The sequence below is a fragment of the Chamaea fasciata genome, unplaced genomic scaffold (assembly GCF_029207755.1).
Source record: "Chamaea fasciata isolate MVZ Bird 193981 ecotype frontalis unplaced genomic scaffold, bChaFas1.0.hap1 SCAF_1, whole genome shotgun sequence".
In the NCBI taxonomy this organism is placed as follows: domain Eukaryota; kingdom Metazoa; phylum Chordata; class Aves; order Passeriformes; family Sylviidae; genus Chamaea; species Chamaea fasciata.
In genome coordinates this window covers 138,891,503-139,010,806 of record NW_027094086.1, presented here as the reverse complement: position 1 = coordinate 139,010,806, position 119,304 = coordinate 138,891,503, and the positions used below count along the sequence as shown (strand labels likewise).

The following is a 119,304-nucleotide window of genomic DNA, read 5'->3' as shown; positions in this document are numbered from 1 at the left end:
TATACATATATATAAAGCATAAAGGAGATCATGATTTAAGTCTACCAGTACAGTTATGTAAAAGCAGAGATCTCAGGAGGCAGAAATTGCATCTGTAAAACTGTTCAGCAGTGAGCTGATCTACACTGTAAAATACTCCGTATAATACCCTATTAACAGAAGATGGCTCAGTCACAGAGCTCCCTTTTGAATAGATCTCTGTATCTGCTAGGGGATGATCAATTCAGACCTCTTTAATTGCAGACAACCACTAAGGGATGCTCAGAAAGGAAAGGAAATCTTCCACTGTGAAGTTTCTTACGAGCAATGGAATGGTCCAAAATGACTTTCGAAAGTGAAAAAAAAAAAAAATACAGCTGTGGTTACTTGCACTGTGAAACTGATAAGTCATTGGCTGGCCTAGGTGCCTTCGCCGTTGAATGCACCAAGAGTTGTAACACCCGTTTAGGAAGTGTCAAAATGAATCACTATTTAGCATGTGCTGTGTGCAAAACTGACAATTTAGGTGTTAAGGATGTAAGAAAACCTCGCTAAATAACAAAGAAAACACCTCTGGAAGATCATTAGAATTTTTGCCTGGGGAGTTTTGAGCTCATGACTCCTCCTGAACTCCGCACAGGGCTGTTCATTGTTTCATCTTCATCTCTAACCAGCCCTTGCTGGGGGCAGTGTGGGGAGAGCAGTTTGAGCCGCTGACTCCTTTGAGTGTTTCAGTGCGAAGGGGCAGAGGGTACCGGTCGGTCAGCTGCGCTGTCCAGGGTAATGGGCAGTAAAAGAGTTACGTGAAGAACGAAAATACCGCACAAAAGAAAAGAGCCTATTTAGCCTATTTGCATTTGAAAAGGAAAAGTAAGAGGCTAATGATTATAAAGGGAAAGTTGAGGCGTTGCATAGCGGGGTGTGGCACTATGTGGCACCATATCTGCACCCTGGGATGAGTTACAGGCTGTGCTCTGCACGGTGTGGCACAGCGGTGTTCTTGAAGGGAGCTAAATCCATCGACTGTCTTCACCTCCAGTACCGAGGGAAGTGTTGATTATGTACCTGGAGCAAGGAGAGCAGCATAACCCACATTCTACACGTTCCTGAATCCACAAAAGTGGGCGTAGAAATGACTCAGGTGCCCCCGGGTGTGTGTTACAGCGTTATTTCCACAGCTCCTGTTATGAGGAACAAATGCCTAGAAACCCCTGTCCTGTAAGTCAGCTAAATTGTCTCCTACAGCTGGAGACGAATACACTTCACAGCTTATAACAGTGTATTGAAGATACCAGTGAAGCAACTTGCTGTTTCAGTGGATTTGTGATTTTGCTTTTGTCAAGAGGGCATTAAAAAGTAAAGGTAAATTAGCTCAGCGAAGTGTAAATGTCCGCGTTTATTCTCACCTTCATCAACACGCCCAGTTCCATCAGCCAGGGGTGTGTTGTGCTGCTGGCACGGATGTTTTAAGTGATCACTCATCATCCTTCAAACAAGCGAGTATTTGGATGGTATTTTGTGATGATCTTCCCTGAGAGGGTGTAAATGATTCTTTAAATGCTTTTGCTGCAGGAAATACCCTTCAGCAGAAACCAGGACAGAGCTTAGTCCGCTTCCCAGGAAGGCTCCTTTCAGCCACAGCTCCCTGCGAGGCTTTTCTGTGCCTGCAGCAGCCTGGTGACCCTCTTTCCTGCTGCTGAGGGAAGAGGGAAGCTCCTGTGGGAGAGGGTGTCCCCTCACATTTGCTTGGTGGGTTGTCTTGCAGAGGCAGCGCAGCTCCTGCAGCTCACACGGGGTCAGAGCGGGTCCTGGTCCTGTCGCCACCAGCGTCAGCCCCTGCCGCCCTTCCCCTTCAGACTGCAGAGCTCCCCTTTGCCCAGCTCGGGTGCGACTTGTCCCCGTGCCCGGGGAAGGGACGAGCTGCCTGCTTTCCTGAAAGATACTGCTACTGCTGCTCCTACGGATCTGCTTTCCTGTCGAACACCGGGCCGTGTGCTCAGGGTTACACAACAGGAGAGGGAGCTGAGTCACAGGTCATGGAGAGGAAGGAATGCAGGCCAGGCTGTGGTGGAGTAATAAAGGGTTTGAGTTTGGTTTGTGACACTTTCTAGGTCTGAGGTTCAGCTTGACTTCAGGACGAATGATGAGCTCCTCCACTGCCAGTGCTGAGGTCATCCTCCCTGCCCAGCCAAGGACTGTTTTGTTGATGAGCCTGCGAGGTCGTGATGAAGTGTAAGCCATTCTTGTTATCTCACTGCTCGGGACACCAAAACCAGAATTGTCCACCCGGGGCTTAAGTTCCAGCAGAGCTGAGCTAGTGAGGGACAGCCAGCACTAACCCGGCCCGTGCAGAAATCTGCCCGAGACCTCCCGGCCGTGAGAGTGCACGGGGGCAGTGGGGCCTCGTGTGCCGGGCACCGCCGGGTCAGTGATCCGAGGATTCCTGCTCCCTCCCTCGCCCGGGGCCTCTGTTCTGCCTTCAGTTCGGAATCGCCGCCCTCAGCCGGGCCCCGGACCCGCTCGGGACGTGGGCGCGGCGCGGTGCCCGTCCAGCGCCAGGGGGCGCCCGGGGCTCCCCGTGCATTCCCGCGGGATCGCCGGCGGTTCCCGGCGCTCGGCGCCGCTCGGGCCGGCCCCGCTCACGGCCCGGGGCTGCCGGCGCCGCTGCCCGCCCGCCTGTGCTGCTGGATCCCTCTTGTCCTGACGGGAGCCGCGGCCGTGCTGCTCCTTCCCCTGGGCTGCACAAGATTGAGCCCTGGCGTTAAAACACTGGGAAAAGATGCACGTTAGGTTTCTGAATAAGTGCCAGAATATTCTGCTAGGCGTGTTCCACTCTTCGTTTAAACCACAATTTTTTTACAGGAAGATACTTGGAAATGTTGCAGAATTTGGTTTCTTTATTTGAACTGCAAAATGAATGGTGTGAATTAATGGCAGAAAGTCAGACCTGTGCAGTGAGTGAATCATTATCAAATCCACTCATAGGTGAAGTTTGAGACATTTTTGTATTTTTCTCTCATTTCCAGCTGACTTGTCTCCATTGATCCACAGACACTTGAGCAGCACGAGAGAGGTGGGAAGAGTCATTCCTGATGAGAAATAGATTTTTTCCCCCACACTCATTATTGGAGAGGACTGTCAGTTTCCCTTGGCAGCCTGTACAATGGGCTTGCTCTCTAATAAATGCAGATAGCATTAAATTAACGTTTCATTCCCACAGTGACAAACAGTGGCATCCAGTTCCAGCGCAGGATAATTCAATGACAATATGGCAGCAGACATGTGCCTCGCCTGTTATGGGCTAATCAGAGATGCAGGGTTCAAATTGGACTCAAAGCATCCTCATAACTTGGAGTGAGTTTATTAACCTTTATTAGCTGGTGAAAATGAGCTGGGAACTGGGAAATGAGAGAACACAAATATTAAAAACAAAAGAGCCAAAATGCATAAAAATAAGCATGAAAGCACGAGTCAAATCTAATAAAAATTTTCTTTCTACTCTTCATCTAACTCTAATTGTAAACTGTGCAGGAGCTGTCAGGGGAGGAGAACTGCATCCACCACTGACTGTGGAAGTATAAGCACATGTGGACATGAAGAGAAGGATCCTTGGTTCATATGCTTGGCTGATAAAGCTGGCAGAAATTGTGCTGCCAGCCTGGGAAAGGATGGAGTTTGGCTTTGGTGTGTTCTTGGTCAGAGTTTGGAAACCTAGGACAAAGCAAGGCTGTGGAGAAGGAGACCCAGAGGTATCTGGAACCTGTTGCACCAAAGAGCTCCAGTAGAGAAGAGCAGATACTGCAGGGAGATTCCAAGGGCCAGAGAAGGTGAGCAGAGCCCCACCGAACCCTGCCATGGTGCTGGGAAGGGAGCTGCTGGCCCTCAGACAAGACCTGACTCTGTCTGCTCTTCCTCTGCTGCCTTTGCTTCTTCCTCCTGATGCTTTGCCAGTGGGCCTTCATTGGGCCAGACTGTCAATGCATCTTTCTTTTGGAGTTACAGCACATATGGGAAAACACTCCAGAGGGAAGTGGATACTGAGCTTTTTGAGACAACTTGCAAAGAAGAGAGATTTTGCAAGGACAGGAAATTCAGCCTTCACTTTTACAATATGCCCCGGGGTTTTGTTCTGCACATCAGCAGTTCTGCAGGAGCGAAAGGACCGGTGGCAGCCTTGGAAAACACAGGGTTCCCCTTTCACTTGTGCTCAGCTTTCTGAGCTGTGTGTTTCTGAAAGGGCTATTTTGGTGCATGTGTTCTCAGTGAGAGCAATGCTTCAGTTAGTGCTTGGCATAAAATCTTATGGGTGCTAGTTGCTTTTTACTTTTCATCAGATGAGATATTTAAAAGCATCTCAATTGTGTCCCCTAGAATTAGTCTGAAGATTCTCATCACACTTGTTTTTTTATTAATGAAAGCTCTTGGAGACACATCTGGTATATTTTATTGATCATAATCTCATGGCTGGAAGCTCATCTTGGTCGCTATAGCAACAGAACTTTTTTTTTCCCCAAATGTCAACATAGCTCCACAAAAAGTGGAGTAAGGGGGAGCAGATCATTTAAATTACTAGACAGCTAATAACTCCTTCTTCTGTAATAAATCCTTCTTCTGTAACCAGTTCTGAGATTTCTGATTTGGTACAGTAAATAATGGATGGGAACTAAATCTTTTGGCGACTACCTCTGCTGTGGAAGCTTGTGAAAGTGGAATAACATGGATGGATGCGGTGTCTCAAGAGTCTTTTTTTTCTGGTTGTCCACTGCTCCCATCCTCTGTTGGGCTGCAGGGATCATGAGCAGGCTGCGGGCACAGAACTTGGAGGAGCAACAGTACAGAGTATGTATTTGCAGCCCTCCCTCTCTACCCAGTCAGGCAGGGCTCCCAAACACTGCCCACAGCAGCAGGGCTTGCTCTTGGGGGCAGGAGGCACTCCCAAAACGTGCCTGGGAGTTAAGATGAAATAATGCAGACGGGAAATTATAACCTGTAAGTATGGTCTGATGCCTAAAGACCCCTGTGAGGTTGGCACCACCAAGTTTTTCCTTATCAGAGATTTTCTCAGGTGTGTCTACTCAGGAACAAGTGGAACCTGCAGGTAACCTGGCCTGCACTGCGGGATGGCTCTTTCCTCTGCTTCCAGCTCCAGTGTTTGGCTCTGACAGCATTCCTAACAGTGTTTCTTCATCCTGCCTTACAGCAGCATCCTGCTAGCACTTGAAAATGGTGATGCTGGGACAGCCAAATAAAGCAGTGGGTGGATGCTGTTGCCTCCCTTGCTCTCCCTTAGGGCTTTCCAGCAAGGCAAGTGGAGAACCACCCTCGGCCTCCAGCCAGAGCAGAAAGTTAGAGCCAGCTGTGGCTGCCTGACTTCTTCAGGTCTGCAAGAAGCTGCATATGGGTATAACTAGTATTTCCAAAAGATTTCTAGACATTCAAACCTTGTCATCATCTTCTCAGCAACTGAAAAAAAAAATTGGCCTTTGGAAGTGCTGGAGAGCACAGCCCTGAGAAAACGGCAGAGGGTAAAGGGCAGACTCCTTCCCTGGGGGCTGCAAATGCTGCCGGGTAGGGACTGGAAAATGTTCCCACCAGCTCCAAGGCTGATGAGCAGGGCAAAACACTTTGGTGTCCTTAACTTGTTCCCCAATTGGTGATTGCAATCCCCAAATCCCGGTGGCCTGGGCGAAATTTCCCTGAGCCACACAGCCTCAGGCAGGGCTGAGGTTCTCAGCAGCACCCTACAAAGGGCCTAGATGATGATGATGATGACGACGATGATAATGATGATAATGATGATGATGGAAGCCAAACTCACAGCTGGCAGCAAGTCATTCAGGGGCTCTGCTGCTCTCAATATCACCTATTCGACCCTCCCCTTCTGCGCAGTCCTGTCCTCAGCCCCACCAGCAACGCAGCATGAGGCTGTCCCTGCAGTTGTCCTTTCCACCCAAGGAACCACACAGGTCACCCTCTCAGAACGCAGGGCGGCTTGAGTTTGGCTTGTGCCAAACCTCCCTGCACCCCCGAGCCGCGGGCGGGCGCAGATGGCCGGGGGGCAAAGGCGGCGGCCCCGGCACTTTCCCCTGTGCAGACGATGCAGCCGCTCATGCGTGTTAATCCCAGCGCCAGGTCACTGAGCGGGAACAAGGCGAGGATTGTTCCCCTGGAACTGAGGAAAAGCAGGAACGCGAGGCTCGGGGAGGGCAGAGAAAAGCCGCGCCGCCCCATCGCGGACACGGCAGAGGGTGAGCTGTGTTTCCTCTGCCGTGGGGAATGCCAAGGGCTGCTTGCTGCAAGGGATGCTGGAATCGATGCTGGGACCTCGCTGCTGCTGAATTAAAGGGTGGCTTGGCGCAGGTTGACGCTGACTTGGTGAAACACGTTTCCCCTGAGCTGCACCCATGGAGCACCCTGGGAGAGGAGATAACCATCGGGAAAATATGCAGCTACGGTGCTGCCAGGGATTTGATACAGCAAAATACTTGTGCTGTTATGGGTTTCTGCTGGTTGGAGTACACCTCCCTGCCGGGACAGATCCCTTTCTGCTTTAACACTTAGAAATTCGGGGAGGTGGGGCCAGAGGGAAGCGCCAGTCTGCCACATGGTTAAGGGGGCGCCCCGTGGGGCTTTGCTTCCTATTCAGTCAATCAAGTGCATCACTGTGAAGAGTCTGCGCTTTTATATGGTGGGAGCTAACTGGAAGAATAGGTCCACGAGAGCAGGCAAAACCAATATGCCTGAAGAGAGTTTCGAAGGACAAAATGGCTCATGTGGTTGAGGAAAGTCAAGGGGACTTCTTCAGAAAATGAGCGTGGTGTTGTACTTGAAAGGAATAAAGGTGTATAGAGTATTTCTTTGCTCAATTTCATTTCTTCTCCCGTCTTTACGTTTCCTGAATGCTATGTCAGGAAAAGTCTTTCACCTTCAGCAAAGGTTTTGCTGCATTAGTATAGCTGAGGGCCTCTCACAGATCAACGCTGGAAGGGTTTGCCTGGTGCTGCTACTAGCAGTGGGCAGCATCACGGATTGGATCATCAACAGAGAACTGAGCGTCCACTGAGAAGTTTTGAACTCATACAGACCTCAGATATTTTAGAAAAGAATAATGAGCCCACCTTCTGTTTTAATTCCTGTTGTGTCTTTATAGCTGTGCAGATGGCATGCCACCCACATCTAAGAGGAGCCTCAGACAAAATCATAACCCAGAACTTAGGTGCATCACAGAAACCTGCCCTGACCCAGGAGGGATCTAGTTTTATTATCTCCTCCTTCTCCACACTTGTAGACATCAAAGTTCCTACATGACTCCCAGGACACCACCACTGGGAAGAGGGGAGGTGCTGACCCCTTGCACCCAGATCAGGGCTCAGTGTCTGGGATTGTGCTGCAGGTAACATTATAGCTTACATTATTTGGTAGTTAGCATTTTTAGGAGTGAGGCTGGGAAAGGGCTTTTCAACATCTGCTGATGAGTGGTGACCTCTAGGCCAGAGACTCACACTGACTTGACCCAAGAAATACTCGTGGGCTCTATACAGAAGTGGAGAACTTCCACCAGTGGAGCTGAGAGGGCAAAAAGAATTTGCCACTGCCCTTGGGAAGAGGAAGGGCCAGACCAGGAGTTCCCATGTCTTGGCTGTTCTAACCACAAAAACTCCTAAACCAGCAGGGTGAATGTAGCAGCAGTGAAAACCAAACCCAGAAGCTAAATTAATTGAAACAGAAAGTCATGACTCATGTATAGTGTATTATGGGTCTGCACAGAATTTCCTACTTGCACTTCTCATATACCTTCAAAGAACTGTAAAAACCCTCCTCCATCTTTTTTTTTTTTTTTTTTTTTTTTTTTTTTTTTTTAAGCTCAGTTTATAAAGAATATTTTCAAAAAAATATTATTTAACCTCTCATGAAGAGCAGGGCTGGGCTCTACCCTCCTCAGCAGCTATTTCAGCTCCTGCCTGTGGCATATTGCACTCCCTGCACTGGCTTTTCATCTTGTGGATACATACCTACCTCTTCTGCATCTCTTGTGTAGTTGTGATATCATGAATGCTAGTCAAAAACTAAATATCACAGGGTGCTATTGCAGCCTAAATCATCCCTCTGACTCTGGTCTGTGCTTGTAGCTAGTTGTGTGTGATTATTGCAGCAAGATTGTTTTCTAGGCTTGGAACTTGTAAATATCAGCTAGAGAAGGAGAGCAGGGAAATGAATTTAGCTGAGGAGTTAGGTTTATCTTCTGTATGTGTTAGTGATATAATCATTTGTATTTGACTCAGTCAGCAGTCATTTGCTACACAGGCATTAACAAACACTCATTCAAGTCAGGTAGAAGCTGACTGCTGCTTAATACACCAAATACCTCAGGCTTCTCACAGCACTACAGAATGATTGCACTATTTATTCATATATATATATATATTTATATATAAACCACATGTATATAGACAAATATGTGTGTAGATGCATGCACGCACATGTATGTTTTGAGTCTGTTATGTTCTGCTGTTATGTTATATTATCCACAGAGTCATCCCTGTGGATGCTCTCCAGTTGAAATGACCTCACTCAGTTTACACTATGAGTGTGGAGTGAGGCAGGGCTGTTCTCACTGCCAGTGCAGCCCCAGCCCACGCAGCCTGAAGTCAGCAGCCCCACCAGTGCCCGGGTGACCATGACTGGAGTTCCAACCACTCCAGGGAGCAGAGCAGCTGTGGATGAGCATCCCTCTGGAAGGTGGGAATAGAGCAGCTACTCTGCCCCAGCAGGGCATTAGCTGCCTAAACCAACTTGGTGTCAGAAGAGTTCACATTTTATTTAGTGTGTCTGTTTCCAAGGCAGAGCCTGAGCTGGCTGCAGTCCTGCATTGAGAGCTCTTTGCTGCCCACTCCACGAGGCACAGTGAGATTTCGCCAAGGAGCAAAACAGCCCTGAAAATGCAGTGTGTCTCCTAAAACTGTGGTCACACCACCTGTGCTGGCAGCAGCCACCTGCCAGCTGCTCCTGCCAGGGCAGACCAAGGGGGCACCTCGCTGTCGGGGACCAGTGGTGGCTGCTGCACTTCTGCACCAGGGCGTGAGGGTAGGCAGCTCTTTTGTGCCACCTCTCTTCTGCACAAGCACCCCCAGAGCATCAGTAAAGTGGAAGATCTTGTCCTGAATTCTGATTTACTTGGAAAAAGATATGTCACTAAATATTGACTCATTCTGCAATGAGACTAATACTTTCCAAACAGCTGCAGGTCTCTCCTAGCCTCTGAAATATTCTTGTGGGGGAGTGATGTGGAACATGTTCCCCTCTGAAATATTATTTTCATTTGATGTGTATTCTAATGGGTGTGCAATATTGTCAGTGAGATTACCCCGAACTGTCACGTGTTGAAGACTCTGCACAATTTGTTTCTATAATGGCACTTCTTACTGCTGAAGATTTCAAACATCCTTTTTTTTTTTTTTTTTTTTTTTTTTTTTTTTTTTTTTTTTTTGAACAGACAAATAAGAATTGGGAAAGTCTTGCTTGAAATAGGGAAAACAGCTCCCGGGGGAAACCAATTTTTTATTGTTTTTGGTTTATGAAACACTTCACAGAGGTCAGACATCTGTGTGAAGATTTCACATGGGGGTTCAGAATGATTTTTTGAGTCTCACACTATGTCAGTAGCAGAGGTATAATGTCATTATTAAGCATTAAATAATTAATGTTAATAACTACCATGCTGAAGGAAGAGATGAGGTAGTAGGGCTCAGACTAAAGCTCCTTGCTCCTGCTCTGCCTCTCAAACTGCTCCAAAGCAGGTGCACAGAACATCTTGCCTCTGCCCTGTGCACTTCAGCTGCTCGGACTGAGCTGTGCCCTGACCTCCCCTTGCAAAGAAGGGCAGGCTTTTGCCCACAGGGGCAGGCATATTAAATGAAAACAAAACCCAAACCAACCCCCAAACCTCAGCACAGGGCGTTGTGCTCCCCCCTGCCCGGTGAGTCACATCCTCGGTGGCTGCGAGCAGCAGCCAGGGCACGACCCGGAGCCAGGATGTGGATGATGCCACGGGCAGCCACGGACACGTTCAGAGGGGATGGGAAGTTCGGGCGGCACGGCGGTGGCACACACGGCCCCTCCTGTCACAAACAGGCACGCCCCGGGCTCAGCGCAGGCAGGGGCACTGCCTGTGCTCTGCAGGCACGTTTAGAGCGCCTCTGGCTGTTTGCAGCATTGTCCAGAGTGTCACCTGTGCTGGAGCCATGACCTCAATGGCTGGATGGCTGGGAAGGTCCAGAGGTGCAGGGTGGGGTTCAGCAGGGAGGACCCGGGTGCCCTAAGGCACAGTGACCGTGGTGCGTCCTGCTGGTGCCCTGGAGCTGCCCCAGGCAGGTGTGGGTGCCCCAGCTGCCTCCGTCCTTCCTGGAAGGAGCCTCTGCCGCTGCTCCTCCTCCTTAAAAATTAGGAAATTAGCTTGTGTGAAGAAGTATTATTTATACTCATATGTCACTAGATACACCTCCAAGCTGGCTGTGATGCCAGGAAAGATGCGAGGCTGACAAATCAGGGAATCCAAATCTGCTCTTCCCACTTGATGAAAGCAGGTATGATTTTCACCCTCACACTGTGACTCGAGGATGTACCTCCAGCTGGCCCTCAGCCTTTTGCTGCCACTACTTGCCTAAGATTCATCACAATTTTACACTTCTTGAATGACTGGCTTGGGTAGAGCAAATCTCTGATATATTCCTACCAACCCTGTGTATGGGAACAAGATGAAGCATAGAATCTCTCACCAGGACAACAGTAATTAGCTGCAATTCGTGAATTAAAATGCATAATTAATGCTGTGTCACATACTGAGTGACATGCAATCAGTCATGCAATGAGAGGGTTGTGACGGCAATTAGAAATTCCTGAGTTTTAGGGCCATTGCTGTGTCAAAAATCCTGCTTCGCTTGTACAAATTGTCTGGGCAGTTACCAAGCCTTTGTGTAGCATCAGGCTGAGGGTCTGCTTGCACCTCACAGGAGCCCTGTTGCAGCTCCATCTCCAAAGAAATGGCAGTTTCTGTGTCCTGGAGCACATCTCTGACTGATGGAGTAATCCTGAGCTCAGGCAAGAGCCAGCTCTCCCCCTGCAAAAGGGGAATATTGAAGGTCCTCCTACTCACATTTCTTTCCTTGAAGTCACCTCCTACACAAACACCAAGAGCTCCCTCCCTCTCATAGGAGCTTCTCCCATTCCCTGGAGTGTGGGGAATGGTCATGCCACGGCCCAGGGCTCCAATCTGATGTGTGAACGAAACTGATCTGTGCCTGCCTCGGTGCCCATGGCACAGCAGTGCTGGGCTCTGAAAACAGTGCGTGATGCAGTTTGGATCGTGGGTATCCTACCTCCAGTGTTACACCTCCGAAATACCTGTGCAAGAGCTGAGATACTTTTGCAATGACTCAGCTCACGCGTCGCCTCCCAGTAACATTTGCTGTTTCAAAAGACGTCCGGGGCTGATGCCACCCTGTTTGTCCTCTGCTCCTGTCAAATGCTTCCAGCATCACTGAGGCACTGTCAGACGTGTTTGGTTTGGGAACTCAGCCTATTACTTCCCAGTCTTAGGGTTTCCTCAGTCGAGATGAATATTGGGGTATTTTCATTTCATTAATTTCCCTGAATACAAAGAAAGGAAGGACTACCCGCCAGCAGGGGGGAAAAGGAAGTGGTGTCCCCACTGAGGCTGAAATTTAAAACCACGCTGCTTGTAATATGCTAATGCTCTTATTAAAAGAGGGAGGTTGGTGCTGGTGCAGACTGTGCAGTGTCCAGTGTCTGCCAGAAGGAGGAGCGGAATGATCTCCCCAGCTTCCCCCTTAGCGCCACTCCCACTCTTTCTTACTGATTTTTAGGAAGCAAACTTCGTTTTGCATCAAACACCTCCCACCTCTATACGCCACACTCTTCATGGCCTGTTACAGTTTTTCCTAAAGCATTTTGAAATAAATGCTACTTTCAAACCTGTCCCCAAGCCCTCCTCGAACTGCTGGATCATCTCTTTTAGCCTTTCACCCCTTAATGGCCTTCTTACAATATTAATGGTTCACACTTCTAATAATATGAGATTAATCTTACTCGGCATTTTTTTACATAGTAATTGTTATTAAATCTCTGAATCCTGATGAAATATTATCAAGTGTCATCCACCAGCTGCTACGTACCACTACTTACCAGTGGTAAGGCTGGATGCACAGACCACTGTGGGTTTTTGTTTTTTTGGTGGGTTTTTTTTGTTTGTTTGTTTTTGTTTTGTTTTGTGGAAGCTGTACAGGACTGAAGAAGAACCACATATTATTTTTTCTGCAGACTTTCCACAGGTCACTAAACTGATACCTACAGTAAGCAGACCACCATTATTATTCTGAACAGGGAGGCAGCCCCATGCCAGCATTATGAACTGGTTTGAGAAAATCACTGATTTTTTTTTTCAGTTCAGCCGCTGTACCAAAATGTTAATAAAAGAAACAAAGAAGCAATTACCAGACTGATCAGTATGTAAAATTTGCAGGTGTTTCTTTTAGCTAAAAAAGCCTTGTCCACAAAAACCATTCCATCTGACCCACATTAAAACATTTCATTTCCTTGCATTTGTTTAAAAAAAAAAAAAAAAAAAAAAAAGAGAAAAAAAAAAGAAAAGAAAAAAAGGAGAGGCTCCATACAAAGATCTGTTCCTACACATTCAAGATGCCAGATGCCAGTCAGCATCATGCTGAGAAATCCTCCCTCAGAAGGCAGCTGTGCCCCCACTGCACTGGGTGAATGACAAGGATCTCACACTGACCCAAAATGCTGCTGCTGTGTCCAATTGACCAATAAATAATGTCTTGCTCGGGGATGATCTCCTGAATAGCCAGGCAGTCGCTGTTCCTTGGCTAAATGCTCCCTGATGGGTGGGGATTCATTTGGAGCAGATGTGAGTCTCTGATGTTTCATGGGTGAGCGTTCTCAGTGCAAACTGAAAGTCTCCAAGGGTGTGGGGCCAGGAGCATCCTGCAGTATCCTCTCTCTGTAGTGGGGAGAATTGTCACCAACAATTAATCACATTTTTGTTTGCTTGTTTGCTATTTTCCCCCACAGATTTGGGTCAAATTGATGAACAGTTTCGATATAACTGAATTACTTTTTAGGGAGAATTTGTGGTTTCCTTCTAAGAAACTGCTGAGATCTACCTCAGCAGATTATTACTATTAGCAGCTCTGAGGATTCTTTGGGCAGCTGGAGACCATGTAGAAGAGACAGAAGTGAGACTAAACATTTTCCAAGCAAAGATATAATTAGGGATTAGAGAGACTGATCCTACTGCATAGTGTAATTAGGAGATTATGGCATGGCATTGGCTGGGATTAGATTTGACAGAAAAGTCTGTGCCCTGCTATATAAAACCTTCCAAGTTTTGAAATGGAAACGTATTAACAAAAAAAATCTTCAGTGTTTTAAACCCGTGTTGTGCAGCAGCCTGCTTGCATGTTGAGGAGTGAAGGGAAACTTCTGTGGTCTCCTGGGCAAAGTAAGGAAACCCCTGACAGGAGGTGCCCGCAGCTCTGCCCGCTGCTTCCCCTTCCCTGCACAGAAGCTGGTCCCAGCTGAGCCTCCTCTGGTGTCCCCAGCACGCCCTCAGCCCAGCCTTTCTTTGAGCACCTCCTGGGTGGCAACACCACGGGGCAGTGACTTCAGGACCCCCTGCTTCTCCCCTGGCTTCTGGGCAGGTTCCTGCTGGGATCTCCCCTAGGGTTTGGGAAGAGTCTTGAAGTGCATCTGCCGGCTCCTGGGCCCTGGGCATTGCATGGGAGGACAGAACCACTCTTCTACTCAGTAAGTGAGGCCAGTGAAGGCACCCTGTGGGCTGTGGGCAGGGAGAGAGGGAGAAATTCACCTGAGCACAGCCCTGGTGTCGCAGTGCTCTGCATCAGCCAAGCCAGCCCCTAAATCCAGTGAGTACGAGGAAAAATGTGAGAACCAGCTACATGGATCACATTCCCTTATCTCCCACCCTAAAGCAGTTCTAAAATTGATAACTCAAAAAAATCCCTAAATTATACCTCTAAACGAACCACCAGTAGGACAGGCTTGGTGTGCTCTCAGTAAATTAATTCTTGTTAAAAGTCAGTGAAACACTCCAGTGAAGCATCCCCCAAAACAAGCAGCAAGACCAATTCTGCCATTCTGCTGCAGTATTTTTTCTGTTGCCAGAGACGGAGATTCCCTGGGGAGAAGAGGGAAATTGGGAACTGTAGTGCTCCCCTGCAACTCCAAGAATTTTGCCATGGGTTTCTTTGTCACACGCTACAGTAGCAGCACCAAGGCTGTCCAGCTCCCACAGCATCTTCTCTCTTCTATGCAGTATTAGTTGTTTGGCACAGGAACCACCCTTTTACAGTGTTATATCTATTATGAGCTATTCCTGGCAGAGTAGATTGTAAATGTGAACAACTATGAGTACTCCACTTTCCTTATTATACTCCCTAACACAGGAGTTGAATTATAAAATAACAACTTCATCCTGTGATCAATTAAGAGGAATAAATCTGGGGATGAAATACATGTGACAAACCCCCAGTGTGAGAAGGCACTGCATCCTCTCCAGATCCATTTTTTACTTTATCAAAAATCAATGCATTGTAAAGTTTCAACAGCCTTCACAAGATCTTGACCAAATCAAAGGCTTCTTTTACTTTGGGGAGCATTGATTTTTGCAAGGTTAGTTGCCTTTCTTTTGCTGTGCAATCACAGAATGAAAAATTGCAGAATTTACAGAAAATGGAGAGTCATCAGCACATCATCTTGTCAGAGTATGATTTGTCTGGAGACAAGTGACTGTCAGATTTCCTCAGTCTAGGAAGTTAATCTGAGCACTATCTGTCATGTAGTAATTGTGCTAAACTTCCCAACACTCACATCAAGCCAAATATTCAGGATACTCAAATGAAGATTAAAGATGTGATTTTAAGTAAAAAATTATTCCAGAGCAAGTGCTTGGATTTTCAAATATTTTACATTACTTTTTTGAATTGTTTTGCAATTTTATCTCTCATATGAACTAAATCTTTTGATACACTGTAGGCTTGTCTAGTAAATATAGTTTTTTCTCTTCTGTGTTGTATTTTGCTTGGTTGGGATTGTTACCCACTGGAGTACCTTACTTCGCCTTTTTGCTATCTGACAAGCTAATTAAAAAGTTATTTGAAGTTGCAAATAAACTAAAAGATTTAGAACTATAAAAAGTAATCTGCATGCTTCTATAAAAGCATCTCTCTGGGGGATATAAAATGACTGCAACGTACAGTCAGGAATAAATGGTAACACAGCAAATCAGAGTGATCAAATCACATTGCAATTTCATCTCCCATTAAGAGATTAAATAATTTTACTTTGACAGTAATTGCAGTTGAGCTTCAACATAGTTGAAGATGAGCTTCACACCTGAAGGACAGGATGTAATCCAGAGGGACCTGGACAGGCTCAAGAAGTGGGGCCATGGGAACATCATGAGGTATAGTAAGACCATGTTCCAGGTGCTGCCCTGGGTAGGGGCAGCCCCAGGTATCAGCATGGGCTGGGAGCTGAAGAGATGGAGAACAGCCCTGCTGAGAAGAGCATGGGGTGAATGAGAGGCTGAACATGCCCCAGCCATGTGAACTCACAGCCCAGAGAGCCAGATGTGTCCTGGGCTGCATCCAGAGCAGGGTGAGCAGCAGGGGAGAGATTCTGGCACTCTGCTCTGCTCTGCTCTGGTGACACTCACCTGGAGCACTGCAACCAGCTCTGGGTTTTCTGTACAGGAAGGACATTCTTGGAGCAAGTCCAGAGGAGGCCACCAAGATGATTAGAGGGATGGAGCACCTCTCCTGTGAGAATTTGATTTGTTCAGTCTGGAAAAGTGAAGGCTTCGGCATGATCTAATTTCAGCTTTTCAGTACCTGAAGGGAACACACAAGAATGATGGAGAGGGACTTTTACAAGATCATGTAGTGACAGAACAAGGGGGAATCAATTCAAACTGGAAGAGAATGGGTTTAGACTACGTATTAGGAAGAAATTCTTTACCATGAGAGTGGCCAGGCACTGGCACAGGTTGCCCAGAGAAGCTGTGGATGCCCCATCCCTGGAAGTGTTCCAGACAAGGCTGGAGGGAGCTCTGAGCAGCCTGGTCTAGTGAAAAGTATCTCTGCCCATGGCAGGGGGTTGGAACTGAATGATCTTTAAGGTCCCTCATTAGGACAGATAATATGAAAGCATGAGAACTTGTTTTAAAAGTGTGTGTTGACAGTCATCTGTACAAAGCACAGGAGACTTTCTCCCACATTTGGCCCAGCAGGACCACTAGGTCATTTGTCAGAAGCTGCAGAAATGGCTGGGAGCTCCTGAAATGGGAATTGTATTCCTTTTTTCCAGAGTAGGGTTTTTTGTCTTTTGTAAGATCTTGAAGATCTAATTGTTCCTAAAATACCTGCTTGCTTAGGGGAATTTTAAATGTGAGTCTTCTCACTTGTGTTTTTTTACTGAACCCTTGAGAGAAAGAAGTCTCCTTGTATATCTAACAAAGTACCCTGAAAAGATCTATATTTAAATCAAGCCTACTCACCTGCCTGACAGCCCAGTTCTGTGGAATAATCTTGTTGTTTGGGGCTCATCCAGAGCCCCGGGGGTCACTTGTTCCCTCAACACCCCCAAGGATGTCCCTTGTCCTGCAGTGATCCACCCAAACTAGGGGCCTGACCTGACTTCCTGGGAGTGGGATGAGTTTCCCTGGCAGTGCCCGCTGGTTTTCCAGCAGATGGCAATAACCCAGACTGGCTGAGACTGTGCAGTGCTGGGGCAGGAGTCCCCCCAGCAGCCCTGCAAATCCCTGTGGTGTGGAGAGAGGGAAAAGCAGGGAAGAGAGAGCAAGGCAATGAATAATAGATTACTAAAATCTAGCCAGTGAGAAAGTGCATACACAGGAGAGGGATAGAGTGCATAATTCATACATAATTGCTTGGGGGGGATTTTAAATAAAGAAGAGAGCTGGGCTTGTTTCCCTTTTTTTCTCTTTTGAGTTTTCCAGCCAGGTAAATGTGTTTTTATTCACCTGTCTTGGCCTTGGGGCTCAAAGGTGACCCAGCTACCATCCTGCCATCTGTCAGGTGATGGGACTGGTCACACATGAGATGCCAAGGCATGACTGCCATGACCTAAAAATGACTGTAGTCTATAATACTGCAGGCCCAAAGTGGTGAGCACTGAGGATATACCTTTAAAAAGACCAGGACAAAATGCTGATACCATCTTGTCAATGGCTATTTCACAGTTCCTGAAAATACCCTGAAGGAATTTCTATCTTGTGATTCATGGTTAATCTCCTGCTCACTTAGTAAACCATAAAATTTAGTGAGGCTGACTTTTGTCACAGCAAATGAAAACTTGTTTGACTTTCTTGTGTTCCTGCAGAATGAACAAGGGAGCACAGGTTGGCCAGCTTGGCGTCTGTAAAGGATGTTTCCTTGGGAATTGAGTATGTTTGTGTCTGAAAGTGATGATTCTATGTGATAACTTACACCCTGCATTTGTCAAGATTAAACACCACAAAATTCTTACTTGCATTACACAGAGTCACATAAATATAGGCCCATGGTCTCAACTCAGAGTTCTGTTTGTGCCAACATACTGTCTCTGAAAGTCAAAAAAATTAAGCTCTTCTGGAGGAACAGCAAGTGAGACAACATGCCCTGGTTTCCTAATTACCGGGGGTGGGGGGAGGGATAAAAGGCTGGTCTCTGCTGTAAAACCTGAGCGTTTGTGACTGCCGTTGTTCCAGAGCTACCTGCGTAAAGTGCCTTTTGTTTTCTCATCTTGCTACACTCTTGGCCTCGGTGAAAGACTTTGGCAGTAAGTTCCATGTTCTAGTTTGTGTGAAAACCTTTCTCAGTTTCTGCTTTGTAGCATTTCAGTATCACTGGATGTTCCCTTCTTTTTTCTTTTCTTTTTATGAAAAAACGCTCTTAGAAACTTTTGATCTGAGTTGTCCTTACCATGGATATTTTTTATTTCAGAGTTTCCTGGCACTGATCTTTTCCAAAGATGAATGTTTTCAATGTCTTAAAAAAAAAAACCCAAAAAAGAACAACAACAAAAAAAAACACCTAACCAACCAACCAACCAAAGCACAATGAAGTAGGAAGAATGGGTAATGCTCATCCAGCAAACATGTAGAAAACTACAGAGCTACTCACATAAGAGAAGGCAACACTTCAGTTTTTATGTCTCCCCTGTCCTCTTTTGAGAAGCAAATGCAAAGGGCTGGGGAAGGTTATTGTTTTAGGTGGGTATCTGGTTGCAGGAGCAATAGCTGAAGACCTATAACTGTTAGAAATTAGTAACTGTTTATTATTTCTTCATTCTAGTATCAGCAGACGTGTTTTAACTTCTGCTGTCATGGCAGCTTCTCAGCCTCCACAACAATAACATGTCTCATGCTTACTGCCAAATTATGGTGTGTCCAGCACTTAACAAAACACTCAATTTGTGGCTTGCACAGAGTACCTGGTCCAGACTACCAGCTCTGCGTTTCTGTTGCTATTCTGTTAAGATGGAGCTGAATGCCAGAGATCATTTGGTGCCAGATGGATAGGCACAGAAAACTGCACTTTGAGAGGCTTGCTCAGAAGTAACTGTCCTGCCCTTTATTTTCTGACCAAGAGATGACTGTAGATACCGTGGTTCTTTTGAGGATAACTTGTGGTTAATAATGCACAAAACAATTTCCATTAAAAAGGAGTGGAAATGGGTGATATATTTCCCAGTGAATAGTAAATTAACAACACATTTGGCTTCAGTCATTCAAAAAATTCAGATTTGATCTGAATTCATTTGAACGATGCTGCCTAGGGAGAGCAAAGGAAAAGCGATGTCATTGTATTCCTATCACAGAGCTGGGGGAGGGGGACGCCTCTTTTGAACATTCACACTTGGCATGAAAAATGCAGGTTCAGTATCTGCTTGAGGGGATTTAAACCCCCTCTACCACGTCTTTCTCAGTCCATCACTAACAGCCACACCATTTAGTATTCTGGGGTGCCTTCAATCCTGTTGCTGCTGTTCCACTTAGCATCAATAATTAAATCTTCACTGCAGAGGGACTGAGCTTCAGATATCGTCTATCCTCGAGGAGTGCTGCAGGCTGAGAAGCATTCACACCCTTTGTTTAAATGACTGCTCATATATTTTCCATTCACCAAAATTGTGGTAGTCAGAGGGACCAAAGGTGGCCCATTTACAGGGACTCTTGTGGTTAGGAGGCTGATCTGGAAGAGATTATAAACATTATTTTAAACCCAGTTTCTGCTTCATTTGAACTAAACTACAAGGTCTTTGTTTTGCTATAAAAACTCTGACATTTAAATTTGTTTTGACCCTGGTCAGGACCTGGTTTTAATTTTGTTCCCCTCCCCACGCCCTCCTTGCTTTTTTTTTTTTTTTTTTTTTTTTTTTTTTTTTTTTTTTTTTTTTTTTTTTTTTTGTCTCGGCAGGAAGCCCGAGAACACTCCCACCCTTTTCATTAATTGCAAACATAATGCTAACAAAACTCTGAGCCGGTAAACATCTCTCACTCGGCTTTGGAGTTTATTCATCCCTAAGGTAGAGTTATTATTTCATAATTGGAAGCACCTTCGAGGGACTCTTTTATCAGTAGTGTAATAGATACTTACAGCTCTGCCACTGCTTCCTTGTTGAATCTGCCTTGGTGTTAACAGCTTTTACCTTGGCTCAGCTGTTTGCAACTGCTCTGGGGCTCCTCCCTTCCAGGACATAGTTTCATCCTGACCGAAACCAGCATCCTACACGGCATCACTCTGTCATTGGGGCAGACAGGTGCTCACCATATTTCTTCCCACGCTGCAGGAAGAGATCACGACCTCAGTTATGTAAAACAGCGGATGGAGAGAACATATTATGTACTGGTAAAGTCATGACCTAGTATGCACAAGGCCTCTAGACTGTCTAATTAGGGACTGAGCTAATTAGAACTGGCTAAAATGGCCGTGTAGTGCACATCTTTTTATTTCGTGGGCTTCAAAAGAGATATAAACCTCTAAAAGGTTTAACATTTATTAAATTGAAACTTGACTTTTCAAATTAAGTCTGTGATTTCATGAATCAACAATTTTTTATGAGAGTTTGGGGATTGCTTTAATGACTTTGATAAGGGTAAGATGTTTTCACTAACGTTTTAGGGGGTGACAGCTCAGCGAGTGGCTGAGGCTGGGGCAAAAGGGCATTAGACCACAGCTGTGGTAAAGAGGCGCAATGCAGTGTCACAGCCAACACCGCCTTTTTATTTCTACCTTTCTTTATTGCAGAGCAATTGTAATGGTCAAACCATGATCTACATGAAACACTCCAGGGGATCCTTCGCATCAGCTTGGGATGTAAAACTATGCTGGCTGAGCCAAAACACAAAAAATTTTCATTCTTTCTAATGAAACTTCTACTTTACTCTTTAAAAACCACATGAAAATAACAAAGACCCAGCCAATCCCCTTTTTTCACTTTCTCCCATGGTTTCCTCTAGTGAGGAAAAAAAAAAGCTGGAATGACTCATTTCTGGATAGAAGCAGGTGAGACAGCAGGACTAACAGCAGCGTTGACTGTGTCAGCCATGGTGTTATTGCTAGGCCAGCCTTTCAGCAATGAAATTCTTTATAAGGGTTTCTGTTCACTTTTTGATGGAAAGAGGAAGCAAAACCAGCAGAGAAACTTGCAAGAAAGCAAACAAGACAAAATCTGAACTTGGATTCCTTAAGATGTCTCTGTTTGAAGGAGTGATGGGATTGGAAAGGGTTTGGGCCCTGAACTCCAGTGACTCCTTGGGAATGACTATGATATACTGAAATTACTAAGAACTCTGAGCCAGCACATAGTTTCCTTCATACCATCCCACTCAGGGACTTGAAATAACTTTTTTTTTTTTTTTTTTTTTTTTTTTTTTTTTTTTTTTTTTGTCAGAAGCAAAACACAGAAATAAAAGAAAAAAACACAGCTCGTCATGGTAATGTCATGACCTTTTACCTGATTCTTTCTGCAGTAGCTACTGGCACAAGAGGATTGTTTTTTCTTTTATGAAGCAGAATGAAATTCAGAAGAGTTGGTGCAGGGGCTATGATGGAACAGGAAATGGAGAACGAAGAATAAAAGGTGGCATCTGTACTAGTCAATTAAACACAGTCACAGGTGCTGGAACTTGATCATCCATACTGTGAAATTGTGAAAGCAGTCCTCTCCATGGCTTTGGTGAGAGGATAGCTTGCCATCTCCCACACATGTTCTGCAATGGGACCATTCCCAGCCAAGCTTTAGACTGTGATTTGCAAGAATGTTTACTCAGTTGAATATCACAGTTACCAGATTAAGTATTTTTCTGAGTCACTGGGGTCCATAGAGTGAAACCTCTTTCACCAGCATTGCTCTCTACTCCAGTTTTCTTCAAGAACAACCCCATGGTGACCAGGCTGTGCCCTTAAGAGAAAATATCATGCTCATGTAACAAAAGAATTCAGAGAACATCTGAAATAAAATATGTGTGTCTAATTTTCATATGGCTGATTTCAGGCAGCTGAAAATGAAAATCTAAGTCACTCATTTTTTTTCTCATGAATTTGTCTAATTCTTTACAAACATGTAAACTTTTGGCATTCACCATTTCCATTGGCAGTGATTTCCACTAAGTACATGAACAGACTCTAGAGTGCAATTGATCTGATCACATAGGGGTGCCTACTTTAAGATGAGATTAATTATTCCCCAGACTCCTTTGATTGTGATAAATAGAACTCCACTGAGTCTGAAGGGAGCTTTGTCATTCTTTTTTGATGTAGATACACACTAAGAGATATCCAAAAAAACTTGGGCAGGATGAACCTCTCCTCTGACTTTTATCTATGCTTGTTAAGCTAAGGGGAAATCTATCCAGGCTATCAGTTCCTGCTGTTCCTCAGAAAAAAACCACCCAGTATTAACCAGACAACCTCACTTCACTTTGACCATCCACTGGGAGCTTTGCTGGACCTTGAGGAGCCTCTGTGGTTGCATAGAACTAGCAATGTGCAGTATGAGTTGGAGTTTCCAGTTCCAGAGCACCCACCAGTGACTGGGTGATTTACGTCATGCCAGACCCTTGCACTGAAGTAAATTCTGAACTTCTGTGGTTTGAGGAACCAGAAACTCCCCTGTGAATCTTCTCTAAGCCTGAATTTGGTGAAGTACAATAAAACTGACTTCAACATGAGTAAAACATTTCACGCACTAGGTTTTATTTAATTCTTTTTGCAAAGCTGTATATTATTTTGATTGTGTTTATCAATGGTTGATAAACAACTCTTCCTTTTCATTAGAAAACATACAAGGTACTTATAAATTAAAGACACTTATGTGGGCTATCTTTAATTGTCCATGGTATAAATGGACATTTACATTGTGCCTTTGAATATGAACATTTTTCATTATACGTTTATAAAAATAGATACTACTATTTAAAGGATTAATTGCCTGTTAGCTCAAACCATGCTGAGATCAAGACACAACTAGCTGTGCAGAGATGACTAAGATTTAGCTTAGGTAAAGGTCTTAAGTCAAGGCAGCACAAAGAACTGTCTGCCTTCATCTACTGTAGGCTTTAGCTATTCAGTCAGAAAATTATTCATTACCTTTCTCCACATTTAATTCTGTGACTCAGAGGTATATTTTAGTGCTCCAAACAGAAGTGATGTGGTTTGGAATACTGTGCTCGAGAAGAGGAAAGTGATAAACAGTTTAACTACACAGGTGAGTAGGGAGCCAGGTCTTGGCAAGAGCAGAATCAAAAGATCAGTTTGTCCAAAACAAATCTCATTTTGTTCTTTAGTAAGGCTGACAATCAGATAGTTGCAAAAAAATGTCCTTCACTTGCAAACTGAGACTGCAAATAAAAACAACAGGTATGTTTGAATTTTTGTTATAGCTTCCATTGGGTGCTCTGAGATAGATATGAATACTGAAGATCACAAGGGTGATGTGGCTAACAAACAGAACAGAGTGAAAAATTGTGTGTTGGCCACTGTCCACTCTGCCTAATACGATTTGCAAAAATAATCTGCTGGCAAAACGGAAAAATTTCACAAATTCCTTGCTGATTTTACACAGAGAAACAAATAATCTTCTCTGAACTCTGGATAAAAGTTCCTCCTTAAGGCAGATATTCCTTTGTAGTGTCATGGTGAAAGAAGTTCTTCACTGAACTCGTGAGGAATCTGGGTTCCTTTTTCTATATTCTTTACTTTAGTTGTTCCCTTGTCAATTGATTTTCCTCATAATGCATAGTTATATAAATAAAAAAGGCTCATCTATTAGTTGAGTCAGGAGACAGGGAGTAAATTGACAAGTTCATGCAAAAAGCCCACAGCATCTGCACTTTGTGAAAAAGTGCTTTTGTAGCATTGAGAAAGAACAGAAAGAAGGAATTGATTGTATGTCTACATGTAGGTGGTAAGAGTATTTTTAGATAGAGGTGAGAGGCTGGAAGCTGTCAAAAAACTGAGAGTAGGAGCAGAGTACACAGGAGATGCCCCAGGTAATGTGTTTTATATCAGGCAAGTTGAACCATTCTAAAAAATACATTTGTAAGTAGTATTAAAAATAAAATAAAAAGATATTCTATTTATACAAAAAAAATTGTTGAAATAAGTGCATTTGTCTAAATTCAGAATGGTTTCTCAAGAGCATATCTCTGTTGAGGTTATAAGACTAAAAAGAGAAAAGGTCTCTAAAAAAGAGTGAAAACTTGAGGAAACAGCAAAATGAGCAAGGTGGATATTTGCAGTATCTGCCTGTTAGATGTGACAAAGCTTTTTGTATTTGCCTTCTTGGTCATTTCCGAAAGAAAGAATCAACACAGTTCATAATGAGATTATGTTTGGTAAGGAGGGGTGGCAAACAATGAATAAACAACCCAGATTTAATACCAATCACGTTTTCAGCAGCACATTTCTGCTGGTTACCTAACACCAGTTCTGGCACTATGAGTAACAGGATGGCAGCAGCCACTCTCAGATATGCATTTCTAATTAATTAAAACATGACACACATCTAGAATTACTGTGACTGAGGCATAAAATAATGGACAGCTGAACTTGCAGAGATTTGATATAGACTCAGAAGAAAAAAAATAGAAAAGAAATAAAATGGCAATTTGCCCTTCAAAATGAATAGGCTCAGCTTTTTATACATGTAATGCTAGTATTTATGAACTTTGAATCTGAGGAGTGAAAGCAACATTTCTATGTCTGATTCAAACACAAGAAATAGATTTTTTCAAGACTGGATTTTCAGAACCGTGAAGCTTGTTTTCTATGGATTTGTGTTTTATCATAAGTAGTAACTATCATCTTTTTCTCCACAATTGCAGTATTTATAATGTCACTTTTTAATGTGGATTCTTCTCCACCTCTGTATGGCTGACTGCTTCCACAGACCTTGTGGGAGCATAACTACCTTTAAGGGAACTCCCTTTTGGCAAACACAGTTAAATTTGGACAAAGGTTTTGAAGGCTTGGTGTAATAGAACAGACAGACACTTCAAACACTGACGTTTCATAAGGAATCAGTTTACAAAGAGAGAGACTGATGTCGTTGTGTCCAAGGTATGATACAGAACAATCAGAACACAATAGATACATGAATTGAGTCCTGTACTCTCTATCGGAGTTCTCATGTACTACATAAAGCAATTCTAGTTGGCAGTTCTTTCAATCTGGGATTTGTGAGGTCAATACGTGTACTGGATATTTCCAACTAATATAATACATGTAGTCCCATCTGAGGTATGAGTATGGCAGCATTCCTCCACCTCCAGGAAAAACAAGTCACAGTGAGTAAAGGTTGTGAACTTTAGCTCTTTCTGCTCCAGTGAAATGGCAGAGAAATCCTTCCTAGGCAGAATACGCAACAGATACTAAAAGTGGAACTTGGGCTGGACAGTTTATTTGTAATGTGGAATCTTTCATGACTGCACTTGGGCAGGGACTCAAAATTACATATCTTCTGGCACCTTCAGCTCTATTATGCCTGTTGTTCTTATGTGGGACCATTGGTTCAACCCTGACTCAGAGGGAAGAGTGCCTCAGACTGAATCACTAATGCCGTATCCTGCAGCACTCTAGTGAAGCCTTGGCAGTAAGGAACGATAATTACAATGTGGTTACTATGACTGATTTTTGAGATGCTTTTATATACACCTCAGGCATGTCAGCAGGTAAAATGCAGTCAGCTTGTTCAGAAGTACCCAAATGTCCCAAGTATATTATTTTTTACCATAAAACTGAGCATACAGATAGAATCCTACTAGACAGAAACATCCAAGAAATACTTTATATCTTTTTCACATATGTGTAATTTACAAAGAGTGAGTATGAATAAAAAACAACTGTCCTTTTACACATTTCTTTTGTCTTTTAATGATAAATAATGGACCTCTATATACAAGATGTTTTTTCCCTTACAATAGAAATGCTGCTGTCTAGTCTGTTTTTTCCAGACTGTGAATAACTGCTGAACGAGTGGGTGTGACAGTGTTATCAACCTTACAACACCAACAGAATTTTAATAATTATGTTTTGTGAACAGACAGCCCAAAGTCAAATAATCCTTAGTGTCAAGGGGACATTCTCACAAGTATTCAGGATAGACAAAAAGCTTCAAGGTAGCTTCAGTGTTCTCTACTTGTCTTGCATGTTTGTTGCAGAACACATATGAGATTTCAAGGAAATATCAGTATTGGAAGTTCAAGATGGATTGCAATTCCGTATGAAAATATGTCCACATGTGCAATTAAACCTATTGATGTTTTAATCTTTTCCTCAATTAAAGTCTGTTTCACTCTCTCTTGCTGCCTGCTTCTCAGGTCTTTTCCATTGCTTGTCCTTCCCTCAGCAAACCTGTTCTTTCCACCTTTTGATGGTTTTACTGTCTCCTTCCTGCTTCCGTCTGTTAAAATAGTCAAAGAGGAAGTTAGACCAGCATTACCCTTCATTAGATTAATAGCGTGCAGACAGCTTACACATCTCTGTGCCATTGTTTCAGGCTGTTTGTAGATTCATTCAGATGCCACTGTATTAGTTACAGTCAGTCCATGCTTTCAAGGTTATCTTTGCAACCAAGAGAACTAGATACTGCTTTTTCAAAGAGAAAGATAAGATTACTTACAATTTGGAAATACCATGAAGGCCACCTAAATATTTTCAAACAATGCTTGAAAACTTTTTTAGTATAGTAAGAGATGCCAAGGAAGTTAACTCGAAATAAATGTCAAGGACTACTTCTTATTATTTCTCTTTGGGCAACTATCAAAAAAATGCGGTTTCTACAGGTATTGTGTATTAAACAGTCAGACCGACCCCTGTTTGCAGTGAGGAAGGTGCCTGGTTTTTGTTTTCCCTCTGTTCGTTTCACCGGGGACAGAAAGGCCTGGCTATTTCTCAGGACCAGGTCAGTCAGGAGCTGTTGGCATCGCTCCAGCAGGCGCACCGGAGCACTCGAGCAGCCCAGGGTGAGACGGGCAGCAGGACGGCCGGACGGGCCGGTGCGATCGCCAAATCCTCACCGGGGGGCGGGCGGTCCCGGGCACCGCCCCCGCCCCACCCCCGCCCGGGCCCGCCCCGGCACGTGACCCGCGGTGACGCCGCCGTGCCCCGGAGCCGAGACTCGCCGGGGCCGCGGCGGGAGCGGAGCGGAGCCGCCGCAGCCGGAGCGGGGCCCGGGCGGCAGGTGGGTGGCTGCGCCGCGCCCTCGGCCCGCCGGGCAGGGCAGGGGAGAGCGGGGACGGGGACGGGGACGAGCGCGGCGCTGCTGCCGCCGCCGGGACGGTCGGGCAGGGCTGGGTGGCCCCGCGGGGGCACGTCCGCGCCCGGCCCGGCGCACGGGGCCGCAGCCCCCCGGTGCCGCCCTCCCGCCCTCCCTCTCCTGGAGCGCCTCGCGGAGCGCCCCCCGCGCCCGCCGGGGCTCCGGGCGGCGCCGCCCCGCGCTGCCCCCGGCGGCGGCGGCGGCGGCTCCGTTCCGCGGGCGGCGCCGGGAGCGCCGAGTTGGCGGCGCCCGGAGGCAGCTCCGCACCTGGGCGCTGCCGCGGGGCGCGCTGCCGGGGCGGCGGGGCCGGGCCGCCCGCGCTGCCGTGTGCGAGCGGCGCCCGCTCACCTGCGGGAGACAAAGGGAGGCAGCGCCGGCCCCGCCGCCCTTCCCGGGCGCCCCCGCCGGGCCGGGGGGATCTGCCGCCCTTGCGTGAACTTGAGCGCGGCAACTCGGGGTGGCTGGGCTGGGGCGGCTCTAGCGCGCTATTTATAGCCAGTCCTCGCAGACAACAACTTAACAAAAGCCCGCACCGAGGAGCGAGCGGGGCTGGGAGGGAGCTCGCGGGGGTGCGGGGGGGAGGGGGCTGCAGCGGCGCTGAAAAGTTGTCCTGACACTTGTTTAAAATGCATCGCTTATTCAGTGCTCTGAGTCACGGGCAATTATTAAATGGTTGCTTATTATGCCTCTAGCGTTTAAAGACGTGTGAGCTCCGGGTAGGTAGTTTACTTGCAAGTAGTGCTCGATTTCTAACTGTGTTTGAGGAGAGAGTGAAGGGCTAAGCCTGTTTTCATACAGCTTGTAAGTTGTCTCTGTTTTGGTTATATATGTTGTTTCCATTCGCCTCTATTTGCATGCAACTTTTGCATGCTCTAAATGCACGCTTGGCAGAGGGTGGCTTTCACAGGCGTCCGTGAAGACTGGTCTGCATGAAAATATTGGCTGAGGGGTTAGGTGTGCTGGACAAGCAGTGGTGCCCCTTGGGAATAAAGGTACGAATAGGGGTGAAGTCTGACAAGGGACCAGTCTCCCAGGCACTGGTCATGCAGATACAGCTTGAACCCCTAAGAAAATTGCCCAGAGAGAAGCAGAATCATGGAATCTATTGAGGTGTAGCCAGGGTATCTCATCTGGCCTGAACTGTTAAGAATTGATCTTAATTTAGCCTTCATAATTGAGTTTATTTCTGTATCAGCGCTGCGGAAGGGTTCATTTCAGTGGGTGAAGTTTGATGCTGAAAATGGAAAAAGATTACACAAGTCAACTGCTGCTGCTTTGTAGGACGCTGCGAACAAGGTCACACAAAGAAATTTAAGGCAATCTGTTAATACCCAGTGGCATTTTTAACAATTTATAATCTGCTTGTATTAGAAAGTAAGTAACAATTCCCTATCTCCAGTAAGGGTTCCCCCCCCCCCCCCCCCCCCCCCCCCCGAGGAAACTAAAATAAATCGTGAAAAGCATTTTAGGTCATTTCCCAAGACTCAGTTACCAGGTTCTGGAAGATGAGAGGTAAATGCTCAGTGCTTGATAATTTCAAAAGAGAGGGTGTGAGGGAGTCTTGATTTCTAGGATACTGCTGAAGATAGGGCTGATCATATCTCATACAAAATATGAGCATACTATATGTGTATGATCTGTGATCGTATTTATGATTCCGTGTCTTAGGACTGTGCTTCTTTCAAGCGTTTGCCTGGCCTTCAGGATCAATCGAGAGACCATCATCCTGTAGTTAAGACTGGATGCTGTGCGGAGATGAGGGTGCAGCTGCAGGGTTTAGGTTGCTCCAGGAAAGGCTCAGCTCTGAGCCGACCTACAGCTCTCCGAACCCTGCCTGGCTGAGGGTGATTGGAGCTGTCACATCGGGTCTAGATAAAAACGGTCTCGTTTTGTGGGGACACACATAAAAACCTAGCTAGAGGCAAGTGTTGGCATGCCAAACCCCTGGTGCTGCGTCTGCACCTGCTTGTGGGGAGAGCTCCCCAGAGCCCTGAGTGCAGGCAGGGCCGGCCCGGTCCCGGGAGGAGCCGGTGGGGCAGGGCCGGCCGGGGCAGGGGCGCGCCCGCGGGCGGAGGGGTGGAGGAAGGGAGGAGCTGACCTCTGCGAACACCCGGGGTTGCCAGCCTTACTCAGCCTTAGCTGAGTAAGAGATGGGAACGGTTCCATCGGCAGCCGGAGTCCGAAGGGATCTCTGTGCCCCGGTGTCGAGTGAAAGCCCTGCTCGCCTCTCTCGCACCGGCTGCCGCACCCGGTGCCGTGCCTGTCATCGCCAGGCTCCGCTCCCGTGGGACAGCGGGAGCGCTCCGCGAAATGGTGGTTTGTGCGTCCCCGTGGGGACGTCACCCACCTTAGATCACTTGCCAGTAGCGATTGGGGTTTTCTTCACCAGGAGGAAAGCGAGGTCTGAGTCTGTATTTTGGTGTGTATGAATAGGTTTTCTTAGTGAGGCCATTTGTTATTAATCTCTCAATCAGATACTGGGACTTCATTTAAGGTGTGAAAGCTTACAGATGTTCTCTGTGGAAGTAAATGATTTTTCATACCTATCGTCCTCTAATTGGAGTAATTCAACCTTCTTTACCAACGTGGGTGCCTTCCAGCATGACAGGTAAATGGTAGGGAATAAAAAATGCTGTGAGGTTACGAGGACTGTCCAGCCGTATCCCTTCAGTTGTTGATTGGCAGCACAATGAAGTCAGTATTCCAAGTGTCAGTATTGTGCATTCACACCTGCATTGATGTGAACCCCTTACAGCAGAGGTTTGACCAAGGCTCTTTAAACTGTGTTCCATGAGACAGCTTCATGAAGGGGCATTACAATTAGCTGTTGCACAGAGAGTACAGGCAATCTACCTTTTGTGACACAAGAGCTGTGTGTCATTAAAAAAATTAAAGCAAAACAAAAATTAATGCATTTGAATCTATGAAGTTAAGGCCCTGGTAGCTGTTTGCTGATCTACGGGGTTCATTTCCCACCCTATACCGTACATATTTCTTGCTTTTTTGGGTTGAGGAGGAGCATTAGAGCCTTGCTCGATCCTGATGATGTGATCTGTTTGTAAAACTGTTTTAGTGTTCTGGCTGAACACAGCCTGTCTATCTTTAATCATATGTTCAACATTACCAAATGTTTGCTATTGAGTTGATAATTTTGCAGCTTGGATGAAAGACCAAAAATTGGGCTGCTTAATTTTGTTGTTTCTTTTTTGTTGTTATTTTTTGGGAAGGGATTAGGCTGCTAAACTGACTTCAAAAGTGGGTAGAGCTGTTTTTGTAGCAGTTTGTTTTATTTAACTTGTATTATTCAAAATTTTGTGGGTTTTTTTTTAAACATAACATGCAACCTGTTGAACCTTTCTGATTGAAAAAACGTTAAATGTGCATTCTCAATAAATAGTCATATGGAACTGGCAAAAGAGCAATGAAAAATCCAAGCTTTCAAACACTTGTTAGCCCTGTGGGAAACCAGAGGCTTATGTTCTCTCTTTGGTTTCTGTGTGGGAGAAAGAGCCTCTGAATGGATCCTTGTCCAGTGGTTCAGCTTTTTGAGGTAACAGAGCTTTGAGGTAGACTGCGGCTTGGTAAGACTTGCGTTTTTCTGGTGTCTGACCTGGAACCCATGAAAGGGGTTGGTAGCAGCTTTGAAGAAGTGTTGGAAGGAGTCAGGTTCGCTAAGAAGACAAAAATAGCTTTTGCACGGCAGAGCTTCCAAAACTAGAAAGAGAGTGGGAATGGCTGCTATTTGTTCATGTTTACCTTTTGCTGCTGTTGCTAAACAACTGTAGAGCTGCACTTAAAAACACCTATTTATGTAGAATAGCAGGTAAGCAAGTTGTTTTGTACTGAGGCTGTAAATAGACTTTGAATGTCAACGTACCATTTTATGGTAGAGAGTAAACACCAGAATCCTGGCATTCTTTTCTACTGCTTTGTGTTCCTATTGTCAGCTTTGTTGAACGTGGTACCATCATTCCTTCTGTCAAGTCTTTGATAAAATTGTAAATCTGACTTTGTGATTCTGTTTGGAGCCCTGAAAAGGGTGGTGGCTTCCTAGTTACCTGTAAGAAATGCTTATTGGAAGGAAAAGAAGATGGGCTGTGGGAGAGAGACACAGATTAAAGATAGGCACTTCTGTCTTGGTGTAATACTTTAGCTTTTTACATTCTACTTTGTCTCTGAGTTATGTGGCAAATGTACTTTTTTCAAGGCTTAGATCAAATAACAGAACTGGCAAAAGAAAATTGAACAATTCTTAGTGATTTCTGTTTTAGATCTCCCCAGAAGTTCTTTTCTGTTGTTATTTCTGTCCTTAGTCCCATTTAGCAGCTGAGTTCACTCTGCGTGTGTGTGCCTGCATGGAATTGCATTAGTTCCACTCTGTGGCAGGGTAAAGGCTCCAAATCTCATCACAAAGTCTTAACTTGCAGAGCTGCAAGTTTCTACATAACTTTTCTCATTCGTGAAACATGCATTTAAAAATAAAAAGATGTGTTTGTTAATCTTTATAAGATTAAATATGGCAGCACTTTCCTTGAATTTTCCTATGTTCCTTGTGAATGATGGAGATCTTGCATGCTTTGATTTTCAAGATTAAAAATCCTGCCTTTCATGTTAATTTACTATATTGTGTTCAGTGCAAGTTGGCAAGACTAATGCTTACCCACCCATGAATTTGGGCATTGATGCTACATGATTAAATGGAGAGAATTTGTTCGTGGGTGTGGATGCAGTGGCAGTTGTCTGGATTGTAAAGATGCTGAAAAGTACTTTTCAGAATTTTCAAGTATTATTCCATTACCTGTTTTGGTTCATAGTCCTGCTTTGTCACTGTTGAGGTTTTTGTTTGCCTTTTGAGATCTAGTCCCTAAACATTTCGTTAGATCAGCTCTTCTGTGAGGTAAATAAGTCTTCTTTGGAATATTTTGATTAAAACTAGTGTAGTAACAGAGTTTCAAAAAGAAATTAAGCCTATATGTAAGCAAGAGATTGACTCAGATCAGCCCCCCCACCAAATCCCCAATGATCAATCAATGTTATTCAGTAATAGAAACAATAACTAATTAATTAATGAAGCTAATGAGCCACTTGATAGCAGGAGGCTTGTGTGAATACAACAGTTAAATTGGTGACCTAAATTGTTCTACTGATTTTCTATTTGAACACTGAGAAAGTTATCTGAAAATACTGTATTTTCCCATCAATTAGTCTAAGGTTGATATGAATTGAATAGGCAGGATTTTTTAAAATGTTATTTTTCTCCAAAGTGCTCTCAAACAGCCACTTGATTACATATACTTTTTTTTTTTTTCCTTACAGCTCTGAACATTAACAGGAAAATAACACTGAAACAGAATGTCGGTTACCTTTTGTCTGAAAAGGTGAATTCTTTTCCGATAGAAATGGCTGATAAGGGTGGGAAGATGCTTCCAGGACAATTTTACATTCAAGTGGAGTATGACTATGAGTATGAGGCCAAGGACAAGAAAATTGTAATCAAGCAAGGGGAGAAATACATCTTAGTGAAAAAGACTAATGATGATTGGTGGCAAGTCAAAAGAGACGAAAATTCCAAACCCTTTTATGTGCCAGCACAGTATGTGAAGGAAATACCCCGGAAAGCACTGATGCCACCTGTGAAGCAGGCAAGCATGCTGCCAAATAACACCTTGAAGTTGACCCATGGATTACAGAGATCAACAGAAAATGTGAATAAGTCACCAGAGCTTTCTAGTTTTGGAAAATCTTCCCCAGTTCAAGTGTCTTGCTTAGTTCGAGATGCCAATCAGAATCTGGGACCCAACAATAGCCCCTGTCAAACTTTTGGTTTGAGTCTGGACCTTACCCAGAACAATGGAAAACTTAACAATGAGTTGCAATCTCCCAAGGTTTCAAATCAGTTTAGAACCATTTCCATGGGTCATTTCCCATGCTCGGAGTTCTTGGAAATAGAGAAGACCAGCTTTTTGCATGAACAATCTTGTGATTCAGCAGGAGAAGGCTCAGAAAAAATTCACCAAGATTCAGAGTCCGGAGATGAACTCAGTAGTAGTTCCACAGAACAAGTGCAGGTAGGCTAAAAACTGGCCCCCGTGTCTGGTTTGTTTTCTTTTGTTACTGCCATAATTGTCTGCTGCTGTTTTGAGACTAATTCACAAAAAATTCCAATTGTTTAAATAAAAATGTCTTCTCTCAGCATGAAATTGTTATGAAAATCGAAACAGTTGATGTGTTTAGTCCTTGCAGAATTACTGTGCTATGGGAATTGATTCCATTTACATTATTCTGTGATTTAACATTCAAGAAAGAACAATAGTGTTTCCATATTAAGATTGGTTTAATATGACACTGAGTTTGGGTTATATTTTCTTTCAGAGGAAGGGACCCTACTGCTGTAACTCCTCACGACTTGACTTGTGTGAAATAATAGTGCTAGTTACCGTCAGTTTTCTCTAAGTGTGTATAGATTATATAAGAACTGTAAATTAATGTCCTAGTGGGTTTAATTGCACTTAAGATTTACTTGGAGTTTGATTTCTGGCCTGGTAATTTTATTTGTAGACTATTTTAATGAGTCAGCCCTGACAATTCTGCTTCTCACAACTTTACTCTGGATTGAAACTCAAAACATGTGAGTTTGTTAATTAGTATGGAAGAATCTCAGGAATGATATACTCCTACTTCAGGCTAAAACTGAGCATTGACGGCCTTTGTCCTTGGTAAAGCAGTTTTTCTCACTTCTTAATTTTTTTTTTTTTAACGGGCATCCCCCACCCCCATCAAAAGATTAGAACTCTGACTTAATCAGGTCACTTCTGGTACGGGTAACCAAGTTAATTAGTCTATTGTAATCCAGGTTTGCTCTTAAACCAGTGATGTACGTGTGCATACACATAGTTGTATATTTATATATGTGTGTGAATGTAGATGATTCTCCCACCTCACACTTGCCTCCCCCATCTTTCTGTAGGGATGTGTTAAATTATTTTAAATTCTGTTAGAAGCTCCCTACTCTTGAACTTAATCTGTAGTGTGAAACTGGTTTTGCGTGGATAAAAACTGATTGTTACAGTAAATCCCACTTGCCAGCGTGTGTTCAGAGTACCAGAGGATCTCAAATCATACTTGATGCTAACTTTCAACATGAAAAGTTTTACTATTGAGAGTTGTGAATCAGTACTTTGCTAATAAGAAACAATGAAGACAAAGCTGCTAAGGAAGGAGTCAGTATGGGAAGATCTTAAAGATAAAAGATTGATTTGGTGAATTACAGGGTCTTAAACTGTGTGTATATATATTTATTGAAATACTCAGAATCAGTAGCTTTTCAATATCCTACTATATTCTTGGCCTCATTCTTGATATTCAGCGTTTCTATAGGTGTGGGTCATCTTGTCTTTAATAGTTGTATATTTTATGTTAGTTTTAACTTCATTGCCCCTCCCCCAAATAATATGGAATGAATAGGATGACTGAATTTAATTTCTTTCTTCAGTGATGCCTTTCTTATGCAGTGTGAGAATCCATGAGCTTCCTTGCACATTCTTTACAGCACTGTCCTAGCTCAGTGTAGTTGATATGAACCACTTGGAACTTGGCACGATAAAGTGATTACTAGATATTTATTTTAGAAAGCGTGTGTTGGCATGTTACTGCCATATTAATCAATTGCCAAACAAATTATGAAAATACCGAGGAATGTTTAAAAAGTATATCCTACTTTAAATAGTTTACCCCATTAAAATTTATATTACATGGTAGGACAGTTCCTTCTTCTTTGTTGACCATAATTTGATGCATTTCCTTCTCTAAAGCAGATGGAATTAATATTACATGGGTGTCTTTTGTCAATAATAAATATATGGCCTGCAGCTCAGTTTCCACTGGACTTTGTGCCTCTTGATGCAGTGACACTTAATCTTTTCACCGTTCTCTCCTCTCCCCCCTCCCCACTATACTTTCTTTATTCAATGCTACAACTGATTTATAAATTTGTATTTGAGTGGGGCAGCAGCGCATGTATTGTAGACACTGTGTTATGGGAGGTCTGAAGTGAGGCAGTTTTTACAGTGTTTAAGAATAACAAATGCTAAAAATGCCACATTTTGACTGTGGAAAAAGCTTGGCAGTTTGACTGATGTTACTGAAGAACTTGCAATTATCAGAATCTTGGGCAACAAGAGTGAGGGCACTCGCTGTGCCTTGCAGTTTGCCTTATTTTGTAACTTAATCTCATCGTGTGTAATCACAAGCTCTTTAAATGTAATGAAAATGTTTGACATTTAGTAGCCGTGGGGATTAAAGCAGTGGTAGAACTGATGTCACCGTTAGCTCAGTCTAGATGTTCAGAATGCCAGCCTTCTCACTGGAACAGCCTGGCAGTTTTTTTAGAATTCTTTCAATAATGAGCATTGTTTAGTAGAAATCAGCTGTGCAGAAATTAATGGCTCAGAAAGCTGTTTTTATTGCTCTTAGTCTGTAGTGAGAACATCAAGTTCCTGGCTTTCACGCACAAACAGGATTTCACTTCACAAGACTGACTGCTTCTCCCTCCCCTGCCTGCTGTGGAGTTCAGTTTTATGCAGCCTGCATTATAATAAACTCTAAGCTACAGGTGTTTTCTCTTGAATTTGAAAGGTTAGAAGCTAGAATTACCTTATTACCTTCATGTAAGAAATTTCTTGGTGGTGTTGAGGTGATAGTGTTCAGTTTTAGCCTGACCTTCAGTGTGTTTTCGCTGTCCTTGAATACAAATATATGAGATACAGAGGAATGCTTCTCTTGTGAGATCTTTCTAAGAAGTGGTTACATTATTCCCTGAAGATTATCCTCCTCCTCCTTTCCAGTAATGAAGTGCAGGTTCTGCAACTGTACAGTCTTGAAGTCATAGGCTTGCTGGCTGTGGAAATACTGGAAGATCCAGAGCCTCCAAAGTAGTGCATAAAGGAAGGATTTTTTAGCAAATGAAATATGTGAAGGACAGAGAGTTGGCAGTGTCAGCAGAAGTATTTACTAATGAAGATGTAAGCAAAGGGTCTGGTCAAGAGAAACATCAAGACTGGATAATGAACATTCTTGACATTTTATGCAAAGAAATTACAGCTGTTGGTTGCCACTCTGGTGGATAAGGCATTGTAAGAACCATATGTTGGTTGATGGACTTGAACTGTAGGAAAGCTGGAGATAATTAGAAGAAGTAGGGCTTGAGAGGAAACAAGCTTCCATTTAACCAGATTTAAAATCTCTGGTGTTGACTAACTGCAGGTCGAATTGGAACTGAATGAAATGGTTTGAGTGAATGCACAGCTGGGTGTAAGAATCACTGAGGCAATGGTGGCACTCAAAGCTGTGAGAATCAATGAAGTTCAATAAAATTTTGGGAAAATGGTGTAATTTCTTCTTCCCGATCCCAAGGAAGGAGCAAAAATACTCCTCAGGGAGGCCAAGGATGTGGGGAAGAAGGAAAGTTCTGAAAGAGTGATTATTTAGCAGATATGGACTTTCCCATCTGAAAGAAGCAGATAGGATGTCTGAGCAGTTTGCAGTAGATGCAGAGACCTGAGTAATTGTTCTGAAGTAAAGAAAAAAAAATGACTTACATGTTCAGGCATGCCTAAACAGGCAGGAAAAGCTGAAGCAAAAGAAGACGACATTCAAAGTGGTCTTTAGAAAGCACCCTGGGCAATGCTTGCTTTCCTACCAAGTTTTGAGAGAGAAGGTGTGCAGACAGGGAGACAGTTGGGCAAGTTCAGAGATCATGTCAAGAATGTTTAGGTGTTATCTTTGAGGATGATACTTTGGAACAAAGTCATTACAGACAGAAATTAAAATCTGCTTTTTGGCAATGCTAATGCATGACCTATGGGAAATAACTTTGTTTCTGATTCATGTTACCTCCTCTTTTGTCATAGGAGGCATAGAATGTAGTTAGGAGTAAATACATGGCACTGTCTTAATGTTACTTTTTATGCTTATTAAAAGTTACTTTTAGCAGCAGGTTGGTTTTAATCATTATAAATATAGACAGTGACCTATTTGCAAAGATTGTTCTGTCTTTCATCCTCTTTAGTAATTGACTATTGCATAAACTGTGAAGCACTAAAGGGGATTACCACTAGGATGGCTGTTTTGCTTTGATTAATTCTGAGAAGTAAAGATCTTAAAGAGCTCTTTCTGTCTTGCCTTTGCAATTTCTCTGGGATTCAGTAACTTTTTAGGCAGGGAAACAAAATATTTTGTGTTTCTGTGGATGTCAGAGTGTATCTTCTGGAGATCTTGGCATTCTTTGTCACTTAGTTGAAAGACTGGTGGCAGATCATTAGTGTTAGACTGCCTTGCTGGTCAAACGTTAAACCTCTGAAATAAATGGCTATCACTGTTTTGTGGGACACAGAATCAGTTTGCTTCTACAATAAGAAATTTCATGCTGTTTTTTTAATTTCATTTACTTGTCCAAGAGATGAATAATTTGATAGTATGAAGGGAGTATGCAAGATTTTTTTTCTTAATAAAGCTGAACATGTTTGCAGATTCATGGTGATACGTATAATGTAATAGTTTGAAATTATATTTTAAGTACCATCCTTTAATCTCTTAACTTAAAACCAGCATTTGTTACTCTAATGATGTTAAATGCTGAAATATGCACATTATAATGAGGTGAAGAATAACTTCCAATGACAGGGAACTAGAAGCATTGTAATTTAAGTAGTTTTATAAAAAACATTAATTTAATACATTTTTTCTGAAATTAAATATCTGCTGCTAGAACTTTGTAAACAGCTTGAAATGTTTGCTAAATTACATTAAGAACTCAAAGATTCTGGACAGATCATGTTAGGGAATTTCCTGGCTGGTTTTGTTTATGTGGTGTTGTGTATCTGTATTTTTTTTTCCTACGCTGTGTGGACAGGTCTGGTTAGTTTCACTTCACAGTGGTGCTGTTTGTGATTAGCTTGGTCTCTGTAGTTGTAATATGTAAGGTTGCAGATAGTTCTCTCTCGGTCCAGATGAGTAATTCTGGATTTAGGTGCCCTAAAATGAGCAGCCCGTGTGTGCCACTAGTGCTGCCTACAGCCCATACCCGACATGCTCCTTTGAACATCTCTGCTGCAAATCAGCTTGATCTTCCTTAAAAAAATAAACAGCAAGCACGGGTGTTATCTGTGTGAGGCAGTTGTCAGAAAATCATAACGTGTGAGACAGGTTGGTTTTAGTTGACTGGCTTGTTCTAATACTGGTGTTGAAATGCTCAGCTGAGTAAGCTGCAGATCTACTTGGTTCATGCAGTTTTATGTTGTGCTTTCAGGAGTGAAACAAACATCTAGTGCACTGATAAAATTCTGCAAGTGCCAGCACTGTCTTTTGACTCTTGAACCCCTATTTACCCTAATTTCATGCAGAAAATGATGAAATGGAACTTTGAAGGCACTGATTCTGATGAATAAACCTATGCCCTTTATCCTGGTAGAATTATGTTCTAGCTCAAATGAAGCTCAAGCTGCACTGCTGAAGGAATAAGTCATGATATGGAATTGATTTTTCTGGTTTTATCTAGAAAATCGCAATTTCTAGTGTGCAGCGTGTGAGTTTTGGTGCATGCTGTCCCACCTGCCTTTTCTTTTGGATTTGTACCAAGTGCCAGTCTCAGCAGGGTGATGACAGAATCTTTAGGGATGGTGGAGTAAATGCTTAAACAGGAAAACAGCCCAAGGGAAAGGAATGGGTGTTCTGTCTCACTGCTGCCTAAGTTGAAAGCAGCTGGAGATACTGGTGACTTGCTTTTTCTCATTCACAGTGCTTCTGTCATTCGAAGTAGGGAACCACCAGACACAGAAAAGACTGTCATAGGTAAAACTCTGCTTGCAACTGTTTTGAGAATATTTGATCATATCTTGTTCTCTCCCATAACTCTGGGTACAAACAATTGCTTTTGCTATGTCTTTACCTGGTTACAATCTAGGCAGTTGTTTAATATTGCAGTGCTTGCCTATGGAACAAAGGTGCTGTTATTCTGTAGAATCCTAAAGAAAGTATCATTTGTTTCACAGCAGTGTGACAAAACATCAGGGAACGTATGACTCTGTAGAATAAAATGCAAAACGCTTTTTTCCTTTTTTTAGGCAGTTCTCTGGAATAGTAGACATTTGTGCTTAAAAAAAAGAAAGCAAAATCTGTCTGTATCTAGTACCCAAACAGCTGATATGTCTCTGACGTGCTGTGCCAGGTATGTTTGATTTAAAAATGATAGAGACAAATGGGTTTTGCCTTTATGTGAAGTTTGTTCTAAAGCTAAGGACAATGCTTCTGGACAAAACGGTCTTTCAGGATAGTGAAAACTGAGGATTTTCAAATGACTTCCGTGATCGTGAGTAACTGGACCAACATACTGTTAGAATACTTGTATCAATTTTGAATTTAGCCTATCTTAAAAGGACTTCTGACCTAGTTGTTGGGAAAGACAGATTTTTAGTAGATTATAGTTCTGTTCTGGTAGATATGAAAGGTGGTGTGGTAGGTGAGTGCAGAGAGGCATTCAAACAAGCACAGACAGTGTCAGTAGTAGGAAATGGTACAAAACAAAAATGCAGAATGCAGATTTCATGGTGTTTCTGTATTCTAAATAACATGCAGTTGCAGCCTCTCTCATCTTGAAATGGAGACAATAGTGCTGAAAACAGTGTAGAAGAGGTGAAAAACCCAAGCAGAAACATGGAACAGTTCTGTGAGGGCTTTGCAAAAATCTCACACGAGAGCGGGTGCACATTTAGTGTTGCATGTGGAGGACTCCTGACTTCTAGGCTCTTTGTTGCTGAAATGTCTGAGGGATTGTTGAGAAGTAAAAAGCAACCTTTATTTTGGTATATTTCCTCCCATCTTTTAATAGTTTGTCCTGTCTTTGAAAACTCTTTTGACAGAGATTTGGAGCTTGTGTACAATGATGCTGTGAAGACTGGCATAGGTGTTTGGAGTCTGTATTTTAATTCATTCTAGTTTTCCATCTGATAAGTTTTGTAAATGAAAGCTAGAAGTTGAGGAGCTGTCTGAATGAATTTAGGTTATTGCTTATGCTGAGTTTTGATGCCAAATTATCTGGCTTCACTGTCTGCTTATAATCAAAATCATGATTAGAAACTGGGACTTCTATTTTAAATCTGAAATTACGTATTACATTTTGAATTTAAATAACACAGTTTTAATTATTCCCTTTTAAAATGGTTTACCTGAGGCTTCTGGATGATCTTCAGATCATCTGGTTAAATTAAGTAACTTCCCTGTATTTTGTTTAAATGCAGTGCTGGAGAGCAGAGTTTTATGTCTGCTTTCTGCTGGTGTGTAGTGTACACAGTTGCCATCTTTTGCTTTTGTAGATTGTTGTTCAGCTGAATCATTTTGCTTCTCTATCACCACCTGGCTCTACAAATATTTATTTCCAGTGGTGCAGGGAGGTGGTGGTGCTGGCCTAGGCAGTGTTGTGATGAGTGTGTCAATAGCCTGTAAGTAACTCCTTTATGGCAGCCTGAATAGTCACAGTCTGCTGCAAAGTCAGCAGATCTGAAGGACTGAGGACACACTTGCCTTTTTACTGTCACTGATGTGATGGGATTCAGGCAACAAGTGTGCTTATGCAATACTGTAATAAAATGTCTGATAAAAACAAAAATACAGTTAAACTTTCTGGATTCAACTGGTTGTTCAAGGTGTCTAGAAATATTGCACGCACATTTATTTTCTAGAGAGCTTGAAAGATCACCAGGATATTGTTTGGAAATGATTCATGGTACAACCAAAGCGTTAGTGTTGCACATAACTATTAAGGCTTCTAAGTATTTAGAAGAAGCTTTATCCTGCAGTAAAGTGTTTTAACAGTAAATGAGGTTCTTGAGTGACTTTGATTTGACTGCTTTTCCTGTTGAAATTGAATGAAGGTGCTTCCTCCTCCCCCCAGCCCCCACCACGGAAGATTTATCAACATGCTTGGCACTGGATCCAGTTGGAAAAGCTGATAGATGTCTGTCATGCATAACTCTCCTCTGCTTTAGGCACAGGGGACTATGTATGTGTGTGGGTATATATGTATATACATACGTTCTCTGTATATATGAGCTATAACAAGGGCAGCTGTTCTGTTTCTTGATAGCACTTTGATCTTGATTTCCACCTCATATAGCATGACAACTAACTTTAAGCTTCCTCATAACTTCATGAGATGTACTCATCAGTACTGTCTTTTTTTCTGTCAGCCAGATAAGTCCATTTGTCCTGGCTGTGACTTTATGGTGTTCATCCCTGCCAGGTGCTGCACTCCAACTTGTAATGGCGTTTTCATGCTTCCCTGAGGCTCTGTGCTTTTCCTGCTGTAGTATGTGTTACCCCATGGTGCTGTGCCCACGAGCTATGCCAGAGGACTGCAATGCTTCCTCCCAGGAGGGCTTTCCACAGCCAGGCTCTGTGGCTGCCTTGCCTTAGGCAGGGAGCAGGAGCTTGGGAAGAGGCAGCGTGGCCCTGCCAGGGCTCCGGGGGTCTCGGTGGTCACACAGCGCTGTCCCTCTGACCCTCTGCCCATCTCCCCTGCACCCCCTGAGCTCATCTGCTCGCCTGTGCCCCCGGCAGTCCCTTCAGTCGCCCACTGCAGCCTCCTCAGTAAAACCTACAGCCTCCAGCCGCCCTGGCTTTCGTTCTTCTTGCCTTCGCCAGCCTGAAGGGTCGTGCTGATGTGGCTGCCTGAGGAGACGCACCGCGCGAGGGAAGATAAACCTGAGATGACTTTTCCTTTTTATTCTTCCGTGCTTCAGTCTCAAGGAGTGACCTGTCTCGGTGTTTCACAAGGTTGTGGGTTGTGATCCACCAAGGTGTAAATTTTACTTTTAAATTTTGTTTACTTTTCAGTTAATAATATATGTAAAAACTGTATTGCATCCATTTTTGCTTTTTGCTAGTTCGTAAATTTCTACTGTAACTATCAGTTGGACAAAACTTGGATATGTCCTTGGGCTTGTGTTTTTTTTTCTTTTATGGAAAAACAGAAAAATCCAAATCCCAAGTCCCGTGCTAAAAACCTTGCTCTAAACTCTCTTACTCTTCGTTTCTGGTTTTGTGAATCTTTAAAGCCTCAGCAGACTGAGTCCAAACTTAAGGTGTGATGATTTCCTGTGCGCCATTTGTGGGGCCTGTAAACCAGCTCTTTCCAGCTGCTGCAGGTCTTTGGTGTGCTCTTCATTAAAACAATTGTAGTGAACATTGTGCTGAGATGGTACTACACTGACAAATTCTTTCTTTGCAAACAGTTTTCTGGGGAAAGTAGCTTGTAGGGCTGTATTTAAATTCTGTGCCCATAGATGGTCTCAGGAATTCTGTGTGCTTATCCTGCTCTCATCATTACTGTCTGTCCATAAACTGCTGCTTTGCTTCTCAAAGTATTATGTTCAATGGTGATTTGAGCCCTGAGCCAGCCTTCTGTGTTGTCCTTGGTATGATTGGATCTGCTTGAGTGCAGCCTCAGAATTATAAAGTAAATAAAATTCCACAAACGCTGAGTCTTTTTATATCTTCTTAACTGCCATCTGAAACAAAAATCGCTGGTTTAATATTCATTGAAGTAAAGTGGTAGTTGCAGATTTACTTTAGCATTTTCATGTTGAAACATGAAATTCAGTGACAAAGGTATACTTCTTTTTCTAGATACTGATTTGCAGAAATAGCTGTTACTGAAAATGGAAGATTCTTGCTGGTGTAAGGAAAATAAAGGGGAAGAAAAACTGCAGAAATGCATGGCTGAGTGTTTCATGCATTCTGTCCTTACACTGGGTGCCAACAAACTGTCTGCAAATAAAGAGAAACAGACTAAGAAATAGAGTCAAAGAACAAATGCGTCTATTTTCAGTAGTGGTAGAGAGAAAAAAAGATGCAACCTGGTTGAGATTCCCATGAGAATTTTATTGCTTTGCTTCATTCTGCTGTAAGCAGTACATACAGTCTATTGCTGAGTATTTCTGGGATTTTGAGAAAAGTCTGTACAATTGTGTACTTGGCTTTAGTATTTTAAAAAGCCCTTGGGAGTGATCTTAAAAAATCTCTAACTTCTTTAAGCGAGGCACAGTGGGTTGGATATATATCTAAAAATGTTCCTCCTGCTATTCAGTATAGTTTTGGAAAACAGAATCCCAGTGTTAAAACTGGAGTGATCATAACCTGTTCTAGCTCAGTTAAAAGTTGAAAATTAAAAATATCTTAGAAGCACCGTGGCATAATTATGTACAGGCTTCTTTTTGTGTGGTCTTAAAGAGCTGCTGAGGAAAATATTCCTGCTCTGCTCAATATTTGAAACACCTCATATAAATATGCTAACTGATAACACTTACTTTGCTCATCCTATTACATCTTTCAAGGAAAAATTTTAGACTGAAGTCTTGACCTAATGTTCTCTCTATGTCTTCTCTGGCATGAGACTTGGCTTTCTACTTTATCCTTCATTACCAGAAAGAAATGTTATACATGATGTAATAGGAGAAAGAATGTTATACGTGATGTTCTTTGTCCTAAGTCATTAAAATACATGAGATTGAGGGGGTTCAAGCAGCCCTAACAAAACTTCAGTTTTGCTTGTGTGCTGTAGCACGTACATTGTCTTGAGAATGGAGGCAGTGTCCTGGGAATTTAGAAGGCCTTGTGACATTTTGTCTTAATTCTTTATATCTCTCTCCCCTCCAGAATAAGTGACAGATGCCAATATATGTGGGATTTTTATCTTTTTAGTTAGAAACTTCAACATGCAAACCAAACAGCTGAGTACTTATGTATACTGGTGGTGACAATATATAAACAGCCTGTTAAGAGCCTAACTTACAATGGGAATTCAGTTTTAAAATATTTCTCTAGTGGAGCTGTGAACTTCATTTCCATAAGTGCCAAAAGCAGAGAAATTTTTCCTGGTCAGAGCAGTTTCAAAAACTAAACACATGCAAAGTACTGGAAAAAAATAGATTAATTTTAATGTTAAGTATTTTTCCCATCCTTAAGGTTTGTTTGCTTCAGGCAGGCCATTGAATGTCCCATTCCAGTACACTGGGAGACAGGGAGGATTCCAAAGAAATGCAGTGTCCTAAAATACCGAAGACTCCTTTTGGAAATGGAATTGTAATCTCTTCTCTAAGTCCTTGTGCAGTGACTTTGTCTTGCACCTTGTAAAAAAGTCTTGCTGTCTGTCGTAGAACCCACTAATTATATTCAGTGTTATACAGTAAACATGTGAAAGGATACTGGATCTGAATACAGATTTAATAAAGGATAATCTAATACAGGGACTAGTGGGTTTTAAAGACAGGAAAGTCTAATGTGTTGACTATTGTTTGAAATCTGCCAGGTGAAAATGAATTTTGATTTTTAAAATAATAAAATTCTAGATTATCTATTTTAATAATAAGATAAATGAGTAAGTGGAAGCATGATGTCTTCATCTTTTAAATGGTTCAATTAAAATTACTTGTTAACTGAAATTGCTTAAATATCCTAAAAATTTAGAATAATGTGGGGAAAATTGCTTTTGTATAATCTCTAAGCTACAGTCTTTATTGAAGGAAGTTTTACGTGGAGAAAAAAGCCTATGAAAAGCCATTAAAACCGTATAAAACAGCTGCTTCGTCTGAATCTTCTTCATGTTGAAAGATGTTCTCATGTTAATGCAGTATGCTAAGAATATCAGTGAAAGCATGATTTACGACAAGTGACTTTAAAAAAAATTGATCCTTGTAACTTCTTGCAGCTACTAGGTGCATTTTGTGATGGTGTGCCAGCCAGTATGGCCCAAAGCTCTGTACTGCCGTGGCAAAAGGGGGCATAAAACTTCAGTTTCTGCTCAAAATAGATGAATCTATATGCTGAAATGGAAAGCATGTGTTCTTAGCAGAGTTTAGCAGTTTAGCATCTCCCTACATTCCTCTGAGGGGATTTATGGCTGCAAGGCTCATCTTGAAGCCTGAGGCTTCACTGGAGGTTTTGTTTTGATTGCTATACTGCTGCTGTGCCAGATTGTTTGCTGGTCCTCTAATCCCCCATTTCAGTGGCAATCTAAAATGCACAGCTCCAACGCTTCCACTAAGTGTTATTTAGGAGATACAGCTAATCACCCTCCATACTCAATTGCTGCTCTTGTGAAGACAAAAGCGTTTGGAGTAATGTAAGCCTAAAGCCTATTCAGGCACTTAAATTTTCCCAGTAAGCTTTATATCTTTTATACAGCTGTTGTACTAGATGTGGCTGAACAGCAAAATCTGAACAGTCATCAATCAGAATAAGCTGTGACACTGCCAGCAGTGTTGCAGAAGGCTCTCTGGGCAGTGGACTGATCAGCTTTCAGCACTGTTACTCTACAGACCCTCCTGGGACCTGGAACCCAGAGCTCCTACAATGCCTGCAGTTGCATAATTCACCTTTTAATATGAGCTCAATGGAAATCTCGCTGGAAAACAACATAGAAATCAATGGGAAAGTATTAGTGTATCCAGTAGTTCTAAATACATTAATTATTAATTAATTTTTCTCTTGGAGACTCCCAGGAAGTTCAGCTTCCATTGCATCTGTGTCTTCTGCAGATAAACACCAGCTTTCCATCAGCTTTCAAAAGCAGCTTCATTTGCTGAGCATTACTAAATACTCTTGGCATTACTGTATACTCAAGCATACATACATGTACTTTAAAGCATTTTTTCCCCCCCGACAACTCGGCAGATAATGCTGCCATACTTTATTATACTTGTAGTTTCAATGGGAATGTTCTCTAAAGGCTGGTGGCTCCAGCTGATCCGCTGAGTGCTGAGCATGGAATTATAATTCAGCAGCACGGGGGAGGGCTGTGCTCGCTGTGGCGGGCGCAGGGCACCGCTTACTGCCTGTTGCTTAATCAGCATGAAACTATTAGCAAATTCTTGCCATCTCAGCCATAATGTACTGCTAATAGGTTTGCTTTATTGCATAGGACAGTCAAAAAAGCCTGGAATGTTTTAGTAATTTTGAGTTAGCATAACGTTCCTCTTAATGAAGTTTGACAGCGTTTTCAGAACTCCCTCACACTGTGTAACAAGAGTACCATTACACATTCCTGTGTACTACGTGCTGGTAATTTATTTGTGTCTTTTCTAATGCAACTCTTCTTACATGAAAGCTTTAACATTAGAATTTAAAATTATGTTATTTTACAAAATAGATTCCTGGCAACAAAAGCATCTGTATATTATTAGTCCATTTAAACATGCTCTCTAAATTTAGTCACGATTTTGCAGTTGTCAGAAGACTTTGTAAATCCTACTTCAGTGAAAAAAAATCACAGAAATTATTTTGGGTTTAAAAAATTAGTTTACTCTCTAGTATTTTGGAACATGCTTTGCAATCTGGAGCACGCAGTGCATGGGGGAGTGCATGTGCAAGTGTCGCCTCTTTCACCTGGATCATCAGGAGGAAGTTTCAGAGAGGGTTAGTGCCAGGTATCTGAATCTGACTGTTACTTTTTTCCTCCCTGCCTTTTGTTTAGGGGCAGTATTTTTTTTTTTTTTTTTAGGTTTAATAAGTCCTTCATTTTACTGATAGATTGGAATGAATCTCTGATATCTAGGGCTTGGGATAATTTTCAGTTCATCTTGTCAGCCATGAAAAATAGTGTTGCACGGCAGAAGGAATTCAGTTATGTCAGTTTATTTGACTTTCAGTAAGTTGTGAATTTGTCTTACAATCATGGGAGAAGTGAGAAGGGTCACTGTGTTTTCCCACACCCCAGTGTGGTACCACACAGTCAGCTCAGGCAGTCTGCGTGATGGGCAGGGATGTGACAAAGAACTCTGCTTCCTATTTTTATTGGGGGGTCTGGTTCACTTACAGCTGCTCTCAGTCATTTCTCTTACTTCTGAGAGTCTTATCTCATTCCCTGAGTCCAGAATTCAAAAAAGGTTTTTATGGTCTTAATCCAGCAGTGCTGCTCATGGTCATAATGGCTCTACTTGGAATGCAGTGCCATCCCTGGGATGACCAGATGCAATCTTTATGATCAGTGCGTCTTTAGCAGACCCTCTCTGGGTTGGTATAACTGTGACAGCAGGCTTTGGGAGATGGAGTATTCTTCAAATATCAGAATACTTGACCCCCTTCCCATACACACCTCCTCCTCCTTTCTGGCAGGCCGTACCTCTTTGTTTCAGCTCTTCATAAGAGGTCTTTCATCCTCAAACTTTCTTTGAGAAGGACCTGCAAACAAGGGGGATCAAACATTTAATTACAGTAGGTGTTCATACTTGTCTGAGTGAGTGGAATCCACACAGAAAACTAGAGTAAGACTTTGTGTGTGTGCTGTTACTTACACAGTTGGCATCTACAGCAAACACAGCATTTTATGTTGAATAGATAGTACCCAGCCTTTTAATTGCTCAGCAGTCCATGTAGAACATAAGGGACCATTGGAACATGTTCTGACACCTGTTTTGCAACACATACCAGTGGACATCATGCAATAATTTTCTCTGTGAAACATATAACTGGGTTATGTTTAAGGGTGATTGTTGGAAGAGGAGAGATACTCAGATTTACTTTTGGCTTTGGAGGGTGGATATCTGTGCTGAGCTTCTGGGGAAATTGTTGATGTGCCCATTTGTTATTATTCTTTGAATATTGTGGCATACATTCTTTCTCTCCTTTTTTAAGGTAAGTTTCTAGACTGTGTGACACACTGCCTTAGTCCCTTCACCAATTGTTTTATGTAGCATAGAATAGACAAGCTGTAGGCACTATGCATTGATTCTGTTCTGTGGTTCTATCTTGGTTTTTGTAGCATACAATCAACAGATTTTTTTATCCTCATGGCCTTGTAGAAGTTGTATTTGTACTGTGAAAATTACAGTTAACTGCTTCTGAATAGATAAATGCTGGATTTTAGATTGCACTGCATTTACTCAGAAGCATAAAGAAGTTAAGCAAAAGCCCCAAAACCCAGTTCATTAAGTTTACAGGACCTCTGTTTTGTATTACAAAATGCAGCTTGTTTCATCATTTACTTATTTGTAACTTCTCAGGGAAGAAAATGACTTTAGGTTTCCTGTCAGTGCTGCAGCTGTGAAAGCGAACTGGGGGAAATGGCCACAAGTCCCAGTAAAACTGCTCTTAATTAAACATGCGTGGTTTTCCAGCTCATAATATTTTGGGGTTGTTTTTGCAGATTGTACCTGGGAATTGACTTAATGGCTGCAGTTCTGAAGATGGTGAAATTGATAATTCACAGTCAGGGGAGAAGTGCAGTTGAAGCACAAGTATTCCCACTTGTTGGCACATTTCAGGATGTTGCCTTGGGTGACTTAAATTCTGTGCTGGAAAGCTTTTCAGTGTAGAGGTGATTTTACTGCCTTTTTGATCACCTCTGGACATGGAAGTAGGTTTGTCCATTGTTGAACTTGCTTGTTCTGAAAAAAATATGTATTAACACCACAAAGTACAGCACTGTGTGTGTTTTCTTGTCTGGTTTGTTTTGCATCTTACTAATTTTTTGAGGTTAACCTCCTCAATGAACTGAAAATGGGGGTATGTCCTTATTTTATTTCTGAAATCTGAAAAGCTGGATTATCCATAACTCACCCCTCAGATTTGTGGGAATGCCTGAAATTGGAAGGATGACTGGACCCAATGGAAGCCTCTTGTTTTATCCTTGCCAGTTTTGCTACAGGTTGAAGAAAACTGTCCTTATTTTTTTTTTATTTTTGGGGGGGGGGTGGGGAAATGCACAGGGGGAGGGGAGAGAAAAATTTCCTCTTTCCTTATTGGTATGCTTTTATAACACTTCTGGGTTTTAACTTCCTTTGAGTATTGAGATACCTTGGTGGTTTGCAGAGGAGAGGAGAATACATCTTTCCTTGCTTAAATTGATTTAAGATATTCCCAACATTCCTGTTCTAGGTTTTTCTACTAAAAATTAATATTAGTAATATTTTTTAGTTTTTCAAGATGTTGTGAGGAAAATGTCTTATTTTATACTCCATATGTAAAGTACTGCACACGTTAGATGTAATGTTAAAACAGTTTTTCTCAAAATGCTGACAAAAAGCATGTTCTTCAGAATTCAGTTTTTTCATTCCAAGTGTGGGACTTAAGCTAGTAAACAAAGTACCTTTCTCTTTTCACTCCTATCTTTTATCCTACTGCTGTGTTCTGTACTCTGAGGTGAGAGGAAGAGCTGTCCTTAGTCACGTTAAAAATATTTGTTATTCTTTGCCTAAGCTACTTGGGGTACTTACTTCCTTGTTTGATGGCATGAGGTCTCTTCTCTTGCAGTTTTTTAATGCTCTGATCACCATGGTGCTGCGTTGCTCTTCCTTATAGGCTGCTGATTTTTCTTAAGAAAAAACAAGGACTTAAACCCAGCATTTCAGTTGTCCATACTTGTACAATAAATCAGCTTCTTACTATATACTTTTAATAGCTTCCTTATTTGTTTCAAACTTCAGACCTGAATGTGATGCTTTTCAGGATGAGGGTTACAGATTTATAATGTAGCCTTGCTTACAAAGCCTTGTGAGAGGAAGGAAAATAGAGAACAGCCCCATTGTGGTTCTTTTGCACTGCATAGGGGCAGAAGCAAGAATACCGAAAGTGCTGTTGAAGGTTGTGGACTAAACTGCACTTAAGCTGTCAAAGAAAGTTCCCTATTTTCCTGATCAGGCTGTTGCAAAATGTAATTCCTTGTTTGCTCCATACGTAAGTAACTTTTTTCCCTCCTTCAATCTAGCCATTTTTTTAACCTGTCCCTGGAAGAAATAGACAGTTCTTTACTTATTATTGTTTCTATAACTGATTCTGTTTTAGATGCTTGAAGATTATTCCTTCTCTCAGCTACCTTCGGAATTTAATTAGGCGGCTAAACCTCCTTAAGAACTAACAGAGAGGTTCTGAAAGAGAAGGTCCTGCTCTCCTGTCACCTTAGACATTTCAGAGGTGTCTCTGGCTGACCTTGCAGTGACCTGCAAACACCGAAGGAGTCTAAATATGGGAGGGCTTTTTGTTTGTTTGTGGGGTTTTTGTTTGTTTTGCTTTTGAAGTCACAACAGAGTTAATTTATTGCCGTTCTGGTTTGGTTTAGTCCATCCCTTTGCTGCAGGGCCACATCAGCATCAGGGTGCAGATGGCAAGGGAGATGCGGTTGTTCCTTTTGGTCGCTGGTGGCCAGTAGACCAGCATAGCTAGGTCTTAAAAATGTATCATTAATCTTTGATTTTCTGAAACAAATAAATTTGTGGTTTTTCTTGTTTTCTAAGCTTTGAGTTGTTGCCTGCATCCGTTGAACTATGTGCTTTATTGATTTGGTTACATGAACTGAATTAGAAAAAGCATTTGCTGAATTTCTGTGTAAGCAGAAGTGTCAGTGTGGCTTCTGCCTTTCTGCACGAAGGAAATTCTTTTCTTGTGTGCATGAGTAGTTAGGGTAACTAACTCATTTAAAGTTACTTTGTCAAGTTACTGTTCTCTTGGCTTCCCTTTCTCCTAACATTAGCAAACCAGTTTTTTGAAAAGGAAAAAATGAAAAAAAGTGATTTTGGTTTTTTTGTAGTAGACATTCTGATGTGTTAGAAAGGATAGCTCTTTAAAAAATTGCCTGAAGGTAGAAACATGGACTTTGTGTGTACAGACTTAAGAACATTCTGAGATTATTTCCCAAATCCGAGTTTGTTTTATATTAGAGTATGAATACATTACTTGATGAACAGATTTTACCATAATTTTTCAAGACTTTGGGTGTACAATTTGCGTTTTGGTTTGCAAAGGTATAGAGTTAGCACGACAGTATCTAAAATGGGTTCTTCAAATCATATATTTTGAAATTGTTTAGCCAGTTATGATCCCTCGAACATGCTTTTTCAGGTGTTCCTGTTTATACATTGAGCATTTTTGAAATTTGTTTTTCAAGATTTTAATACAATGTTTATGGAAGTCCATGTGAATACTTACAGCTATGTCAGCTGAAGTTTATTCCCAAATGAGCAATTTAATCAAGGAAATTGCCCTCTGGAGCTTTGGGGCACATGAGAGGTGTAGTAGCTCCTGAATGGTAATTGCAGGTAATAAACTCAGGGAATGCTTGGAGAGGCAGATGTGGAGGGTAACAAGGCTAAAAGTGACTGGAGCCTACCAGTTACACAGCAGAATGTATTACTGATTAATTAGAATGTATTACTGTTAATATATTAGTAAGGCAAACCAACAGATGCCGTTCTAGTAGCTGATTTGATACTTTGCTGCTACACCAGTTAACTCTGTTCTTCGCTGGGGTTTGCCACCTTAATCCCATAAGATATTTCCTATTTCCACTAAGTGTGCTCAGACATCAACTTTACTTGTACTGTTTGAATACTGGTGATGTTCTGCAGCTGCATATGTTATTACAAACTTCTAAGTGTTGTAGTTCATAAGATCAAGAAGATGTTTTGAAATTATTCTAACACCTAACAAAGAAATAATACCATAACAAAGGCTTGCTGGATTTGCTGCCAGGAACAGGAACAGCGTTTGATGAAGCAGAGTTTCACACAAGTGAAATCTGCTTTTGCAAGCAGAGTAAAAGGACAGCAGCTGTAAACTGAGTGGGAGTTCTGCATTTTCTTGTCAAGTGTTTGGAATGAAATACCCTTTCTAACAGAACACATATTTGATGACTGATCTGTTTTAGAACTGCTTCTTGGAAATTGTTATTTTCTCTATTTTTTTTAAGAATTCCCCAACTATATATTGTGAAAGTGAACCATTATAAAACACATACAGAATTTAAAAAGTTCTTAATTTTTCTGGGTTTTTCCTTGTCGTTCTAATAGGAGAATATTACAGTTTTTGCACTACTGAATGATGGGGGTTTGGTAACTTGTGTGATAGTATTTAGACTTCATTCTGTTTATTCAAGTGGTTCTCAATCTATCTTTTAGGGTTTTGAGCTTGCTCAGTACTACAGCTCCGGTAACTTGGGAATTTTATCAGCGGTGGTATTTACTTTCCCATCTGCACTTTTCATGGGTGCCTGGCTTTACACTGCTTTGTGTAAGCACTGGACCCTCAAAAGTACTCTTGAAGGCTATGGGATCTGTACTTTTGAAAATGTAAAGTGTAGAAAAAATTGCTACTCAGTTTGAAGTGACTGTAATGGAAACTTTTCCATGACCTTTAGGCTATTGTGAGTTCAAATAATACCATTCTATACTATTCCCACAATAATGGTTCATAGGAGCTTATTTCTTAGACCTGCTGTGTTTCTGTAATGGATACAACATAGAAGTGTTCCATGAAGATCTTAATAATCTGCCTTTAAGAATACTTTCACCTCTCTGAGGCAAATGAGATGTACAGCTATACATTAAAGCAGCTAAAACAGTAAATGCTTTTATAATTGAGGAGTCTCCACTACTTCTGAAACTTCAAGAGATTATTCTGCTGTAACAGTTCTAAAACAACTGAATGGCTGCTTGTGCACTTGTGATACTTGCCATCTGAAAAGCACTACCTATTGGCCTATTACAGGATAATTTTCCACTGGAGAAAGCAAGCTAGGCTTTTTTTGTGTTTTCTTGGTGTACTATTTTAGTTTTTATAGAATACATCCTTGAAAGACATCTCAAATTATTCCCAACAGCTTTATTAATCACAAATCTGCATTCAGACCATGTACTGGGGGCTTCACAGAGCTCAAGAATTGACGGCAATTGAGCTAAAATGCAGAAACAACTTGAAATTGACCTCCCTGAAAGTGGAGGAAAAATGAAGTGTAAATCTCCTTCTGTATGGCATATCCAGGTTGTTCAAGATGTGGACTAAATTTCTGAATTAGGTTACAGGTAACATTATTGTGTGTGTGTGGTGACTACCAGCATTTGATCTGGTGAACAGGGGGAAAAAAGAGTGAAGGAGATTTACTGTCTGACTTTCGAACGTTGTCAAATTTGGCCTCTCTTTCCTAACTGGGGTAAGCTTACTGTTTAAGCATGTATGATGTAAAGTGTTTCATATGGTATTGAAATTTTCTGCTATAGGAAAAGCAGCATTGTGTATATCCTTGGACAAAAGCTTTTTTATGGAAGGGAGAAGCTAGATTGTGCAAGTGGCAAAGTACAAGCGTGGTAAACACTGTCATCTTTGTGCATGTTTGACAAAGGGTCCCATTGTAAATTCTTATTTCCGTTTTTTAAAATATTTGACATCACTGTTGCAGTCCTTCAGTATACTTTCTTTTAGTGCTATAAACTTCCTACGTTCATATGTAATAGTTTGCTCATGCAGTGAGCAACTGCAGGAATGTGAATGGGAAATTTGCAGGGTACGAAGGGAAAAAAATGGTTTTCCATCAGTTTTCTTTGATCAGTCACTTATGATGGATGATCTGGGAGTGGTCTCTGGCACTCCAAGACGCAGCCAAGTGCTCCCTCCTGTCTCAGGCTGTGTCCTGCTGCTGCAGCCAGTTTCCATTCCTGTTCCTGAGTGCTCGTGAATGTGGCAGAAGCAGCCACCTTTGGCTTTCTGTGCTGCAGAATTTTGCAATACAATTAAATAAATCATTATCTTGACAAAGGGAAGGGAATGTATTTAGTTGGAGGAGCTTTTTGCTTTGCACCTAGATATTGGTAGATTACAGTAGCATTAGACGGAGATTTATATTTTCATCAACTGTAGGAAATTTTTTTGTGTGTTATAAGAGAGCTAAAACAGAAGGGAACTTGTCTGAAAGTTATAATCAGCTGTAAACAGGCTTATACTCTTTACTCTCATTGTTTTATTAGTTCCTTAGACTTACAGTATGAATTATCTAGCCTATATTGGAGAAGGTTAGAGCATAAAAAATTGTTTCAGTTCCCATTTAAATTTGGCTTGTTTAATTAGCTTTCTGTTCACCTCTGAGATAGTAGAGGACTCACTAAGAAATCTCCCCCGTTACAATTTTTGGGTATAAATTGTAAATATGCCTGTGTCTGTTAGCAAGAAAACAGAGTGCAGAACGTGTCTGTAAAAATATAAACCAAAAGCAGAAAGAGGAAGGAAAAGATGAGCTAATTATTCCAGTTGAAGCTGTCACTTTATGAAAACGAAACTGTGGAGTTTTTGAGATTTCTTTTGTATCATTCCTGTTGAATAAAGCTGGTATTGAAGTCCCAGGCCTTCCTAAAAGGACAGTGGGAATTCCTTGGCAAGAAGCTCAGTTGTTGAGGGAACTGGGATGCTTCATTCCCAGTCTCAGGATGCTGTGGGATTTGCCTGTTCTCCTTTCTTCAGCTTGCTGCTGCAGACACAGTATTCCCTTGCTTTTCTTCAATATAATGCTCTCCTCTTTTGCATGAGTGTGGACAATCTGTTGTTTGTAACTTCCTAAGGAGTATTGAGATTTGCCTTTCCTTTTTTAAGGTTCTTCATTTTTAGCAGCTACTTACAGCAATCTGAATGCTGCTACCGAAAAGAAAGCTTTTAGTTCAGGTTCATAACATTAAGAGAAGCTGCAAACAGAGGCACCACAGTGAAAGCAATTTGGTGCGTGGTAGGTCATGTCTTGCAGGCTAGCATTGCAGTCATTCTTTAAGCAATCGTTATGTTCTAGAAGTTTTTGTCTTGAATTTAAGTTCTATAAGAGGAAAAAGGTTATTACCAGTTACAAGCAAACTTTGTTTTCTGGCTTTTTGTTGCTGGTGTACTATGCTACTTCACCAAGGTACTTTTCATTACCAAAATGTGTACATTTGCTTTCCATTGCACTGAGTTCAGGTTTCCAGAGGCCTGATAGCATATCTGTGGCCTTTGTTAAAAATGTTGACTGTTCATTCATGAATGATTAACAGGTTGTTTTTTTTAAAGGCCCGTATCTGCTTCCTACTGTGCCAGTATAAAAACTGTGTTCTGAAAATGCTGTGTGTGCAGTCTCTGTTTGAAGAGTGTTGTGTGTTAATCCTGGAAACTTGGTCCTGCCTGCATGAAACTCTCTTATCAATTAGCAAGGATCTAGTGCAAGCAGACTTTTCTGAGAGACCGAGGTTAAATGTGGCAGATTCCTACAGCATTATACAGAGCATTACTGACATCTGGGAGAGGTCCTTATGTTCTTGAAGTTGCCAGAGTGCCTGATGGGCTGTACAATTTTCATTCATGTTGTAGTGTCATGGAAGTATTTCTGCTTTCTAATTTTCCTACATCACTTTTCCAGCAAGAGTCCTTCACTCTTAGCAGGAGAAAGCAACATGAAAAAGTCTGAAATCCATATCGAATAGCAAATGAATGTTGAAATGTTTGCAGTATAAGGCATTTAGTATGTGCATGCATGGGCATGTTGAAGGATGTGTTCTTGCAGTTCTGATAGTGAGAAAACAAGGAGTCTCTTTGGGAAGATTTAATTCCATGTTTATGAGCATTCGGAGTTTGATAGTGCAAAAAAAAAAAAGCCCTCAGGGAGGGAAGTTCTCACTGAAAGTCCTGTTTAGTGTTTAGCATATATTTAAATCTCCCTTAATTGTATGTGTCTGGTTTTGGGCATACACCCATGGAAGTGATCAGGAACTGTTTTGGTCTAGGTAATGCTTTGTCTATTTATATTAAGATGTTGTCAGTAAGTAATGATTTTGATAAATGAAAGTTAAATTAATCTGCTTTTTGGCCTGAAACGCTTCAAGTTTTTTGCAGAACTCCATTGTGAACTCACAAAATGGTCATCTGAAAGTAAAGGGGGAGGTGGTGCAGTGCCCAGGAGCTCTGCAGGGACATCCACTGTGACCTGCCTGTGTGGGATTCCCCTTCCCAGCCAGAGGGGTGGGGTCGAGGGGGGATTGACCTTCCTGCCAACACTGGCATACAACATACACTAAGAGTAATTTCAGGAAACTCTGAACTTTCTGAAAGCTATTTTTTTTTAATCAATACATAGGATATTCTTGACAAAATTTTCCTTGGTAAGGTTGAGTGCTGTTGGACTGAGCAAAACCCTAGACACAACAACATACCTCGTCGCATGGCTCGGGGAGTGAGGAAGTTTCCTTGTGTGCTACAAGGTTATTAAAAATAGTTCCTGATAAGAAAGTCATATCCCTCAAAGACCAACTTAAGAGCTAAGCTGTGTGTTATAGTCAGATTGGTGGCTTTGCATTTTCTTAATGCTTCACTGAAAGCAGTAATTTCTGGATGTATTTCCAAAATCTTGCAGTTCTCCCTGAAAAATCTGTCAGAAGAGGAAACAACAGGGAATGAAAGTAGCTGGAGGGCTGGCTTGGCAAGACAGCTAGTTATCTTGTTTGTTGCTCAGGAGAAAAGTTCTGTCTTCTCCTTGAAAGCCAGAAATTGGTGTATTGAGTTTGGAAGCACAAAACATTCAAAAGAAAATCCCTCATTTACACTTTCATATCATGTTACTGTTTTCAATATTACTTGTATGCTGCCTGAGTTAGGTGGCAGTACTTTGGCTGTGAGCTCCCAGTGTTGACTGAGCACATCCATGTCCTACAGTTTCATCTGGAGTTGTGCTGGTTATAATGCTGAAATTGTTGAAGACCTCAGTGTGAAGCCTCTGAGCCGTATTCCTATTTGTTGCTTGAGAAAATATTCCAAAGCAAAAATATACCAAGAATTCCGTGTTGCAGACTTTCTATTTGGAAAACACTTTGTATTAATACAGAGTATTGTTCTTCTAATGATGGCATTTAACTGTCTTAATTAAAACAAAAAAGTAGCTGTTAAATGCAGGCCAGATAGCAAAGCTGCCTTATTGCTTTGTGTGGAAGAGGAATTTCAGGAGGAGGTGAGGGTTGTGCGAGCCACCAGCCCCCTCAGTGGCAGCAGACAGGGCTCTTGGTGATGCCTCTTTTGCCACTTCCTTAAGAGAGAGAAAAAAGCTGGGGGTTTGTGTGTTCTGTGGTGTCATTTCAATGACAAACCTTGCGGTTTAATGGCAGAGTGGTTTATGTGGGAGGTGCAGCTCTGCAGGCTCTTAGGACACAAGGCAGAGACGGTGCAATTGAAAGAGGAGGCATCAAGATTACTGCCCCAATATTCCAGGCAGGGTATTGGTTCATCCCTGAAGACAGTAGGGTGGTCTTCATTCACAGTAGTGTTGTTTATGCTCTTAGGGCTCTCAAGATCAACTCTACCAAAGGCAGCTGTTCTACCCTCCTCACCAAAAAAAGGGGGGGGGGGGGGGGAAAGGGGCAGCATGTGTGACTTGGATAGTAGAAAAATACCCTTTAACTGTTCATCAAGTTTTGTAACAGTTTTTCCCTTTGAATCAGGTATAGGAGGATATTGATTTGTTTTGGCTTTCAGATTTTGCCAAGTGCTTCATTTTTTGTTGTTGTTTGTTTTCAGCACTTGTTGTTTGCCTGAGTTGTACTGTACTTGCTATATCTGGTAAGCTGTGTTGTCTCTTTTAAAGGCACGCAAAACAAGTCCATGCCCGTTATAATCTCATTAAGTTCCTCTCTAGCTGTTTCCCCCTTTGGTTGTGGATATTGCCCATATTTGGTTCTGCCTATGGTGCAATCAGTTTATGTCTGATTGTGTGGTATGATACGCTGTCTTGCCTGAGCAAACCCTGATAATTTATGATTAGATGTGGCCTAGATTAGCATCTTATGATTTTAATGTTTAAAAGTACATTATAAAAGATCTTTTATGCAATGCAGAAGCAACAGGAGGCACAAGGACTTGCCTACAGCAAAGCTGCTCAATTAAAACCAAGGGGATGTATAAATTGTATGGTTTTTCTTTTAGAGTACCTAAATATTGTGCCCCAAAATGCAGAAACGGCAGTGCATTACCAGGAAGCTCTTTAATTTGGTTTAATAACTAGCCGCTTTCACAATTTCATAATCACAGTTCTCAGGAAAACACATGCTCTTACACTCTGCATGGCGTGTTTGTATTAGACTTCAATAATTGAACATCTGAAGCTTTATTTTTCTCCTAAACACTCTAGAGGCTCACTGGGAAGTACTTGTGGTTTCAGTAAGTTCTGTGGTCTTCTAACCATAATTCCTGCTGTCTGTCACATTACCAAACTATTTATAATAAGCAATTGTCATTAGTGTTTTGTTTTCTTGTAGGTATTTGTTGTTCAACTTTCGTGCATGTATGTGAACAAAATCAGGTGGATAAAAATATCCACTTAATTTCTGCAAGAAGAGAGGGGTAATTGAAATACTTGGTGTTGTTGCCTAAAATATTTTCAGTTAAGCATGTTTGAAAAGACTTACAGGTGAACTGTCCAGGTCTTTTCAGAATTTCATAGTCACAACATTGTGCTCATCTTTGCACCTTAGCTGCCTGTTTAGACCTTGCTGTGAATGCAAAAGTGCTGCTTTACATTCACCACCACTGTATGAACAGTGAGGTGGAAAGGTTGGGGAACAGTCTTAGCCTAACAAGTGGCATCTCAGAAATGTTACATATTGTCTTGAACAAGATCACATTACTTTCAGTTTCTGAGCAATACCTGAACTGTAAAACTGAAGTTTTTCAGCAAAGCATGGCAAGCGTATAATTTTTTGATGATGATTCCAGTATATTTCAAATCCACTGTAAGACATAATTATCAGCTGTCATCTGGAGAAATGCTGAAAAATTGGTTCAGTATTAAGTAAATATAGGTTGTGATATCTACCTTAGAATTAAGAATCTTGTGTTCTTACACCTCAGCATTTTATGGCTGTCCTTTTGTACTTAACAAAAAAGGAGTTTGTTGGTTTGTTTTACTATTGTATTCTCATTTGTAAGGGAGCATTCGAAAATTCATTTGCTCGTTAACAGTGCATTTCTTCTCTCAATAGCCAACTACTCCACCAAGCCAAGGGAGGCCTGATTCACCAGTTTATGCTAATTTGCAAGAACTGAAAATATCTCAGTCTGCACTTCCACCACTACCTACAAGTGCTCCAGTCCAAATAAATGGGGAATGGGAAACCCATAAAGATACGACAGGACGCTGTTATTACTACAACAGAGGATCACAGGAACGAACCTGGAAACCTCCGCGGTGGGCCCGAGATGCAAGCATTAATAAAGGGGATTCCCAGAGCCATGCAGATCATGAGGTAGTTCCTTCTGAGATCAAAAGCAAAGAGATTGTAATTCACTTGAATGGTCTTTTGCTGTGGAATTTGGTATCTCTTCGTTTCAAGATGTCAAGGAGTGTCTTCCTTTGTCTTTGGTTATGTGTCCTGCTATGAAGTAGCCAACAGTTTCACTCTTGAGTTGCTTCTGTGTACAGGAATGTGTACATGAACTATGTGGAAGAGTAGCAACTTGTTAAAATGCCTGTAAAAACAGCCCCATAGCAGATACTGCTACTTTTGACTAGATTACATTCAGGTCATAAACATATTCTTTAGGTATATCAATGGATTTTTTCATTATGTAAAAGTTTTGCTTTTGTAAAGCCTTTTGGTAAAGTTTTGCTGCTGACCTTGCTTGAGACATCTGAAGCTTAACGTGAAGTTATTTATGTTAAAAGATGATTTGGACTAATATTTGAGGTGCCAATTTATTCTGTGCAGCCAGTTGCTAGGGAAAGTCTGATTTTGGGGTGTGTTTATCTGAACTGCAGTGGTTCAGACAAAGCAAAGAAATAGTTGGGAGATGGATATTACCATTTAGATATGCTTTAAGTATCTTGTGTCCAAACACTACTGAGGTTAACCAGTTTCCTGATGGAACGAAAAAGCAAATATTTATCAAGAAGTCTTCTAAATATTTCACTTCTATATACCCTTTTTAAATAGATAGATAGATAGATAGATAGATAGATAGATAGATAGATAGATAGATAGTTAGTTTTGGTGGATTTTCTCCTGCACCAACTATATGTAGTGTCTCTATATATCCTCTATATATATCTCTAAGCTATTAAACCAGAGTTTAGATTTAAAACTGCATTGTGAACTGCTCAAAATTTTTTATTGCTGGAAGCCTGTCACAGAAATCTTACTCTGGAAAGGTAGTAACAGGAACAGGAGAGAAAGGGAAATGGAACCCTTCCATTTCTTACCTTCACAGCAGCCATGACATCCACAAGCATTTAAATAGCCAAATTTTCTTGCCTCAGGTGAATGGCAGCAACAGGCAAACAGATGGAATGTTTATGCCTGTCCCTTTGGCATGTCTGTTGATGGTCTCTTATTTTATCACTGACTGTCCTTTTGCTGGATAAGACTGGTTTTAGTCTGGATAAGCCGATTGTTTTTTTGAGTAGTGATTCTCCTTGTCTTAGTAATGGTTTTATCATTGCTGTAGTTCTTCCTTCTTTTCATGGAAGGACTTGCAAGAATTCTTTCTCCTTCCCTCCCCATCTGCAAGCAGTCCCTCTGACTCTTACTCATACGTCTGTACCATCACTTCACCACATGGTTGCATCTTTGGAATGCTTGATTTTTTTTTTTTTTTTATTGCCGGTAACTTCTTTCATCTCAGTTCTTCCATTTATTTGTGATGCTTCAGGTATCACAAGTTGGCCATCAGACAGTTATGTCTATCAAGTTTTCAGTCTTTGTGAGACCAGTGGACGATACATGTTTTGATTTTTAACTAGACACTAAGTCTGTATTTCCAGTAGCATAAGCTCCTTAGCGAATTTGTGTCTTGACTGGGTTATCAAAATATGAGTCTAGGGAGAGATACACGTTGCATGGTCATGTCAATCCACTTACCAGTAGTCATGTGTTGAAATTGCCTTTCCACTCACCCCTCTTTACTTTCTTTCCTTTTCTGTTCTGCATTTGGGAACATGCTTCACACTCCACTGTTCATGCTCCTTTTTTGGAACCTCTGGGTACTTAATCCAGTATAAAGTAAAGATTGAGATCCAAGCCTAACCTGCAGTAAAATGTAGGGCATCTCAAATTTTGTCTCATTAGGAAAAGTTAGAGCTAACATATCTTAATAATTATTATGCTAGTCTGTGTTATGCTCTTTTAATATTAAAAGAGTACATGCAGAAGGATTAAATGCTAGCTTCTACTGATTTGTCCTCAGAGGAGCTTGTGTTGCATTGAGTAGCGAAATGGAAGCTGATGTAAAAATGAGAACTGAGAGATCACATATTCTAACATATGAGTAATATATGAAACATGACATAGTTTATAGTTGGTCTTTGAACTTTGTGATTAGGGAATCGAATTTTATTGGATAATTAAAAAGGGGCAGAGTTGTACCTTATTTGCCAAAATAGCTGGTCACAGACACGGCACAAAGAAAACAGTTGTAGGTCAGGACAGCTAAATGAATGTTACTATATAACATGGATGGGATGAGGGAAGCAGTGAAGTCCTATGGACAGGGACTTTAAGAAAGTGTATTAGAGTTTGGAATTACAGATAGAATGCATTAGAGGCAGTGACTTGTTAATGTATCTGAGGAAGGAGTGCTTAACAGTAACTAGGAAAAATTAGTCAAGTGAAATGATTTAAGTTGACCTGTAAAAGGAATGAGATGTCACAATGTCAGAGAAGACAAACTCTTAATACCTAGGTAGGAGGTCATAATGTGAAGCAGACATCCACAAATTACCCAACAGGTGTAGAAAAATAACAGGTTTTAATTGAATTTCAAAACTAGATTTAAATAGTGTTCAGAATGTGATTTCATTCCATGTTTTTTGTTTCGGTATAAACAATATAAATATCAACTGTATTCATAAATCCAATATAAACGGTAATAAAGGGATGGTAGCTTCCTTAATTAGTATTCTTCCTGATTATTTTCACTTTCACAGGTAGTAGTAATGTTAAAAGCTAGAAAGGTTAAGTGTTAGAAGGGAGACAGCTGTTCCTATTAAATGCATGGTGATGAACTGGTCTCTGCCCCCAGGAACTTTGTATGTAAATAGAAAAAAACCCCAAGAATTACAATAGAAGCAATGATGTGGGGGACCTTTTCTGTAATTCTCTTTAATGTCACAGCAAAATTCTTATAAGGTGTAAGGTTAGGCAGCTGTCTGTTTAAGATGGCTTTATTTAAGTGTGGGATAGTGTAACTGGGGATGAGACTTGAGATAAAACACGGACAATATGAAAAAAACATATAGGCAGTTAAAGCTGAAAAAGTATTGAAAGTGAAATTGAAAGCTGTGGAACGCAATTTGGCCAGTGTTCTCTAAACTCTATTGAATGCAGCTTTAGCAGCTGTTCTTGACAGCTGAGGGACAAGGAATTCCTTGGCTTGGTAAAATTTGTAACAACTCAGGAATTTTGTTTAAGTTTAGGTCTGCAAATGTACAGGATATGAGTTAAACTTTGCAGCATCTAAACTGTTATTATATGGATGCCATGCAGGTAGACGCATTAACAATCATTCCTACTATACAACAGTGTTCTACTATTACAACATTTCTACTATACAATTTTTCTAGGAGAATTTTCATTTTTAGGTCCTCTGTTTAGTTTTACGTGTGTAGAGTGTTTCTTCAGTATCAGGAGTTGCTTGAAAGAGGTAAATACCAGTGTATTATATTATGTCATAATCTCTGTAGATAGTAATAATAAAAATGTCCAAAGTCTTCTACATTGATTTGCCATATGTCAATGCAATTAATATTTAACTATTAAAACCATGTAAACTTAAGTACGTGTATACGATATAGTTATCCTGTGAAACAGTAGTTCAAATGGGGCCAATAGCACCCTTGGCAACTCTGCAGTTTTAATAATAAAAGTGTAAAAATGGAACTGAAAACTCCCCCCACCGTGCTTCCTCCACTCTCCTTGCCTCCCCACAAGTGGTTAGGACCTAACCACCTAACCAATTTCATGTTGCCCCATGTGCAAGAGAGGTAGCATTGGTTAATCCACAGTTTACATGCTTGCATTCTGTAAGCTGTGGAGGGCATTTGCATTTTTTTCATGTTCCCTGATTAATGGCCTAAAAATTCCTTGTGGGTTTTCCTGTGCTTGGTAAACTAGGTCATGTCAGTTGGGGGAGTTCATGTCACACAAGTGGTAAGGTACTTTAAAAAGTAGCACCAAAAACGTACATAGAAATCATTTGGACATGTCACTAAACATAGTCTTTAAACCCACTGACTTTTAAAAACTGGGGAGTTTCTGATAATCAAATTTTTTTTTAAGACTTAATTTGTTTGGGAGATGTTTTTTCCTATTTAAAATAGAAATTGTGTCTCTCTCCTGCCTTACAGTTTTTCTCAAAACTCTTATGCCAGTGTTATTGAACCATAGTATTTTATTCCTGTAGTTTCTTAGTAGCAGGGTGTCTTAAATGTTATGCCTCTTGCTAGCTGAGGATCCATGACACTGCGAAAGGAAATCTGCATAGAATTCCTCAGGAGACCATAGCATAGAGATGTTGTGAGAGATGAAAGAAGGGAGATTTTTTTTGATGCGTGGAGTGGATGCTTAGAGTAAGACTACAGTGTGTTAGCAAGGGGATGAACAAGGTTCATGCGGGAACAGAAATTGTTTGATGTGTGTGTAAAAATCCTTTCTCTGTGTTACACATCAGACTTGTTCCTGGCATAATTTACTTCTGCCTTCAGGAAACAATTTTTCACCTCAGCTAGCTGTGCCTGGTGGAAAGCCTTGCTATTGCAATGCTCTTTGTCACGTACATCAGAGTTGGAAGGAGGAGAGTGGAAATTCATAGTATTTTAAGATGCATTGGACAAATACTGTAAAATGCTGGCATCTAAGAAGGTGGAACTGGAGTTTCAAGTTGTCCTTAGTCACTCCTGTGTTTCCAGATGTATTTGAGAAAAGGAGAAGGATTTAGGCATGACATTTGGGATGGTGGTAGAAAACCGAGGTAGCGGGTCTCCCAGGTTTTTTTAAGGCAATGGAGGTTACTAAAGCTAACTCTCTTTGTCAGTAATGTGAATTTGTAGGAATAAAATTTGGATAGGCAAAACCCCTGGAGTTTAAATTTGAGTAGTGAAATCTGGTATAGTGGAAATTAAAAAAAAAAAAAAGTATCAGTAAAACTAGTTGTTCTGAAAGTACTTTGAATTGTCTGCACTGTAAAAATGCATCTCATTCTCCCATGTAAGACACAAAAATGTGAACTCCCTGATTTCATTACTATTCTCTTTCTAGTCAAATAATCTTTGATCTTTCAGATTTTAAAGCGCTTTCATTCTCAAAACTGCCTTATATGTTTCTGACTACTTGTAGCACCTTTCATCAGAAGAAAACGACCACAGTTCTTGTTACAGCCAGTCAGATAGTCAGTATGGTTCTCCTCCAAAGGGTTGGTCAGAAGAGTTGGATGAACATGGTCAAACCTTATATACCAATGACTATACTAATGAAAAGGTACTTTTTCCTTCTTCTCATCATGTGTTCTAAATCTTTTCTACTAATTCACTTCTAGAAATGAAACCTGCATTTCCAAAAGTGAAGAGTGTACCTCAGCAGTATCTCCTTTTGGTTTTTTTTTTAAATATGCATGAAACTTCAGCAAGTGAACTGACTTTTCTTATGTACATTTTTTATTTAGAAGAAGTTTTATTTCCAGTTGCCTATCAGATTATATTAAATGAACATATCATGTGTTATCTTTTTAGTTCCTGCCCTCTCCCTTGCTCTTGGTTGTACTTCAGAATGACCATCATACCAATAAGTTTTTCTTACTGTCTTTTAAGAGCTGCTCTTGTCTAAATAGACCTTCTCGTCAAGATGTTTTTAAACTGAATGTAATGCTGCTTTATCACTTTCATAACTTCCTTTCTTAGAGATTTTCACGACTGCTTCCAGATGTAAACAAACTTCTTAATTAAACTACAGCTATATCAGCAGATTTATGCCCTATTCTTACTATCTAATTGCTATTGACAACTGACTGTGATTCTGGGCATGCCATAAAAATTTCTCCCACTTAGGATAAATTGCAGTATTTGTTTATATTTGTTAAGCAGTCCATTTTTCTAGTTGTTCACTAAAGCTGCATTTTGAGTTTTTTTAACTTCTAAGGTGTTCACTGAAACAGTACTTTGTCATATTATAGCACCACCTGTTCTCGAGTTGTATTAGGCAAGTTTTATTTGCAAGAATTTTCTTAATAGTTGGATTTTTTTGTCAGTTTTAGAATTTTATCCTCTTTAATCTGTTTCTGACAAACATCTGTAAAGCACATTCCCATGTTTTAGTAAATATGCAGCCTTCTTTTTTAATTGCACTAAGATTGATAAAAAACAGCCTTTCCTATCAGAAACAGTTATAGAAAGGCAATCTTGTGAAACCTGCTTGAGCCAAGAACCTTGCTGTGAGTGTTTCTGTATTTTTTTGCCATCATCTTCTTGATTTTTGCTCATTACAATTTTTCTTTTTTTCTGCATGACTGGTCCCAGTTGTCATGGGTTTACTTCTTTAATTGTGGGCATTGCTTGTAGAAGTTACAGAAATTGAATTGTCTTCATGATTTCTCTAGGGACTGCATCTCACGTTTCCATCAATGTTTTTAAAAAGTTGTTCAACAAGTGCTTGTATCTCTCAAATTAGCAGCAGCTGCTGGTTGAGCTGCTTTTTTGTAATTTTATGTATAAGATCCTGATGCAGATCTGATGGAAAAATTGTGCCTCCCTAAACTGACAACGTAATGTTGATAAGAATGATATATGACATCTTAAAAAAAAAATCTATTTATCTTGTGTGATGTTGCAGGTTTTTTTTTCTGAGGAGTTACAGAAGAAGAAAATCAGGATGCTGAAAACTGTTGCTCTCATTGCAATATAACCTTGCTTAGTTAATGGAGGTTGTGCATTAGACATGGCTGAAGTGGATGGCACTTAATTAAAAATTAACTTTAAATCTCAGGTCTCAGAGAATTGCTGTTGTGAATGTCACTCTGATTACGTTTTCTATCATCACATTTCTTTCTGCAGTGGATAAAACATGCAGATGAGCAAGGTAGACCATACTACTACAGTGCTGATGGTTCCAGATCAGAGTGGGAGTTACCTAAGGTGAGTGACCTAAAAAAGAAACTTCAACAACTTGGGGCTTTCCCCGCTTCCTGAATATGTGTTCTATCAGGCCTTTAATATGAGATATTAACTATCAGAGGACTCTGATATTGCTCTTTGTTATTTATTGCATTTTGTGGAATTTCTGATTATGAAGAGAAAAAAAATATATTCCAGGACATGAAAAATGGTTGTATGTAGCGATTCAGATGTCAGAGGAGATCTGGTGTCTTTGCTGAACTGAGCAAAGGTTTTATGCAGGGCTACACAACAGTATCTGTGATTTTGCTGTGATAAAGAAAATCTGTATGGGGAAAATGAGAAATCTTCACTGAGAAACTGTAGTCTAATTTTAGTACCCTTCAAAGTGCTTAAACAAGTGTTGAAAAACAAAAATTTCAGCAGAGTTTTGTGGTATCTTTGAGGATGATGCAGTTTCACTAGAAGTGTGTTCTGGTATTTATTAATTTAGTTGTGAAAATAGAAATTTGTAGGGAAGTGACAGATTTAGGGACACTTGGTCATCTCAAGATGTATCTAATACTATTTAATTTCCATATTCACTTCAAAAAAACTAGGGCATTTGTCATATGGATGTTATGTATGTCTTCCCTGCTATTTTTTCAATACTACATAATAAGGTGTGACCATGAAAAAAATTGTTTCACGGAAGTGTGTGCATGAATAAATGAAAAAGCATGTTTCTCCATTATTGTTTTATCAGTACAAAAATCAGTGTCTTGAGTCACTTCCACTTAGAAAGGTACAACCTTAATAAATGCTTTCAGAATACTTGTGAGAAAATGTTTACATTGAAAATTATGAATGAAGTTATATACTAGCTGTTTTGTTACGTCAGTAGAAGAATGCATCTGAATCACTGAGGAGTTGAGTTAGCTTTGACAATTCTCCTATGTTAGTCTGATGTGTTAGATAACTTAAATTTTGTAACATGCCTCAGTGTAACAATATAATCTGTGCCTATTGGTCTTAAAAGCTGTTTAGCTTTAGATTAGTTATTGGATTTATTAGAAGTCTGAAAATCTGATAGACCAGATTTTACCAGAGGCAAATATTACTTCAATATGTATAATTGAAATAATTTTGGAGAATAATGTCATGAGTACTTGATTCTATGACTTCTGCTGTGCAGAAAGTTTTGACTTGGAAGAAATTGTTTCACAAAAATAGATTGAGTTTGGATTTGAATTAAATAGCAAATTGCCTTTAATCCAATTAGAATAAGTCACAAAGATAATCCAGAACCATTAACTGAGGTACATTAGGAGGCATAAAGGAGTGGGTTCTAGTATTTGTTTAATGATGCATCTTATTCTAGTGATTCTAACCGAAGTCTGAGTTCTGTTGTATTAGTAGTCACTTCCAAAATGAAACATAGCCTTTGGTTTGTAATTTGTGATCTGAAAGTGATCACATATTGCTGTTAAAATTTTCCTCGAAAATTATTTCTCATGATCCATTTGGGCAGAATGTACTTTTTAATTCCTTCTTGAAACTAGTAAATCTTGACTGGCAGCAAATACAAGATGAACAGAAGAAAATGAGCAATTGGCCCTTAGATTCATGATCCAAGAGTCTCTGTATTTCCAGAAGTCCTTGGCTTTTAACTTTAAATTCTGTGGAACAGATTAAATATTTCAACAAAAGATTTAGCTAATTTATGTAACTATATGTTTGAAGATGTTATGCTTGTGAGTAATTAAGCATGACTGAAGATTAGTCTCTCAAAGATCTTGCTGAAGCTGGTTCTACAGCACTTAAAACAAATGAATTAGAAAGACCACTCACGCCACAAAACTGCTTTGAAGAAAAATAATATATGTTGAAAATTCTCTTGAGTAGTGAGAGAAAACCATAGAAAGATCTCAGCATTGTAACACTTGCTTAAATGAAAAGTTAGTTACTAGGAAAAATCCTACCCTTGCTCAGTTTTGGGGTTTTTTTCCCAGTGTATTTAGCTCAAATATTGCCTTCCAAATCTTGTGAAATAAAGTGATGTAATAGCATGGTCATGTAATGCTATTAAACCAGAAAAAGAATACAATCTTTTTGTTAGATGGTTCTTATTAATTTGGATTTCATTAGAACTAAAAATGGTATGGAGACTTCTGGAAATAGCACACTAGCTGAGATAATACTGTGGCATTAAAAATCTTCAGAGTAATAGAATTAACTATAAATGTGCACATGCTTGGGAATAACACACTGTTCTTGTACATGTGTTAAAAATTGTGAGGGTATACGTTGGGAAGGGAGGACAGTTACAAAACAAATTACTTTAGACAGTCTCACAGAAAGCCCTCCAGTCATGTGAATTTAAATAACATCTAGGAATAGCTGGATGCCTCTGGCTAAAAATGATGTTTCAGATGGAGTAGCTTTGACAACTGCTGAAAAGTCTATTAAGGCTCATGATGAGTGTGACCCAGCTTTCTGCAGTGGAAGAGAAGAACATACTGAATTAATCTTTAAAATGGATAATAATATTTTAATCATAGTTTCTACTAGATCTTGCAGAAGACTGAGATTTCCAATCTGCAGCATTCTGCTGTATTCAGTTTTTGGTTCTTACCAATTATTTAAAAAAGAAAACAACTAAAACAACCAAGCAACAAAAAGCCCCAACAAACGAGCAGTTAAAAGTTAGTTTGCTATAATAAAATATGTTTATTTCCTGTGTAGTGAAAGAAAGCTGTCTAAATTCAGGTTAAGAAGGGCTGCAACCCTATTCCAGAAACCTAGTTTTCTAATGGGAGTTGTATGACTTAAGCAGATGAGAAATCTCTAATAGGGGTGAGGGGAATTAAACTCATCTCAGGAATAAGAACTCCCTAATTTCTTAAGTTTCAAAAAAAGTTAACCTGTCAAAATGCCCCAAAAAAAAAAAAAAAGAAAGAAAAAGGTGGAGAATCTATCTAATAAATATTGAAATAAATAGCTCAAATGAGAGCTATTTACAAGGGGACAACCTAATAAAAAGTAGAGATTAAAAATCTCAGATTTTCAAAATGCATTTCTAGGCCAACACCTAGCATAAAAGCATGTTGCTTGGCCTTCCTCTGAACGAGTTCACCGATCCAAGAGTAGCCTTTGGAAGAAAATGTGTGTACTATAAGGAGTGAACTCAGGTTTAGTGTTAATATTTATAGACTGATATTGCAATAGTGTGTGTTCTTCTCACAAGTTCCTGCAGCATAAGCTCTCCTTGCTGTATCCACGGAGGAAACAGTAGCTGGAGGATCTTCATTTTTGGCAGTGTTGATGGACCAGCAGTCTGTTAATTCACTCTGTGCACTGCCTGTGTGGGGGGTGAGCTCAGGGGCCTCAGTTCTGATACTTGGTGAGTGGTTTTCCTGATGAAGACCTGAAGACTGTCAGAGCACAGTAGCTGAAAACATTACAGTAAAACGGGGTGCAGGTAATGTCAGGAACATAATGTGCAATCAAATGGTGAAAGAAAATAAATATGAGAACATGTAAATAAAGGTTGTTTGTCTTGCGGTAAATTTGTCTTGGTCTGAGCTGTGCTGCTGTATTTGAGGTTACCCTGTGTGCTGGTATTTGAATCTACTGCAAGTCAACGCACTAGGCAGTTTCATTAGCAGTAGTGACATTCTTGTCCTCAAATTTGGGATTGGCTGGTGAAAGTTGGGACAGCCTCAGTTGGTGTGAGGATCCAGTTGGTAAAAAAACAAACCCGAGTTAAGTATGAGAAGGCAGTCAACTTTCTCTTTAATACGTGTGTTTCTACTCACAAAACTTGGTTTGATCTTCCTCATTTGTCCTGGGTTTTAGTGGCTCCTACCTCCCCGCATCTTTTGCTTGGGCACTCAGTGTGACCTGTAGCAATCAGCAAGGACTTGGGCTGCTCATCAAAGATGAGCAGTCTTGGTGACCCTGAGGATTAAAAGGGGAAGCAATGGATGTCTAAGACAACAAAGTGAACAAAGTAGATTATCCAGAGGTGTCTTTCAGTCACTGGTACATTTGAGCTACAGCTGTTTGTCCCAATGGTCTCATTCTGCCTGTGTTCTGTTCCTTCCGTGTGACTGAGGCCTCCAACTGCTGCCACCCTGACATTCTGTGGCAGAGAATGAGGAATCTTCATTCCGTAGGGAAAGGAAGGGAATGAAATCCCTTAAAAGGATGAAAACAATCCTTATTTATTTATTTATGGAGGTTTAAGAAAAAGGTGTTACTGATTTAGTTGATAAGAAAAGCAAAAGCTGTAACATAGGTGTTACATCTATCACAACAACAACAACAACAACAAAGTTTATTCAAAGCCAGGGACAGTAAGACCTTTAGAAAGTCATTTCGTTCTGAGGCAGCTTTAATTTTTTTAAAGAAGGTTCTTCTATTTCAGACAGTCTATTGGGACAACTGCAAATAACATATATGAGGTGCTAGAGGGTACTAGGACAGCACAATGTTTTTGAATGCTGCTGTTCTGGTCTTTGACTGCAGTAAGGTAGGTTAAAATGCTTCACTTCAGGTCTTTATCAACTTTCAGTACTGGTTGCTTCCCAGTCTTTTCTGCCTTAGCCCACTCAGTTCCTTCGTTTTGCTGAAGATGTTGCTAACACAAACCAAGAAAAATCTTTTTTCTGTTCCTTAAAGCTGACAGATCTGTGCCATATCTGTAGAATGGGGACAACTGCTGCAAATAACTTGGAGGTGTTACATTTGTTTCAGCCACAATTAGACTAGGACAGAGCCTTGAGCCATGCCATGTATCAGCTTAAAATTAAATAGAAATCAGTCAGCCAGTTCAGAAGGTTAGAAAACTTTATACTAAGGCAAAGAAAGCTTTTAAGTAGCTGGAGATGGTATTGAACAAATTCAGCAATGAAAAGAATACTGTGTGACTGAAATTTGCACCACTGGTGTCCTTGAATTACAACAAGAACTATTACAAAAAAACCCAAAAAAACCCCCAAAACAAAACAGAACAAAATATCCCTGTTTAACTTGGTGTTTGCAGTCAGAGAATGAACGATTTGCTCATGTGCCCCCTGTGTGATAGGAGACGCTCCCCATGAAATGGGGAACAAGCTGGGGTGATGTACCAGAGGGTTGGATGCAATGGGACAAATTTGAGTTTGTGGAGGATTTCCAGGGAGCAGTAGTGTGTAAATTTGGAGTTGTGTTCTACTTTTTAAAAAGTTTTAGAGTTAGGAAAATAGCATTGCACCCTAAAAAGATGATGTTAAGGCACATGGTGTAGCAGAGGTTGTCCCAGGCAATGTGTAGTCTTGAATGGGTCAATTTTATTGCAGAGGACAGCCCTTGCCTGATCTCTGTCTTCAAGATCACACCAAATCTTAGGCATAGAAAGCCTGCTTATGGTTATGTAAAAACAAGATTCTGTTTGTGGGAAGGCAAACCCGACCTAGTTTCTGGTAAACAATGGTAAATACTGCAGTATTTACAGGAGGAGAGAGAGCAGCTCCTCTGCAGGTAGGAGTCCTGTAGAGCATCAGAAAGGGAACCAGACCTGAAGCTGTTTGAAAGGCTTTTTGAACTGAGGTTGGGTGGGGGCAGAGCTAAGAGTAGCAGGGTGGTATCGTGCAACCAGGCAAGCCTTCCAGCTCTGGCCACCTCTCCCTGGCCAGTGGACTCAGCCTGCTCTAGAGGATGGTGAATTCTGCTGGACATTGTGGAGTAGGAAGTGGTGTCTCTGTCTCCCTCTGATTCTTTTTGGAGATCACTGACCAGTTCATGTATTTTAAAAGTAGAGACATGTCTTGAGCTCAGAAACACAAAACTTTTTTTTTTCCACATCACCCTTCCCCTTCAGTGTGTTTTACTATTTATAATGAGTAAAACAAACAAAAATCCTCATAGACATCCGAGAAAAAAAAAGATTTAGTTGAAGTTTCTATTGTGAGAAAATGGGGCAGAAATGTCAAACGTTCCCTTTAAAGACTTGTCAGTTTACTAACACTGTTTGCTTCACCAATGCAAATTATTTAAGCTGCTAAGATGCATAGATCTCAGTGTTCCTGAGTTGTTAGCAGTGCTTTGTTAATGAGCTCCATATATTTCTTGTTAAATATGTTTAGTAAAACTGGAAATTCATGTTACAGTTCCTTTCTCCTTCAAGGTGAGGTTGTCTGTTAGAGAAGATAACTCCTGGTGGCTTATGATAGTTTTAAAGGCACCATTTAAATATAGATCACCTGTGCCCATATCCTAACTTTTAAAATGTACTTAAATTGAAGATCAATTACTTCAAAATACTTACTTGTTTATTCAATTCCTTGAGTTACTCGAAGGGAAAGTGCATGGAAGACTTCTGTAAATAATGTAAACCAGTGTCAATAGTGTGTAAATCTATTACTGAAATAAACAGTGCTGTTTCATAGCAAGAAATGTGTTGGAATTGCTCACCTAAATGGGTTAGATCTGCTGCAAAGAATGCTGTTTGTTGCAGCCTTTGTGATTTAGACATAGTTTCACTGGAAATTGTTTAGATTTTAGTTTTAATGCTGGCAGGCAGTTTTGCTGCTCAGCATGCTGCCATGGTTTGGGTTGCAGGAGCACCGGCAGAGTGGGTATTTCCTTAACAAGAAAGCAAGCCAGTACTAGGGTCCTTTCAGCATGCATCATGGCTCGGCTTTTGATTTAACAGGGAGACAAACTGAGAGTTACTTAAACCTCACCATTGTAGGGGAGCAGTTGTCATATGAGTGGAAATGTGCTGAAGCCAGTACAACTGCAGGCTCAGAAGTGACTTTTTGCAGTGACAGCTGATACATTTCTGTCTGCACATGAACTACCCAATTTTGTTCTCAGTGCTGCAACATCCGTTCACTTGGGAGTGTTTTACTAGTCTTGTGCATATTAAAAAATTGTAGCAAAATACTAAAGTTATTTAGCTTTTAAGCATCTGTTGGTTTATTAGAGCATTAACTCTGTTCATGGTAAAATAGAAAGCTAACTCAAGCACCATGAGTGCTATAGCAGTAGCAATGCTGGTTCTTTGTTTGGGCAATAAATGTAACTGTATTATGCAACTTTGGTTAGATTTAGTGTTTATGTTGTTTAGGTTAAACCTTGCCATGCTTTGTTGGTATGTGCACGTATAGGTTATTCTGTCTTTGAACACCCCAGGCTCTGAGCTTATAGCAGGAATCAGTAGCAAAACTGTAGAACTTGGTGTCCTTGCAAAGATTACTGCTTTACCCTTCTCAGGTGAAAGGGGCACTTCACTTTTCTTTGTTATTTCCTAGCTAGTGGATGCTAATGCTTCACATGACTCCACAAATGCTACCTTCTATGTGCAGATTTTAGTCTTTTGATACTGACTAAAAAGAAGAGATTTTAGTAAATTAATAAACTGACTAGAAGAGATTTTAGTAAATTACTTAAAACCCCTAGACACTGACGTTGTCTTTTCTAGTTTGTGTTTTCAGTATAACACTTTGTCTGAAATATTTTTGAAATTTTTTGTAACATGTTGATTGTGATGGTGTAAAATGGTAACACTATTAATGAAAAACATGCTTCAATTGTGAGATCTGGTTAAATGCTATGTCCTTCTCATGGCCCTCACATTTTTTCAGCGAGTTTGCATGCTCTTGAGTTGCTAGAAAACCTATGTTATGATAAATATGGTCTCTCCTTGGTTGTTGCAGATGTGCTAAGTCTTAAAATTACTTCCTGTTGAATATTTATCTTCCAGGCTTATGGAATTTGATGTGTTTATTCTGAAAAAGCAAGTCCTCACCCTCATGTCTCCTCCCCTAGGCATCCCAAATCTTTGAGTCAAAGATACCAGGCAGCCATAACAATCTAAATATCTTACTACAGGATATTAGGTTTTCTTTTTCTTATGCAAGAGCTGGTCAGGTGCTGTAGTCTGTCAATGCAATATGAAGAGTGAATGTTGAAATCTTGTATTTCCTGTAATTCCTTGGTGGTTCTCAATACCCTGTTGGGTTGCAAAATCAGCAGCATCTGCTGCAGAAGAAATCAAACATCTCTCTGCCAACTGAGATGCCAGTCTTAGTTACTTCTTCAGAGAGGACTACAGGAGGAAGGACAATTCTGAAGACTAAATGCGAAATAAAACTAAGGCTGTTTTCACACCCTTGGGCGGTGACATCAGGAGTCTGCAAGTTTGCACTGTTTAGGCAAATGAGTGGTATGTCCAGGTCTTGTTTGCATGAATTAGATTCTACTTACAATTTTATTTTTCTTTTCTTTAGTATAATGCTTCACCACAGCAGCAGAGAGATATAATAAAGAGTAGGAGTCTGGACAGGAGGCTACAGGAACCAATAGTTTTAACGAAATGGAGGCACAGCACAATTGTGCTGGACACCAACGACAAGGTAGGAGCAAGTTATCAGCGTGCTGAAATGCCACTTGTTTCTGATGTGTGACATATTTAATGTACCAGAAATGACTATGCCTGAATTTCTGAAATTTCATTTTTCTTTTGGTCTCTTGTATCATTGCGTGTAACATGCAGCAAAACCAAGGCTGTTCAATAACTTCACTACTTTTACTTTGTGAATAGTAGCTCTCTTCTTGTCCTTGAAGTTTTTTAACTAATGTTAGTTCAGGGGAGAAGCTGTGCATGGTTACAACAGGGTTATAATATTGTTATTGAAGGGCAGAGGACAGTACTGAAAGTGCTGAAACACTTGGCTTTGGTCCTCTCCAGAGCTGAGCTGGTGTTTAGTCTGAAAAATTCTGTGAGTCAGTAACAACAAAAGCTCTTTTCTGCCCATTCTTAGAGCATGCTCTTGGTAGTCTTTTTGGGCTGTACAGTTACAGGTGCTGTTTAGACCAGCAGGGAGACAGGGCCTCTCCCTTGCTCTCCCTCTGCTTTGACCTTTTTCCTAGCCATTTCTGCTTGTGATGGGCCATTCTGCCTGTGGGTGAGGAGAGCTGGTGTGAGCTGAGCAGGGAGGAACTGAAACGGGTGCTGGACGATGGTGACATGCTGACTTCTGTAACTTCGCTGCAGTCCATCCCAAGATTCATGGAAAATGAAATTACTTGGTAGTGCTGAAATCTTAGCACAAACTTCTCAGAATGAAAAACCAAGAAATGGCATTGTAAGCTCCCTTTTCCTAAAATTGTGAGAAAAAAAAAATTAATGCAAATTTGAAAATGTAAGGAAAAGCCTATGAGTGGCCTTGTGTAATCACAGATGTCAAAACCAAACTTGAATGGACAAAACACAGTAGTTGTAATGACAGTGGATCTGCTGCCCAGAACCTTACTTGCTTGACCTGTTGTTTCCATTTTAATGATGCTTTCCATGAGGTGACTTAGCTCTTCAGAACAGGATGTATTGGATTTGATCTTGAGCTTTTGAGTTGTCAGTTTGGGATATATCATGTATGGTGTTGAGGAGGCAGTGGGCCATGCTTGGCTGGAGACTTTGCCCCTCTCGGCATTAATTCAGCTCGAGCGATTCTGAGGCCCTGCTGCTGCTCACTTCCCCTCCCTCCTCCTCTTCCTCTGCCTCATGCATCCTTCTGTACTCAGTGTGTTGTGGCACTCCATGCGACACAGCCTAGATGGAGCCCTGATAAATCAAAGCTGAGTGGACACTTCTAGCCTCATGTGCAGCTTATGTTTCACAGGTACGGACAATTTTTTTGGCGATAGCTTGAAGTTCTGGCTTCGCTTTTAAAGGAAGACTTAACTTTTTTTTTTTGGCATAAGATGTGCTGCTCTTTTGGGAAGAACTTTATGTAGTGCTGCACTGAATGAAGAAGCTTTTGTAAAACATTGAATAAGTGAAGCTGTTTACATTTCTCCAAGGCTCAGTGTTCACATATTGAGAGCTTAAACCTAGTGAAGCAAACATGAAAATGCACGAATGTTATGGGTAATAACCCGAAGAAACTCTATTTGAGCTGCATTTGTGAAGTCTTAAGTCAGCAGCCTAAAGTTCCTTTAACAGTTTCCAAACATGTAGGCAGCATGTGTTTTTCATTGGTAAGGAGAAAATAGTTTATTTGAAGCACAACATTAATGCTTTGAGAAAATTTAAAACGTGTAGTAGAGCAACAAACTAATGTTTTATGGAAAGACAAATAATTTCTAGTGCATTAATGCAGCTGTTTTATTAGCACTAGCAGGCACACTGTTAATATATTCTGCTTTAAATTAGTGTGTGGAAAGGGAATCTTTCATTACCACAAATACTGGGTTTCATGTTCCAGAGTTGCTTTTGCTGTATGAAAGCTATCTCAAATTCAGAATGAATTAGAAAGGAAAGCAACTGGTATTTGTCTGGATGGGCACATGAACCCAAGATTTCTTTTTAGCTGTCTCCTAGGGAAGCTGTTTTCTGTTTATTTTCCTTATTTGTTTTTTTCCTGGAAAAACAATGGAACTCAATTGTATGAAAATAGGACAGTCAAAGGAGGACTTGAAATGTGTCAGAGTGAAAGTATGGGTTGCCATGGCTCATGAGAATTTGATGATACCAAACATGCTGGTTAACAGTTTATTGGCTGTGGCACCTATCTGGATATTGCCATCAGCTAAAAAATTTGATAAGCATAGGAAAAAATACCTCCCTGGGAGAGCTGATTTTCTTAATTTGAACAACTTTTTTTTTTTTTTTTTTTTGCAGACATCTGAAAATATGGAACACTTAGGCTGTTCTACTTAGAAACACTAAAGTTTTCTGTTATTATGCTGCTAAAAGAACTAGTGGGCTACTTCTCTAGGTAGATTTGCAAGTGAATTTTAAAGCACAGGTCGGCACAGTGCTATGTCATGCTGCAAAAGCAAACTGGGTTTAGGAGAGCTATCAAGGGATTTAAAAAGAGAGAGGGGCAGAAATGTGTTAACAGTAACAGAGAACAAATGATGTTTTTCTTCCGTTTGAAATTCTTTACCAGATTTTCAAGCAGTATGTTTGTGCAAGGCAATCGTTACTTCAAAGGAAACGCACATGCCTTTTCTTTTTCTCCAGATGGAAAATTTTTCTAGTTTTCAGAGATTTAGTATTTTATTTTGGTCTGTAGTTAATAGTTCAAAACAAAACCCCAAATCTCTAGAGATTTTCAGTGTTTGATTAAAAGGAGATTAATGATCATGACTCACAAAAATTAATACAGTTAGTACACGTTTTTCTACATATGTCATTTTTTACCGTGTATTGACTAACCACACAGAGACATATTATATTCTTTAAAATCTTAGTATTGTCTTACCTTGTAATAAACCATTATTTTAAATATACATCAAAATTTGGTAGCAATGTCATACAAAAAAAATCTACCCCTTTATAAGGATGAAGGCTTTGCTTGAAGCTGATGCAGCATGCATTAACATCTTTTTTTCAAGTGATTATGTACTAATTAACCCGTTTGAGTGTTATCTGTAAGAACACTGTTTAATAAGCAAGTTTAAAATGTAACTGTCTGAAAATATTATGAATGCTTAGAAGAAGTACTTTTCTAATCTATGAGTGTGTAAAAAGAAAGAGACACAGAAAACATCTTCAGGTTAAAAAAAAAAAAATTGTACGAAGTAACAGTGTCTGTTGACATTGACCTTGACTATTTGAATTTTATAGGAATCATCAACTGCTTCTAAGGCCAGTTTTCCTGAAAATGAATCATCTCCTTCTTCACCAAAGCATCAAGCCACAGTCAGTATGCAAAGTGTTTAAATAGATAAGTAGATGTTGTAGAAACGGAGCTATTCATGATTAGAGGATTGAGGGTAAACCTTCTTGTTCTTGGGAAAAATAATGGGATAAAACTGTTTGAAGGCTTTGCATTTTAAAAGGAATGCATTACATCCAACTCTGCTGTCAGGAAAAAAATGTGCATGTGTTTGGTTTAAATGCAACTTAGTGATAGTAGATTGAGTTAAAAACTCACTGTGGCCAAATTGTGCCAAATTACGTAGAACTCAGTTTGCTTCCTCTAACAGTCACATCTTCTGACATAGCATATTGCAAGGTAAAAACGGAAACAAATTCCCCCTCTTCACAGAATTCCTCACTGTTAGTAGTCAGTTTGTAGCATTTTGGCTTGTGTTTCAGTCTTCTTAAAGAGACATAGGGGATAAATAAACTGTGTAATTTTGATTTAGTAGAATAACTTCTGGGAGAAAAATGCCTGCTAAACAGCTTTTTTTTTTTTAATTTCAGTTTATATTTTAAATGTGACCATTCCTTTTTAAACAGTGAGGAATGTATGAATAACTTTTTAATTTTGGGACTGTACTACAGTAGCATTGAAATCAGTAACTTGGTCAGTTTTACCAGCTCCTTGGAAGAGACCTCAGGCCATTAAAGGCACAACTGTTTCTTTCTTACTCTGCATGCAGGGGAATAGTTCTCTGGCTTAGTCGAGATAATCTATTCTTACAATACTTCAAGCAGTTTTTCACAATAAAATAGCATTGTTTATTAAGCAAGCATACCTGATAGCCTTACACAAAAGCAATTATTGCTGCATGTGATCTAATTTCTTTAAATATGGCTAGATGTTGAATTTTTAAAATTGTGTTTTATGGAAGAGCTCACTCCTAATTCAGACAATAGAAAAAAATCTGTATTTTATTTAGCTGTTCTCTGGGATTTAAATATTCCAAAGAAAGCTGGTAAATTGAGAATTTTGTTCCTTAACCTGCTTTCCTCTTTTTTCCTGATTCCATTAATTTTCCCTTTAGTACCCCCTAGCGTTGCTGCTAAGTAGGGCAGTATGAGACTTTCTCAATAGTTCTCTGGAACATCCCCACTGGTTCCAGCGTGAGTAATTGATTTAAACTATGATTTATTTCAGGAGGGGAGTACAGGTTTCTCAGTCACTGTGAAAGTTGGTGTCTGGCTGTTCTGCCTGTTAAAAGCCAAAGGTTGCTTAAAAGGGTGCAATGCATAGGCATAGGACTGTTGCTCCATGGTCCACATGGATCACAAATAAGAGTAGTCTAAAGAGTGGGATAATTCATTTGTTTGGCCATTTGGAGAGTGGATGAGGGGAGGGACTCACTTCTGTTGAAAATACCAGTTTTGGAGAATAATGCATCTGTCACTGGCTTGGAAAAGCATTTCAGCCCAGTGAAGATACTAAACTGAGTAAGAGCAGCAGTTACTATTGGACTGAAGTAACATCTGATCCACCAACTAAACACCTTTGTCCTTGTCAACGTGTCTTTTCTGTATTTTATGTGCTGGGCTTGAAACATGTAAGTAGAATTTTTAAGGTCCGTGAAAAACAGATCTGTGTATCTGACGAGAGTGTTGTCCATGGTATCTCAGCAAAAAATATTTTCTTCAAAAATGTATTGTGCAGTTATAGTCCATTTAAATTTGAGATTTAGAGAAAAATTCTGGAGAGGATTTTTCTTCTGTTTTCATTGGATTTAGAATTGAGGTAATTTTTTAAATGATAAAACTAATTTGGATCCATTCCCTAGTTGACTGTTTCAACTAATACCTCATTTCATACATTAGGAACTGTTAGAAACTGTTACTGAAAAGCATTTGATAAAAAAATAATTTAGCATTCTTTTAGCACCACTGGCTGGTAGGACAAGGTTGAGGTGTCAGAAGAAAATGGTAGATTTTGATATTTCATCTTAAGATGATGGTTTAAGTGAATCTTTCTATCCTAGAATGCTTTTTCGAACATTCCTTCATTTTTTTATTTTTACACAGAAAGTAGAAATATTCACTTCAAATATTTGAAACTTGCAAACAACCTTCTTGTTCAGCAGTGTTCTTTCCCCACCAATCACTGACTGGTCTTCAAATTTTTTTGAAGGCCTGCATAAATAGATAGTTTTCATCAACAAGACATAACTAAGTAGTTTAAAATTCTACTATTTTCCATAGGGATGGGAAAAAAAGAGGACATCAAAGAAATGCCTCACTCTTCTGTTTTTAACATGAATATGTTAATTTTTTATGCATTTCAACCATGTTTTATTTAAAATATAAAATGATATTAAAATTAATAAGAATAATTTGTATGGGAACTTAGGCTGGTTTTTTGTCAGCCACCTCCTTTTTTTAGTAAAGGACTACTGTGCTATTATACAAATCATTATAAATTTACATTCATAATTTTCACTGTCTAATATCACAAATTATTTAATTTGGCTTGTCCAAAGAACCTTGGTCTTGATGAAGGAAAGCTTTTTACCCTCTGAATGGTAGTAAGTACTTTCCCAGAGGAATTTTGAATTTGCTGATCTCTGAATATTTAAATATGCTTAAAGACAGTTTCTTGAAGTTATAACATGAGCAAAGATGGCTCATTGCCAGAAATGGATTATTTGGGGAATTGAATTCTGTGATATGATGTTAATAGAAGCAGATTTTCTTTTATATTTCTTATGTCTTACTCTTATCTTACAGGGTCAAGAAAAGTATGGGTTATTAAATGTGACAAAAATTACAGAAAATGGGAAGAAAGTTCGGTAAGTCTTGGACTTGAAAAGTGCATGTGCTTAAAGTTTATGAAAGGTCTTTTGTATTAGGAGAGCATCCTGGGGTTTGCAACTTCTTACTTTTTGTCTGAATTTCCCTTAGAGGTTTTCCTGTATGACACAGCTTAACCTTGTGTTAAACCAGTGTCTATCACAGTGAGCTAAAGATAATGGACTGCAGAGAGCCAGAGGCTCATGTGTCAGGGCTTCACACAGACCAACAATTTCATGAAGGTGTATTGATGAGAGACAGCTTTTTAAAATGGGATTGATTGATTTACTTAAGAGCAAATCTGTATAGGTTATAGTGTGTCTTGTTCCTTGGATAAAATCAATGTAAGAGGAGCTTTCAGACTTACACTCGCTGTCTTTTAACTTCCAAGCAGTGTACATCCATGTACTCCCCAGTTCTTCCTTCCCTATGCTTTTGAAGGGTTTGGAGCAGTGTATTGCCCAACATCAGTCTCCCATAGGTGATGAGTGACCTCATTTCTAACTTTCCTCTGTGTCCCAGGCAGCAATTTGCACTATAAATCATAATGTGTAATCGGGTGATGCTGTCTAACTACATTTCTGGTGTATTGCAAAAATTCAATGGCAAATACTGCAGAGGTGTGGCACATCCTCAGAGTTAATTTAGACTTGCTTCTTGCCTTTTCCCTCCCCCCCCCCCTTTTTTTTTTTTTTGGTTAATTTAATCTTTGTGATCTAATAGTGTGTTGTATCTAGTTCAATGTTTCCCAGACTTGTGATACACGAAGCATACTTGTCTTGAGGAATAAATAGCCACACCCAGCTGTTATTGTAGACCCACCCTGACCTAGTCCAGTGCTGCTGGGCAGCACATCTGACCTCCAGTTTGTTTCCTCAGAGCTGCTTCTAAGAGTTTGGTAGGGTTGGGTGGACAGTAGCTTGTGTAAGCTGCTGCTGCTACAATGTCCTGTCATCATTTACGTAGCATCTGCTGGAATCATTGATCTGGATTGTTGCACTGCTGAACAGAAAGATGCAACATGGCCGTCCTGTCACTTTGAGAGCTGTTTAGTAATAATTCATGTTGGGCAATGGGAATAGATATTCAGGGCTTGTTAAGATTTTTTTTCATAACCTCAGGAGGATGGGTCTGCTGGCATAAAATCAAATAGACAACTGAAATAACTTAGTCTTTCTCTTAATTTTTTAGATGTGTGGGAAATACTTTATTGCCAATATAAATGAGCTTATTATATAAACATGGGACAGTTGCATCTCAGATCAGTGAATTTCAGAATTATGCAGTAGTTTGGCATGATCTGTTAAGTACACAGTGAGCTGAGTGTTCCAGATTAGCCCCTTTGAAATTATAATTGCATGGTGTTTCTCTTGGTGAACTGCTTCTACTACTAATTAGCTTTGTTTGATTTAGACTTTGATGGTCAGGCTGGAATTGTTAACATATGTTCCCTTCTACAAATATGATAGCAATTAAGACTTACTGATGCCACTAATGACTATATACGTGCTTAGCTATATTAACATACAGGTCAGCTGGGCAACAATGATTGACGGTTTAAATATCTGCTTTCAGAGTCAATTTATTTTATTTTTGTTTACAATTATTTACAGAAAGAATTGGATGTCATCATGGGCAGTGTTACAAGGGTCATCACTGCTGTTCACTAAGACCCAAGGAAGTGGAACTGGCTGGGTAAGCCCAGGAACAACCCCCAAGCTCCTTGAAGTGTTAGTCATGTAAAGCACAGTAAACTAAAGCCCTCTTATTTGCAGGGCCTAAATACCTATATATATACACCTAATATAGAGAAAAATACCTGTGTATAAGTTGGCAAGAAAATAGTTTAATGTAACAGTTATGATTATTAACAATTAGCATAAGAAGAAAACCAGTTGTCTGTATGTATGTATGTATGTATGTATGTTTGACAAGCAAGAAACTGATAACATTCAGGTGCTCCTTAGGCTTGAAGTTATTACTCTAGGCCAAATACTTCTGTGTTCTTTACTGATGTGTTTGTCTAAAAAGTTTGTGCTTTACCATTCTTGGATATTTTTCGTAAGCTCCAGGTAATTTTGAATGTGATGCATGTAATAAAGAAAATAGTCTGACACATGGCTTCTTGCATTGGCCTATTTGAGCAATGCAGTGTTGTTCTCTTATGATTTAGTCTTTGTCTTGCTGGATTCCATATTTTGTTTTAGATCTTCATAGTGCATGACAAGCACTTGTACTTATTTTATTGTCTGATGAAGACCAAAAGAGAAACATCACAATGAAGACGATGATTATTCAATTTTTTTATTACCTCTAGTAGCACTGTCGTTAAATTTGCTATATTTATCCAGCTGCATTCCTGCATTAATAGGTACAGAAATAGCTCTTTATCTATGGCTTGCATAGCCTCTTTTGGAGGTATGACATTAAAATGTGTGGATCTCCTGTTATAGCTAAAGACAGGCCAGAGCCAGTGTTTGTTATTTCCATGTATTGTCATGCAAATTCCAGTAAAATTGCCTCTTACAGATCTGTGCTATCTTGCTGTGCTTTACTGATCTTTCTACTTTGCTCACTTTCTCCTGCTGGGCTTCATTGTGGATAGTGAATTGAAATTGACAATTCCTTTCTATAGTATTGAGTTTTTTTCAGACCTGTAAATATATTCCCCCCCCCCCCCCCCTTCTGTGGAAGGGGTGGTTGGAAAAAAATAGATGATAATGAATAAATAAAGTTTGGAGTAGAAAAGAATGGAAAAGGAAAAGTTGGGCAAGATGGTCAAGCAGAGGGAAGAGAAAGGAAGGAGAAACAATAAAGATGAAAGGCGTGAGAGAAGGTAAATTCCACTGAATGGCAGGAAGTGCATTTTGGTGACTTTTTTGGTTGACTTTTGCAGACAGGGATACAAAAAGTATTTTAGTTTTACAGATATTAATATGCATGTTGCAAAGTAAAAGTTTTGCCTAGGTAACTAGTCAAGTTCCAAAATCGCAATTACAGCTATTAATACTCTTAATTCAGGTGTGGCTGTAAATCAGAGGAATTGACTTTTTCAGCTGTGTGTTGATACCATTAAAAAACACAATGCTAAACAGTTCATGAATATATGATGATGTTATAAATGATGTGTGCCCAAACTAATTATCCATAAAAGATAAGCAATAAGCAGAGTTGCATGATTTATGGGCACTAGTGTAAGTTGTATTATGCCAGATAGAATAATTTAAAAATAAATAAAAATCTTAACAAATAAATTTAAAAATAAAAATGTGTAAATTCTTTCCATAATTTAAGTGGAGCAAAAGTCCCATAGTCAGAATATTTCTGTGAGACACTATCAATTGTGTGTATTGTTCAACACTAGAGTAGGGTCAGCAAAATGAATCTCAACAGTATAAACAGAATAAAATGTGGCTGGAAATATTAAGTGAGAATCCCTTTCAAGGACTTAATGTTTTTTACACCTGCATAATCATAGCTGACTTTGTAGATATGTAATTGAGTGTTCAGCACACACTCTTCTTGGTCTCTGTAGGAAATTTTTTTTAGGTATTCAAAATTCCACCTCACCTCTCAAACTTTGTTCTGTGTCCACATTTTAATAAGGTGAAGTCAAGTCTAGCAGTTTGACATATGATAAGAATTACATTTCCTCTTCATCTTACAAGAAGAATATTTAGCGTTCGTCTAGTGATTGATATAACCATATCTTCTTTTTTTGTGCATTGTTTTTTGACTTCATCACTTTTCTTCCTTTTTCTCATCAAGTCATTTTGCCAAGGGGGCTCAATTCCTGAGCTCTTGCTCTCGCTGCTTTCTTCTTGGAAAAATGCTCTCAGTCATCGACCTGCTGTCACCTATGTAAACTCTGCCCAAGTTTCAGCTATCACTGTATGTTTTCTTGTTGCATGCCTCTTGTCACTGTAAGGCTATTTGCCACTAATCCTGAAAGTAAACTTGAATTTTTCCAAGATTTAGTTTTGACACTTCATATAACAGCTCATGTATCTTGTTTGTTGTTTTTGAAAGTCATCCAAGGTGCAAATTAACACAAGTTTATTATAATAATCCTGTAATTGTTTCACTGGAACAAAGCAGAAAGCGTATCGGGTTCATTTGTGCTAGAATTATAATCCCAAATTTGCCTACTATTTGAACCACTAGTGCCTTGACTAATAACCAGCGTGATATGCTGAGTTTTTTAACAGATGTTTTGTCTGATTCTTTCTAACACAACTAATTTAGAATCTTTGTCTGGTGCCTGTGATACCTTTGATACAATGATGTACATGTTGTTTGATAATTCTAGCTCTAATTGGAATATCCAAAAATGTAAATATTATGCATTTAGAGGTGAAAGGAAAAAGAGCACAAGGATGTTCTGGCTATATTCCACATACAGAAAGCTGATGCAAATTTGTAGGATTTTTATGTGTAATTTAAGCATCTGCAGTTATGTTTTGAAAATGCCAAGCACAGAAGAGCTGCCTATCAAAAATTCGTAAACCAAGTTTGTGTTAAAAATGATGCAACTCTCTCTTTCTTGTTTGTGAAATGAATTGCTCTGTATGTGGAAGCCTGGAACAGATAATTTGTGAACAGTTTGGTAAGTGTGTAAAAGGCTACTTTTTATAAGGAGATCTGGATTTTTTTTTTTAATAATTTTTTTCACTCAGGTTTTGGTGTGAATGAGATGTATTAGGTATTGTCAAAGTGTCAGGGCTTCATAAAGCAAAGAAAATGGTAACTGCCTAGAAGGATTAATCTGTCAGCTTTCTGTAATAGGCACATGTCCTCAATGACAAGTACAGTAGTGGTAAACCAAGCCTGTAAACTTCCCAAACATCAAGAAAATAGGTGCTCTCCAAGATTCGTCTGAGCAAACTCTTGTTTATGTTACACAACTGTGATTTTAGCCAAAGATGTTATGTGTACATTACTACAGTTCATCAGTATTGCACGGCTGATTATACAGGAGCTCAGATGCTTTAGTGAAAACTTTTTGGAATGCAAAGGCCCCTATCAGTCTGGTTTAAAAACAATCCATCATTTTGCTGTGACAATGAAGAAATTTTTTTTCTTTTTTTTCTTTTTTTTTGTGCTTAAGCTGTAGTTTTGAAATTCCTCTGCCAGCCAAAAAGGTGTATCCGTCTCCACAGCTTTTTTCCAAAGTCCATCCATGGATGAGGAGGACTTAAAACATCCTACTCAACTCTAATTAGAAACAGAATGCCAGGTGTCACTTGTACATCCAAACTCTTCCCATAAGTAACTTCTAGTTTTGTTTCCAAAGAATGCTAGAATGTGTCACAGTACAAACTGTTTGGTTTGTCCCTGTGCAGGCTTCCAGGACTTGGAGAAAATCCTGAAAAGATTGAAAAGGCATTGATTGACATCAGTACACATCTTCAAGGCTGTCCTTAAACTACACAGCATCTACTCTATCTAAAGCAAGGAAAACACTATTCTTTCCAAAAAGTTACCTCTCCCACACAACCAGCACAAGTACATCCCATGACTATGTTTTTTGTCTAAAAAAAATCGGTGAGAAGTGACTGTAGGACAGCTTCATGTCTAAGACAGCTGGCAGCATCACAAATAGCCCTCTCCCTCTTTCTGTCGTACACTGCTGCCCTTTCCAAAATTCCCCAAGCTCAAAAGAGAAGTCCAGTAAGAGTGAGGTGTCTGCTCAGTAAACTGGGTTTCTCCTCACTGGTGCTGACTAGGTGCTGTTTTGAGAAAGCAGACTTAATGTCTGTGTGGCAGCAGATGCAAAAGGAAAGGCTTTTTTTTTGCCCTCTGTCAGCAGAACCTGCTGTCTTCAGGAGGATTCAGTTGCCTTCAGCAACCTTTGTGTGTAGGCTGTGTGAGCAGCCATGTGCAGTACTTGCACCTGAAAGCTCTAAGGGGGGAAATGGCTGCTGTCATCTCATTTTCGTAGACCCAGGAGCAGAAAAGAGCCTTGACAGGAAAGCTCAAAGGAGAGCCTGTGTGGTAAACTTTAAATGTCCTTGAATAAAAAGGTTGTGATGAGTATGAAGTGTGTTGGTATTTAAGAAGAGCTTTGCAGGGTAGCTGGATTATTTGCCTGGGTTTCCCCATCCTTGGATCTCACACTGCGGTTTGGCCACCATTTGAGTGAAGGAGTGGTAAATTACTTCTTTTTTTCCCCTTTTGGCTTTAGTTTTTGCTTTCTTCTGTGCTTCTCTGAAATGCTGACGGGAGTGAGGCCAAAAAGATGTGTAGAGTGTAAAGCTGTAGGAGGTAGTGCTGTAATCTGTCAGGTGTGGATTCAGCAAGCTAATGTAGTTGGAGGGCTTTTCTTTTGGTCAAAACAGCACTGACAGGTGACATTTTTTCCTTGTTATATGTTGATGTCACCTATAGCAAGTCCTGTCCTGTGATTCTCAGCATCCTGTGGGCCATGGTTTTAACTAATCACTCCCCTGCCCCCAGTCCTGTAGAGGACTTTGGCACTAGTTTCTGTTCTCTCCAGTGCCAAACTCTATAAATTGATTTAATTTTTTTTCCAACACGCAGCAAGATTGATCTAGACTGCCAGGAAGTACGTGTCTGGGACACTTTGGATGTGTGTGCAGCAGTTATGTGACTTTCTCTTGAATGGGCATCTGCTGCAAGAGCCAAAATAGCCCAGAGTGTGTTCCTGTGGACTCTGCTGCTGAGCTGGACTTCTCTCTAAAGCTCTATTATAATTAATAAAAAATATTCTTGGATGAGATATCTGAGAATTAAGTTAGAAAGCGGAAGATGGTGGAGATTTTTTTTCCCAAGTGCTAAATGACGTAGGGTAGATTAGAAGTACAGCCCTATTCTGATATTTCATGGGTAAAATAAAGAAGTTAAGATGCTACTTTCCATTCAACACTTCATTGCCCTTAGGACTCTAGCCATGGAGATCTTCCAGTGGCAAACAGCCTTTTTGAAACACAATTAGCATTAATTAACATCCATGCTGGGAGTTTAATCAGAAGGAGCAGATTAGTCCTGTTTTCTGAACCATCTTTTCTCCCCTTGGATATGGCTGTTCTTGTACAGGCTGGAAACTTGTGTTTGCAGCAAGGAGCTTGTCCTGGGGCTTGGGTCCCCCAGAACTGTGACAGGAACAGCATTCACACATCAAAGACTTTGTGAAGAAATAAGAAAAGAGGAGGGGAGCAGATGCTACAAGCTTTCCTGGAACTACAGCATGAAATTTCTGTGCTGTAACGGAATGACTTCCAGCTTTCCTTTTTCCATATTTTACTCATGTCACTCGCAATTAGAGCTTTTTGTTTGTGGGGGCCACTGAATTGGTTTCCTTGAGGAGTTACATTTCAAAGCTAGGTGGTGTATGTTGAAATAATAGTAAATTACTTTCTTTAAAAAAATCCTGATACTTAGTATGAATGTGAAAGTAGGAGGTAAAAATAACCCCCTCATGTTTTCCTCTAAATTGTTTGAAGGCTTACTTGTGGGTTAAATGTTTAGGTTTTTTTTTTTTTTTACTCATCATTTTGTATATTTGCTCTTTGTTTAATAGACAGGCAGTGAGTTCTGTTTACTTGGTAGGACATGCTCCAGTATTGCAATAGAAGCACTACAGAAAAATATAAGAGTTGTAGGGGTAAATGTTTTTTAAAAATTACAAATAGATAAATATACAAGATGAGAGTGCTCTTTCAATGTGGAGGAATGTGATTCCTGTCCAGCAAACCTACTGTTTCTGGTTTGATTTTTAGTTTTATATACAACCACTGATTATGTGGCAGAATGTTTGGGGATTTTTTGTTCAGTTACTTATTAGCTGGTTTTGTTTGAAGCTTGGGACTATTTTGACTAAAATCAAGCTACAGTCAAATGTTGTATGGATTTCTACTGCTTGTGATAGGAAAAAAAGCTCTGCTGGAATCTGATTGGCATTTAAATTTACAGAATTCTGAGGACTTCAAGCTGAGCACCTTGTAATAGACATACTGGAAGGTTGTTCTGTGGAAGGCTTTTTGTTTTCCTGGTGTCATGCCTGTTGATTGGTGGCTAAGTACTGTGTCTGGTTTAAGTTGTATAGACTGGAAATAATACATGTTATATTTAAAAGATTGCAAGACTGTAAAGAATTTCTTCAGGTTTAATTTTATCATCATTGTTCCTGTTTTTTTCCAGAAGTTTGGTGTCAATCAGTCTAAGCCAGAATTTACAGTGGATCTCAAAGGGGCATTGATTGACTGGGCCTCGAAGGACAAATCCAGCAAAAAGAATGTTATTGAGGTAGATTTTTTTTTTTTTTTTAATGCAGGATGATATGCATCTCAATTACAGATATAAGACCATCTTTAAACTTAGAATCAAAAACCCATAAAACTGAGTTTTATCCACTTCTACCTGCTTAATGTAGCTGTTACCTCAGTACCTGCAAGAAATGTCCATTTTCAATATGTCTGTATGGGATATACTTTTCAATTTTAAGCAGACTGTTAATGGCTGTTCTCACTGTTGGATGTTCTTGAGGGGCTGTTTATTAGCTAACAGTTTTGCTAGCGAGAAGTTTAATTTGATTTAGGTAATTTTACTTTTGAACTGTAGTGCGTTTATCAATTCTGATGATATCTGTTTTTTTCTTTAAAGCTAAAAACTCGCCAAGGTACTGAGCTCTTAATTCAATCAGATAATGACAGCTTTATTAATGAATGGTATAAAGTTCTTAACTACACCATCAATAATCAGGTATGTATTTAAATCATGAAGGTTCTATTCTCACAGTAATATTGTTTAGTAAACTAATTGATATAACAACTTCTAATGTTTCATGTGCATCTTCATTTACTGATTTTCTTGAGAGCAGGCAGGAGTTTGAGGATATGGTAGTTCCAGGTGGTGGTGAGTGAAATATAATTAATAGTGGCAAAGGGAGAAAGATGGTCCACTGGCTTAAGATCCAGGAGGTGTGGGCTGGCATCCGTCCCAAAAATGAACTTACTTCTGTGCCCAAATGCTTGTTCTGTCTCAGTGACCTGAAAGGTTCTGATAGAGTGGGGATGAAAGGGGGAGGATGGCCAAGGGACAACTTCATGGCGTAGACTTGTTAGCCTTTGATACTGCTCTTCACTTACTATGGCTGCACTGAAGTGCAAATTGAAAGTCCTGGCAAAATAGTATATTATCTCTTCTTATCTGACAGCATAATGCCAAATATTTAATTATCAGAAAAGTGCTCAAGCATTTGCTCTTGATGTTGCCAAACAAGATTAACTATTTTTTAATTCAGAAGTTGGAGGAGATCTTGGAGAAAATATTGCTCTCATATCAAGCTTACTTTGTGTGTATTCTTACTTTTTAATAGTTCCGGGCTTGGCTGCTGTCCATAAGCTCCAGTTTTGTTGCTTTCAATGCATCAGTGGCTTTCATTTCTCTTAGCTCTGATAGTGCTTTTCACATATGGGTGCTTTTCACCAAAACACAACAGGCTAATATGAATGGTTCAGTTTCTTTGTGAGTGCTCGTGGTTTAGGTTCCTGATCTTCTGCTCTCTCGCAGTATGGAAATGTCATGGCTCTTAATAATCAGGCAAGGCATTGTCACCCAGTGACACTCTTCTCCTGTCTGCCCTGTGTAACACAACTGAGGCCACTTCTTCCCTGCTTAAACATGAGTGAAGATGGAAAGGCTGAGATATGCTGAGATGTGAGCGAGGTATTACGTGTTAGGTTGAGGAAGTGAATGGTGGAATAAGAGAGTTTATCAGCACTCTGGAGGAAATGATGATGTATGCTTCTGGGAGCTGGTAGCCAAGAGACCCAAGACTACAAGGCGTAAGTCAAGAAAGCGCATTAGACTACCTGATAGTTTGAAGCACTGAAGCTTTGGGTACAAAAATCCATCAGATCTAAAGCCAACTTGTAATTTTGGAAAGTTTATGGCAATAGTAGCTGTGATCTCTTGCCCATGGCCAAGACCCTGTTGCCAGCATGACAAGATCTTCCTCAAAAGAAAGGGCAGATTAAATTCTGTTCTCTTTGTTCCCTCAGGCTGCTGTTGTGGCAATGTTCTGTACAAGAGAACAGCTACCTGCAAAGGATGTGGCTGCTCTTTTTAACATACAGAATTTTCCAAGTTACTACTTTAGACTTGTTGCGTAGTACAAACTAGACCCCATGTGGCTTTTTTCCAAAGCATTTAATAGTTTTAAAAATGCCAATCTTAAAAAGCTTTGAGGCCTCTTGGAATAGTGGCAGAGGGTCCTTAATGGGGACATTATTTGGGCAGTTGAATATATTGATCTTTGATGTGTAAAAATGCTATCCAAAGCTTTTGAAAAGGACAGGAATGAAGGTGTTTAAAGATAACACTGCCGTACAGGCTAAAGTGCAGCTTAGTCAATGAAGTTATGCTGCTGCTCACACTCAGTGCTCTGGAGTGCACAACCCTGCCTCATTTTTACTTTCCTTCCTTGTAAAAGAAGGCACTCTGCAGTCAGATTTTGGCGACTGCATAGCAGTCCAATTCACTTCAGCTGAAGTGAAGTAAGACATAGGTTTGGGAAGGGAATATGTTGTATTGAAACTGAGGAAGCTTCTTTCCCCATTTCCTGGTATGTCTGCAGTCATGCACGTATCATGGGCTGCAGGTAAGATCAGCAGTCTGGTATCTGCCTCCACACTTCAACATGATCTATATTTTCACTTGACAATGTTTAATGAGAATATGCTGAGATAGTGGGGACACATGGCAAGAATTTCAGGCTCTGGTACACTTAATTTTCAGAGTGAATTCAGTGTATGTTTTTACAGTAGTGAGATTTTGAAACTGAAAGTTCTATTTTCTATTAAGAAAATTTTACTTATAGAGAAAAGAAATCGGGTAAGTGCTCTAGAAATTTGTTTTGACTCTTCGCAGTCAGGTATTTCTGTGGCACAGCATTAAATAGCTGATGTTTGTCTGTTGGATTTGGAAAATGAGCCCAACCAAAGATGACTTCTGTTATCTATTAGTTGATGTAATGAAGTGTTACCATGAAATGCTGGTTGTACTTTATTCAGTGTCCAGCAACATTTTCTTTATTGAGTCTTACGATGAAATAGTGTTTCTCAAAGTTATTCACTCTGCCAATGAGAGTGGTGTTGTCTCTGAAGATGTTTAACGTCTAGAGTTCAGGAAGCAATAAACTGAATATCATTTTAGGGAGGAAAATTGTGTATTGTAGAACTGTCTGCAGGAAATGTGTGTGTTAAGGCCGTATTTTCTGAACTGGCAAACTGAGCACTGCATATCTTTTTAAATCCAACAGGTAATAGAGTCTGATGAACCATTAGACGATGAGGTACCAGATTCCCCTGGAGTGGAAAAACAAGACAAAGAGAAAGAAAATAAAGACTCTAAGAAACTTCGTTGTGAGTTGAAAATTTTCCATTAATTGATTCTAGCAACACCAGTTTTCATTTTCTGCATCTTCAGTATTATGTGTAAATGGGGAAGAATTCAAAAGGACAGCAAAAAATGAAACTACTGAAGTTTGGAAACAATCTTAATACAGTTCATTCTACATCTTGATGCCACTTGGTGAATTTTCTTCCATGTTTTTTTAATCATACTTTAAAAAAAGAAGATGAAAAGAAGTGTGAAATGTCTTTAGCTCCTGTTGTATGACACATTTAAAACGGGGGAAAATAAGCAGCGGTGAAATGAATTATTTTCAGGGTGTTGTCAAATGCACAGAAATAGTATCTGACTTTTATAAATAGTTTTGAATAAGAATTCTTTTATCATTTTTCTGATTGGAATTGTGTTTTATCTGTGGCACAGCATCTGTAAATATTTGCACAATTAACTTGGGCTGCAATTTCGCTAAGTTGCTGCTGATGTTTTGGCTGTTTAGAGAAACAAAACATTTTTAATTACACCTTCAGAATTTTGGAGCTAAATGTCTTTTAGATGCAGGAATTAACTTCCTGTGCACAGAAATACATTAATCAGGAAGACTTTTTTTTTGTGATTTCCTTCCAGGCCCTGTAAGTAATTTTCAAAAAAGTATGTATTTATTTCAAAATAATTAGCCTAATGAAAGGCAGGACTGGTTTTGAAACATAGCTGCATTTTTAAATTTTCACATCGATTCCGTATGTAAGCTATCATTTAGTTGGTTTTGCAAGTTTTTAGTGACAGGGCTGTCTCTTGGTAGTTTGAAAAATGGATGCTATTTACAAGGAGTTCCAGAAAGGAATGTGCTGCAAATTTGAATAGGTTTTTTGTGTGTTCTGGAGCATAATTGTTTTTTTCTTTTAAAGTTGGTTCCTTGGCTGATAAATGCAGTGTTGGTTTTGTTGCAGCAATAATAGTAATGCTAAATGTGTTTCTCTTTTTAGCAGTGAAAGCACCCAGCAATATAGACTCCACAGATCAGAAAAAGACCAAAACGAAGCTCAAGAAGTTTCTTACACGGCGCCCTACATTACAAGCTGTCCGTGAAAAAGGCTACATTAAGGGTAAATGAACCTTTTTAACGAAGGATGTAATTTGAAAAGCTGAATTTAGTAGTTACTGTGTAAAATGGGGTTAAAATGGTCTAGTTTCAGAGTAAAATACATACATGTGTATAGTTGGTTTAACAAAAGTCTTGGATGTATAGTGGAACTGGTGATTGCTGTACTTCTGAGTGCTGTTACTAGCCATTAAACTGCTCGGAGGATGCCCTCTACTTCGGCTCATTGCTGGCCAAACTGCAGTGAAAACTGGGGGCCCAGGAGCCCTTTTGGACTTGGACTCCAGCTAAGAGGCACTGCATTCCACCCTTCTGAGCTGGAAATCCAGATATCTGACCTCATTTGTGCAAACAGGGGAAAGAACAGCTCTTTGGGTACAAAGCTGAGTGTGTGCGCTCACCTGTTTCACAAGGGTGTTTTAATCCCAGACAATCATGTGCCATATCATAAGAAATGAAGTATTTAGGAAAACCAGGATGAGGTTACAGGAGTCTTAACTTAAACATCTTTTTCCCATAACCTTTTTTGAATGTATACATTGTTTTAATTGTTTCAGAAAGAGTGTTACAGATACTCTTGAATCAAAGTTATGAAAGATTTCTTTTTGTCACACTTGTAGAAATTTGAGAGAACAGTATTTGCACAGGTTTAAGTTAATGTGTTTGTGTAAATTATTGACTTGGTATTCATTGTAAAACTTCATTTATTTATTTATTTGTATGCTTTAGCAGGACTTGTAGGTGGTGCTCTACTAGGGTCAAAATAGCATATGGGTAGGCAAATACCAGACCAAATCCTACTGTGATTTGCCTCACCGCATACTTTAACAGGTGTGCTTCTGTTGCATGTGGCATTTGATATATTTGTGTATCTGCAAATATAATTTTCTTGTAAATGATGGAAATTTTGTTTGGAATAAGGAAGTATTATTCCGAGACTTTGACATTTTGCTCTGCTTTACAACTCAGTATTCATGTCATGGCTCAGTGACGTAACTTCTGACATTGGCAACAGTGAACACTAAGCCAAGTTTAATTTGTACTTGTGTGTGCTAATGATTGGATTTTTAATAAAGGCATTAAGGAATGAAGAGTTTGGTTTTTTATTTAAAAGCATGGTGTAAGTTTTAAAAGTTGGATGTGCACTGTACAGCTTTACATTTATTATATGAATGAAGAATACAGAAGTCTTCATTTAAAAGCCCAGTGTACTTTTGTGGCTACTGCAGAACAAGCTTAGTAAATGGAAAGCTTGGCAAATCAAGTATGAGCAGAAAAACTAGTGAAAAGTTTTGGAAGAAAAAATCCACTTGAAACAGCATGCACTAAGTGGGGAAGGAACTGTGTTAAAGTTTTGTTACATGGAAAATCAAAAGTACAGAAGTTACTTTTAAGATGTGAAGAAAAAATACTTCTTGTGTGTATGTTGAAATTATTAAAGTTGAAGGCAGTTGTAGCAAATTACTTTGTTACATGCTACTATTTTCTTCTGCTACCTAATCTGCATTGCTTTACCTGCCACAGCTGCATGCTAGCCTGGCTTTCTGCTGCGTGGGCTTTTTCAATCCTTTGCTACTGATTCTGCTTATAACGCTCGCTGCGTGAGTAGCTGCCACAGCACTGAGGTGGTGTGGACCACTGGCCTTATCATATCCAGCTAATGACGCCATTAAATGCCCATTTTCATACTGTAAAATTGGTTTGGTGTGCTCTTTGGGTTTCCCAAAGCACTAGTCAGGATGCAAGAGTTGCTAATCTACTGAAATTATTGAACATGAAAAATGGGCAAGATTCTGTGCATGATGCAAATGCAAGAGCAGTCTCTCTTTTGCAGAAGCTCTGAAGTAAGATACACCAGATTATGGGAAGATGGCCACTTATGTACCTAATTTAAGAGTAAAAAACCCAACAAACACCCCTTCCCTTTAAGAGTGGGATCTTTGCTTCTCTATCTCAAGACCCCATGTCACCCTTATGCATCTCAACAGAAGAGGCCATCTAGTATTTTGACATTTTGATGAAAGCCAAAGAAATGGATCTCTGAAAGATTCTGGTGATAACAATCTGAGCAAGAAGAATTAACATGTTGCTAAAATTCACTGAAATGTTGCAAGATTCTCCTCTCTGTCCAAGCTGATTTTCATTTTTGCTCCACTTTATGATGGAAAATACTCCCCCTGGATTGTATAGTTTTGAAAATAAGACTCAAATTTACCATTGCCCATAAATATCTGTATTTAGATTCTGACCTTGAAGCCAGGTTGCCTAGGCATGGTCAGACTTGCATCCATTCAGAGCTCTGAGGTAAAAGCCTGTCATTTACAAATTTGTGTCAGAACTTAAAAATGTCAGAAGACTCTATGTTAAAGTAAATTAATGTATAATGCTGTGTTACACAGTGGGTGCAGTGAAAGATGACATTTTGCAGGGTTTTTTTCCCAAGCAATGCCAAAAACTTTCACTCCGGTTAAAGTTCATTATCTCTTTGAGTTTTTAACAAAGATTGCAATAAATGCATGTTGAACTTGGGACAGAAACGGAGTGTAACAGGACATATTATAACATTATTGACGAAATGACTCTTAAAAGTATCACCTGATGGATTAAAATGATTTCAAGTAGCAAAACTTCCTTTCTTGGAGGCTCACGTTTCTGTAGTTGCTGACGCTCTTCTTGCTGGGAGCTTTTTCTTGCTGGGAGCTGCTGAGAACTCTTTTCAAAACTTTCCTATTTCCTCTCCAATACTGCGACAATTGTATCCAGTAGACTTTGCCCTTTGTAGAGGTTTGTTTTAACCTGAACTAGTTCTGTCACTCGAGTCCTGTTCCACTGTAAATCAGTCTCTTTACTTGGTTCCAGATCAAGTTTTTGGTTCAAATCTCACCAGCTTGTGTCAAAGAGAAAACAGCACGGTGCCAAAGTTCGTGAAGCTGTGCATTGAGCATGTTGAGGAACATGGTATGGTTGAATTTTTTTGTTTACAAATCTCTCTAGCTCACCACTCTTAATGTTGAACATTTGAATCTTAAAATGCTGTTGGTTTATTTTGGGAAAATAATCTGAGACTTGTATCTGGAGTTAGTGTTGAGTGTTCAAGAGTGAGGACATAGCCGGCATTCCAAGTGGGGAGAGGGGAGAAAATCTGAGAAACTGATCTGCTTCAATATATTTAAAGCTGAGGGGAGGCAGGACAGCCTCCTGGCAGCAAGGCTCCAAGGGAAGAGGGATTACAAGGAGTAGTAGAAGAGCTCAGCTCATCAACTTTTTTTTTTCAGATTAAAAGTGAGACTATCGAAATGCAACTATTCATTTTGGGAAGGTTTAAGCATGCTAACAATCACTTCTATTAAAACTTCCTTGAAACAAACTTTTAGGAAAAAGTTGTGTTCCTGCTCTGTATATACATTGACTGCCAGAAGACCAGTCTGTTAGTTTGATGCTCTTCCGCCAGTTACACGAATTGCTAAATTCTGTGTAATTCTGGAGATTATCAGTGTCCACATATTGACTCAGTTTTTGTTTGCTTTCATTGAAAAGATGTATTTTCTACCTAATAACTGACAACACTTTGTGTGAAAGCTACATGTGACATTCTGGTTTATCTGTTGTAAAACACATCTTCACATTTTTATTGAAAATTTGTGACTCCTGACTTGGCTGTAGTCTCTGTGGGTTTTCTTGCCTGTTTCTTGCTGTTGTCTTTGCCTTATCTCTTGGAAAAGATGACTGAGAGGGGATTATGGCATCTCCATAATCATCATTCAGATATTTACCAGTCCGTTAATCTGAGAACAATCTCTTGAGTATCAGGGTAAGTGTTACAGGGGGAGTACATGTGAATTCTAAGGCGTCTTCCATGGGAACTTCATTTAGCCTGTAGTCCTCTTTGTGAATGCTTCTATCTTATGGCCTGGGAGGGGAGAAAAACTGCTTCCATTGCATCACTCCAGTTTGACGAACTGCCACCTTGCCTGTGGCAGCAGGCTTTATTCCATTTGTGATCTGAAGATTGTGAGAAAGGGGTTATTTTGCTTTGTTCCTTTTTTTTTTCTTTTAATTTCTTTTTTATTTTAAAGGCAGGCCTGCAGTGAAGATAGTGAAGTTTTCCTTTTTTAAATACCTGAGGGGAAGCTGACAGAAATGAACAGCTTTTTTTTCCTACCTCTCCAACTCTTCTTCCTTCTATCAATACACTTCAAATCAGTTCTTTCTGTAAAGGATTTACTAGTGGATTATGGGGAAAAGGGATATGTCAGATGTGCTGGTAACTGTGCTGTGTTGCATCAGACAACTCCTAGAGGAGCTACAGGTATTCTTGCAGGTATTCTAGCAACACGCTCTCTCAGAGGCACTGACTCACCTGCTGCATCCAAGTGGCTTTTCAGATAAATTCTTTACCTCCTAATCACTGCTGAGTAACTGCAGTAGCAACCACAGAGACACAGTTTTCTTCTTTTCTGGTTGAGTGTGCGGTCCTGTAAGGCAAGGGCTGCCCATTTTAGCTCTGTAGGCTGTTGGGTAGCTCTGAGTGTGCATGTGCATCATTCCTTCTCCATGTAAACCTGATCACTTGACAACTTTGAGGTGGTCTCTATGCATGACTTGATTGGGTTTTTCTTAACCATACATTAAAAATTGAACATTGTATCCGCAAAATACCTGGTTATTGCATGTTGGACTCCCATGTATTCCCTGCCCACCCACCAGGAGCATCTTAAACCAGACATCTGATCTCATTGGGGAAACTTGGAGCTGTTGCCTCATTACTACTTGAATAAGAAGTTTCAGAGATTACTTTGGGCTCGATGCTGCCAAACTTATGTCAGCAAATTAAACCTCCTCTGTCTTATATGCCCTGCCCATCAAAACAAGCTAGTTTTGACTTTTTATTTTGTTGTTACAAGGTGGATTTCCTTTTGCTCTTAATTTTGCTGAGTAGACCTATACATATGTAAGGTATTAAAATGGATTTATCCCTTTGTTTCAGGTTTAGATATTGATGGCTTATACAGAGTTAGTGGCAACCTTGCAGTGATACAGAAGCTAAGATTTGCAGTCAATCATGGTAAGCTCCCTCCAGTTATATTCCAATGGCATATATTTTCAGATTGTTGGAATTCATAGAAAGCTAAGGAAAAAGATTTCTCTGTAACTGTAGTGTATCATGAAAAATGACTCTCATCTTCAAAGTAAAGTTACTTTAGAATTACAGAAATGACTCTGTAACATACATCACTTGAAAAACCTGATATTCTGCAGGTTTAGTCTTGTGTGGACCACAAGGCATTGCTAGAACAGAATTCTAAAAAAAGATGGTAATAGAATTTGAGGAAGGGATATTATTTCAAACAAAATAACTCACTACCTTATGGAAAAACAGCAAGCATGTTAAGCTTCCACTAGCATTAAAACTGTAAGTTAATGTTTGTTTTTTTTAGTGAGATTTGATACTCCCTTTCAGTGAGGGAGGGCTTAGCTCCTATTCACTGTACTCTGTGTATAAAACCCTTTCTTCTGACAGTATCTTAGTGTAGCCCATTCACAATCTGACCTCTCATTTCCTGATTGACATGATCTAACAGTAAATTTTCTGTTATGTCAGCAGCTCCTGTTCCCTTCTGGAAAATGCCCTAGGAGTAGGGGAACTGTGTGTAGTGCAGTAGGCAGGGTTTAGCCATCTCCATCTGCTGCTGCAGCTCTGTATCCCAGAATGGGATATGGAATGTGCTGGAATGGAGCAAGTCTTCACTGCTTTGAAAGAAATAAGTATAGAAGAATAGTTGAGTTAATTTTTTTTAAAAAAGAGTTTTTTTAGTTGAAATATTATCATTAATTATTTATTTTTCTTTCTCAGATGAGAAGCTGGACTTGAATGACAGTAAATGGGAAGATATACATGTCATTACAGGAGCTCTAAAAATGTTCTTCAGAGAATTGCCAGAGCCACTGTTCACTTACAACCACTTCAATGACTTTGTCAATGCAATTAGTAAGTCTGGAGAACTTGCATATGGTGTTTAAATAAGTCCTGCACAATGTTTTAGAATTATTTTGGACGTAAGAGGAATGTTTTGGTTGTGAACGGGGTAACCTGTCTGGGATTGCCTGTCCGTGATGCCGGGGCCGGCCGGGAGGTGGCAGTGTCCTATTTCGGATTAGCCTTGCAAATCGTGGCTTTCATTCCTGGCCCCTTCAATTTTATGCTGAAGTTTTAAACAAAAATACTGAACTTTTGTTTTTCAACCTCACCCTTTTGCAGAGCAAGAACCAAGGCAGCGTGTCCCTGCTGTTAAAGATTTAATCAAACAGTTGCCAAAACCAAATCAGGACACGATGCAGGTACTCTTTAGACACCTGAAAAGGTAAGTAACAAATAGAAGGAAAGGCTTTGTGTTGCTGATCCTCCCTTAAAGATAAAGAATCCAATTAAAAGTACCAAGTGACTGTTCTTCCTGCATTTTTTTTATATTGGAGATGATAAAAGCAGTGTATCAGTCTATTTGGATATGAGCTTGTAGAGCACCAGACTTGAGACAGTATGTTTCATAGTTGTGATGTTTGCTGCCAAGTCCTTTAGAGGGACTGCGAGAGGACCAAGAATGACATTTCAAAACAACACTTTTTTTCATAGAGAGGGGAATTACAGCAGCTGTATGTCCTAATAGCAGGACTACTCATTAAATAAATACTCTGAATAGCCATTTGCTTTGGGATGTGTCTTTTTCTGTCATCCTATTGCCCTAGCACTGATAAATCTCTTTTTGTGTATTTTTTTTCTCTTTCAGAGTTGTAGAAAATGGAGAAAAGAACCGAATGACCTATCAAAGTATAGCAATAGTTTTTGGTCCAACCTTATTAAAACCAGAGAAAGAGACTGGTAACATAGCAGTCCACACAGTGTACCAGAATCAGATTGTAGAGTTAATTCTACTGGAATTGAATTCCATCTTTGGACGCTGACATTTTTCTTGGAGAAGAAACTGGAAGAGATGGGTTGGCAGCAGTACTCAATCAGAAGGAAAACCTCTTGCTGTATATGATGTTTTATGTTTGTGGACCAAGCAGTAACTTGTTTTTTGCACTTTTGGGGAGGGGAGAAACGTTTGACCACTTTAATATGAATTAAAGACAACACTTCAGATTTCTTTGAAAAGCTCAATATAAAAAGTGAATGGAAAAGTTTGTTTGCCTTTTTTAAGTATCATTGGAAAAAATTAATATAGGTTCATACACTGGATTACTTGGAGAGTAAAACTAATAATCTCAGACTGGATAATCTGGAATCTAATCTTAAAATTCTTCCATATGATGGGGAAAAGTCCTACCATTTTTCCTGGTATGGAAAAATTCAGTGAAGTTACATCTTAAGCTTGTTTATTACAACCTACTTAGATCTATGAGACACTTTTCCAAGGGGTTTCTGCATGCAGTGACTGTCATAGACTTGCGCTAATAGTTTCTTTTAGTTATTCAAATCTGGTTCTTCACTTGATATCTCCTGCCCTCTTGTCTTCTTTTTCTCCTGTTTTTCTGTCATTGGTTTTTGGGTTTTTTTCCCTTCTTTCTTTCTTTTTTTTCCCCAACAGCCACTCTGGAAGTTCTTTGCTCCTTTATAGAGCAGCACATTATTACACTATTTCAAACACTGAACTTGTAAGAATATCCAGGAATGGGTTTTTGTCTTGGGGCATAATAGAAGTAATATTTAATAAACATGTTCATTTTTTCAGGGTATGTCCTGAGCTAAGTTTTGTGTTATACTGATCTAAAGCTGAAGTCCTAAGTTAATACCGACTGTAACACTGTACTTAGTTCTTGGTATAATGCTGTGGTAGTGGAAGTTCATTTTTTATGTAAATACAGGCTGTCCTTTTGATTCCTGTATATAATTCAGTTCCTGTATAGTTTAAGAACCCTTTAGTCACACATTTCTAATCATGGGTAGATTAGCTACAGTAGCATAATGTTTCCAGTGGATGTCTGGGTTTCAACAGGGAAACAGGTTATGGGGAGGGAGGGAGATCTAACTGTGTGCACTTTTAGATGTTAATTACATTTGCGGGAAAATAACTGTAATGCAAATGGTACTGGAGAAATACTGAGTGTGCTTGCTAAATTGTTAATGCACTACAAGAGCCTTCTAGGTTATTTAATATGTACAGGATACATTAGAAAACGTATTATGAGTTCTAACATCTACAGATAGTGAAAGTCATGTTTTGATAGATAGATGTTTGATGGAATCCACAATGCTAAATTTAAGATTTTCTTTTTACATTAATGTAGAATAATTTGTAAAATTGGTTTTGAAAGATTTTGTTACAGGGAGCATGGTCTGCTGAAGATTTTTTTAAATGTATTTTTCTAGACTAACTGCTGTATCTGACATATTTGTTATGTCTAACCTGAATAAAGAAAACCAATAGTTCTTTTAGAGTTTACCATACCCACTTCAGACAACATGAACCCCCTTTAAACAAGACCAATGTATCTTACCCCTTAGCATGGATGGATACCACTTGTGACAAAGAGCTGTCACACTGGACTGAAATATGAATGCTTGCTTTATAACCTGACAATTTTAGGGACGTCCCAGTCCCCTTCTTTAACAACTTGAATTCTAACATAGGGTTCAGAGAGGACAGAAGTAATTTATGGATATAAATTTCAGTCTTTAAAACACATCCCAGCTGGGAGCCCGCTGTACAGGAAACAGTTACGTTGAGGAAGGGATTGTGTCAGTAGCCTTCAATCTGCTGTGTCCCTCTCACACACAGCCCTGGCTGGCAGCAGAGGGGATGTGTGGTGACACACTGAGCTGTAACCAGACTGATGGTACGAGAATTTCATGAGCGTGGGGCTTGCATGAAAAGTTTTTGGAAATGAGCGAGAAGATTAGTAACCTTGTGGCTTTCTCAGTGTCTTCTTGTGGTAATGGTGAAGTTTTGTGGTTTGTAGCAAAGCGACCTGGGTGAGAACTGCGAAAGCCCTGTCTCAGCGGTGTGTTGTGCCTCCCTCTGGGCTGTCACACCGAGCAGTGCTGAGCCTGTGCCCTCACCTACTAGAAAATATCGACCGTGTTGGAATCTGTGGCTGTACATTTTTCGAACCCTGCCTTTGGCTGTAAAGAAAGAATTCCTGCTGCTACATGAGAGGGCTTGTTCACCGGTCACCTTTTGTTGCGAGTGTTACCTTTTTCAAAAGGAAGAATGCCTTTTTAAAACAATTTGATAATGAGGATGTCACACTTTTCCTTGTATTCCCCAAAAATAAAGCATTTTGTTATTACAATATCTAGTATGGTTTTGTGCAGTGAAGTTGTCTTAATATTCTAGTATTTTTTTAGGGGAGGGGAGAGAATTCTTTTTAATTGAAAGAGGTGTAGGCAAACACATGAGACATTCAGGAAGTGGAGGAAGTCCAAGCTGATGGTACATTTGTGACCAACATGAAACTGTATGTCACCACACCGGGTTTCTTCACTGCTTGAAAGATCTTGTCTTGTTCCTGCAGTTAGCTTTCTTTTAAATAGTCAAAATGAGGGATTTGCACAAACACACCATGGGAAAGCTATGCTTATCAGATAAACATAGCTAATTTTATATATTCCTCAGTTCAGGCTCTTTATCAGATTCGGTTCTGGTTTAAAGTCAATTTAAAACCTGAATGTAAATTTTTTGGGGCCATAACCACTCAAAGGGTACTGGAGGTCCAACATTATGTATTGGTGCCAGCTGAAATTTCTGTTCTCTACGGGTTACGGGTTTCTTCACTTTGAAGCTGGAGAGAGAAGTGGACGCAAAAACAACAAGGCAAATATGTGCAGTCATTTAATGTAAACTAATTTTTTAAGTTGGAGTTGCACACAGGAAGTTTTATTTGCTTGCAAGTGGATAGGTCATGCTTACTGTCCAGGCTCAGGAAGGCCTCCCTGTCTTCACAGAAATCCATGATAAATTCCCTTTGTACTCAATTCATTGTATCCTGGCAAGTGAATCCCTGCCTTGCAGCATGAGAGAGAAAGTATTTTATAGGTAATGCAGTATCAGTTTATTCCTAGGTCGAGCCCTGACTTTTTTCCACTTAAAGGGAACAGCTTTATTTAGCCCTAAAGTAGTGATATTTTCAGAATCAATTGGTTAATTCATAAGCCATAACATAACCCAGGCACAGTAGGGCATTCTGCTGAGCCCAGGGGGAGGGTCAGCATGTCTGATGAGGCTGCCTGCAGCCGCTGGGGAGAGGAGAGCTCCTCTGAAGAATCTTAATTAGCCTCCACAATTGTGAAGTTTTGTGGGCAAGCAGCTGGTAGGACTGGATCAGGCCTTTACAAAAGTAGCCCTATGTGAATGTGGGACTTAAATGAACATTCCCCCCCTCTCCAGCTCCCCCAGCATTCTTGTAAACAGAGCACTTGTAAAACAAGCTCACACTGTGTTACAAACCAACATGAAAGACATTCATAGGCGACTTGGCCTCTCGGTCCTTTTTATTGCCTTGAGAATTAAATGGCAGCTCTAATATTAGTTTCCTACAACTTCCCAAACAGATTCTAGTTTCTTAAGGTACTCAGCTGCTACTTTAAAAAAAGTTAAAAAAAAAAATCTGTGTTGCGTTCAGCAAACTCAGGACTGCAAAGTGGAACAAGCAGGTGTAGCATTGGTTTTATTTCTCATAGAATTTCATCTTACAGCTTACTACACTAAAACATAGTGGGCTGAGGAAGGGGAGAGAGATCTTGAGTGTGGGAATAAGTAAATGCAGAACACTGAAGGCAGCAGACAAAGCAGGTGTGATGGACAAGCAAGATAGCAGAGAAACATTCACTCAGAACTGGAGGAATCCAGGCCAGAGACCTGGGAGAGCCAGGCTGCCAAGAGTGCAGGCTGAAGTTGCTTTTTATTTTCTCTTTTTCTTCCTTTGCACGTCTTACAGTACGGATGAAGGCCAGGCTATGTTTTTTAAGGGTAATTTGCTCTGCAAACAGGTGGAGTTAAGTAACATTGTAAAGCAGCACTACCTGCCTTTCTCCATCTTTCCTGGAGTGGCTTCCATGTGTCTGCTCCTCTGGGACGCACTTGTGTCTGACTTCCCTGGTCACAAACACCTGAGTGCTAATTGGAGTCAAGAGCTATGTCCCTTCAACCAGCATCTGTGTAATACAAAAATAAACTTGTTCTCAGTTTGGCAGTGTTTTTCTGGTGGCACTGAGGGCCTCATCCAAGATCCAACTCTTGTGGTACCAGATCCTGAGAAGCACAGGTGGTCTTGTCTGTTACAGCCTCAGTACACGAGAAGAAAGAAATACATGAAGCTCCAAAGTGGCAGTATGCCAAAAGAATAAATCTCCAAGCTAAACTATCTTCACAACTAGTTTAGATCTGCATGCAGAGGACAAATCTTTTCAGAATAGCTTATTAATTCATAGCATGAAAGAAACAGCTGTCCTTTAAAAAATTAAATACTGTAATTAAAACCTGTAATTTCTTAATATCAGGCATTGGAAGGTACGTGTTAAATGTTGGTCAGCCTGTCTAGTTCATCAGGTGCTGCAGCCAAAAAACTGGAATCAAACCACTGGCAGTGTTTCCTGGCCACTGATGTGCCAGTGCTCTCTGCTTTTACAAAGAGGTTGATGCTGAGCTGCTGGTGGGTTGGTGGCTTCCTGCATGCAAGTGTCCTAACTAGTTAGTTGTTGCAGTAAAGGAGATTACTAACCTAGAAACAGAACCGAAAAATGACCTCTTTACAAGAAAAGCTCTCCCGTCAGCCCGGGCTGGGCGGTGCTTGGGCTGGAGGCCCTTGACCTGCACAGTGCTGTCACCAAGCTCGTCTGCCTGCTGCAGGGATGGGGATATTCTCCCCCAGCACTGAGGGACTGAGTGCATCTTCCGTGGGTGCTGGCCTTGCCAAGGCCTCTGCCAACACCCATGTGTGACCTGCTCAACTTCACAGCTTTCTTCTGTGACGAAAAACTGAGACCTGCTTGTGCAACAAGGTAATGCCTCTGCTCTGGCAGATTGAAGGATGCCACTGTATTTCCTGCTATGAAAAAGCTGTTTCAGAGCTGAAGTGCTGTTGTCACAGATACACTAGTCCTGCTCTAATCCAGCTCAGACCTTTTGCTTCCTTATTTGTACAACAGTCTGGAGCCCAGGGGCTGGAATGTGCTGTGCTCTGCCCAGAGCGCTGCTTCCCTGGCGGAGGCTGAGGCACAGGCCACTGAGCCATAGAACACTTCATCACAAAGCTGTCATCAGCATAAAGGCATGGGCTAGAGAATTAGAAAAATGTTCCTTTCCAGGTAATAGTTAAAGCAGGCTGTGTGCTGCTCCGTGTCGCAGAGTGCCTGTTCTTCTCCGGTGTTGCAGAGATGTACGCAAGCTGAGCAATTAGGTATTACACTTGGCACCGGGCTGAAGGAAAGCAATGTGTTTCCATGCAATCTTTGAATCCCTGTCTGCATCGCTTGTGTAGGCTGAGCTGTGAGCCAGCTAAGAGGACACCACAATCTTCAGGTTTGCATTAAAACACTGCAGCTATAGGCCAGGATCCTGCTTGTTGCTTTCTTTTGCCTGAGCTTCCCAGCCTGTCCCATTCAAATGCATGAAAATTAATAACTTTCTGTCCACCTTTCCTATTTATGGAGTACAGCAGCTCTGTGCAGCAAGCCAAGTGCTCCGGGCCCTTGGGTACAGCTTCTTACCCTGTATATACACAATTTAGTTAAGAGGGGGAGAAGACAGTTTATTATAAACATTGAACAGTGGGCGGTATCATTAGCTTTAAAAAATCATAACTAACTCCCCAGGTGGTTGTCCTAATGTGTTCTGGGCTTTCTTTGCATCCCTGAGATGAAAAGAAAGCCTGAGCACGTGAGGTTGGGATGCAGCACCATGAAATGCTGAGTGCTATTGGTGGCACAGCAAATTCCACTCTGCCAGCGTCAGTCTCAGATGGCAGAAGTGCCGCCCATGTTGTACAAGGCAGAGGCTGGGGACTAGAGCCTTTCCTTCCTTCCTGCTGCCTTTCTCATTTGCTAGTTTGTGATCTAAGGCTCATGGCATGTTGCAGGCCAGACATCATCATTGTAGCAGTCCTCCCGGGTTTTAGAGAATCTATGAATGGAATTGGCAGTACCCTCCCGTTTAGCCATTGCCTTCCTTGTTCCTACTTGGCCATTCATGGGCTATATCAAATGAAAGAACTTCTGGCTAAAGTCTTCCTTCCCATTTTTGTCCTAAAGGAACACTGCTCAGTTGAGAAAACCTGCCTCATCACCCATGGCAGCAGCACTCACAGCCCTGCTGGTGTGCAAATCACTCTGCTTGACATCTGTAGGGACATGTCCATGGGAAGGAGCAAAAGCTCACATTAACAGCTGATATATTGAAGTGCTCCAAAATTTACACATCTACTTAGAAGTGTTGGCAAGGAGAACTGGCATTAATTAGGAGGGGGGAAAGTGAAAACCATCATGGGCAGCTGCACTGCTTCTGGGCAGAGGAGCTGTTTATTCTGACTCCTTTCCAGAACAACAAGTTTAGGTGGTGTGTACACTCAGGTAGGTAATTGCAACTCTTGTTATCCTTGTGAACAAAAGGTTTTCTGAAGTGCCAAGGACCAGAGCACTGGTAGAAAACGCTGCTCCTTGGGCTGGGCCATGTGCAAGGGTGAGGGAGCCTGAAGCAGCACTGGCAAACTGCCTGCCAGAGCACTATGAAGGGACTGCACTGACCCCCAAGAACAGACTTTAGAGAGGGAAGAAGAAGAAGAATGGCCTTCAGGAGCTGTCACCAAAGCAGCAGCCCTGGCACAACCTGCTGTTGTCTCCCTAGAACACCTCGCAAACATCCTGGACAGGGCCAGCACCACAAAATGGGGAAGCCCCTGTGGTTCCCCTTCCCCCCTCTTGTACAGATGCCACGTTGTCCTACCCTGCTCTGTCGCTTCCATGAGTCAGGTCATCTGGGCAAGAGCTGCCCCACCAGCTGTGCACTGGACAGACAAGGAAAAGTTGGAATTACCTTTCTGCTCACGGCATGAAAGCCAGCATTGAAGGACCATGCCGTTATCTACCTTGTGGCAGCTGGAAGAGGTTTTGGACACAGAAACACCAAACACATTTAGCTTGATTATTATTTTGAAGACAAATCTTGTTGTGACAATGAACTATTTAACCTTGTAATGGGTCTCAGCATCTTATGTACAAAAAATGAAGGCTCTGAACATTCAGAACCAAGATAAAAATAAAAATAAGGTACTAGCACATCTGGCTTAGTCTAGCATATTTGGCTGACAAAAGAAGGAACAGGGGTGCTATTTATTACTATTTTACATGAGCTGGTGATCAGCACTACACATGCAACACCAGGAAGAGCATGGCAAAGCTGAACTTCCTGTCATTTACAGGAACCCATGAAAAGCCTTTAATTTAAACCCCGTAAAGCCATTCAGTGGTAGTTTGGGGTCTAGTAATGATTTCCCCACAGTATATTGCTGTGCGGAAGATATAGCCAATCCCTTCCCTGACAGAAATTCAAGGTCTGTGAAGCAAAGCCTCTATTTCCCTTTTAATTCACACTAAATGGTCCCCAAACAAGTCACAAAATCCTGGGTAAAGTTGAAAGAGCTGGAAATTATAACCCAGGGCAGAGCAGATGGTACAAGTCATAGTGAGTGAGTTACTACTCCTTTGATCCCACCACCTGGGCCCCCTCCCACCTGCCCTGCAAACAAACCCTGGGCAAAGTTGTTGCCCGCCCCCAAAGCTCTGCTCCCCACCAAGCTGCCCAGCAGCATCTCACAGTCTTGCACAAACACATTTTATAATTAAAGCACTGAAAATAGAGGAAAGACACAATTAGGAGGACCCTAGTCCTCTTTTTGCAACTTTAACCCTGCTCCTGTTCAATCTGGCAGAACAGCACTGTCACCTTTCCCCAGGAAAATGAACTTGGCTCTGTCAGACCCTTTCCTAGGGAGGTGAAATATCTAACAATTTCTGGCCCCTGTTACCATCAAGCACAAATTACTTCAGAATTGCCTTGACCTGATCACGTCGGTCATCCTCGGTCCTGGTCATCATCTTCATTACGTCTCCTCTGCAGAGCACACTTACGAATGCTACCAGGCTGCAAAAAAAATCCCTCTCCTCATCCTGCTCCTTGAGTTGGGCACTGGATGCATCTCCTCGTGGGCAGGGCCCCCCAGATCCAGGCACAACAACCAGGGCGAAGTTCTGGGCTGGCCCTTACCATGCTGGGCATGAGCAGGAGGCACGGCCCAGGCCAGGTGGGCTGGATCCTCTGTCTGAAGAGTGCCCTGGAGACGACAGGCAATGCTTACAAGCACAGGGGCAAGTGGGTATTCCAGGAAAATTTCCAGGCCAAGTTGTCTCCTTGCCTGAGACCTCACACTCCATTTCTGTTTGTTTTACTGTCCAGCGGTTGGCTACCAGCAGAATGAAGGTCATAGCTCAGTTTGTTAAAAAGCTCACCCAATCATCTGTTGGCTTGTATTTATCCTTTATTTTCCTGGTTGTAAGTAGCCCTGGAAGGCACAGGACCACTCGCCTCAATGAAGGCAGCCAGTCTGGGAATATGGTGTTTTTATTGTTGCCTGCTTTCTCCCAAAAAGTGCCATGAGAGGGCTCTGATCTCCCTTTTAAAGGGATCTCATAGTCTTCCCTTTGAGAGTGCAGCGAGGTCTCCAGTAGGGAGCAATCTGTCCAAAGCATAATTATTCTCTGCTAAGGCCTCAGAGACCATGAGGCTCCTGACATTTTTCACTGCCTGGAGAGGGGTAATTTTTCATTGCTTTCCTGAGGACTCTCGTACTTTGCAACAGTAATGGAGCATCCAGCTACACTGAGCTGCAGCCTACAGTTTATTTCTTGATGGGCATAAGCTGAAGGACTTCTAGCTAAGATCAGGAAAAAGAGGACGTATAAGCAAAGCTAGTAAGTACATAGAAGAAGCCCCTAGCAAACCACAGATTCTACCACAGTGCATGCAACATGTTTTTGAAATTGTATAATAACAAGATATGTTCTACTAAATACTAAGTTAAAAGTAACGAGAGACTGGATCTCAAGTGACATTAAAATAAATAAGCTCAAATGCAATCAGCAGTATCATACGTGAGTCTAGCTTCTGTCTCCAGCTACAGATCTAGAGGACAGATCCAGCTGCAACTGGTATGGGACTGTGTCAGCTGAGCTGCTGATTGGGAAAGACATCACTTCATCTCTGGGATACATATTAAGGAAAACAGAGCCCAGAAACTGTACTTTGGCAGGATCTGCACATATCCAGCTAGTTATTGCATTTTTTTCACATAGTTTGTTTAAAAGAAAGTAACTGTAACAGAAACCACTCTTGCAAGCAGCTGGTTTAAAAAAAAAAAACAGAAAAAACAAAACGAAACAAAAACAAAAACAAAAAACAGAGCCGAAAAGGATTGAAATTATAGCTCCTATTTGAAGGGCTATTACATGAAAGAAGTGTTTTCAAATGCTTCTGAAATCTAACATCTAATTTAACTTAACAAAACAGATAAGCAACAATCTGCAAGCCTGAAAAAAAAAAAATCTGAGTTTTGCCAAACCTTTCCAGTGATTTGCAAAAGCATAAGTACTTTAATTTCAAGCTCTAGAAAGGGAAGTATTTCTGAGAATGAAAATGTATAGCAAAAAACAAACTCGCTTTTCATTTATTTTTCTGGTAGCATTTCCAGTGCTGCTGCTGAAGCCTTACACAGAGTGTGAGGAGAGGGGGGAGATACAAACAGGGCTGAGGACACTGCCCTGGGCAGGGCAAATCCCTGCTCCTGAGACAACTGAAAGCCTTCATGCCCTGCAATTATTTCTCTCTTGTATTAGACAATCTGCACTTAGGTGACAGAGTAGAAGTCAGTCTAATTTCTTTGGCACAGTCTAGGGCAAAAATTAGGTTGATGTTTGCTCCAGACAGGGTGGGTCTTTTTTCTTTTCTTTCTTTTTCTTTTTCTTTTTCTTTTTCTTTCTCTTTTTCTTTTTCTTTTTCTTTTTCTTTTTTTTTTTCTTTTTCTTTTTCTTTTTCTTTTTCTTTTTCTTTTTCTTTTTCTTTTTCTTTTTCTTTTTCTTTTTCTTTTTCTTTTTCTTTTTCTTTTTCTTTTTCTTTTTCTTTTTCTTTTTCTTTTTTTTTCTTTTCCAACCCTAAAATTCAAATTAGGCTCCAGCTCAAAGCCTTTACCACCAGGGCATGAATGCTAAATAGCCTGTTCCCAGTCCAATCTGTTCACTGCTTGGCTAATGATTATTCTCCATAGAAACCTCACCAGAGTCAGTTATTATTCTCTCCTCATGCACTTGTATCTCTCTTGTATTTATATAAGATTAAGTAGCCCTGTTAAGTTTTTACCTCTCTGATTGGAGCTTATTTTAACCTCAATTAAGCCATCAGCCCGGGTTTGTGAAGGCAGAGTAATAGCATAGCCATTATCATTCTCTCCACCTTTTGTATGAAAATGATGTTGAGGATTGGTTGCTTTGGGGATTGCTCTGTGGCAGGTAACCAACGCCGAGAGTCGGGAGGATAAATGGTGCCAGACTCCCAGAGGTGCCGTGGCACTGTGTAATTATTGTTCCAGACAGCTGAAAGCAGCAGGGTTTCTGGTTCCCCTGCTTAGTTTCAGTCTGCCATGATTGCTGGCACAGAAAGATGCTGATTGTAAGTAAACATCAATTATGCCCTGGTACCCCACTGCTAACACCTCTGGGCTTGCAAGAAACAGAAGCACAATGCTGTGCTTGGCTCCTACTACTAAAAAAAAAAAAAAAAATCTATATGGATTTCAACTTCCAGGTTTTTGTCTTGCTTGGTCAAGGGACATTGCTCCTAAATTCCATATTCATGAATAACGAGAGTTATAGTGCTCTCTGTATCACTGCTTATGCGCTGTACTTCAATGCTGTTGCTAATATAATGACTAAAGTACTTATTCTTTGAAGAAGGCATACTCAGGTGATGCAGCAAGCAATTCTGTTATCTGCCATGGAGCAGAGGAATCATTTTAGAGTCTTTAAAAGAAAAGAAAAAAAAAAAAAGCAACCAACCAACAAGGCAAATATAACTTATCAATCATCCTATATGTCAAAGTAATTTTTTTCAGATGATGTGGTTTTTTAAATGTCAGCCTATTCCTTATCCTTTTTTGTGTAGCTTTGGGCTTTCTTTTTTTCATTGCTAAAGGAGGCTTAAAAATGCAGACCCCACAGTGTGGCAGACGACAAGCCCTGCTCCTCAGGTTGTGTGGACAGTTACAAAGCGATTTCCGTGGCACTCGAATGCAGCCTCCGACGCTGATGGAATTTCGCTGTGCTGTGATTGCACCGCACTGCAGTGAAATGGGTTCAATTTGATTATCTGGCTATTCCATTTCGCCTATATTTACAACCTGCCTGACCTCTGGGGGAAGGGGAGGACAGGCAGCCAGTCATGCTGGAGACATTTCAAAAGGTCAAAGCAATACAGCATTTACCACTATAATTCACAGGTTCTACAATTCGGAGATAGTGCTCTCACGACAAAAATTGGCAGATGAACATAGTTAATGTGAAATATTTATCTATTCCCAGAGCAAACACAGAAAGTAAAGAATGTTTTTAAAATTCTCCCCTTTATCCTTTTGGAACATGATGATGATGTGTGAGTGCATAAAATAGTGTGCAGACAATACCTTCTTTTTCAGAATTTGCCCTTGGCAAAAGGGCCAAGAGGCATGTGTTTGACTGGCTACCTTGTCCACAGCCTTGATGCTGATGTTAACACATTTACAGACCCACAGGGATGATTTTGAGTGTGTTGTTGCTGCTGATGTTGCTCCCAGATGGGTGCTACCCTCTGCACCTCCACCATCTGTGCTCAGCAGTGAGGCCTCAACCTCCCTCCGATGTTGTACCAGCAGCTTGGGGTTAAGTGGGAGCAGAAAGTCCTCTGAAAATCTTAATTAAACTTCACATGCAGTCCTCCTGTCTTGAGATACAGATTCATTAAGGTCGTAAACAACCACCACTCATCCCAACTGGTCAGCTAATAAAATGGTGTGTTGACTCCAAAGCACTATTTAAAAATTCTTGTATACTTTATAGGCCTCAAAAGTCAGAAAGTAAGAAAAGCATCTTCATGCTCATGAAGTCTGTGCAGCAGCCTGTTTCTGAGATTTCCATCCCTCCCAAGCCTGGACCTTGGGCCCGGGTGGCCATGCAGTCTGGATCTACATTGTGCACCTCTAACCTCTGTTTTTAAACACCATTTGGTCTTAAATCTCCCCCAAAATTAGGCCTTCTGGTACTGGGGACAAACGTGCTGTGAGTTATAAGAGTTTTATTTTGAAAGCTGGACTGGTTTTTCTTTGTTTTAAAATGAACACTTTGTATGGCATCCCCTGAGAACTGCTGTCTATCATTTTACATGTTATTTGATTAATATATAAGAGAGAGTAGAGTCTAAGAGGCAGCTATAGGACTTACTTCCTATCATCTTTCATCTTTGCAGGAAAGATATTTGAAAGGCAGCCTAAGAGGGCAGAGCAGTTTGAAATAAGGTACAGCCTCAGCTCTGTGAGTCAGCACAGATCAGCACTATGAAGTGGTTCACACAGGAAAGCATCTCAGTTAGATGCTGCATCACATCCCAAAAGGATCACTTGAGGCTCATGCTGCCTCTCCCTGCAGCTGCCATGAGTTCCTGGTCCTGTTAATCCCTAACAGTGGTCTCTGGTGACACCCAGACCCTGCACAGAGCCAAGCAGAGGAGTTTTCTGTGCGGAACAGGGACAAGAACTGGCTGTACTAGTGCTGGTCAGACTCTTTCAGGCAGAAAACATTTTTTTTTGTGTGGCTCCCTTTGTCCCAGTCAGCACTGCATCACCATCTTCCAACAGTCCTCACATTTGTATTTGATGGCATACCTAAAATATGCTTGCAGGGAGGGGAAGAAGAGGAAATGAGACCTATGTACTGTTGAAAATGATAAGCCAAGGGAGCAAGGAAGAAAAAGTAGTGTACAGGAGGCAGAGACCATGCTTACAAAGCGGGTTCAGGTCTTACCCACAGAGAATCTTTTCTGCAACCCAGCTCAGCATCAGAGGAAGAATCCAGCTTGGACCAAAGAGCAGCTCTCTGGTTAGAAGGTGTTTGAAAGCAGCTTCTGTTTCCACAAAGGGCTTAAAAGAAACTTTGCCCCATGGGAAGTCAATGCTGCTTTAAGGTCACGGTACCTGGCACTAACTGAGTTTCCATGACCTGGGAGCAGGACATGATCAGGCAAGGTGCTTAGGGGTGTCTCATCCCAGCTCAACCATTGGGATACTTCTGGGATTTTCTCCTGCATTGTAAAGGCTGCAATTGCCTTTACCTCCAGATCCTTTTAATAATTCTCTCTTTTCTCTGTCTTCTTCCATTACTTTTTCTTCACCTTGTATTTTATGTTTCCCATCATTCAGCAAGAATCACTCACCTCCCTCCACTCCTTTTCCAAGGCATTTCAGCATTTATAATTATGAACACTGTAGGCAGTCCAAAGTTCTTTAATACAAGACCATTTTCAAGTGGAATATAAACCCATCAAAAGCAGAAGAGTTTGACAAGGTTTGCTGTGTGGGATTTCTACTTTGGTTTGTAATGCTTTAGAGGCACTGTCGCAAAACCTGCTCAGAGAAACCTCAGAGGGGGTTCAGAGGAAGACTCTGAGGTGACAGACCTTTACTGGGGAGCATTAGCACATCTATTGTACAAGGCAGAAATTTAGAAACTTGCTGAGAGGTCTCATGTTCGTAACGGGATTTTGTCCTTTCCATGCAGCTTGACCAAATTTGGCCAATTTTTGAGTCTGTGAAAACTTTCAGACTGCACACGGGCAATAAATTCCAGCTGGAGTTTGCCAGCTAAAATATCTTTGCACTGAACATGCTCCCACTGAGGGGCCATGAGATGTCAGATGAGCTTTCCACACCTCCCCTTGTGGGGTACAAACACTGGGGGGCAAAGGACCAAATTAAAGTTATTTCAGAAACCTTAATTTTAGACGCCTCTTTAATTAATTACTTGGTTCAATGACCCCAAGATGAAGATTCCCACTGTAATGGAGCCATTGGAGAAATTATTATTTTCTGTATTTTAACTATGCAAAATAAAGATTTTACAAGAAACATGTTTGTATAACCAAAAATGTCAAAGGTATGTCTCTATTGTTGGTCAAAAAAATTGTTTAATTATTTTTTGCTCCACACTGCATTGCCAAGATTTACACACTAGTTCAAATAACAGCGTTGCTTGAAAGAGCAAAATGACTTTTTTACAGAAAAAACTTGTGTAACTGGCATGAGCTCATCTTGGCTGGGCTCTGTCATGGATTGTGTATAATATTACATTGCCAGGACACAGGATAGAAAGGAGATAAACCCATCAGGCTAAAGCTCGGGGTGGGAAATGCTGAGAAGGGTGAGAGACAGCATCTGCTGGAGTTTCACCCCTCGAGCTGTCTGGAAACCAGGCTCAGCAAAAATAAAAGTGAAGCAAGGAGTAAAAATAACAAGGCAATAAAAAAATTAAGACAAAAACACCCACACCAAGTAACAAATGCATCTCCAAGGCAGGATGAAAGAGCAACTCAGGGAATATTTCTGCAGATAAGAGAACTTGGTAAAAAAATCCCCAGACTCTCCATCCTGCAGCTCATGCACTGGTGATGGGAGGATGGAGGATTGCATGGGCTGTGAGTGCAGCCACAGCTCACCCCTGTGGGGGAGGACACTGTGTTGTTCTTAGAGCTCACTGAGAGCATGGCTGCTGCAGAAACTGGCATGCACCAAGGGATCAGAAGGTTCAAAACTCTGCCAAAGCCCCTCTCTGAACTGTCAGGCACATGCACACTGGGTGGAGCCAGGGGAAGGTGGGTGGTGGAACCACAGTCTCCAGGTGCCAGAGGGAAACATCTGGGCCAGGTGAAGGAATGCCCGTGAGCCACAGGAAGAAATGTCATACAACTGACAGAAAGTTGCTTATAGAAAGTCTATGAAGGAAAACATACCCTGTAGATCTTCTTGTTGATAAAACTTCTGTCTATTTTTCTTTATTTAATTCCAGCTGTGAGCAGAAGGAAAAGCTTTAAAAAGGAGGCAAGCAAACCTTTAACCCCGCATAGATTCCTCCAGGCTGTTAATAGCTCTCCAAACAACTGCAGCCACACAGCCTTGACATTCCTGATCTTTTACAACAAACTGGGCATTGAAACAAGATTTTCCATGTTTGCTTCTTCATGTTACAAAAATTAGAAAGAAACAAAAAATTACAGGCTGCACCAAGAGGGACATTCCTGAGCATCCGCCCTGCGCCTGACCCTGGTCTGGCACATGAAACTCGAGCTGCTCTGGAAATGCCAGCTATGTCAGTGGCCATCACAGGTTTTCCTGCCAGGGCTCTAACTCCAGCAGCAGGTTGCTGAAGAGCCACAGAAGAACTACAGGAGCCTTGTGGGAAGTCAGTGCCACCACTCCTGTCATCCACGGCTATAGGCTCTCTGGAACTTTGCTCTGATGGAAGCAGAATCACTGCAGAGATAAGGTTGGAGGGAACTTCTGGAGGTCAGCCAGGGATGCCTAGAGGAGGCCACCTAGCACCATGCCCAGATGGCTTTTAAATATCTCCAATGATGGAGACTCCACCACACTCCTGGGCACCCTGTGCCACTGCTTAGTCACCTTCACAGTGAAAAAGTGTTTCTCATTTTCAGAGGAAGCCTTGCACTACCTACAATATTTTGAGCACTTAGGCCTTAGGTTCTTGTGGAGAAGCAGGAGCAGAAGGGAATAAAACCCACTCTGCCACTGCTTCTTTGGTGGCTGGCAGGCAATTAGCCTCCAGCCTCCTCCCTTCCTATCACAATTTTACTGACTATTGGAATAGTGGCTGTACCCATAGACAAAGCAAAAATGAAAATTAATGCCCAAATTGTTAACAGATGTTGGGAACATCTCAGAAAACACATGAAGCCCTAAACTGGTCTTTCACTGAGATTAATGTTAAAATGTCATCCTGGCATGGTGCAGTTCACAGCAATCTGCCAAGACAAAGAAATCCATTTACAAAGTTAAGACTGTGCTCTAAGTCCAAATAAGGGAAGAGAAAAATGGAAGTTTACCCTAAGCTATCCTTAGCTCACCTTACTGTGTCTAGATGTGGCAGGTTGTCAGAGAACTCTCTAAGAGCCTTGGGAGCAGGTATGCAGCAGATGAAGTTTTTCAGCTCCCAGCTGGGCAAGACGTGCTTGCAGACTGGGGTTCACTGGGAACTTCAGCAAAGCCTGGTTGGATTTTAAGCCTGTGTTTCTCTGGATGTATTTAGGCATGGGGTGAATTTGCAAAAACCCCAGCACTACCGGTTTTATACAGAGCCATAGGACTTTTGTTACTGTCTTGTTGCCCCTGTCAGGAGTTATGGAAGAGAATGGCTCACTAAAGAGACCCCCACAGAGCATCCTACCACTTGTTAGCTGATTTATAAAAGAAAGAGAGTTAAGAGTCAGCTTAAGGGCAATACAAAAACCATGAAAATCTGCATTGACTATGATTTGACACCACAAACTGCCTACTAAGCATACACAAAAGCCACACTTGGGAAGGAATATTGCATTGGGCAAGAGCGAGAATGTGTATGATAGGGTTGTGGATTCAACGACTTAAAAAGAAAAAGAACGTGTCCAAAGAAAAGGGGTGTTTGAAGAACAGTTTAATCTCCTCCTACATTTTGGTGCTTTTTGAAACTATCTTGGTGCAAAAGAATTCTCTTCAGGCACAGGTTTTTAAAGAAAGGCTTTGAGATGATTTGCCTTAGCAAATAGTACTTATGATGCAGCAATAGAAGAGATCACGATGGGCAAGAGCTGGTTACAACGAAGGAAAAAAGATAGAAGCCAAAGGAAGCTGGGGAAAGGTCAATAAGCACGAGTGGAGCACAAAGCAGACTACAGCAACTACAGCATCATTCTGCTCTTATGCCAGTACGGTACTTTGAAAACATGGTGCTTTTCTGTTCCCTGCAGCATAACCCACAAACTCGCAGGCTTGCTGTGCCAAAAACCTTCAAATCAACATGCTATATATTTATATCACTAAAGAAATAAGTGGCCACTTCATTCATGGTACTTAAGTTGATGTATTCAAGACATAAACATGTTTTGAGTGACAAGGCTTAGTAAAGTTATTCCGTAGTTACCTGCTATGAAATTTCTCCGAAACTTCTGACTGACTGTTGGTACAGGTGCATACGAGCACAGCTGGAATACTCACTACAGCAAACTCTTGCTCCTGCAAGTCTCCATATTTGCACACATCCCTACGCTCCCCACATCCCTCTGAGATCAAAGATACCACCATGACCTGGTTCTCAGCACTGGAGGAGCTGAAACTGGAAGTGACACATTTAGAGAGTGGCCCTTTAGTGCTAGCACAGGCTTCGTGAGTTTCCACTTGTCTTGATATTAAACAGGTGTTAAACAGTAGGCAATTTTATAAGTTTCTTTTAGCTGGAAAGTGTCTGGAAAGCAGTGAAAACCTCACAGAGAAGTTTTTGTGAAATGTCAGAGGGAAACATCTGTTATTTGAAAACCTAATAGGAGGGAAGCACTGCAGTAAGAACTTTCTCTTTGGCGGGTTTTTCCCATGCCGGGAAGTGCTCCGCTGGGACTCTCACTCTTGCCTGCCTGCAACGCTGGTGGTTGAAGGTTTTACCTGCAAGAGCTGTAGAATCTAAAACTGCCAGAGGTTCAGGCAGGAGCTGAGCCACCAGAGAGCAGATGGAGTGAGGCAGCTCAGCATTGCACAACCTTCCTGGGAACACAAGGCCACACAACTTAGCACCATTTTGCCTTTGTTTTGTTGCATTTGTGGTAAAACTTGACCTTTAAGCACCACTGCTATTCATTAAATTACGTTGCTACGCAGGAAAAAGGTTATTTCAGGGTCTGTCACTCAACTGAAGTTTACTGAGATCATCAAGGAAGATTCCAAATGCAGAGAATAACAGGTAGAAATGAATCAGAAGCACCTACTGCTTCTGTACAGACAGATCCAACACATTCCTCCCCTCAGCATGTACTACTGACCACCATCCACAGGTCACTGAGCAACTCAGATGGAGCTTATCCTAAGGGATAAATTTGAGATGGTTCCTGAAAAGCTGTTGCTTCTGTTGCAGGTGCAGCCCTGGATGCTTCACTGGGGCTCAGGGAGAGAAAATGACACTTTTAGAGCATCATGAAGTCGGTGTTTCAGCCTGCCCCGACATCCTCTGCTGCCCCAACCCCAGGTACAAAGATCCTGTGGGTCCCCAGTTTGTCACAACCTCAGAAACTCTTGACAAGCGCAGTTGATGATGCAAAGGGTCTTAGGGAAAAAAAAAAAAAAAAAAAAAAAGGGGTTGCTTTTCTAGTTATACCTAAGGCTTGAACTATATCCTGGGTCTGGTGTATATCTCAAGATTATTATATACAAATCCAGGAGATCTGAATTAGATCAAGACAAGCAAGACAAGTCATACTCAGTCAGATTCTCATTTCTCCAGTCATTTCTTTATTTTTCAACTCAGTCTGAGGGTAGCAAGGGCTGGTATCCTCCCATATCAGGGGAGAGAGGTTAGCAGGAGGAACTGCAAAGTTTTTCTCTCTATCCTATGAATAAGTGATGACCAAAGCAGAAAACAATCGCAGTCTTAGAAGACTTCTGTTAACTCTGCTTGGCTTAGGGCAAACTCTCAGAGTCAAAGAAACTGGTTTTACTGTCGTGCTGTCAGTTTTAAATTGCTTGGTGTGACAGTTTTGGGTAGAATAAACAGCTTTTGTTTCATTCCTCTGCTGTACTTGGCCACTGCATGCACTGGTTTATTGGATTAAAACATACAGATTAAGGGGATAAAGTAACCAACAAACAGGCATGGAGCTCCACTAGTCTGGGGCAGATGGTGGGGCTGTGCAGGCTGCCAGCAGAGCACCCACACCTGGGAGCATCACTCCTCCCTGGGCACACCTCTGTCAGGGCATTACACCATGGGAAACACCACGGCACACACCTGGCTGAGAAGTCACATCCATGCTCTGTGCTCCTGGACTCTTCTTCTAGGCTTGTGTGGGTCCATTTGTTCTGTGTCTGCACCTGCCTAGAGATCTCCTGGCAGGATTTTAGACCCTGACCAAGTACTTCCAATGTCTGTCCTGGAAAAAGCCTCAGGTGAACTCAGTCCAGGGCCCATGAAAAAAAGCCTTATATATAGGACATGCAGGCATTGGATAATCACCCGTTTTCATGGTCCTATTTAGCCAAAACCAGATGATTGGCACAGGATGGAATTAATGCAGCAGGCAAACCTTTAGCAGACACCCCTGCACTGATTTCCATTGGCACAAAGGCCAGGTGCTGGTGTGCAGGCTGCTGGCAGCATTGAGGCACTAGCTGACACTGGTTTTTGCAACCCTCCAACCTTTAAACAACAAAAAACCAAAAAAACGCCAACAAAAAAATCCCCCTTGGTTTTGGGGGGAAGAGGAAAAGTGATCTGTGCACATACAGGCACTT

General features: G+C 40.7%; 1 protein-coding gene and 2 long non-coding RNA genes across 13 annotated transcripts; all 3 read left to right on the top strand.

Moving 5' to 3' along the window:
- Nucleotides 1-17,786: 17,786 nt before the first annotated feature.
- On the top strand, nt 17,787-18,450 carry LOC136294198 (uncharacterized). Its single transcript, XR_010722341.1, has 2 exons — nt 17,787-17,874; nt 18,039-18,450. It is a non-coding gene; the product is annotated as an uncharacterized lncRNA (long non-coding RNA).
- A 1,292-nt stretch (nt 18,451-19,742) lies between these two features.
- On the top strand, nt 19,743-21,946 carry LOC136294236 (uncharacterized). Its single transcript, XR_010722345.1, has 2 exons — nt 19,743-19,946; nt 20,346-21,946. It is a non-coding gene; the product is annotated as an uncharacterized lncRNA (long non-coding RNA).
- A 4,753-nt stretch (nt 21,947-26,699) lies between these two features.
- On the top strand, nt 26,700-101,985 carry ARHGAP12 (Rho GTPase activating protein 12). 11 transcript variants are annotated; one of them, XM_066199933.1, is made up of 19 exons: nt 26,700-26,781; nt 32,173-32,924; nt 58,650-58,913; nt 63,996-64,136; nt 65,705-65,785; nt 74,020-74,145; nt 77,364-77,438; nt 80,160-80,221; nt 81,836-81,917; nt 83,991-84,113; nt 88,383-88,487; nt 88,845-88,943; nt 91,504-91,606; nt 92,579-92,698; nt 95,554-95,652; nt 97,682-97,759; nt 98,549-98,683; nt 98,954-99,056; nt 99,480-101,985. In XM_066199933.1, the coding sequence occupies exons 2-19, from the start codon at nt 32,256-32,258 to the stop codon at nt 99,652-99,654; spliced, it is 2,640 nt and encodes an 879-aa protein (XP_066056030.1). In that variant the 5' UTR covers nt 26,700-26,781; nt 32,173-32,255; the 3' UTR covers nt 99,655-101,985. The 11 variants fall into 11 exon arrangements, with proteins under 11 accessions (XP_066056030.1, XP_066056046.1, XP_066056038.1 ...); XM_066199949.1 differs by lacking the exon at nt 63,996-64,136; XM_066199941.1 differs by lacking the exon at nt 83,991-84,113 and having other exon boundaries at nt 88,386-88,487.
- The last annotated feature ends 17,319 nt before the right edge of the window (nt 101,986-119,304 follow it).

Coding starts and splice junctions, on each gene's coding strand:
- ARHGAP12 (XM_066199933.1), top strand. CDS start 32,256: ATGGCTGATAAGGGTGGGAAGATGCTTCCAGGACAATTTTACATTCAA. Junction 64,137..65,704: donor ATGACTATACTAATGAAAAG/GTACTTTTTCCT, acceptor TTCTTTCTGCAG/TGGATAAAACATGCAGATGA. Junction 88,488..88,844: donor GCAAAAAGAATGTTATTGAG/GTAGATTTTTTT, acceptor TTTTCTTTAAAG/CTAAAAACTCGCCAAGGTAC.